The sequence below is a fragment of the Boleophthalmus pectinirostris genome, unplaced genomic scaffold, assembly GCF_026225935.1.
Source record: "Boleophthalmus pectinirostris isolate CB_2022bp ecotype Guang Dong unplaced genomic scaffold, ASM2622593v1 HiC_scaffold_6, whole genome shotgun sequence".
Taxonomy (NCBI): Eukaryota; Metazoa; Chordata; class Actinopteri; order Gobiiformes; family Gobiidae; genus Boleophthalmus; species Boleophthalmus pectinirostris.
The window spans coordinates 30,932,979-31,077,157 of NW_026571447.1; the positions used below are offsets into that span (position 1 = coordinate 30,932,979).

At 38.4% G+C, this 144,179-nt stretch overlaps 5 protein-coding genes across 14 annotated transcripts; 1 reads left to right on the forward strand and 4 right to left on the reverse strand.

Annotated features, from left to right (window-relative positions):
* Positions 1–1,914: 1,914 nt before the first annotated feature.
* On the reverse strand, positions 1,915–29,821 carry LOC110163037 (uncharacterized). Its single transcript, XM_020927953.2, has 22 exons — positions 29,687–29,821; positions 28,002–28,200; positions 25,984–26,164; positions 24,029–24,151; positions 22,832–23,025; positions 21,101–21,251; positions 20,495–20,610; positions 19,761–19,854; positions 19,069–19,203; positions 18,921–18,995; positions 17,633–18,430; positions 14,335–14,466; positions 14,067–14,246; positions 12,868–13,062; positions 12,588–12,788; positions 11,468–11,644; positions 7,686–7,862; positions 5,919–6,053; positions 3,412–3,486; positions 2,955–3,163; positions 2,398–2,606; positions 1,915–2,305 (listed from the first exon to the last, which is right to left on the reverse strand). The coding sequence occupies exons 1-22, from the start codon at positions 29,698–29,700 to the stop codon at positions 1,930–1,932; spliced, it is 4,146 nt and encodes a 1,381-aa protein (XP_020783612.2). The 5' UTR covers positions 29,701–29,821; the 3' UTR covers positions 1,915–1,929.
* Positions 29,822–31,573: 1,752 nt separating this feature from the next.
* LOC110163026 (tumor necrosis factor receptor superfamily member 5) lies at positions 31,574–46,561 on the forward strand. The gene is made up of 8 exons (XM_020927940.2): positions 31,574–31,950; positions 33,676–33,801; positions 35,225–35,371; positions 37,899–37,992; positions 38,062–38,135; positions 38,222–38,335; positions 42,751–42,903; positions 44,282–46,561. The coding sequence occupies exons 1-8, from the start codon at positions 31,881–31,883 to the stop codon at positions 44,461–44,463; spliced, it is 960 nt and encodes a 319-aa protein (XP_020783599.2). The 5' UTR covers positions 31,574–31,880; the 3' UTR covers positions 44,464–46,561.
* A 1-nt stretch (position 46,562) lies between these two features.
* On the reverse strand, positions 46,563–57,795 carry rbp5 (retinol binding protein 1a, cellular). The gene is made up of 4 exons (XM_020927976.2): positions 57,298–57,795; positions 53,009–53,193; positions 50,774–50,875; positions 46,563–47,174 (listed from the first exon to the last, which is right to left on the reverse strand). The coding sequence occupies exons 1-4, from the start codon at positions 57,371–57,373 to the stop codon at positions 47,121–47,123; spliced, it is 417 nt and encodes a 138-aa protein (XP_020783635.1). The 5' UTR covers positions 57,374–57,795; the 3' UTR covers positions 46,563–47,120.
* Positions 57,796–58,739: 944 nt separating this feature from the next.
* ptpn6 (protein tyrosine phosphatase non-receptor type 6) lies at positions 58,740–90,425 on the reverse strand. Of its 3 annotated transcripts, none has more exons than XM_055164199.1 (16): positions 89,846–90,425; positions 87,493–87,515; positions 85,017–85,139; positions 83,178–83,372; positions 74,957–75,140; positions 69,413–69,529; positions 68,421–68,546; positions 66,987–67,083; positions 66,817–66,896; positions 65,368–65,514; positions 64,973–65,104; positions 63,624–63,778; positions 62,255–62,322; positions 61,701–61,852; positions 60,400–60,464; positions 58,740–58,953 (listed from the first exon to the last, which is right to left on the reverse strand). In XM_055164199.1, exons 2-16 carry the CDS (start codon positions 87,498–87,500, stop codon positions 58,860–58,862), a joined length of 1,743 nt encoding a protein of 580 aa, XP_055020174.1. In that variant the 5' UTR covers positions 87,501–87,515; positions 89,846–90,425; the 3' UTR covers positions 58,740–58,859. The 3 variants fall into 3 exon arrangements, with proteins under 3 accessions (XP_055020174.1, XP_020783640.1, XP_020783642.1); XM_020927981.2 differs by having other exon boundaries at positions 89,945–90,424; XM_020927983.2 differs by having other exon boundaries at positions 87,493–87,518; positions 89,945–90,424.
* A 9,205-nt stretch (positions 90,426–99,630) lies between these two features.
* chd4b (chromodomain helicase DNA binding protein 4b) lies at positions 99,631–141,533 on the reverse strand. Of its 8 annotated transcripts, none has more exons than XM_055163688.1 (40): positions 141,307–141,532; positions 140,835–141,032; positions 140,249–140,373; positions 138,239–138,484; positions 137,027–137,142; positions 136,289–136,388; positions 132,546–132,720; positions 132,086–132,195; positions 131,879–132,002; positions 131,387–131,556; positions 129,631–129,876; positions 129,060–129,263; positions 128,776–128,987; positions 128,329–128,460; positions 128,162–128,261; positions 127,640–127,831; positions 126,004–126,204; positions 125,494–125,631; positions 125,023–125,144; positions 124,494–124,667; positions 123,839–123,980; positions 122,922–123,171; positions 122,268–122,392; positions 120,846–120,938; positions 120,467–120,608; positions 119,090–119,260; positions 118,726–118,902; positions 116,664–116,750; positions 111,451–111,542; positions 111,239–111,372; positions 109,804–109,948; positions 109,359–109,515; positions 108,399–108,484; positions 108,115–108,322; positions 107,674–107,730; positions 107,403–107,579; positions 106,350–106,458; positions 105,391–105,523; positions 104,761–104,956; positions 99,631–102,725 (listed from the first exon to the last, which is right to left on the reverse strand). In XM_055163688.1, the coding sequence occupies exons 2-40, from the start codon at positions 140,896–140,898 to the stop codon at positions 102,535–102,537; spliced, it is 5,823 nt and encodes a 1,940-aa protein (XP_055019663.1). In that variant the 5' UTR covers positions 140,899–141,032; positions 141,307–141,532; the 3' UTR covers positions 99,631–102,534. The 8 variants fall into 8 exon arrangements, with proteins under 8 accessions (XP_055019663.1, XP_055019659.1, XP_055019662.1 ...); XM_055163684.1 differs by having other exon boundaries at positions 118,714–118,902; XM_055163687.1 differs by having other exon boundaries at positions 131,387–131,559.
* Between the last annotated feature and the right edge of the window lie 2,646 nt (positions 141,534–144,179).

Genomic DNA, 144,179 nt, shown 5'->3' on the forward strand with positions numbered 1-144,179 from the left:
TAGTTTTGATGATGAGGAGGTTGGTTTTCTGCAGTGCTTAGCATAGCAGCATCTCCAGCGCCTCTGTACGTGGCCCCTCCCTCCAGAGCAGCACAAATGAAGACTTGTCTCTTTCCAAGCGCTCTTAAAGGACGATCGTTTTGACTGTTGACCGTGACACCCACATCAGAAAAATGTCCAACATAAGAAAAGTGGAGCCGAGTGCAGGATTTTCCAAGAAAAATTGACTTATTCCTGTTTGCATACAAGTTCATGTTAAAACATTGTGTTGAAATAGAATTTTTCTTAAAGTTTCAGGTTGTTCATAATATTATAATATTATAATAAGAAAGAGTTCATCAATTAAAAAATATTTCTGTAATAGATTTGCATTTCTCTGCACAAATATTTGAACTTATTGTTATTTTTGGGGTTTATATGACATGAGTTTTCTGATCCGGCCCCTTTGGGATCAAAGTAGGTTGGATACGGCCCCCGGACCAAAATGAGTTTGACACCCCTGGTTTACAGGGATTGGTCAGAGCCCGCTGGTACAGAGAACAACTCAACCCACCTCCACCCAACGCTTCACCTCCTCCTCTGTGAGCAGCACCATCCTGCACCAAGAAAAAAAAACACATCTGCCACACCTGGAACCCTGTCCATGGCCATGTCTCATTTCTCTTTCCTCGCTTCCTTCTCCTTGATTCCTTTCTTCAATCCTCAACTTCTCAGGTGTCCATCAAAGGTGTCATATTAAGTGATGTCCCAAAGAAACCCACTGAATGAAGAAGTGAACATGAGGCTTCAAGAGGCAGACATCGGATAAAATAATCAAACTTTAATGGTCTCAGTGAGCAGTTTATATCCTCTCTCTTCGCTGCGTCTCCTCTGTGGGCGGGACTTCCTCAAACATTTCCTGCGGAATCGAGGAGAGGAATCAAGGAGAAGGAAGCGAGGAAAGAGAAATGAGACGCGGCCCACATCTCACCATAATAACCTGTAGGTTTACCCGGAATTTATACCAGGAGCTTCAGCGATACGTAACGTAGGCACCGCTGCATACGTGCGTAATTTTAAAAGGATCAATTTGCTCCTGCGACACCAGCCTATGTATATTCTCACGTTTAAACATCAAACTCTTTCATATTTCTTACGTAATATTCGTTGTTGGTTGGATGAAATACGTTTTAAATCACAATACAGAAGGTGACAGTAAGAGAGACGATGTTTTGCAGCGATAACAAGGCGTATCTGCAGTGTTCGCATTTATTAAGCTTCTTACCTTTTAACTCGTTGTCTGCACCACGCGCTTTTTCCTTCATAACTTGTTCTTGTAAAGTTGCTGTCTAACGTGGTGTTTTATGCTCCACGGCTATAAACTTTCCGTAGTTCATCATGAGTCATTCCTTGAGCTCCTGGATGCGACGCACGATGTTTACGCGTCTGTAGTGGTTATTTTGAAAGGACGTCCTAAGTTTACTTTGACACCACGTACTTATTTCCTGTCTCTTGTGTCTTTCCTCTGCTAAAAAGGAGCGCTTCACTGAAAAATTACTTTGGTGTAAATTGGGCGTAATAAGGGAACAACAGCGATGCAACACTGCACGTTTTTGTAGCTGCGAATAAACTAATCCATTAATAGACTAAAACCTGCACTTTTGATTTTAAAAGTGGGCGGGCATGTATTTAGTGACTGTAATTAGACTTTTCGATTCATAAAATTGACAATACCCTACGATGTGGATCATAATTGTAAGCAAAACTGCAAATCCCGTAATTAATCTCATTTATTGGCGAACAGACAAATTTTACGTGGCTGTCTGCGATGTTGGCGGAGTGAGTGAATCTGTGCTTATTGTGTCCAATTTCTTTCCAAGCTGCATTAAAGGTAAGACAAAACATACAAACAAAAATAGCTTATTTAACTTTTATATAGGTAATGACAACTCAGTTCTCATTCATAGTTTTGTGGATCCAGTCCACATAGTTTTGAACTCGGGTATAGAACCCATAAGTGCCTTCCTCTGCACAGGCAATGCCCCAGCTGATGATCCCTGCCACCCAGTAGTGGTCCGTCCTCCAGAGGGCAAAGGGTCCGCCGCCGTCCCCATGACACGAGTCTTTTGCTCCGTCTGAGAATCCTGCGCAGAACATGTTGCAAGATTCTTCTGGCATTGGTTGTCCTGGGTGTTTTCTTTTGTACTTCTCCAGCGATTCGGTGCATTTCCGTGGATTCACCACTGGGAGGCGCACATATGTGAGGTTTTTTGTTAGAAAATAACCTTTCTCCTCCGTCCTTGTGAGGCCAAATCCTGACACCACTCTAAAGAGAGACTGTGTTTTTATAAACTGCATCCACATAAGTTTATATCAGTGTTAGAAAATCTGTAAAATAAATACAAGTTAAAGACTTACCCAACATCACCATCCCTAAAGCTGTGTACCTCAGAGGGCAGACAAATTGGCATCACATACTGATTAAATGTGATGGGTTCTGGGAGTTTTATCAGGGCAATGTCATTGTCAAAGTGCAACTGGTCGTAGTTATTGTATCCAGGATGTAAATGAAGAGAAGCAGCGATTGCGTTCGGAACGCGTTGCACAGTATTTGATCCCCAAAAGATCTACAATGTAAAAATACAAGTCAAGTTAATAATACACACAACATCTAATCCTTGTATATGGTCAAATCATTTAGATTTATTAGATTTGTTTATCTTTATTGGACCTGGATTGAATAATGTTGTTCCATTACATAAATACATTAATGGGCAATGGGGCACTTTAAACTTTAAACAACAAAACAAACATGGTGGGGGTTGGGGAAGCGTTCACAACCATAAAAGGCTCTAAATTAACATATTATATGTGCACCCCCAAAGCTCCAACCAAAAATGTCTGGCACCATCCCTGGTTGCACAGCAAGATTAATTGTTCATCATACACACGTTCACTGCTTTTTATAGTGTTACCTTTACAGTGTTGTTTGCTATGGGACATTTTTTTGGACAGAGGAAGTGAGCTGTTGTCAGGACCCACTGGTCGGAGATCAGCATGCCCCCTCCAGATCTACTCTCAGATGAGGTCAGTCGGACCTGCCACGGGATACTGCCGTGTGGAGCTTCATCTCCTGCAATGATCCTCTGGAAGTCTTGGAAACGCACTTGGGGCTTTCCACAGACTGAAGACACAAACACGGGTAAGAAAATGACCTCAGAGTAGGCCTCCATGTCAAGATACAACAAATGAAATGCAGTATTGATATATTGGACAATATTTGTGGTGATATCAGTAACACAGTTAATTCACAGATAATATACAGCATATTTCTTTTCTTGTAATATGGGCAGTGCATTAACATATATTATGAAATAAATAATATGGGAATGGATCATGCCATCCTACAGTACTTGAAAAGAGGAGTTGTACCTGGTATGCAAATCGGTTTCAGTTCAGAGTCGTCAATGGCTCTCCATTTTTGGTCTGCTTCACAACTGAAGTTTACTGAGGGAATAAATATAATTTAAAAATACACTGCAGACAGTCAAATCATAATTTACGAGAAATGTTTGCTTCCACGGCCCATTTGTCCCACAATCAAACGTTTGCGTTTTGCACCTAACCCTAAGAGTATCTCAATGTTATACAGTTTTTAAAACTACTCAGCTTCCAAATTTAATATTATTCTGAATAATTTGCATAGACAAAACAAATAAGGATGTAATTATAAAAAATTAAAATGGATTTGTAAAATTAAACACAATATGAAACCACTACCATTTGTAGCATGTCTCTCTCAAATGTGGAAGAAATTTCTTCTCAAATATCCTTGTATCATTCAGAACTAAACATGTACAAATAAATAATAAGACTGGATTGGAGAACTAAATATATCCTTTATTTTACCTCAGATTTACCTTGCTTATCACTTCCGCCAAAATCTGCACTTTCGCTTAGTTTGCTTATTTTTATGTTGTTTTTTTCTTACTCGTTGATCTGCCTGTCATTCAGATTCTTCAGAATTCATTGAGACAAGATACGGCTCCAGACTACATCTTTGAAAGAACAGGAAAAGCATGTGGTCTTGGCTGGCCATTCAACACAAACCATATCTCATATTTTGACACATGACCTAAGAAGCACACTGGAAAAACTAGCAGTGGGAACATACACTACCAGTCTAAAGTTTGGACACTTTTTCATTTAATTTCATCATTTACATTGTAGATTCTCACTGAAAGCATCACTATGAATGACACATATTGAATATGATAAACAAAAGTAACCTCAAAATAACTCAAAACATTTTGATTATAGATATATATTTTTTATTGCCACCCTTTCCTTTGCACACTAGTTTATACTCTTGGCATGCCCTGACTCTGACGAGGCACATATGAAGTGAAAACCATTTCAGGGGACTTCATAAAGAAGGCAAAGAGTTTGCAGAACTGTTGACAAAGCAAAGGGTGGATTCTTTGAAGAATTTTGATGATAAATATATTTTATATATTTCTGAGTTATTTAACTTTTTCTTTGATACACATTTCCATATATTTTGCTTCTTATATGTGATCTTTTCCATATGAATATAAAATGTAGAAAGTAGTAAACATGTAGTGTAGTGTTACAGTTTAAAAAAAAAATAGTTTTATCACAATTTTTGAAACTTGGTTTAGTTTGATAATGTGATACAAATGTGTCTGAACAGGGCCACAGGTGGTCAAGTCATTTGGAGCTCATCAGCTCACACAGTTGTCAGGCTTTTTCTCAGAGCACTTGACACAGCTCTAATTCAGAAACACACATGATCTTTGAATTTAACTTGTTTTTCCATACTAAAGGGCTTCTCACGTGGTAAAGGACTTTGTTACTTTCAATATAGAAATTAAAACATGAGAGCAAAAAAGCACATTTGTGTGCACCTAAAATCTAACACCAAAGGATTTCACAAATGTGTCAAACAGGGAGAAGGGCCTCAGCTGAGAGCACGGACTGTATGAATATACAGTTGAGCCTACATACACATAAACACACTGTGAGATGTGTAGATTTTCAAGAACACGTTACATATCACAGTACAAAAGTAGTGTTGATGTATTTGCTATTCCAACATCTTCAAATTTTCTTCCTCATAAATATTTTTGATCAAATACTGATAAAATTTGTGATTGGTAATATGTACATTTATATTTTAAATAATACAATACAGATAAAAATCAGAGCTTTTCCAGTCCAAATTTAATCTGTGTACAGTATGAACCCGTGTGGCAAATTGCACTAAACCACTGATTCTCTGTGGTCTCTTAGAAAAGGACTAAGGCTTCTGAGCTCAGTGCCATGGCTCCACACACTCACACAGCGCACAGGGCACCAAGTGTTTGTCCCTGAAATCTCTCTCTCTCTTCCCCCCTTACTTTCTCTCTCCCTCTATCTCTTTCTCTCTCTCTCTCGGTGTTCAGACCTCCGTGCATGCCAGCAGATTTTCACTTTCAAATTCTTATTTAAAGTTCTTTGATTGAGTAAATTTTATTGTGCAATTATTTGTCCTTATGTACATTATTAACCAAAGAAATTTGTGCATTATTTCTTACAAGGGTATCTACTTGTTCTGTGTTTACAATGTTCAGTTCAGTATTCAGACTGCAGTCATTGCACAAATCTTTGTTTATAATAATGGTGGTGCTATTTATTTATTCATCTGTTAAGTAATTTATGATTTTAACTTTCATGTTTGGGTATTTGTTTTGGAAATAAGCAAATCGCATTGACAAATTCTGAATCATTGAATCACCACAAAGCATTTGTGCTTTGGGCACCCAAATGACCAATGGCCCTGTCTGAGCTGCACTGTTAAATAAATGAAATAACACATAAATAAACACAGGATAAGAGAAAAGTTATGTTAAATAAGTATATTATTTGTTACAACTCACCATTCACAGCTCCTCTCAGAGAATAATACGGCTCATTACAGTGATACTGAATAATAGAGCCGTATTCATTCCGTTCACCAGAGACAAAAGACACACCTCCGTTTAACAGGGGCTCGGGCTCTCCACAATCAATAACTGTAGTTCAACAAAAGAAATTAAATTTGAAATGGAGTTGGCAATATGGCAAAACAAATAAAACAACATCATTTTCTAAATGTACAGGTGTTATCACAGGTTAGTGTTATCACAATACTGATTGATTTAGATAAGGGATAGATTTGATACTGAATACAGATTCCAATACCAGGCTGATTAAAAAAAAAAAAACTTTCTTCAGACAATAGCTGCATCTGGCTACCAAATTTGGTTTGGCTATGCCAAAGTTGTGTAAGGACGTCCCATTGGTAAGGCCAAATTTTTGGCTTGTCTCCATGGCAACACAATGTAAATGGAGTGTGGGCATCAGTGAGTTTTTTAATTGAGGGTCCCAAATTTTGTATGTTGACGACAAATAAAATGTTATTGTTCCAAACAAATTGTCCAGGGGGCACTATTGCCTCCATTTTTGTGTTTTCTTGCATCAGCCTGTTCAGAGTCGGGGCGTACACCCACGATTCAAGTTTGAGTGAAATCAAAGTTTGGGTGATTTGTCGATTTTACATTAGAATAACATGGAGAGTTTATATCATCGCTATGGCAACACTGTAACAATAGCACATAGATGTCATTGACTTTTTGGATCAGGATGCCAAACCTGAATTTTTGCTTTTCTGAAAAATCTCAATTATTTTCTCCCATTTTAAATTTGCACTTTTTTATGCCCAATTATGCAACACACATTTTACCGAATTTTTCGGCACTTTTGAATTTTGGACAAAATTTGGTGAGTTTTTGATTATGTTTAGTCACATTAGAGCTGAAAGAGCAGAAGAATAAAAATAATGATAATATTTTTAGCAAAAATAATATATCAGTTAACATGGGAACAGCATATTATATGTTTTTTAAAAGCTCTCGACTTGAGATTGAGAGCTTCGCCCATTCACTCATCATTGCAAAAGGAATAGGTCCTATGCCCTGTAGAAGTTTGGGTCTAAAAAAATAAAAAAAAATTTTAGCAAAAAGAATATATGCGTTAACATGGGAACAGAAACCATTTTTGAAAGCTCTCAACCTGGGTTGATCAAATGATGGTTGAGGGTCACGTCGGGGGTCACCCACTGACCTCCCATTGACTTCCATTCACTTTAGCAGTTATACTGTAAATATGGCCTAGACCTTGGGGTTACTGTGATACTACTGTTCATGCAGGGGGTGACCAAGAGGATGAAGTTGCTTAACATCCTCTTGCCCGTGCGCTCATCATTGCTCATGCACTCATCATTACATAAGCAATAGGCCCTGCGCTTGTCGGGGCTCGGGCCTAAAAACAGATTTGCCACTTACTAGCCTTATCTCCAGTTACTTCATATTTTAGGCTTGTTCATAGCAGCAGAAGCTAATTTGTTACCATTATATGGCTAGGCAATATGGAAAGGAATTAATAATTTTCACTCAAGATTTTAGGTTAAATTTTATTTTTGTCTCATTAAATCGTAATAATAAAATGTGTTTAAATATTCAGTTCCAGAGCGTAAATCATCACTGTTACTTTTTTTTTTTTTTTTTTTTAAAACCCAAGTGGCTGACAATAAGAGACAGTTGGAAAAAGATCACAGCCCTTATAAATGACAGTGCTGATGTTGAGTGTGAATATGTGTGTCTTACTGAGACATTTAATATCCCCGGTCCAAACTCCATTGAGGCAGGTTTTGTGGGGCCCTCCTTCCATTATGTACTTGTCTTGACATTGGTATTCAACCTGTGAATTATGACTAAATGTTCCACCAGAGGCCAAGAAGTCTCCATTATCCAAAGATGGTGGAGGTCCACAACTCTGAGGATCTGAAAGAGAAACAAATGTCATTGGTCTTGTCCAGAACGCTGCAGCTCGTCTATGGACAAAAACTTGAGATGAGCCACATCATCCCTGTGCTGTGTAACCTGCACTGGCTCTTCATACGAGGTGCAATTCTAAATGTTATACTGATTGTGTTTAAATGTCTGCACACTTTATTTGAGGGAGTTATTGCAGCCCTATACCCCACCCAGAGGTCAGCTGACCTCTGCTGCTGACCAGTTCCTGACATTTTGCACACTTGCTTCAAACTTGGCAGATGATTAAAAACTACTGCTTTCTCTACTGCTTGCTTTTATATTTAAATAGTCAAACTCTGTCAAAGAAGCCACCCTTTGCTTTGTTAAATAACATTATATAGTGTAATATAGTATATAATAGTATTTATTTAACTTTTTTCTTTACTGGCGGAGCCCTCTGTCAGAGGGACTTTCAACTCGCACCTCCGGGAGGACTTCTCCCGGATTCCGGGGGAGGCCGGAGATATGGAGTCCGAGTGGGCTTCATTTTTGGCCTCTATTGTCGATGCAGCTGCTCGGAGCTGTGGGCGTAAGGTCTGTGGTGCCTGTCGCGGCGGCAATCCCCGAACCCGGTGGTGGACACCGGAAGTAAGGGATGCTGTCAAGCTGAAGAAGGAGTCCTATCGGGCCTTGCTGGCTCTGGGGACTCCTGAGGCAGCTGACGGGTACCGGCGGGCCAAGCGTGCTGCAGCCCGTGCGGTTGCGGAGGTAAAAACTCAGAGTTGGGAGGAGTTCGGGGAGGCCATGGAGGAGGACTATCGGACGGCCTCGAAGAAGTTCTGGCAAACCGTCCGGTGCCTCAGGAGGGGGAAGCAGTTCTTCACCAACAGTGTTTACAGTGCGGGGGGAGAGCTGTTGACCTCAACTAGGGACGTTGTCCGGCGGTGGAAGGAATACTTTGAGGATCTCCTCAATCCCACCGTCACGTCCTCCGAGGAGGAGGCCGAGGCTGGGGACTTGGAGACGGACTCATCACCCTGGCTGAAGTCACTGAGGTGGTTGGAAAGCTCCTTGGTGGCAAGGCTCCGGGGTTGGATGAGATCCGTCCTGAGTACCTTAAGTCTCTGGATGTTGTGGGGCTGTCTTGGCTGACACGCCTCTTCAACATCGCGTGGCGGTCGGGGACAGTACCTCTGGACTGGCAAACCAGGGTGGTGGTCCCTCTGTATAAGAAGGGGGACCGGAGGGTGTGTTCCAACTATAGGGGGATCACACTCCTCAGCCTTCCCGGTAAGGTCTATGCCAGGGTACTGGAGAGGAGAATCCGGCTGATAGTCGAACCTCAGATCCAGGAGGAACAGTGTGGTTTTCGTCCTGGCCGTGGAACACTGGACCAGCTCTACACTCTCCATCGGGTGCTCGAGGGTTCATGGGAGTTTGCCCAACCAGTCCACGTGTGCCTTGTGGATCTGGAGAAGGCATTCGACCGTGTCCCTCGTGCTGTCCTGTGGGGGGTGCTCTGGGAGTATGGGGTCCGGGGCCCTTTGCTAAGGGCTGTTCGGTCTCTGTATGACCGGAGCAGGAGCTGTGTTCGCATTGCCGGTAGTAAGTCAGACCTGTTCCCGGTGCATGTTGGACTCCGCCAGGGCTGCCCTTTGTCACCGGTTCTGTTCATTGTATTTATGGACAGAATTTCTAGGCACAGTCAGGGGCCGGAGGGAGTCCGGTTTGGGGACCACAGGATTTCATCTCTGCTGTTTGCAGACGATGTTGTCCTGTTGGCTTCATCGAACCAGGACCTGCAATGTGCACTGGGGCGGTTTGCAGCCGAGTGTGAAGCGGCTGGGATGAAGATCAGCTCTTCTAAATCGAGGCCATGGTTCTCGACTGGAAAAAGGTGGCTTGCCCTCTCCGGGTGGGTGGAGAGTCCCTGCCTCAAGTGGAGGAGTTCAAGTATCTCGGGGTCTTGTTCACGAGTGAGGGAAGGACGGAACGTGAGATTGACAGGCGGATCGGTGCAGCTTCGGCAGTGATGCGGTCGCTGTATCGGACCGTTGTGGTGAAGCGGGAGCTGAGCCGAAAGGCGAAGCTCTCGATTTACCGGTCAGTCTTCGTTCCTACTCTCACCTATGGTCATGAGCTCTGGGTAGTGACCGAAAGGACGAGATCGCGGATACAAGCGCTCGAAATGAGTTTCCTCCGCAGGGTGGCTGGGCGCTCCCTTAGAGATAGGGTGAGGAGCTCAGTCACACGGGAGGAGCTCGGAGTAGAGCCGCTGCTCCTCCACGTCGAGAGGAGCCAGCTGAGGTGGCTCGGGCATCTGTCCCAGATGCCTCCCGGGCGCCTCCCTCGGGAGGTGTTCCGGGCATGTCCCACCGGGAGGAGGCCTCGGGGAAGACCCAGGACACGCTGGAGGGACTATGTCTCTCGGCTGGCCTGGGAACGTCTCGGGATTCCCCCGGAGGAGCTGGAGGACGTGTCTGGGGTGAGGGAAGTCTGGGAGTCCCTGCTTAGGCTGCTGCCCCCGCGACCCGGCCCCGGATAAGCGGACGAAAATGGATGGATGGATGGATGGATTAACCCTAACCCTACTCAATAATGCCATACATGAAAATAGTCTATTTGCTCTTTGAATATCACAGGTATTTCCAATGTGACCCTTTATTGAAATGACTTGTTTTGATTGGATACAGAAAACCAGCCTGTTCTTGGCAAGTTACACAAAGTGTCCCCATTATTTGGAAACTGGCTTAGGCCTTGCTGCCAAGTCTACCCATTCAACTTGTTACAGAAGCTTTTAAAGTAAGTAGGTTATAAAAAGATTCATTATTAATTAATCACCTACAACCATAAATTAATGAATAATAATAATAAGAAGAAGAATTGTAAAAATAGTAGATAGAAATGTACAGATAAAAATGACCTATATACAAGAGGTCATAAGGAAAACAGTGAAGATGAAATAATGATTGACAGGACATAGGGTTGTCTGTTACATAAGGGTTGTTGTACAGTTGTAGGGAGTATTAACTGTCCCTCTATAGTCTATAGTCTAGTTTGATTACATGCAGAGCTACGGGGCAATGAAACTTTTTATTTTGACCACAAATAAATGTTGATTAAATAAGATTGTTTTTATGTTCTGGAATTTGTTTGCAAAGAAAATAAAACTGGTGTCCCCCACATATTAAGTAAACATGTTCAAATAAGGTTTTACTTATGCTCAGTGGTGGAAAGATTACTGCAAACATGTAATAAAAGTAGTTACATGGCTGTACATGTACCCAATTACAAGTACAAGTGTTGCTTCCAAAAGTGAAACATGAAAAATACGACTCAGATATTTACCTTTGCATGATTTACTCTGGTCTCTGAACGTTGTGAAAAACCCAAACTCAGTGCAGATAATAATTTGAATTAGAATAACCTTTTAAAATGAACTTTTTCACATTTGTAAGACAGTAAAAATCTGGTATAGGGCCATTAACTTAAATTGATATGTTATGTTTACTTGTAAAAATGAGTAATGGTTTTATACATATTTTCATACATAATGTATTCTCTGTAAATGTGATAGTGATGAATCATAAAAATGTGTGTGTAAATATAACATTTAAAGTAGTCCACCATACCTTTACAAAGAGGATGTGGCTGCCAGCCTTGTCTGGTGCACCTGGCTCTGTTGTCCCTGGCCACAGCCTCAAAATCTTGATGACACTCATACTGTAATGTTTCATCAATGTCAGCTGAGCCTTCTCTAGGCTGATCCCACCGGGTGACAAGTGGATCCTCTTTGAAACATTTGACCTCTGAAGTTTACACAAGGACAACACAATGACATTAAAGATTGTCAAAGATTAACATTGATACTTTGCAGCTGATGCCATCAACATTCACTGGGGTGTGAAGAAAACTAGAGGCACTGCTCTGTCTGAAGTTCTGTTACTTAAATTAGACTTTAATCTGAGCTTTGTTTTAACACAATCTCACCAGAAAGAACTGACTGAGTTGGAACTACATACGGGGATCTGATTTGTGCTGTTAAACAAGACACTCTTGAATAACAAGGTCCAGCATTAACCAACAGTTGTTCAGTTAGTCGCTCTCACCTTTTTGTTTAAAGGGCCCATATTACGCTCTTTTCTGATCTATAATGTTGTTTCCCCATCAAAAACATACCCGGAGTTGTGTTTTGTTTCATTCACACATGTTTAACACACAAACCCTGCATATTTACACAGAGTTCTTCGGTCAGATGGAAAACATTCTGTTCCACCTTGTGATGTCATGTGGTGATACAGAACATGCTCCAGAGTGTTTTTAAACTCCAGACACTTTCACTAGAATCATTTGGATGATCTCAGTCATTTTTTACTGAACTAAAGGTAAGAGGAAGCTGTTCACATGAAAACTATCTCTACATGACATCACAAGGTGGAACAGAGCATTTTGAGCTTTGGAGATGTAGACAGACTGATAATGCAGAGTTACTGAAACACGTGTGAATGAAACAAAACACAACACCAGATAAGTTTTTGATGACTAACATGGCTTAACGCTCACAAGAGTAAACTTTGTGTAACCTTTGTTACCAAGTATTTTTCAGACAATGTAAAAATGTATGCATTATGTCACCATGGTAACTGCTAAACATTCCACTACAGACATGCATGCAGTACCCCCAGCGTGATGTCACTGCAAAGTATCAATTTCTTAATACATTGCTGTGTGTGCAGTGTGTGTTGTTCATACGTTGGCACACAGGGGTAAAGTCCCAGCTGCCTCTGCGTCCTGTGCTTTCACAAAAGAGTTGAGCTGTCTGAAGCTCGGTGCTCTTCACCCACAGATTTTCTCCACACGTGACATTCACACTTTCTCCAGAAGTGAAAATGATCTTGTCCCGAGGATAATAAGTAGTGCCCGATGGTGGGTCTCTGACTGTACATGTTACAGCTACAAGAAATCAGAAGTATGTTACTTGTACTGGTATTTGTTCATGTACATAGGGCTTCATCAATAAGGTCTGACTTACGAATGCACTTGATGTCACCTGTCCATTGTCCATTGGTGCAGGTTTTAAACAATCCTCCACTCATAGTGTGGTGATCCTCACATCTGTATCTGATTCTGGCACCATTTCCATAGATTAAAATTGTATCCTCCAGCAAATGTCCGTTTGTGAGCGGTGGAGGGGGAGTGCAGCCCCGAAGCACCTGAAAAGAGTCGTCTGTGACGAGAACAACAGATCAGGCCTGTGCTGTAAAACTTTAAAGGTTTAAAGGTCCTATATTATACAAAATTGACTCTTGTGAGCTTCAAGTCATGTTAGAATGTTGTTACCTCCTTCAAAACATACACATTCACACATGTTGGAGTAACCCTTTATTATTAGTCTGTCTACATCTCCAAAGCTCAAATACTGTTCCACCTTGTGATGTCATGAAGTGGTAGTTTTCAAGTTAAAAGCTGCCCTTTACTTTTTGTTTAGAAATGGTCAATTCCAAGTCTGAAATTATCCAAATGATTCAAGGTGTACAGCACTTGCTGTGTTACCACATGGCATCACAAAGTGGAACAGAGTGTTGCAAAGTGTGTGTGTTAAACCTGTGTGAATGAAGCAAATCACAACTCCAGGTTTGTTTCTGATGAGTTAACAACATTTTAACATGGCTTAAAGCTCACAAGAGGAATATACTGGGCCTTTAAGCTTTAAAAATTTATATTGAAATACTATTCCATTTCACCTTCTTTTATAATCTGACTTTATAGATTTCCCTGTGCTCTTGGTAAGTGTTTGTGTACTCCTGTTTGAGAAACACTGTTGTACCATATAGAGATCGACCTCCATGGGTTTTTCATGGCCGATGCCAATACTGATTATTTAGAATTCAGACAATCCGATGTCCGATAAGCTCCACCGATATTTTTGGGTCAATATGTAGAGCAGACTTTGATTATTATCCCCAAATTATGTAATTTAAATTCAGTACAAACTCACTCACAGCCTTTTTTTGATTTTTACCAAACTTTCAAGCGAGCAGTGTAGCCATGTTTTCAGCAGTTACCTCTTCATATTTAAGTGTTAAAATTAAGCTTTGTGTGTATTTTTTAGACACCTTATCGACCTAAGTATCGGCATGTGCTGGAGAGTTAAGACCAAGAGATGATGTGCTAAAAAGTCCAAATATCGGCCCGATATATATCAGTCAGTCTTTAACTATGACATCTCACCAACACACTGGCCGATGGCGGCAGCTGTCCAGCCGTCCTCAGTGCAGATGTAGGTCGTGTTCAGACCAGTCGTAAACCCAGGATCACAGCAGAAGTAAATCACATCTCCTATTTGGTACTCTGTCTTTTTGTATTCGTCCAGTACAAATGCATGTTGAACTGAAGGCAGCTTTGAACACTCTAAGAGACAATACCAGCCACAGTGAGGGTGAGTAACATTAAAAAAAACATCTGATTTTAAAAGTAGATAGATTAAAATGCTGCGTACTTTCTAATGTTAACGTAAACTCCACAAATCTACATAGAAATAGCATAAAAATCACTGTTGGCTTCATTGCTGCTTTGGACTGAAAACTTTGGAACTTTGGTTTACTGATCCTGTTCAGTGTTTGTTTAAAACCTGCCCACTCAATACGAGGAAAAGGTAATTGCACCCTAATTCTGACCCTAATGGCTTTTCCATCTTGTTTTTTGTTACTTGTACACAAGTTTTCAATACTTTACAAACATGTGAATCTCTCTGTTTTCAGATGGATGTGATTGACAGGTGGATTAGCCAATCAGGGACACACATGGTCCAGAAAATATGAATGAAAAAAATATCACAGGGGGCTGGTATATGGAGGACCAGACTGATATCGATCTGTATAAAAGAAAGACATGCCAAAATATGCAGGGTTTGTGTGTTAAAACATATGTGAATAAAACAAAACACAACTCCAGGTCTGCTTATGATGAGGAAACCACATTATTACAGATCACAAAATCGCATAATATTGACCCTTTAAACTTTGATTCCCCATGTTTATTCCTGACTCTGAGGACCTCAGGGACTGGCCTCATGCCTGTGCCCAGAGTGCAAGATGGTTCATATGACACATGTCGGAGATGCACTTTGGTGCAAGGCCGTGGAGAGACTTATATACAAGCAGATCTGCTTTAAAGTCTATTCTCTGAGAAAAAGGGGCAGCGCAGAGACATGACACCATGATAGTGGCTGCTTTGAAGCAAGATGGGACAAAGGCTTGCCCCAAAGAGTTGTTGAAGATGTCTGTAAAGACAAAATCCTTCAACATACGACCTGGAATGTTGTCTGGACCTGCTGCTTGATGGGTTGATGGTGGTGAATGTCCTCTTCACGCTTAAAACAGACAGGCACAGAGTTTAGTCGTGGAGAGGGGGTGTAGTTTTCTTTGGGTGGCTGTTGTTTTGTGCTTCAAATTGTGCAAACAAGCTGTTCAGGTCATTAGAGGTGTTACTCTTTCAGCTCTGTGGTGTGGGCTTATAGTTCATAATGGTCTGGATGCCACAGGCTCTTTGCATCTCTGCTGTCTTTGAAGTTATCTTGTTTGTGTACTCCTTTTTTTCTTTCCTCATACCCGGGACACATTGGCTCTAGGTGCTCTCAAGCCAGCTTCATCCCTAGCTCTGGAGTTTGAGTGATTCTCTGCATTTTCTTGGATTAACCACTGGGAGGCGCACATGAATAAGGTTATTGGTGTATGACTTACTATTATTGGTGTATTATTATCCATACTAATTATTTTTTTTAAACCACTAAAAAAATCTTTTTTGATCAATGCAGTGTCACAATAAATTTAGGGGTAACACATATTTAATCAAAGTTAACTACTTTTAGAGAATCTTAATATGGACATGTTTCCATCTCATTGGAATGGTGATTCAGGTGACTTTAGATCTGTGTTTTTAAGCCAAGACACTTCCTGTACACAGATAAGGAGGTCCTTGGACTATTAGACACTTAGGGGGTACTAAGAGGTTTCATTTGCATACTTCTGTAAACCTGAGGCCACCACTTTTACCTAACCGTACTTATCCTCCCCTGTTTTGTGTTTACTGAGTGACCTTTGCACTCTCTGACCAATATCCCCGCACAGTTGAATATACTGTCCTGTGAAATGCAGCAATGTAAATACTCTGAGCCCATGATACACCTGACGTAAGCATGGTCTGACATGGACTTTTCCAGCTGATATGATGTCCGATATTTGTCTTGCTGTTGTTATCAAGTGATATTTGCAAATATTTTTCTTGTAGTAAAGTTCTCAAAGAAGGCTAAATATAGGCTATATATGGAGTATAATTTATTTATGGATATGATATAAGACAAACTGTGAATGACACACAGGCACTCGTAGACAAAATGTTAAGTGCTAATTATCTGCTACGTTTTTGGTATTGGACCAAAGCAGATATGTCAAATATTAAAAAATGTGAGGTTAAATATATTTTATTAACCTCTCATGAAAGAAATTCATTCTATCCATTTGACCTTACCTAGCCAAACAGAAACACATGCTCTGACAAAACTTTATAAGGACGAGCATCAAAAACAAACATGGCTGTAACGCATAAAAAAGGAGAAAAAAAACAACAACATACAGATTGAGAAACACCATGGATTTTCTCTGAATTAACAATCAAAGCACCAAGCTACTATTTATCTCAGGTAAAAGCAGTTATATAGTTTGTTCTGAATTTTTGAGATGATTTTTGCTTTTAAGAGACACATGCTTCAAATCAGCAGCTGTGGTTGGACCATCTCAAGTTTGGACTCTTGCTTTATGATCCCTATGAATGAATGTTGGCTGGTCAGGCAACATTTGACCCATCCTTCATCCAGAGTTGTTGGGGCGACTTATCTGGAGCAGTGAGTTACAGCCATACAGTGATCAGGGACATCACAACAGTAGGAAATATTATCATGTGCACATATGAAATTGAGAGAAAAACTGTCCAGAAAATATGGTTTATTTCAAAGCATGCACACAAATCAGCCTATTGTGTCACTAAAATATGCTGAACCATTAAAATGTAGACCCAATGGTGAATAAGTAAATTATAATTTTAGTGATATTAAATGTTATGATTTGCTTAGTAAAAGAAAATGTCATGTAAATTAAAGGGACAGATAGGACCTCATTTCCTAGTGAGCCAGAGTGTTGGAGACATGTGGAGACACTTTTTAAAATATTCCATCCAGTCCTTGTATTTGCAGAGGTCGCTGGTGCTAGACTAGTGCATGTCAATGGCCATAATTATCCTGCCACTAAAAACAGTCTTACCCACTCCACAAAACACCCGAAGCAAATCTGTTATTACACCAAACTGTTGATGTAAATGTCTGTGTTTGAAATAAAACTAACCTTGCATCACATGAATCGTCGCAAGTTGAGGGACTATTTTCTCATATATCAGTCCACCACTGCCAAACTTTCTATCAGAAAGTACAACTCGCTGCTGCTGCTCAGGCATAAATCCTTCAAATGCAAGGTTGGTTTTACTTCTGAAATTATTCTGTCAACACAGACATTTACATCGACAGTCTGGTGTAATAATAGATTTGCTTTGGGTGTTTTGTGGAGTGGCTAAGAATGTTTTTAGTGGCAGGATAACTATGGCCATTGACATGCACTAGCCTAGCACCAGCGACTTCTGCAAATACAAGTACTGGATGGAATATTTTAAAAAGTGTCTCCAACACTCTGGCTCACTATGAAATGAGGCCCTATGTCCAAAATTCCGAATAGTCCCTTTAATGCTTTATTCTTCTTCTGGCTCTTCCAGACTCTTCTCAGTTGCCTCTATAGTTTCTCGAATCCATGACACATAGTTCTTCACTTTGGTGTAGTAACCCTTGTATTCTGTTTTAGAACAAACTGGGCCCCAAGACACAATCCCCATGAGTCGATACGGCCTCTCCCTCGCCCCTAACATTGGAGTGAAAAATGGACCACCGCTATCTTTTTCACAACTATCTCTGCCATTTTCCCCAGCACAAAACATGTTACTAGTGTACTGCATTGCACCATTTTTAGGTGTTTTTCGACATTCAGCTTCTGAAATCACTGGAATTGGTGCATATTGCAATATCTGAGCAACGCGTGCTCTAGTAGTATCATCTTTCACACCAAATCCTGCAATTGTCCCTAGATCATTTGTACTAAGTCGTGTGTTGTGTTCTGGCAAACAAATTGGACTTATGTGAGGGCCAAGTTCAACCCTGGAAGTGAATCGGATCAGCGCTATATCATTGTCGAAGCTGGTACGAGAGCCAGATAACCCCTTGATGTAACGAGGATGAATTATGATTTTCTCACTTTGCAGTTCCACAAAATTTGGACTTTTGCCATCCACAATGCCACCTAACCAGCGCAGGTTAGCTTCTTCAAACCCCTCCACTACATGTGCAGCGGTCACAGCCCAGCGGTCGCTAATCAGAGACGCTCCTCCTCTCCTGGGCCTCTTGATCAGCAAGTACCAGGGCATGTATCCAAGACTTGCCGGCTCACCTCCAAGAATCCTGCCTGTGCTAAGAGGGGCAGTTTGGGGCATACCGCACACTGAAACACAAACAAAAAAGGATTAGGACTGCATAACTTCAGAAACAACTACAAAATATCTTACTGCAAATATTCCGACATATAACTGTCTTGTGCTAAATTTAAAAATAAGATTCGGTTCACACAGCAAATGAACAAGTCCAGCAGTGTTAGCATTTGGGAAAACGTATAATTATGCAACTGGCAAAACAAAAAAAGGATCACATGCACTTCAGAATATGTTTGTAGAGTCTGTAGCACAGGAACTCCACAGGGCTGTGTACTCTCCCTTCTGCTTTTCTCCCTGTACATCAGCTGTTGCACCTTCAGTCGCGACTCTGTTCTAAAAACTGATCAAGTTTGTGGTTGAGGCTCATTTCAGATGGTGATGACCCTTCTCACCCTGTTCAGACTATTTGAGACACTCCCCTCAGACTCATTTATACTTATAACATCTGTTACTTTAAACAACTCAACAATAATAAATCTACTGCACTCATAATTTTAATACCTTCAATGCATTTTGGCAGTTGTGGGTTGTTATCTGGTGAGATCCATTCACCATTGGGACCACAGGTGTAAGTATCTAGAAAAACACATGGAGGGCAATCAGAGCGGAGAAGTTAGTCATTTAGTTGGCCATCTTGTGTTAGTCTTACCATCCCCTTGGAGCCTGTAGTACGATGAACTGCAGTTAAACCTGACTTGACTTTGGTACAGAGTCTGGAGCTTGTCTGGACCCACCACAACAAGGATGTCATCTCTGGGAATTTTAGGCCGGCCACAGTTCAAAGCTACAAAAGGAAACTGATATTAAACACTTAAAGTTCCTATATTATGCTATTTTCTTATCTCTTTCATAATGTTTCCTCATCAAAAACATACCTTTGGGGATGTAGACAGACTAATAATAAAGGATTTCTCAAACTTGTGTGAATTAAATAAAGCACAATTCCAAGTATGTTTTTGACAAGGTCAAAACTAAAGGTGCACTTTGTAACTTTTCTGGCAGAAGCTTAACCACTTGCTTGTTTCCATGGAGAAGTTCTTGGTTTTCCTGGAAACACTGTATTAAACATATATCTCTTCTAGCATTTATTACAGCTGCTTTTCTTGCTCAAAATAACATGGAAATTGTGCTTTTTACTGTAAGAGTGCTCACCTCTCCACAGATCTGACCAGTAACTTGCCTGGTCATGTCACCTGCTTGTCTCCTTGGAGATAAATAAGTTTAGAGGTAAAATAAGGACATCTCCACAAAGTCAAACAGGTCCACCAGAAAAGTTACACAGTGCAACTTTAAAACAAAAAGCTGGCTGAGGTTGCGCTTGAGTGTAAATCTCAAACTCACGTTGGCAGGTGTAGTGAGGACTCCAGTCTCCTGTTGTCTGACACGTTGTTACATATTCTTGTGCTCTTCTTTTGCTTTTGCCGTCACTCTGAACCTGAAGAAGACATTTCCATTGTTTGACTTTACATATTCTGTACATTTTACATACAAATTTGTATTTTCTATTTGCTACTGATAACAACAATAATGTAATAAATGTAGGTTAATGTAAGCATAATGTGTAGTGTGAGCAAAAAACTAAAAAACTCTGATTGAAGAGGCACTCTGTAACTTCCAGTGTTGGGCCTGCCTTTTGCTCATCTCCAAGGACATGTTGCTTAGCCTGGAATGTTCCACATTATGGTATTAAATTTGTATTTTTGTAGCTTATATTATATGAAATTGTGTTTTTATTGCTCAAAAATACTTCAGATTTATTGGGAGTAGGATTCCCTCTCGATTTGGACTGTATTCTGACATGACTGCATCACCTGCTTGTCTCTATGGGGATGGATAATGACACACTGTGGAACATTTCACTCATATTTTAGGTAAAATTGACTCGTTTATCCATGTTATGATGTTGTTACCTCATCAAAATCACCCAGGACTATCTTTCATTTCATTCAGACATGTTTGATTAATCCTTTATTATTAGTTTTTGTACTGAACTGTTGTAGTTATAGTCACATAAATTAATCATAACAAATAATTCACAGATAAAATGTTATATATTTTGGCCACACATGACTTACCACATTAACATAGTGTCCTACGTCACACGTCACAGTCACCTTCTGGCCCGGGCTGTACTCCACTGAGTACGGCACCACGGTGGAGTATGGACTTATGGTAGGAAGACACACCTTGTCTGTAAAAGTTTCATTTGGATGAAAAAGTATTTTGGGAAACTATTACTCAAGAGTAAATTTAAGAGGAGCAGTGAGGATGTAACGATCTGATTTACAATTTGAAGTTGCGATAATTGGAAGGGGGGAAAAAGCCATAATACACAAAATTGAGAAAAACTGAATTGTATCTGAAGGAGCAGTGCAAGAAACACACATGTTCAGATCATTTAATATTAATATGTGAAGCTTTGTTACTTATGGACTTAAAGCGGGAAGAGTAACCAAAGCTTTCAATCAAGTAAAGAGTTCTGTTACTTCAGACAAAATATTATACAAGTAGGAATAAAATTGTGTAGTCCAAAAACTTCTCTGAGAAGTACAATTTCTAAAAAAAAAAAAAAAAAAGTAAACAAGAAAAATGTGAAAGGGCACTACCATCCCATCCTCTGCTTTACATTTTATAAGTGTGAAATAATTCATGAGCATCTTTTAAATGTGAACTTTGGGCACCTGCGGTTGTGAAGATGAGAGAGAAGCCGCGGTTGGTCCCGTAGCCGTCGGTCTCAAAGTGGATTTTGATCTGGTGTGAGTGGGTGAGGAGGGGGGAGGACGGGGAGTTACTCCCACAGAAGGGCCCTAAGGTGCCAGAGTGAGTCTCGATCTGAAAAACAAAATATTAAATTAAGTTTAAAGGTCCTATCTTAAACAAAATTGATTCTTGTGATCTTTAAGCCATGTTATTATGTTGCTGTTACCTTATCAAAAATATACCCAGAGTTCTGTTTAGTATTATTCATAGATACATGTTTGAGTAATCTTTTTTTGTATTATTAGTCTGGCTACATCTCCAAAGCTCAAAATGCTCTGTTTCAGCTTGTGATGTCATGAAGTGGTAATTTTCAAACTCCTTTTTATCTTTTGTTTAGTAGAATTGGTCATTTCCAGGGCTGAAATCATCCAAATGATTCTAGTGAAGGTGCATGGAGTTTAAAAACACAGTGGAGCATTTGAGAGAAGAACTCAGCCTAAATGTGTTTTTGATGAGGAAACAACATTATAACACAAAACAGAAAATAGTGTAATACATGTATATATTATTCCAAAAATTCTTTATGTACTGTCAAAGTTAACCTGCAGAGAGATGATCACAGTAGTATTTTTGTGTTTTAAAACCACTATAACTTTTGTACAGTTTGTGATGGACAGAACTAGTGCCCAATTATTCATAACAAAACTAAGTTAACAGTTCTTGTTAAAAAAAACCACCCAAAAAAAAATGGGTAAATCAGGAGCCACATGGGGGCGCCAGTTGCAAAAACTGCCTGTGTCCTTAGGCAAGACACTTCACCTACATTGCTAAGTATGAAAGTGGTGTGTACGTGAGTGGTGGTGGTTGGAGGGTGCAGATTGGAACTCTTGCTTCCGTCAGTCTGTCCCAGAGCAGCTGTGGTTACAATAGAGAAACTGAAGAAAAAAATACTGGAGAAAAAATAGTATCTTACCATCGCCGGGTGTGGAGTGAATGAATAATGATCTGTAATGCATCTTTGTGACATATGACCTGTGAAAAGTCTATATAAATAAAACCTTTATTAAATATTTACTTACTTAAAAGGAGAATTTGTGTAGTTCATTGGAGCTACAACTGCAGTAACATTCATCATCATTTTTGTTTGGCTTTCATGACCTATTTTGGGTTGTCATGGTGATTCATATTTGTTTAGTTGCACTGCTTTATAATAAAATGTAGGTTTTCCAGCCTTCTAGCTTTACTCTACAGGCACAGTATCGTCTTAGATGTTATGTCTATTGTGTCTAAGTTTTTAAATGGTCATCTATCTTTTCTAATGGTTACTATTCTCCTGCTGTTGTTGAACTTTGCTAGCCTGATTCATCATCCCGTTTCACTTTGTGGAAACTGATATATTAACCTTTTCCCAAATCCCGTAGGAAGAAGGGCAATACTGTCTATCTCCTTGATAAAATTCACCAAATATTCTCTTTGTTCCGGCTTTAAAGGCTTGATCTTGGGAATCGTTGCCAACACAGAATGTATGACTCCTAGTGTTTTCCGATTCCTGTCCTAGTCGCTGGAGAGAAATGAAACTGAGAGGAGGCACTAGGTGGCACCAGCCTGGCTAGAACTTTGCTACTCTAATTTCCCCACTGTGAGACAAATACATTTTTATATAAAGGTGTAACTTCTCCTTATGCATGTTGTGCTTTGGTTGCAGTGCTCACTCGCAGACTGTCCAGGCAGCCTCCCTCTGGGTCCTGCTCCAGGTCGAAGGGCTGGAGGAAGGTGAGCTGCAGCTGGAGGTGCGGATCCACAGACAGAGTGGACACACAGTGGCTGTTCTCCGGGTACAGACCGGGCCACGACGGGCTGGAGACTCGTCCCTCATTCTGACCAGACAGGTCCTCACTGCAGCTCACTGTGAGAGGGGAAAAGCACTTAATATCACCTCATCACTGCTAAAGATGGTCCAGATTACATTAGTTTATCAGTTATTGGTATGTTATTGAAGTGTTCCACAGTTATTTTTATTGCTCAAAAAAATTCTTGCCTCTGCAAAAAGAGTTTAATAAAAAAGAAAAAAACCTCACAGGATGCTTCTTGCTTTGTCTTTTAAAGTTCCACACACAAAGTTCAAAGTTAGTGAACTAGAACCGTGGCTCTATAATAAGACCATAACTGGAATGCACATATTTCCACATCACTTCGTCTTATAAATTACAGTGTATTTGGTCTAGTGGCGTCACCTGCGTTTCCTTGTAGACAAATGGCGTCAACGTTCTCCACCCACTCCTCTCATGGGTTTCAGAATGAACAAAATTAGGCCAGCTGCCATAGCAATGAACAACATCACGAAAAATATAGTTATAAATGAAAATGACATAGAAATTGTGGTATCTAAAACATCAAACATAACAAAAAGCTGAAACTCATGAATTTGTCCTGCTCAGTCATGTTGTGAGTGAGTGACAGGCAGATCAACCAATCACAGTGAAGTGTGGACACTCAAAGGAAGGAGATAGTTTTCGTGCTAGTATAAAATTTAGTGACACGCACTCACAGCGTTGACAACTTCTCCAATTTGATCCACGTGATTGCTTCTGTTTTTTGTTTCAATTCCTGTTTATTGCATTTAGACATTTAGTTCACGAGTTCACTTTTACAATATGTCCACTGTTTTTGCGATCCAGTCCAGGAGTTTTAATATTTGAGAGAAGAATTAATCAGCAAATCACTTCGTTTTTAGAATATGAAACTGCATAAAGAGTGTGGTTTAGAGAGGCTATTTAATAAGATCAAGTTTGTTTTCTGCAGAAGAAATGACATTACTTTAATCATTTACCGTAATTCTTTGCAACTTGTTAATTATGCGCATTGAAATTGTGTTTTTGGTTCACTCTGCGGTTCGTCTCGGTCCTTACCTGAGCATGTGTGGTTGTCTGTGTCTAAGTGGAACCCGTGGTGACAGGAGCAGTAGTATCCTCCAATGAGGTTGTGGCAAAACTGAGTGCATCTGTTATCAGGGTCGTTGCACTCATCATAATCTGCAAAAGTCAAAACAATGTTCTTATTTTATCAAATCAAGATTTTTTAACATTATTCAATTCAAGTTTATTTATATAGCACATTTAAAAACTACTTCAGCTGACCAAAGTGCTTCACATAAAAGTCAACAAAAACAGACCTGGTTTAGTCCTGGTTCAGTCCTGGTTCAGTTCTGGTTTAGACCTGCTGTAGGCCTCATTTAATCTTGGTTTAGACCAGATGAAGTCCTGGTTCAATCCTGCTTCAGTTGTGGTTTAGTCCTATTTTAGTCCTGGTTTAGTCCTGGTTTAGTCCTGGTTTAGACCTGGTTTAGACCTGGTTTAGACCGGGTGTAGTCCTGGTGTAGTCCTCGTTTAATCTTGGTTTAGACCTGCTGTAGTCCTGGTTTAGTCCTGGTTCTGTCCTGGTTCAGTTGTGGTTCAGTTGTGGTTCAGTCCTGGTTTATTCCTGGTTCAGTCCTGGTTTAGTCCTAGTTTAGTCCTGGTTTAGCCCTGGTTTAGTCCTGGTTCAGTTGTGGTTCAGTCGTGGTTCAGTCGTGGTTCAGTCCTGGTTCAGTCCGTGGTGTGTGCGGCGAAAAATCTGGCATCTCGATCAATATCTTCTGCTCAGTAAATAACGCCTGTGAAGTGATGAGGGATTTTTGACAGTAGTAGTCGTAGTCATAGTAGTAGTAGTAGTGGTGGTAGTCACGCTGGGCACCCACAGTCCCCGACTAGGTGCAGGACTCTGGTATGATGTAAGTTTCTGTGATGTTTGCAAATGTTCATGTGCACTGAAACTTGATTTGAAAAAAAAAAAAAAAAAAAAAAAGCCAGAAAAATTGCAGTAAATTTTTTTTATAAAATTGTTCAGCCCTAGTCTTAAACTGCATTACAGACTGAAAGGATCTCACAAAACAACTAACCAGAGCTGGTCAGCTGATATTATACTGACTATTTAGGAATAACTTTCACATATGAATATCTTTATTTACATTTTGTTAATTGTAAAACACTTGACTTCATGTTCAGAGCTGCACAACAGATTCTCTCCTGCTGGCCCTCCTCATTGTGAGAGAAATGGCTTCTTTACATTCTTCGTTCTTTTTGTTTATGACCCCAAGTCTGAAATTTAAAACTAAAGAGTACAGAGCTGTAGGTGGGGATTGGGGGTAGGTGAAAACTGATATTTCCTGAGCACTCAGGTCCCAAATGCAGGATAATGTAAGATTATTAAAACATGGCCATACACCAAGTCCATTCAAAATAAAACTGTGTAGGGTAATGATAAGTAAATAACCATTACGACATGATCAAAAGCTCTAAAAAGTGGATTTTACACAGGAGTGTAGTGGGCGTGGGACGCGTGGGTACATCGTCCACCCACTTCTCCCAAAAAAAAAAAAACACAAAAAAAACAAATAGAAAATAGCTACAACTTAAATGTCAAACTGGAGCTACTGGCAGTGGTGAAAACAAACTGCATAAGCTCATGATATCTGCAGTACTGTCCTACAGTGACCTGAGACATGAGGGACCAGGACTGAACCAGGGGTAAAACAGGACCAAACCAGGACTAAACCAAGACTAAACCAGGACTAAACCAGAACTGAGTGTCGGGAACGGCCCGGAGGTGTGCCCATGTAGACCGTCGGGTGACCACAGGAGAAAAGGCCGGCGCAGAGCTTCTGCCGATCGAGCTTTGTCCAAGATTAGTCCTGGTTCAGTCCTGGTTTAGTCCTGGTTTAGTCCTGGTTTAGTCCTCCTGGTTCAGTCACGAATCGTGTACCCCCACTTAAAAAATCCCCACTACACCACTGATTTTACATCATATTTCTCCTTCAGTTTCAGACCTTTTATGGTGTAGAAGCCTCTGAAGCCGGAGTGTCGGTGGCGGTTGGAGAAGTCTGAGTGGAAGGTCAGGTTGAGACATCCTCCGGGAGCAGACCAGAGCTGTGGGTTCACTGACCTCTGCAGCTCCTCATAGCTCAGAGTCCCACACAGGACTGAGATCAGGTTTTCATCTGAATACACCTAAGGAAACAGGTACACAGGCTTTTAATAGTACTGTACACTGCAGAAATATACAATTATATCTAGCCTGGGTTAAAGATGTACTGTGTAACATATTTTCTGCCACTTTCTTGTCTCCATAAAGATGTTATTTCTTTGCCTGGAATGTTCAGCAGTCGCATTGCATTTAAATATGGCTGTATGGCTGACTTTTGTTCAGTCATATGCTTAAATTGAATTGAAAATGCAAGACAGATTAGTTTAAAGTCATACTGTGGAACATTACAAGACAGCCAATTACATGCATGGAGAAAAACAGGCCCTCCCACCAGAAAAGTTATCTTTAAAAAGACTTAAATTCATAATACTATATCTTGTTGAATCTAGTTACTGATGTGAAACTTTTTGATTGAAGTTGAAGTAAATAAGTGGACTGTAAAATGAACCACAAACAGTCGGGAATATGAACATAAAACTCTTCTGCCACATGCTCGTCTCTATGTCATTGTATTACCTAGAATATTTGGCAGTATGACATTTAGCTTCCATTTACAACAGTTTTATTTCTGAAAAATACCTTGGAAAACATGTATTCTAAGTGTGATCAGAGGTGCCTCTCCACAGATCTGACTGGTAACAAACTTAGGGCATGTGATGGAGATTTATATTGTGGAAAGATTTCTCTCAATCTGTCTTTGTGTAAATTTGGTTTGGTAGTTAAAGACAGTGTTAGAAAGACCCTTCAGTGTAAACATTTCTTTTCCCTTTTGCTTGGTAATCTTGTCAGGAAGTGACAAATGCGTGAATGTCAATGTAAATCAGATCAAGCAATTCTGACCACACCTCAGTAGGAGTCGTCACCTTCTCAGTTTGAAATGTAAGTATTTTATTTATATAGCACTTTTCACAGACATTTGTCACAAAGACACTTTACAGAGCATTATTCACTCATTCCATACCCAGGAGTGGCAAGATACTATTGTAGCATCAGCTGCCCTGGGGCAGACTGACTGAAGCGCAGCTGCCAATCTGCGCCACTGACCCCTTCGACCACCACCATCACTCACACACACACCACTTTCATACTAGACAATGTGGGTGAAGTGCCTTGCATAAGGACATGACAGTTTTTTGTGACTGGCCCCACTGTGGCACCTGGAATTCCCAGTGATCTCCCATCCAAGTACTAACCAGGCCCAGCCCTGCTGAGCCTCTGAGATCTGATGGGATCAGGCTTTGACAAGCTGGTACGGCCAAATGTATCTCCTCAAGTCATCTCAGGCTATAGAAACTTCGTGCTTTGTAACATTCGAGGGGAAAATGTGGTAGGGACATACTGATGAAGGGGGTGAGGCTGATGGTCTTTGTCCATATCTGCAGTAACAAGAATAAACCTTTGTCTGTATTCCAAAAACTCACCTGGATTAATTATGTTTTTCTTCAAGATCTATATAATTTTTTTCCACAACAGGCTTCAGTTGCTTGTCTCTATGAAGCTGTAAGCTCAAAATGCTCTGTTTCACCTCATGATGTCATTAAATTTTCAGGTTACCGTTTACCTTTAATTCAGTAGAGATTGTCAATTCCAAGGCTGAAATGATCCAAATGATTTTAGTGAAGGTGTATGGAGTTTAAAAACACAGTGGAGCATATCCTATATTACCACATGACATCACAAGGTGGAACAGAGTGTTTTCTGTTTGAGAGGAGAAGCCTAAACATCTAGGATTTGTGTGTTAAACATGTGTGAATGAAACAAAACCCAACTTCGGGTCTGTTTGTGATGAGGAAACAACATTAGAACATAGACTGGAGTAATATGGGCCCTGTAGGTGATATTGTACAGAAATAATTGTACCTTCACTGCGTCATTCTCACAGTCGGCGCTGTCCTCTAGGTCCAGGTGGGTGAGTTGGATAGAGAGGGCGTGTCCTTCGGGTGCACACCTGCGCCAGTTCAGAGTCGTGTGCGGGGGGTAACCTCGGGGGTATCCAGGAGACTCCACCCACCCCAGCAGGGAGAAGGACGTCTGAGGGCACAGCGCCACCACCAGGAGACTGAAAAGTACATGAAGACATTTGAGAGAACAATACAAAGTAAATGTCAACAAAGACGATCTAGCAGGACTTAAATTCAGACTATCATGGCTGTAGTTTAAGTCTAACTTGTTTCTAGCTCTCACAAGTCTTTCGGATCTTTGTGACTAAAGCTGAGCGATTTGGGAAAAACATCTGATTGTGATTTTTCTGAGAAGCACTGCTGTGATGATTAGATACGTGATAATAACAGGATGTCATTCAAAGTTCACAATTTATACACTTCCAGGAGAATTAACAAAAAGACTGAAACATGAACTGACAAACTAATCACATTTCAGAATATGTCAGAAGAAGAAAAATAGGTAGAGCGCTTCACTGGGTCATAAAAGTGTTAAAAATAGGAGTATGAGGGTTAAAACAGTAGTCTTTACTGGAAAATGTAAAAGTGGGCAAGGTACAAACCCGAGGCACTCCCACTGAATATATTAAAAGTCCTTTATTGCATGAAGGGACGCACATGCAATAAAGGACTTTTAATATATTTAATATATTCAGTGGGAGTGCCTCAGTTTTGTACCTTGTCTACTTCTACATTTTCCAGTAAGGTTAACTTTCTGTTTAAAATCATTTCAGAATCTGTTTGCACTCATCTAAGCTACGGGGTCAGCAGTTTCTATGCAGATGGAGACAAGACAGGTTGTGCTGATTTGTGGTTAGATTTACTAATTGTGATTTCAATTCTGTTCCGATCAATCTTGCGGCACAGTTTTATAGAGATGAACCAATTTGATACTGTTACTGCCTAGACTGAAACTGTTGCTGTATCAGATATCGGCTTCCAAATATCGGTTCAGTCGGTGATCTGGTTTGACATTTAAATAAGACAATTTAATGGTCATAACAAGCCCAAAAAGTCTCATAATGTTTAAAGTTTAGTTAGTTTAACAATCTCCATGGATGCAAGAAAACAGCTCCACCATACCATGTATCTTTGAAAATAAAACTTAAACTTAAAAACCCTGGAAATGAACAAATGACAGAAGTTAAAGTGACAAAAGTGACAAAAGTGAGAGGCCCTGCAATAGAAAACTTATATAGGTGCATTTAATGAAGTTTTTGAGATCTTTCACAGTCATTTTTACTCCCTAGATCAGGGGTCTTTAACCTTTCTCCTCGGGTGAGCTACGTGTACAAAATGAAAATTCCCAAGAGCTACTAATTTTCAGTTTTCTCAAGAAATAAAGTACACATAAGCGCCACTGCAAGACTTAGATCAGGTGCAATTAATAAACATGAAACACAAACCTTTTTTTCTATTTATGAGAGCACAAAGTCAGGCACCATAATGACAGATTTACAGTAATAATAGGCATTTAATTAATCCAGTTTGAGTTATTCAGGACAATACATGTAATTCAGAAAGGGGAAGGGGGTGGAGAGCTAGACCCCTGACTTAGACTTTATTTTTGCTGTTCATATAGTAAATATAAAAGTATTCACGCACCTTAATCTCCACATTGCGCTCACGTTCAAATGTCTTCGCAAATCATTGACCAAAATCTCCTCTTCTCCTTTTTATTTAATTTCGATTTCACACTCACCCTGCTCCCCCCGTGTTTGTTACACAATTTGCAGACGTAGACATTTTAAACTCTATTTGTGGCGCATTTTGCATCTTTGCCGAAATGTGCCAATCTCTGAAACCAAAAACGGGATCTACAATATGTTTAATCAAATGTCTCGAATTCATATTTCTTTACTTTTGCGTTAATTTGACTCCCTAGTGTAGTCGAAGATTAAATGAACACTGTGCAATTTTACTTCTCGTCTCCATGGAGATCTTATTGCTTTGCCTGGAATGTTCTTGGCAGGAAATCTCATCAGACAAAGTTACTAGTAAGATCTGTGCGGAGGCGACCCTGCTCAGTTAAGAATGCAATAAAAACACCAGTAAATGAATAAATTATAAAAGAAATCAGTGATTTCCTGTCAATGCAATTACATCACCATGGAAACTGAGTGACTTTTCTATTAAAATGTGTTAAAACCACTCAAAACAAGAAAAAATTATGCGTTAAAGTTAGATGCTAATTTTCTATCGCTTTTTTTTTTTTTTTTTTTGAGTGTAGTTTCACCTCAGTGGGACCGAAAACAATGGGGTCAAGAGTGTTTAAGGGAAGTGAACACCGGAAGTGCCACTGTGAGCTTTATGTTTGATACAGTTTTCAGAACAAAAAAACAAACAAAAACGAGACACTCTGCTTAAAGTAGCCTGACCAAAAATTGACTTTAATTCAGATTTGATCAGCTGGTGTGGTTTTAAACGCTTATCATCTGCATCAACTGGATTATTTAACATGTCTCATTCTGACTAGTTTCAAAGTATGAGTAAGAGGTGCACTCCAAAATGTTGTATGTATGTTCTTAAAATTAAGTGCAAAGTGTTTTTGTGTGTTTTTATTTGAGTAATCTTCGACTGGATAAGGAAAAAGTACGCTTTTAACTTGAAATGAATGAAAAAAACTAGCAGCATTTAGAATTTAGTGGACAAAGTGAGTCTTCAGAATATTCTCAAATCAAATCAAAATGTACACAAATCCAGATAATATTGTTGAACGTTTTGCAGTGTATCCTCCTGAGACCGGGGCCATTCATTTGTGTCCTTAATGTGGACACTGAGTTAACTAGTCGATCATTTAAGAGTTTTGAGACTAAATTCCTCTGCCTAAATAAAGCTGGGGGATTATAGAGTACTATCATGTCCAGGATAAAAAATAAACTCAATTGGAGTTAGTTTGTGGCTGCACTATGATTAAAAAAATTAAATTAAAATTAAAATGGAGTCTAAAAACTGACTGTAGAAGCTTGTCAGAGATGTTGGTCAAAAAAGTTGTTTTTGTTAGGTTGTTAACATGTCCCCGGTGTCTATTACAGATAAAACACATAAAAATAAAATTAACAAAAGGCGTTCATTTACCTCCAAATAGAAAATCACAAAAAATATATATTGCAACATACTTTTTTCTTCAGGTCCCAAGAGGATATAGAGTGATTTTTAGTGTTTAGTTTTGAAACTTTTCATTTTAATTTGAGTTTAATTGAGTCAAACTGTTCAAGTTTATCATGTGTAATATATAAACTAGGAGAGACTACACAAATTATGATTTTTATTGTGCATAGGGCTGCAATAAAGTTTTATTTTACTAATGGATTAACTATAAAAAAAAAATTTCAATTTTTTGATTAGTTGTTTGAATTTATTACACTTGCAATAATCAATTTTGCTTTACTTGTTGCAGCTTAGTGACTCGTTTTGCTTCTTTTTTTTTTTTTTTTTTTTTTTTTTTTTTTGCAGTGAAGTTACCAGAACTAAGTCAGGGGTCTGTAACGAGGAAACAGACGACCCGAACAGGAAGCCTTCAAAAGAGGGAAAAACAGCACAGCATTTGGCCAATGGGGGTTTTCCACTGTGTAGGATTCAACAAGTGATGAAGTTTACAGATGAAGGAGGAGACGTGAGCAGTTCAAGGGGCAGATAAGAAGTATCGGAGGAAACTAAAATTCAAAGTCGAGTTTCAGAGTAATCTTGATTATAGTTTGAGAGGTGAACTCCGGTGTCGGGCAAAAGCGAACACAGACTTTGAAGAATAAGCGATTTTTTTATTTTTTAAGAATCAGCTTCTACTGAATGGGAATCAATGTCTCAGAAATGCTCGGACGACTGGTATTTCAGCAAGGATGGACGCTGCTGTAATCGCTGTAACGCAGGTGGGTCATTGTCTGGTGTGCATTGTTCTTGTTTTTTGGATGTTATGATTTAGAAATGGAGGGCAGGGGTCTGTGTGTGGATGATTCGCTGTTTTTGAAAGAAATTATCAAAGAGAAAACCCACAAATGTTGAACCTCATACTGTAATTGTAGGTTAGAGACTTGGTTTACAAATTTGTTATATTAAACCTAGAGTCTTTTTATTCTGAGGTGGTTCAGTGGATTTGAACTTTCTCTGGTAAATTAAGGCTAATTTGTCCATAGATTTCATGTAAGTTGTCAAAATTCAGCAAATCAGGTTTGACTAAAAAGAACTCTGACTTTTGTACATTGCTTCTCATGTCAAGTTAATGGCATATAATGCAAATTTGACTTTTCTGAGCTTTAAGCCATGCTAAAATGTTGTTACTAAGGGTGAAACGATATCCAAGTCTCACAATACGATATGGTCACGGTATGAACCTCACGGTACGATATTTATTGCGATATCGTAGGAAAGCTCACGGTATGGTGGGGAGATTAGAGATGTAACAATATCCAAATCTCTCTGTACGATATTTTTTGTGGAGGGTAACAAAATTGAATATCCTGCTTTTTCCTCTTAAAATGCCTTGACAAGATTTAATCCAAAGAACTAAGACTTAAAAGTGCTTAAAACTGTTATTTCTTCTTGTAGTCTGCACTGAAATGGAGCAAAGGATCATGGTCTATGTAGTTCTCTGTCTTTTTTAGCTATTGCTGCATCATAACTCTTAATTTAAGTAAGGAGACTTGTAATTTGATATATTGTGATGGTCCACGATATTATTGTGAGAACTTTGACGATACGATATCACGATATTTTGGTTATTGTTACATCCCTAGTTGTTACCTCATCAAAAAAAAAAAACATACCTGGAGTTATGTTTTATGTTTGAGTAACACTTTAATATTCATCTGTCTACATCTCCAAAGCTCCACCTTGTGATTTCATGCAGTGGTAGTTAGGTTAACAGCTCCTTTTTACATTTTGTTCAGTAGAGATTAGCAATTCCTGCAAAGATATTATCCAAATTAATCTAGTGAAGGTGTACAGAGTTTAAAAACACAGTGGAGCACTTCCTGTATTACCACGTGATGTTAAAATGTGGATCAGTGTTTTTAGTTTGATGAGAACTCAGCATAAATACGCAGGATTTGTGAGTTAAACTTGTGTGAATGAAACAAAACACAACTTCAGATGTGTTTTTGATGAAGAAACATTATAATATGGATCAGAAAATAGTGTAATATTTTCACAAGATTGGTGTTTATATAATCCTTCTGAGTGTTATTTTATTTTAGAGGGACTTCATCTGTTGTAATTCCATCTACATCTGTTCTTTTTGGTCAGATTGTGTTAAAATAAAGCACAGATTTAAGTCTTGCAAAGTGTCAGACAGAGCAATGCCTACAGTTAGCATCACACCCACAGACAATGACATCAGCTTCAAAGTATCAATATAAATCCATTGCTTTATTATTATTATTGCTTCTTTTTTTTAGTCTCTGTGATATACCAATTTTCATCCACCAAACAGACATCAACACAACAAAACAAAAAAATAACAAGCAAAGAATAAGCCATACTGACCAAAAAGGAGACAAAATATAACAATAATTTAAAAAAAAGTTATATATGGTTTAAGTTCACATCAGTTTATGGCGTAATGACTTTGAATGACCTACTTTTTGGTTTTATTTCAGGCATGTATAAGGAGAAGGACTGTGATGGGAAGACACCCACAAAATGTGCAGACTGTAAAAAGGGGCACTTTATGGCCACCAGAAATCACATGGACCAGTGTCGTAGCTGTAAAACGTGCAACTCCCGTAAGTCCCAGAGACACAGAACACCCAGCAGTGTCACGATACTAACATTTTAACTCAGTTTCAGTACTAAGAGATTGGCTTGATACTCGATACTGATTCTGATACCACAATGATGATTAAAAACACTATTTAGAAAGTAGAATGTCATTTTCAGCATGAAATCATAGTACTTTCTTTTATTTTACCATGTGGCCTTCTGTGTAATCCCCTCAGTCATCCAGGTATAGATTTCGTTGTGATTCAGGGGGTCTAGTCTATGTGGTCTTATACTTGACAGGAAATCTAGTCTAGCCAGGAAATGTTAATTTTAGTTTTGATTTCTGCTCCAATGAGTTTAGTTTCAAACCCTAATATCTATGCACCTGAGTATCTGGACTCCCATTACCTGGTTAGACAATACAAAACATTTTAAACAGACATTGTGTAACTTTTCTGGTGGTGGTTTTGCCACCTGCTTGTCTCCGTGAAGACGTTACTGATTTGCCTGTTCCATAGTTATTGTTTTGTTTGTTTGTTTTTACTTAATTAATATGGACACAGTAATTACACTGGATTAGACCAGATGCCCTGGCCTGACTTCAGCCACATTTTCTGAATCCTGTTGAACATGTTTCTGTAGACAGGCCAGGATCTCCTGTCCAAATGAAGTCTGAACTTTGGAACAGCCCGGCCCCTGCACTGACAGAGGCTCTGGTGTTATGTCTCCTGACAGTCAGACCAGAGGACACAACAATATTTAGACATGTAAAAACTCTTTCAGAATACTAAAATGTACAAAGTTTGTAAAAGTGAAAAGAGTTTCTTGATAATTTCACAATTATGTCATCTCAACAATTTCTTGTTTAGGTGTTAATAGTTCATTTTTACAGAGAAATGATGATTCTGTCCTGCAAATGAGAGATGTGAGAAAATTGTTGCATGCATGTAGAAAGCAGCCGCAGCCTGATGTGGTAAATCTCTCTCCAAATAAAACGGAAACAGTTCAAGTTCAATTTGATTCGAAGACGCTATGATATCACAAAACCATTGAGTCAGAGCCGAACAAGATCTCTAGAGTTTCACAAATATTGTGAGAATTTTGCTGACAATGATCATATTTACTGTCATACTGTGGAACTTTCCAGACAAAGCAATGACAAACAGCTGACAAACCTTTAATCTTCTGAATTTGTTCAGTTTAAAATCTAATCTGCTTTCTTAGTCATGTACTTAGTTGTGCTTAAAGATGCACTGGTATAAATTATCAATATGTATTTTCCTCCACCCACTTCCTAGTGATGGACAGGTGCTCTAGTTGTCTCTTAAAGGCAGTGATTAAATCAAAACGGTGACCACTACTTTATGAACTGCTTATTATTTCACCCCTCAGTGTTTCTCTAATATTTTGATAAATGCAGTGCTAAATCCTGGTATTTGCTTTTAGAAAAGAAGCTGAAAACTCTGCGAGAGTGTACGGCCTGGGCGGACACAGTCTGTGAGTGTGTGTCGGGGTTTTACTGCAGCGACTCCGGCTGTGGACACTGTCTCCAGGTGACGCAGTGTCTGGAGGGACATGGGGTCAAAGTTCAAGGTAAGAACCTCAATGAAATGACAATTCAGAAGACTCTTTCACTGAAAACACTCTGTTCTACCTTGTCATGTCATGTGGTAATACAGGAAGTGCTCCACTGTGTTTTCAAACTCCATACATCTTCACTAGAATCATTTGGATAATTTCAGCTCTGGAATTGGAAATCTTTACTGAACAAAAGGTAAAAGGAGCTGTGCACTTGAAAACTATCGCTTCATGACATCACAAGGTGGAACAGAGTATTTGGAGGATTACTCAAAATGTATGAATGAAACAAAACACAGCTCTTTTTTTTTTTTTTGTAACAACACTTTAACGTGGCTTAAAGCTTAAAGAGTCAATTTAGCGTAATTTAGGACTTTTAAATCCAAACACAAAACCAAGACCTTCTAAGTAACTAGCTAGACAATTTGCAAAACAAAACAATATAAGTATTCTAAATTTCTCACTGGCTTCAATATTTATTTATAGGGTCAGTCCATCTCAGTTCACCCAGTGAGTTAAACCCTATTTTATCAAATTTTGATGAAACTTGGTATAGGTAAATCATAACCACAAAAGCCAAAATTTCACATTTTAGTTTGATTGGACCAACAGTTTCCGAGATATCCATTAAAATTTCATTTACTCAGCAACTACTGGTCCGATATCAAAAACCAAGGTATTTCTGGAAAGGGGAAATCAAAGGGAATCCAAATCTGGCATGTCTTAAGATGGGGGTAAGTCAGCTTTTAGGCAATTTTTTTCTATTGGTGTCATTGAGGTCGGGCGTGTCCCTTATTGTCAATTTCAAGGTCAAATATAGGTCAAAAGGTAATTCATCTCAAAAGTATTCAAATGCAAAAATAAATGCCGAATTCCTTATGATTTCCCCTTTCCAGAAATATCTTGGTTTTTGATATCGGAGCAGTAGTTGCTGAGTAAATGCAATTTGAAATTAGGTGAGCACACAAAAAAGTGAAAAAATGAAATTGAGATATCTCAGCAACCGTTAAAATTTGAGATTTTGGCTTTCTTGGCTATGACTTACTCATACACCAATTTTCTTTGCAACTGGACAATGTGAGGGTTTAAATTGTAATATTTTTGGGGTGACCTAAGGTGGAATGACCCTATAGCAAAATAATCTGCAGTGAAGAAAAAATGTAAAGATGCATTATGTGACTTCTGGGGACTAGTACCTGCTTGTCTCCATGAAAATGTTAGGTCTTTTTACACAAAGCAGGGTCACTTCTCTACAGATTTGACCTGTAATGAGTCAGATACTTGTCTCCGTCAAGATAAATATGTTTAAAGACATCAAGCGGAAGATTAAGCAAAAAAAAAAAGCACTTTGTGGACCCTGCTTCTGAAAAGTTACTTAGGGCACCTTACAAATACATTTAAGTCGAAACATAAACTGTAAAAGTAAGATAAGGAATGATTAAAACCCATCAGAAATATTTTGAATCACATAGTCTATTGTAGATCTTAATAAATCTACAGTAGTCAATACATTTTCTGACTTAAAGCTGTTGTATTATAACTCATATACATATTTCTTACAGACATGTAGACCATTGTTTGGCTATTTCCATTTCACTTGCACTGAACCGGAACAGATACATTTCACACTGCACGAAACTGATAAGGGGTAGGAAGTGGTACAGTAAGTCAAACAGAGATAAAAATGGCCAAAAATGAGAACGAATCAAAACAAACGAATCCGTGAAGGTCGCACAAAGAATAACCATGACTCAGCTTCCTATAACACTCAACAAATACTGGAGGAAATCTATTTTTCAACACACCGTGAAAAAGAAATATCCTGAATGAGGTAAAGGGACAGTGGAACAGCTTGTCTCCATGGAGATGCTTTGGCTTTGCCTGGAATGTTCCACTGTACAGCTTTTAAACATTGTATTTTGCAAAGAGCCGGCCCGTATTTGTTCGATTACATGTGTTTTTATTGCTCAGAAATACAGTGAAAAACATGCATTCGTAGTGAGGTCGTCTCTTCTAACTTCTCCACAGAGATAGATAACTACTTTAATGCCATACTGTGGAACATTCCTAATCCTAGAGAAGCCATAACAACTCTGGAATATAACCACAGCAAATATGTTTTCAAGTTTTCTCCTTAAAAAGGTTGTGATCCGATTCTACAGTTTTATAATATTTTAATTTCAGAAAGAGAAAAGAGGCCTATATAACGTTTTGGTTTTGCTTTTTTTTTGTTTTGTCTCAATAAATGTGCTTGGTTTAAAGTCATTTCAACAATCACATATTTATTTAGAGTTCAGTAATTTCTCTAATTTCTGAAGCGCTATGAAAAAGCAGATTCACTGACAGAGAAGACTTTGAACTTTTGCTAGTTTCGGTTGCGGATAGGCCAAGTATTAACTAAAAACTGGGTCAACAAATCTGTCATCTGAGAGTTAAACAGCAAAATCTGACACAGAATTCAGGCCTGTCTTTCCTCTCAGTATATTTAGGGATTCTTGATTTTGATGTCATATGAACTCATCCTATTGTCTTTTTTTTGCAGCGTCTCGGACAAATGACACAATCTGTGCCCCGTGTGAGAGTGGCTTCTTCAGTAACGTGTCAGACCACATCTCTCCGTGTAAACCCCACACCAAGTCAGGCTTCCTTTCTTAGTTTCCTTCTGAATTTGGGTACATTTTTTAATCTGGTTTTGGGTTTTCTAGATGTGAAGACATTGGGAAAGAGCTCCAAACTCCAGGGACTTTGACAACAGATGCGGTCTGCAGAAATTTGACACGTTAGTCCTTATTCTTTACCCGTATCTCCTTCAGTGCAGTTTGTTTTGGACGTGTCTGGACTTTGGCTTGTCTGTTGTGTGTGCAGCCTGCTCCTGGTGGCTGCCCGCGGGTCTGTGGATCGGGCTGGTCGTGACATCTGCTCTGCTCATTGCTGTGGCTCTGTTTCTTAGGTGGAGAAAACGTCAGAGACGGCACAAAGGTGAGTCACACACACAACAGGGCAGGTGTTCACTGATCTGAAGCTTAGCGGTCGGAATAGGTGAGTGGTTCCTTATAGACGGGTAACTTTAATGGCATTCTGAGGAGACAAGCAGGTGAAGTGTCCTCCATCTGACCAAGCTACAAGTCAGGCCTGTGAAGGGGCAAACACACATCTCTGAAAGGCTGCAAAGGTTTTTTTAGTGCTATAAAAATCTATAAATAAATACATGGCTTTATTTCAGTGGTGAGGCTTTAAATGCAGAATGTTTATTAGTTTTTGTTTCTTCTGTTTGTTTCCTCTTGTAAAGCGTCTTTGGGTATCTTGAAAGTCGCCATACAAGTTATACAATAGTTATGTATTATTATTATTATTGTTTACATGTCACAGAGCGTGTAGCCATCTCAGATTCTGACTTGAAATCCTTGCTCAGTCTATTTTTTCCGCCACCGAGGTCCAAGTTGTGCCGTCCCAGGATAAGGGGTGTGTTCTTCGGAAAAACGATTTGGAAGGATAATCGAATGCAGGGGTAGTTTCTCAAAGTCGTACTAAAACATTTTGACAGATTTTTGATCGCCATGTACCACATAAAATCGGTTCGAGGTCAGTAAGCACAATCACAGTTAATACATAAGGTATTATAAGGAGTACTGTTGATTTTTGAGAAAATTAAAGGACTTATAGTCTGAAAAATACGGTAGTCAAACAGTGTTCCCTGCTGTATACAGCCAGACAAAGGCTGATGTACTATAGAGCCTTAAGCAGTCAGAGAGCATCTCACTTACCACTGATGGGTGGACTTCAAGAGCGACCCAGAGTTTTATTACAACTGTTTAGTTGTTACTTGAAATGTCACTGATATTGACATTTCAAGTCACTGACTGATGTTGTACCAAATGACTGGTCAAAGCATTTTATAATTCCAGTCTTGTTATTATGTATAATATCGTAATATTGTGAGCGTCCCCACCATATCGTGAGCTTTCCCACGATATCACAATAAAAATTGTATTGTGAGCTTCATACCGTGAAGATATCGTATTGTTAGACTTGGGTATCGTTACACCCCTATTACTTTCATTTAAGGAACCCACTACTGTGTATGCTTTTCATTACCTTTAATCTTAGGGTGTGTTCACTTTAGTTGCTTTAGTTTGGTTCTGCGCTGATGCCCTTTCATTCCTGATGTAGACACATTTTAGTCCTATTTATATCCAGCCTCAGTTCTGGGTTCAGTCATGGTTTAGTCCCAACTTTGATGTGGTGTTGTGTCTTTGTGAGTGTGAACACATCCTTTGCCATCATTAACATTTTCTGTGCCACATACTTGTCTCCATGAAGATGTCTCTGCTCTGCTTTGAATGTTCCACAACCTGCACTCAAACGTATCCCTCTCTCTATTACGCTATTTTCTGATCTGTGTTATAACGTTTCCTCATCAAAAACATAGCTGGATTTGCGTTTTGTTTCATTCACATGTATTTAACTCAGAAATCCTGCATGTTTAGGCTGTGTTCTTCTTGTGATGCCATGTACAGGAAGTGCTCCATTGTGTTTTTTAAACTCTGTACACCTTCACCTGAATCATTTGGATGATTTCACCCCTGAAATTACCAATCTCTACTGAACTAAAGGTAAAAGGCAGGTGTTTACCTTTGACTTTAAGACATTAAGAGGAGGAACAGAGCATTTGAAGCTTTGACGTAGACAGACTAATAATAAAAAAGGGTTAGTGAAACATGTATGAACTTTATAACATGGCTTAAAATAAAGACAAGGGTAAATTCTGTATAATATAGAACATTTAGCTGATTGATTTCTGCCGTGTGAAGTCCCAGCTAAAATGCCACCGCATATCTCGCTCATTCCACATTACCATACACCTTTTTTCCTCTAATTACCTCCGGTTTGATGTTGACACCGGTGGCATTTCTAATCTGCCGCTGCAGTTTGAATATTCAGTGCTGAGAATGTGGTGCTGTGATGCAACTTAAACTTGCAGAGCACATCATGTTTTAAACTACAGAAAACCCACTTCCTCTGACACGGTTCTTCACAGTTTGACGCATGTTCATGGTTGATATCAAACATGCCAGCTCATTCTGAGAAAAGCTCCTACGCTGTGGCCTCGTGTCTGTACACTTGTCATGCATTTACATTTACTGTACTTTGTATAAATTACACATCACTCGTGGAAATTACAGTGTGAGAAAAATACAAGCAAATACAGACACTAACAGGGCTGAACAAGTTGTGGAAAATATTTGAGTCTAATTTCTAATCCAAAAAGGGTTAAATATGAACTGAATTAATACAAGAATCACATTTCAGAAAACAGTTTTTGTGCAGACCAGATTCACTCAGAAAGATTTGTGTGGTCTGGTAGTCAACCCACTTTGCCACCTCAACCAGGTCACTGTTTTATTAGGTTCACTGTTTCGTGCAGGGTCAAGGTTACAACACAATGCATTCACCTCAGTGTTGTTAATTTCACAAGAATTCACAATAAACTGTTTATAATGGAATACAATGAAGCTGTAGATTGTAAAACAGACTGATGCTGTGGTGTAAATTTTAGTACTGGGTGTTGTTCTTTCTGTTGCTCAAGTAAGAAGTGTTAAAAGCCGCACTAGTCCTGTCTCTCACCGCATGGCTATAGGTGCCTTTGGGTTTCCATTTACAGGTCTGCTGGTTATTTCACATGTTCAGTGTTTGATCATGTTCACTTGCACTCAGATGCTGATGTAAAGGCGTTACATTTCAGAGCTAAGAAAGCCAAAAAAGCAGACTAACCTAAATGCAAACTGTTCTTGGGGAAGGGCTTGGACTTCAGAAATAGGGCTGGGTATCATTAAGAAGCTGCCGATACGATACATACCTCGATACATAAGCCACGATGATACAATACTAACCCTAACCCGTGGCTGTGATACTAAAAGTCTTTGTTAAACCACTTCTTGTGCAAAGTTCATATGAAACACAAACATTTTACTCATCAACACAGTGAAAATGTGAAATGTGTTATATAAATGAGTTTCCTACTCAGTAGCACTGTAACAAAATAATTTAGTTAAATACACCAAAAAAATACTCTTGGCGATATATCGATACAGCAGTCCCCAATATCGATACTGAATCATCACATTAAACGATACGATATATCGATAGTTCAATATTTTTGCAACTATTCCTACTCAGAAAGTATTTAAGTGTTGCAGCAGAACCTGTCCGTCAGTAATGGGACCTTTTGTACAAACGTAATAAACCAACCTAAATACGTGTATCATTTGTTCATTAGTTTTTCAAAATAAAACCAAAAATATGAAAACAAAATAACAACTATTTTCTTCATTATTTGTCTCCAAAACCAAAATGAAAAAACGGATAACGATTTGTTTTTTCAGTTTTCGATTCAACTGCCGTTTCCCGTTTCCGTGACTTAAACTGCGATGCTGAACCAGGACTAAACCAGGTGTAAACCAGAACTGAACCAGGACTAAACCAGATATACCAGGACTAAACCAGTACTAAACCGGTCTCAGTCTTGGTCTCAGTCCTGGTCTCAGTCCTGATCACCTGACAGTCTACGTGGGCGCACCTCCGGGCCTGTGGACTGAGACTAGGACTGAGACCGGGACCAGACCAGGACTGAGACCGTTTTAGTCCTGGTTTAGTCCTGGTTTAGTCCTGCTGTAGTCGTGGTGTAGACCTGGTTTAGTCCTGGTTCAGTCCGGCATCACAGTTTAAGTCACAGCCGTTATCCGTTATTTCCATTCCATTATTCATTTAAACACAAAATCAAAAACTCAAAAAACGAATTGTTATGTTTTTTTTTTTTTTCATTTTGGTTTGGAGACAAATAATGACATGTGTATTTTTTTTTTCATTTTCTTATTTTTTCGGTTTTATTTTGAAAAATGAATGAACGAATGATACACGGATTCAACGTAGACAGATGTAGTAGATGTAGTATGTTTTGTTGTTATTTTACAGATAATTTCAATGTTCATTAGACATATATTTGGTTTGTCCACTCTAGACCTCCCCTAGACCTTCTCTAACGTAAAGGTTTTGACTCAAAAATAAGTTAGGGCAAAAATTACTCAATGTTTGTCTGCTGGCCCACAGGTTGGCAGTGCTATTCCAGCTCCCACAGATGATGTCGCTGTGTCCTTGGGCAAGACATTTAACCCATCTTGCCCCTGATATCTGTGTGCACTGGTGTATGAATGTGTGTGCGTGAATGTGTAAGAGTTTTTTTTATGTAAAGCGCTTTGAGTGTTTTGAAGGTAGAAAAACCCTAGATAAAAATGTGGCCTTGTGAGTTTGCATATTCTTTCTGTGCTCCTCTGGGGACTCTAGTTTCTCTTCCTAGAAATCATTTTATTTATACTTTTATTGACTTTTGTTTTCAGTGAGCGGAAGTCTTACTGAGGTCCCTGTGGGTGTGATCCCAGCAGAAGAGGTCCAGCTGAAGCTCCCTCTGCCCTCAAAGGAGCTGAGCGGACTCTACCAAGAAGAGACCTACACCCCGTCTTACACCTGTGACCTGCCGGCTTACGAATCAGGTCAGTAACCCTGTTGAAGATGATGTTAGGATGAAAGGAAGTAACACAAAAACCCAGATGGTAAAGGGTAATTTTGCATTTAAATAAAGTGTGACTAAAGCTGGGACCAGTGGTGTACTGGGGATTTTTTAAGTGGGGATATGGGATTCGTGACGTCATCGATGTTATTAACGCTGACGTCATTCATAATCATCTTCAGATAAATAAATCATAGACTACAACACATGTGCCCAAGACTGAACCAGGAATGAACCAGCACTAAACCAGGACTAAACCAGGACTAAACCAGGTCTAAACCAGGTCTAAACGAGGACTTGGACTTGAGAGAGACCATGGAGCATGGTGTCCACAAAGCGCGATTGGGTGACGGCTGCGCTCAGCCCTGATGGTCTATCCGGGCTCACCTCCAGGCCTGTCCCAACCCTCAGTGCTGGTTCAGTTCTGGCTTAGTCCTGGTTTAGACCTGGTTTAGTCCTGTTTTAGTCCCGTTTTAGTCCAGGTTTAGTCCTCATTTAGACCAAGACCACAGGGTCCCAAGATCAGGAGAAAACCAAAACCTCTGAGGGTTGAGACCGAGACAAGACCAAGACTTTTAAAGGTTAAGACTAAGACAAGACCAAGACCACGGAGACCAAATCAAGACCATCTTTGTCACTTCCTACATTTATTTGTATTTTAGTTATTTTGGCACATACATACTCTATTTCAGTGTTTTTATAAATCTATCTCCATTTAGTCTGGTTAATGTTCAGTTAGGTGTAAAATAAGCCAAGCAAACTGTACTGTACTTAAACACGCTGGACCTCGTTTTTGGACCCTCACCCACAGTTTGAGAACCCCTTCTTTAATCCTGCTTCCACCAACACTTTATACAAAACAGCTTCAAAGTTAATCCAGTGGGTTTTTTCAAGTTCATAACATTTACAGTTCGGCCGTAATGAAATATGATCGCCCTCGTCGAGTGTCAGATCTCGAGTCCGAAATAAGACCAACACCAAGTGGTATCAAGACCAAATACGCTCGAGTCCAAGACCGGTCTTGAGTACCATGACACTACATTTGACTATTCATTTGTACAAAGTTGCAGGTCTGTAAGATCTGTGAAAAGACCCTGCTGTTCTCAGAAAAAATATATGTTTTTGTCCCATAATTACAGCTATAATTTAATAAATAAAAGATAAATTTAATGCCATACTATGGAACATTTCACTCAAAGCAATAACATCCCCATGGAGAGCATCATAGTGCACCTTAAAGACCGGTAAAGCACATTATGAATCTAAACCATTATTATTCATTTACTGCAGTTTGTAACACTGTAAGTATGCTTTGCTTTAGATTTTGTCATTAATTGTGCACATTTTTTACATATTCACAGATGAAATGGAGCTCAGCTGTGACGGTCTGGACCATGAGGACATCAGCGTTCCCATCACTCCACTCAAAGCCTCAGTCTCTTTTATGGATTCAACTCATTTAGACGAGAGCTCCAGATACTGCATCAACAACTACCACAGAACCATCTCAGAACCCCAGGAGGACGAGTGGAGCGAGACATGACAAATCTAAGAAGAAAAAACAACCTTCGCCATTTTTAAAAAAGTTTTCTGGAACTATGGGAAGGTCGGGTGAGATGATTCCCACTGGACCTACGCAAGATTGGATCCGTGAGAATGAGCCAGGATGAGATTTTTACATCATTTTTACAAGACTATTCTTACAATTTAAGTCTCACAAATTTTTATTTCTGTTTTGTTGTCATGGTTGCACTTCTTTTTGAAAACACAACTTATCAAGAGGTCTAACTCACAAGCGTTTAGTTCTGTGTAAATTAATGTGGGAATCTCACAAGATAGTTCCCACATGTGTGCACGATCTCGTAGCAATTTCATCTCACCTTGTTCATCTTGTTTCAACTCTAGAAAATATACGTTTCATGCAGGACATAGTCAAAAGCAGGGTATTGTAACTACGCTGCCCCCTGGAGGACATAAGGAAGAGGTTCATCTGTATATAATACTATGTACTGTACCTATGCAAAACCTTGACACGTTTCATTAGTTTATTTATTTATTTTTATGCTATTACTATTACTTTCACTTGTGTATACTTCTTGAACTCTAAACTGGTAAAAAGGGACAAAAATAATTCCGTTGTTATTTAAGAACTATAAAAATAGCAGCTGACAAGATTGGAGTTTTGAACAGTACCAGTCTGCTGCACTATTAAAATGTGAAAAACTAAAATATTATCTATACTAGTTTTGCAATAATGGCTGCGAGTTGTTTGGTAAGTCTAGAATGACATTTTTAGGTGTTATTTATATTTTTATACAAAGAGAAATCAGTCTGGTCACCACTTCTTCCATCATGTCTCGAGCCAGAACCAAACATGACTGCATTTCCTTCCTACGTCTTTTTATTTATCTTTTTTCCTCGTAATTGTATTGATACAGACCGGACGATGCATTTCCCTGATTGGCTGATCCACCTGTCAATCACGGTCGTCTGAAAACACGGAGATTAACCAGTGACCAGACTCACATCATCGTGAAGTTTTGAAGAAGTGTGTTTTCTGTGACAGATCGCTGCAAAAGCTGATGTCTTATAGGAGGATTTGAAATGACTTGAATTCAGAAAGTGTTCTCCCTCTCTCTCTAACCCATTATCACCTTTCTCCCTCACTCCCCCTCTCTCAATCATAACCTCTCTTCCTCTCTCTCACACCATCCATAGCTTTTCTCTCAGCTCTCTACCTCTCCCCAAACTCTCTCTCTACTCTTCTGTTCGCCAACCTCTCCACGCAATTCCTCCCTGTTTCTCTCTCTTTCTCTGTCTCTCTTTGCCTCCCTCTTTGTCTCTCTCTCTCTCCATCTTTCTGTCTCTCTCTTTGTCTCTCTCAGTCTTACTCTTTCTGTTTCTCTCCCTCTCGCTGTCTCTCTGTCTCTTTCTCCCTCTCTTTCTCAGTCTGTCTCTCTCCGTCTCTCTGTCTTTCATCCTCTTTGTCTCTATCTCTCTTTGTCTCTCTTTGTGTCTCTCTCTCTCTCTTCCTCTCTCTTTCACCCTCTCTGTGTCTTTCTCTTTGTCTCTCTCTCCCTCTCTCTTTCTCAGTCTCTTTCTTAGCCTCTTTCTCAGTCTCTCTTTGTGTCTCTCTCTCCCTTTCTTTCTCAGTCTCTCTGTCTCTCTCTCTCTTTGTGTCTGTCTCTTTCTCAGTCTCTCTCTCTCTGCCCATCACCCCCTCTCTCTCTCCCATTTGAAATGACTTGAATTCAGTGTAAAAGTGCAACTTGTTTCGCGAAGATCTACTTTATTTGATTTCTTTTCGTGTATTTTACTTTTTCGTGCAACTTTTCGTACCACCACCTGTTTGTGTGGACGTGTTATTGATTTGCAGTGTCAAGTTTAATTCTACACTATGAACATTTTATGCAAACCAATAACATCCCTTTGGAGACGTACAGGTGTGGTGCTCTTCAATAGAAAAGTTTCACCATAAATCTTGAAAAATACTGGTTCTCTGTTTAGATATTTAACATTGTGTAGATGATGTAGCCAAACTGTGATTTCCAGTGGACAATTTGCCACATAGTCCACGCCTTTTCTTTCATATAGTGTATTTTTATAATCTCATGATAATAAAAAATAAGCAGTAAAGCAGAGTAGATGTTGTATTTGTTTATAACGTGTTTGTCGTTAGTGCAAAGTGGATGACGCTCCATCTCTCGCTCAGTACTTCATTCTTATATTAGTAGCACACACAGACAGTTATTATCATGTACATTATTATACACAATATACACAACATTTATGATTAGAATAAAACTAAAATCTTTGTACCACAAAACTGCTTTTCTACTGACAACACCGGTAACGTTACAGTAAAAGAAACAAATCCAGTGGTTCTCAAACTTAGTCCTTGCTTAGTCCTTAGTGTTAAAAACTGTTACTTTTGGTTTAGACTTTAGACTACGCCTCCTTACAGGCTTAAAGGTTCACTACGTAACTTTTCTGGTGGAGGTTTGTCTACATGAAGATGGAGACAAGCAGGTTTCATCATTTTTTCATCATGTTTTTGTTATGCAATTGTTTCTGTAATCGGATAAATGCAAGATACACACACATACAGAAAAGCTGTAGTTAAAACAGTATGAACGTAGAGAAGAACGCCCCCTGGAGGTACTTGGTGTGAGAAGCTGGAGAACCACAGGTCCAGTTGCTTCAGGCGGCTTTCTGGAAGACTTGCTTAGCCACGACACCTTCCGCTCTCATTTCCTGCAAAAACAAGGACAATAAAATGTTAAATATAAATATATGAATTCAAAAAGCTAAAATTTCCCCAAAAATACGGAACTCAAAAGACAACATAACTTTTGAAAAACTTCTGTATCCAAACTTTCAGAGTTTCTAAAGCAATGATATGCACACACTTAGAGCCTTTTCAAAAACACATTGAAAAGATAAAAATATTGTAAATTAGAGCAGGGAGTAGACCTCATTTCAAGCTTTCATTTATAATATTTAACTCAATTTTCCTCATTTGTATTTCATCTTTTCGATAATCAAATAAGAGTTGAATAAATGGTGTCATATGTACGTAGATCCAAATCACAAATTCACCAGTTCGTATCTTTCTATCAGAGGACTCGAATCAGACTTGAGTCACTATTTTTAAGGCTTGAGGTGTGACTTGGTAAAATGGACTAAGATTTGGGACTTGACTTGGACTTGAGCCCTGTGACTTGAGATGACCTGATGCTTCTCCTAAAAAAAGACATGCTTTTAGAAAACTTTACTTTTCTCTTCACAGTTGATAAATGCGGTGTTTAATTTTACAGGAACAAATTGGAACATGTCCCTCCCACTTCTGTTTGGTATTTGGATGTAATTGAAGTACTGTGATGTGGTATCCTCAAATGTACTACAGTAATATACAGTACAATACAGTAAAACAGAGGAAACTACAAAGAACATGACCCTTCCATTTCACTGCAGACTTCATGACAAAATAACTTATTAAGCACTTTTCAATCTTATTTTTTTTCTATTCTGACCGTAATGATTCACACAAAGATCTTATCAGTACATTTAAAAAGGAAAAAAAATAATTTCTACAACACCTATATAAATATACCATGACTTTTAAGTTAAATTTAGCTTAAAATGCATGTAAATTGCGAAAATCTAAGCTATATTTAGTATTTTGGTTTAAAGACTTGAAATGATTGAAGGTCAAAACAAATGGCTTGGACTTGACTTGGACTTGTGGGTCAGTGACTCGAGACTCGACTTGGACTTGCCTGTATTTGACTTGGGACTCGACTCGGACTTGAGGTTCAAAGACTTGAGGCTTACCTGAGACTTGCAAAACAATGACTTGGTCCCATCTCTGCTTTACATATGCCAGTACGTGATAAATAAAGCATTTTTTTGTTTTGTTGTTTCATAGTGAAGAGTATGTACTTCACTATGATTGGTTAATTCCACCTGTCACTCACTCAGAGTATAATGCAGGTTGACCAATAGGAGGAGAGAAAGGGAAAAGTGTTCGAGCATAGAGGCTGAATCATGATAAGACGATTTGGCCGAGTCCCGAACTATCTGGGCCTGGGTCCAAAAGACTCCCCAAAGTCTGTTGTTGATATGCCCTGTGACTCCATAATCCACCTCCCTCCTCTTCTCTTTCACTCTCTTCTTTCCACTCATTCACTAGCTCTCTTTCTCACTCTCTCTCTCTGTCTCTCTCTTACTATTTCTGTCTTACCATCTCTCTCTTGCTCCCCCCTTCTAACTATCCCCTTTTTCTCAATAAGTCTGTTCCCTCTCCTTCTGCCCCTCCCTCTAACTCATTACCCCTCCTCTCTCCCTTGCTCCCCCTCTCTCATTCACAACCTCTCTTCCTCTCTCACCCCCGCCCCCATAGCTTTTCTCTCAACTCAGTACCTCTCCTCAAATTCTCTCTCTATTCTTCTGTTCGTCAACCTGTCCACGCAATTCCTCCTTCTTTCTCATTTCTCTGTCTCTCTCTTTCTCTCCCAGTCTATCTCTTTCTCAGTCCCTCTCTCTCTCAGTCTCTTTCTCAGTCTCTTTCTCTCTCAGTCTCTCTCTTTGTCTCTCTCTTTCTCAGTCTTTCTCTCTCAGTCTCTTTCTCTCACTGTCTCTTTCTCTCACTGTCTCTTTCTCTCTCAGTCTCTTTCTCTCTCTCAGTCTCTTTCTCTCTCAGTCTCTTTCAGTCTCTCAGTCTCTCTCTCTCTCTCTCTCTCTCAGTCTCTTTCTCTCTCAGTCTCTTTCTCTCTCAGTCTCTTCTCTCTCTCTCTCAGTCTCTCTCTCTCTCTCAGTCTCTTTCTCAGTCTCTTTTCTCAGTCTCTTTCTCAGTCTCTTTCTTTTTCAGTCTCTCTCAGTCTCTTTCTCTCTCAGTCTCTTTCTCTCTCAGTCTCTTTCTCTCTCAGTCTCTTTCTCACTCAGTCTCTTCTCACTCAGTCTCTTTCTCACTCAGTCTCTTTCTCAGTCTCTCTCTTTCTCAGTCTCTCTCTCAGTCTCTTTCAGTCTCTTCTCTCTCTCTCTTCTCAGTCTCTCTTCTCTCTCTCAGTCTCTCTCTCTCAGTCTTTCTCTCAGTCTCTTTCTGTCTCAGTCTCTTTCTCACTCTCTCTCTCTTCTCTCTCAGTCTCTCTCTCTCAGTCTCTTTTTCAGTCTCTTTTCTCAGTCTCTCTCTCAGTCTCTTTCTCAGTCTCTCTCTCAGTCTCTTTCTCAGTCTCTCTCTCTCTCTCTCGTCTCTTTGTCTCTCTCTCTCTCTCTCTCTCTCTCCTCCCTCTCCCTCTTTCTGTCTGCCCATCCCTGTCTTCCCCTCTCTCCCTCCCTTTCTTTCCATCCCTCCTCCTGTGAAACCTCGAAACCCGCTGTGTCTGATCCTTATTGGCATTTCTTCATCAGCGCTCCTGCATTAGACACACTGTTGACAAAGGTTTGCTTTGTGCTCAGCTCGCAGCAGCAGAGGTTCTGGTAATCCAGTGTGAGAGGTTTAAAAAGACTCAGGTCTTAATCAGAAGAAGAGGCTTATTTACTCACAACACCACCAAGAGAAAGTTACCAAAGGATTAAAGTCTAAATACAACATAGTAACATGTGGAATGTGAAGGCCTATTTCCAAGTTGCTTTTAGTACAGACAGAGCTGAACGCTCAAATTAAAATTACAGTTTTAAAGGTTGAAATGAGCAAAATCACAAAGGATGAAACAATGTCATGCTCAATAAACTAAATATAACTTTGTAGGTCTTAAAACCTTCTAATTCTTTGGTCAAAATCTCTACAAACATGTTAAGAAATGGTGCGTCTAGTAATGGTTTTGCAGTTAATACATATTTCTGTGATTTCTCACTCAAGCTCTTCGACTTATATTTAAAACATATTACAAATATAATGTAATTGCACAATTTGTCAAGCATTGCCAGATCTTGAACAATACCTGGTTGTGAAAGTATCTGGTACTTTTCTGTTTTCTGTCATTCATTTGTGGTCTCACTGCCAAGTAACTTTCTTCAGTGCTCTTCCTGGTCGGCTGTGCACAGCAGATCAAACTCTCTCTGCTTGAAACTAGGTCAGTATTTTAATTTGAACTCATGTAGATATTCATGTTTTACAGTGTGTCTCCTCCTGTCACCCCACAGAAACCCACTGTCCCACTTGTTCTCACCAAATGTACTTTGTCTTATGTATATTTGTGTTTTACAGTGTTTCCTCCTCTTACCACATACAAACCCAGTGTTCACCTTGTTCTTACCAAATGTACTTTATCTTATGTATATTTATATTTGCAGTGTGTCTCCTCCTGTCACCCCACAGAAACCCACTGTCCCACTGTCCCACTTGTTCTTACCAAATGTAGTTTGTCTCCCTCGAGCCAGTGTGTCCAGCCCCGGCCCTGCTTCTCTCCTCTCTGCACACACACCAGTTTGTCCCCCTCCCAGCTCACTGTGGTCTGCAACACAAACACACACAAACACACAAATGTGGACTTTATTGACATGTAAAGCAGTCTGCCATTTGTAAAGAAAATTCTCAAGTGTTTTCGGGGTCAAATTAGGGCCATAGACGTTAGGGAGACTATCAGGGTTTTCAGTAGAACAATAGGCCCTCTTGGTTTTCTACACACATACGTTTGGTTTACATTTGTTCCAAAACTCATGTAAATTACAAATGCACTGTGTAGCTTTTCTAGTGGGTGGTCCATCAGCTGCTTGTCTCCATGGGGAATAGGAATGTTCCGCAGTGTAGAACTATCTATGTTGTATTTTTAAAAAGACTTTATTGGTTTCATTGTTCAAAAATACCTTGAAAACCACGTATTCTTCAGCCATCTCTCCATAGATCTAACCTGGTTACGTCACGTGCTTGTCTCAAAGTATATAGATAAGTTTAATGCCATACTGTGGAACTTTCCAGAGAAGGCAATAGCATCTCCCTCAAGCAGATGTCGAATCTCCACCAGAGAAATTACATATTTAATGAAACCTTTTGCAAACAATATGTTGTTTGAAGCCAGGTACGAATTTTTGAGATTAACAATAGTCATTTTGTAGTTAGTTGATTTATAGTTGATGAATAGATGATTTTGATCTAAGGTATCTAACTTTTATACAAATAATTCACTAGTTTTGCTTTGCCTATCGATAGTTAATGTTTTCATTGGTGGAAAAGGTTTCTTAGTCATCGGTACAATGTTTTCAAAATTGAGACTTTAAAATTGCCTTTTTTGTGTATATGAGATTTTAGTGCCAAGTGCAGGTACATTTGCAAATCTCTGGTCAAAGCTGTATAAAAATGTGATTGCAAACGTGAAGGCGGCTAAAGGAGGGGAAAGTAGCTGAAGTCAGCAGCAGACGTTCTATTAGACGTTCTGAGATGTATTCAGTGATATGACGACAGGGTTACACCCGCCGCTATTCCATTGGCTGCAACAGAGTGATGTCATTAGTGGAGCCAGGAGCCTAAACTGGGGAAGCGGCAGGACAGGGCCGCACCTGAAGATGGCGGCTTGAGCAGGCGTGAGTGAAAACGCTGCACCAAACTTTAAAAAAAACTTCATCTTCAGCTTCCTCTTCAGTTAAACTTGCATTATAATATGTCGCCGTGGAAAAAGAGCAACTATCACCACAAGTGCTCCTCCCAAACAGAGCCGTACTCGTGCAACTGTGAGCAGCCGGACTCTACTGACAATATTCCATGGAAAAATGTATGGACATGACCTGACAAATATCTCATCACCAACAAGCAAAGGGAATCATTTTAGAAGGGCAATGGACACAAACTGTACATTTTGCAAACTGAAAAATGAAACCACCTCTCACTTATTTTGGACCTGCCCAGACTCTGTGTGTTTTTGGAAAGTGGAAAGAATTCATAAAACATATGGAGGGAAGGGATTAGCTGATAATGTCCCCACCAAATCTGAGACCAAACCTACGCCCTTAAGCAGGCGAACCTCCTAAGACACCGCTACACAGGCCTCGGTAATATCGTGAGATCAAGACAGCTGCAGGCATCTTGCAAGGCGGGTGAAGGTGAAAAAAGGCAACGCCAGCTGCCTTCACTCACCTTCATGGACTACAAAGCCCCAAGGCATGATGGGAACTGCAGTGATTTCAAACACGTGCACTCACGACTGACTGACAGCTGATTGGACCCGATTTGTTTAGATAAAACGTGATGCCCTGCTGCCTATGAGCGTCCCTCCCTCCCTCATCTTTCTTCGTCTCGCACGTGTCTATTTTTATATCTTCGCAGATGCTTCAAATGAGACAGAAAAGGACAACGCAGACACATGATTGATACACGATGAACTTTAAGTCATTTTCACCACAGATCAAGCCTAAACGTGTAAACCGCTCCCCTCCTTTCACTCCTTTCTTTAGTCCCCGGTTTAGCAGCTCTATTTGAAATGTGGTTTTGGGCGGAGTTTAGATATTTAGTCCCACTTTAAAAAGCAAATAATACATTACCGCTCCACTGCTTCCCATCATTAATCCCCACAAAACTCAAACAAAAGATCCGCTCGGTTGGCTTGTCTAGACTGGCCATTGTGATACAAAAATAATATGATACTTTGACATACCTGGCAGGTGCGCCCGTCCACCGGTCCCAGGTCCTCGGTGAACTCCTGCCCGATCACAAAATCCATGAAGAAGTTCTTAAAGGTGGTGATGGTTTTGATCTTCATGGCTCCTGTGGCCGGGTCGTGGGTGATGTCTTTGGTCGGTTTCAGCAAACAAACGATTTTCCTCAAAGCGAAATTTATATCTGCAAGAAAGATAATATGATGTAAGATAAAACAGATGAGATAATCTAGATTTTCTCGCAGTAAGGGAGAATGGAGCCGATGGGAGAGAGTATCACTTTCAGACAGTCTTTTTGAGTGAATCTACAACTACAGGCAAAGTTAACGGAGTCATATCTTTTGCTTTTAAAGATGAGGCTTCAGTAGACTTGGCACGATAACACATTTTGAAGCAAGAGATGTACTGCAATACATGATAATACTGAAACTACTTTATTCCAGTGGTACAATAAAGCAAGGTCATCTCAGCTAATCTTTTTTAAATAGATGGTATAATTAAAAAGGCAAGAGCTGCATCATATAATGTACTATTATTGGTCAATAGTGAGCCATAAAAATCCTCATACTTACAAAAAAAGTAGACACAATAAATCCTGAACCCCAAAATATATTGTTCCAGCTATCATATATTGAACGAAAAGTCGATATAGTATTTATCGTGGCATCAGTTTTTGTTTTTATTACAAAAACTGCATTGATACACGCAAACGCTTTGTAGAAACTAAATGAAAAGTTATGTCAGATTCAGTGCAGATTTATTAGAGTGGGTGACATAAACACATCAACAAAAATGAATAGTCCAGTATTGTTTATATCTGCAAGAAATGTATTATAATGTAAGATAAGATAGATGAGAAAACCTTTGTTTGTTGCCACTTTCATTGTGATATTTCATTCCACTCTTCTGTGTTCTGTACTGTGTGTTAAAAGCTCCGATAAGCTGATGTGCCAGTGTTTTTGTATCCGTCCCTACTCAATTAAATAAATAAATAAAATACACAAAACCAGCTCCTATAGAAGTGTATGACATTAACAAAAATGAATAATCCAATATTGTTTATATCTGAAGGTAATGTGTTATAATGTAAGATAAAATAACCTTCGTTTGTCACGCAATAAGGCTTTATGTGAACCAGGCTGGTGCCACCTAGTGCCTCCGTTCAATTCATTTCTCTCCAGCGACTAGGTCAGGAATCGGAATGTACTAGACAGTTTGCAAGAATCCTGGAAGTTGTAGATGGCACACGGGGCAATTAGTGAAGAGCTGTGAAGCCATGACTGGGTCCCTTTTGTGGTACAGCACAAAAGTAAACAAAGCAGACGAGATGGATGTAGACGAAGCCAGACATTCTGTGTTGGCAAAGATTCCCGAGATCAAGGATTTAAAGTCAGAACAAAGAGAATCTTTGGTGAATTATATCAGGGGGAAAGACGTTATTGCCCTTCTTCCTATGGGATTTGGGAAAGCCACCCAACCAGTTACCAGTTAGTCCCATTAGCGGCACATTACATATGTCACGACCAAATTGCAGCGATAGATTTAATTTAAAAAAGTACCTGCCTACAGTTGAGTGAACGAATCCTAATGCTGTGAGGTCAGACGGTTTCCACGAAGTGAAACCGGCTCATGAATGAGGCTAGATTTATGTAGAGATGGAAGAGAATAGAACTTTCAAAAAGATCTTTTTTTTGACAGAAATGAGTAATCCAATATTTTTCTTAGATTAACCTGACTGGATAATATTCAATCAGTCTTAAACGTGCATGTAATTATATTTATAGTTTTCTTCAAGTTGTGGTGAGTTCTTCTATACATGGGTTTGAAACTGTGAAAAAAAGGACCAGTATATCCTATAATTTGAATGAAGTCCTCAAAATGTTGCCCATGACAGGAAGATGAAACTCGGGAACCGTGAGTATGTGAGGCTGCATTCCTCCACCCCGGCCCAGCTGTGGGTTAGAGTAACACAATGCAAGAGTCTGTACTTTTGATAACCCCAATCTGAGAATACTTTTACAACTGATCAGAAATATGCATGTAGATTAAATAGTGTTAGACTTTTAGACTGGCTAAGTTTATGTAGCGCGTTGTAGTTTTTTTTCTAGTTTTCTTAAGTGTTTGCAGGTAATATTAAGGGAGAAGGAAGGTTTTCAGTTTTGTCAGATAAGACAAATGTGCATTCCACCTGCATAGCTGTGGAGTTTAGACAGTTAAAACTAATCCCTAATGTGCAGAAATGTCCTACTTCTTAAATCCCTGAAGACCCTGCACCTTTTGGGATGGGTTAAAATCAACATTTTCACACTGCAAAAAAATTGTATGATATATATTTACTTATGGACATAGAGAACAACGACTTGCTTCAGTGCATTACTTCTTATTTCAAGCCAAATAGGGTAAGAAACCTGTACTTACCTCATTGGCAAAGTTTATTTACTCACAACCAGTCAGACAAACCAGAGAAATAGTCAACTTAAATATAACATAAATGCAAACAAACCATCAGGCCAAGTACACGTCAGCTCTGTGGAGGAGTGACCCGCTCACAGTATAATAAATAGGAATATATGTCTTTCTAGGTCTAGGCCTTTTTAGCGATAAAAAAACAAAACCTGTACTTGGTGTAAGTGGGATAAAAAATAATGCTGTGTTTTGTTTTTTTGTTTTAGTTTGTTTTAGTAAACAAAAGGCTCCTACAGCTCCGCTCAAACAGTGAGAGATACAGGACGGCATTCGTACTATAATACTCCCTACAACTGCACAACAACTCACCTTTATGCAACAGATAATACTCCATACAACTGTACAACAACTCACTCACTATGTAACAGATAATACTCCCTACAATTGTACCACTCACTCTCATGTAATAGATAATACTCCCTACAACAATAACTCACCTTTATTTAACAGATAATCCTATGTCATGTCATTTTATCAGTTACACTTTGAGATTTTATATTTTATTACTTCTTTTTCTATTTTATTTTGACTTGTACATTTACATTTATATAATTATGTCTTATTTGACACCTCTCTTGTACGGATGTAACAATAACCGAAATATCGTGATATCGTATCATCAAAAGTCTCACAATAATATCGCGGGCTTTCACAATATATCGAATCACAAGTTCCTTTGCTTAAATGCATGGTTTTATTGTCACAACAGCTTATTAACGTAGAGAACTACATATCCCATGATTCATTTCAGTGCAGACAACATGAAGAAATATGTTTTTCACTAGAATTTTTGGGATTATGATGGAAATAATTCACACCAAAATTTTGTCAAGGTAATTTAAAAGTAAAAATATCACAATAAATATCGTACTGTGAGATGCATAACATGATAATATCGTACCGAGAGATTTGGATATCATTATTTATCAAGTCTCACAATACAATATCGTCACAGTACGATATTTATTCCGATATCGTGGGAAAGCTCACGATATGGTGGGGAGGCTCACGATTAGAGACGTAACGATATCCAAATCTCTCGGTGCGATATTTTCACGATATGCATCTCACAGTATTTATACATCTACGATATTTTTTGCGATATTTTGTGGAGGGGAACAAAACTGTTAATATGCTGCTTTTTCCTCTTGACAAGACTTAATCCAAAGAACTACGACTTAAAAATGCTTAGAACTGTTTTTTCTTCTTCTACACTGAAATGGAGCAAAGGATCATGGTCTATGTAGTTCCCTCTATCATTTTTTTTTTTTAGCTATTGTTGCACCATAACTATTCATTTACGGAAAGAGATTTGTAATTCGATATATTGTGATGGTCCAAGATTTTATTGTTACATCCCTAGTTATTACCATTTATATCTTTTCTCTTTGTTATTATATTTTATTGTGATGTGTGAGCTTCTGTGTCCACATAATTTCCATTTTGGATCAGTAAAGTTTAATCTGAAGTAACAGTGTGCACCTTTAAAGACTAGATATTATCAGTGTGACATTACAGTTTTGCATAACCATTCTTCAGCCAGAATATCAATTTTCTTTGGCTATTATCTCACAGTCTCTCCTCTCCTCTCTTTCTCTTTTCAGTCTGTACCCCGTTGTGCGAGTGTGGGGTCACGGAGAGGACAAGGCGGCGACTACATCAAACTAAGTGTCCTGCTGTGAATGAGGATGGCCTATTAGCAGACATCAATAAAGTCGCCAGAGCTCACGGAAATCTGCAGCTGAGAACGCGCGCTTTCATTTCACTAAAAGGCAAAAGGAAAAAAAAAAAAAGTGGCAACCATTAAAATTAATAGTCTTACCTAAAGCAGCAAGGTACTCATCCATGTTTTCCTGCTCCACCATGTGAAAAACCCCGGTGTAATTGGGTTTGGACATATTTCCTTCCTTTCTTCTTGTTCTCTTTCAGATTTTTTGGCAGTCGATGGTTTGATATCAGCTTTTTTTTGTTGGTCAAAGAGCGCAGAGTGTTGTGAAACAGCTGTCGTTTTCGTAGTTGCACGTTTTGTCTGCGCGTTTTCTCCGCGTAAAAGTATCAGATTCGCGTTGATTCTCGTGGTATTTCTTGGGGGAGATGCCAATATCTTCCTCGGACTGGCCTCGTCGATGGATAAAGTTTTGTGGTGTGCGCGTTGCATACGAAGAGGATACCCATTCATCTGCTCCATAGACTGGGCGGTGCGTAAAGGCGTTTGGGGGCGTGGAGGGAGGAGAGAGAGCAGTGAAATCGGAGGCTGAATTACCTCACACATCACAGAGTTGGATTAAAACCTTATGTTACAAAAAAGTGAATGACGAAAAACTGAAATATGTGAAGGGCTTAAAGGCGTAGTGGTGTCGTTTGCAACAGTTGGATAGAGATTTTTTAGTTACAATTTCATCCTTGGACTTAAGACTTTCATTGATCCACAAGGGAAATCTTTTGGACACAGTAATTTCCCTTGTGGATCAATACATTTTGTCTAAGTTTAATTCCTTAACCATGCACTTTATACCAGGGCTGTCAAACTCAAACTCACAGAGGCCACAATTTGAAACTGGGGCTAAGTCGTGGGCCAAACTAAGTATTTATTGAAAAATGTACATGTTTTCTCTTCTCTCGAGATGTAATGTAATGTAATGTTAAACCTTTTCTTATTAAAATAAATGTTTAAAAATAGTTTTGCTTAAACATTGAACCCGCCAAGAGTATTTTTTGGTATATTTTACTGAATTATTTTGTTACAGCGCTACAGTTTTGTTGCTTGTTTAGAGGAAGAAAACTTGTTAATGCGACACATTTGACATTTTCACTGTTTTGATGATTCAAATTTCATATTAACTTTGCACAAGAAGTGGTTTAACAAAAAATGTTTAGTCTCACAGCCATTGTTTAGCCATTATTTTTACTGAACCGTATTGAAATGATTTGAAATATATATCGTATTGAATCGAAAGTGCACTGTATCGATGTATGTATGTATCGTATCGTGGCCAATGTATCGAGGTATGTATCGTATCGGCAACTTCTTAATGATATCCAGCCCTCGTGTGCATGTACAGTAAGAGTTGGGGGTTCATGTCAAGTTATTGCTAGATTTTGGGAGTCTGTGCGTTCTCAAAGCTTTTATAGTTCATCATTTGTTGCTTTTAATTTACCTGATTAACGCGCCTAAAATCATGAGTCAAAATTCTTCAGCATTAGGGCTATTTTCTGCATTCATTTCAACCAGTAATTTTGTCAAGCATTCACTAACACATTCACTTATTTTTGTATTAATTTATCAGCAAGAATAAAACAATTTGATATAACAAATTATTTTGGTCACTTTTTAACATTATAAGATAAAACTATATCGACATAAATATGTATATGAAAAATAAACTATTTTTTCTTCACAGAGCCGGTCTTCTTGTCCTTTGACTTCTTGGCGTCTTTCTTTCCTTTGGACAGATTTTGGTAAAGGTCTTCCTTATTTCTGTGAAAACAAACAGAAGGACAAATCGACTGGTCACATGAGAGGGCATTAGTGATAAAGAGTTGAACTATTGAGAATGGTCAACCACTGCTAGTACAGGGCAAAGTGCACAAACTGTTCAGAGTTATATGGTGTTTCTACCAAATGGAGCCACTAGATAAATCACAATAGACTTGAAATTACAATCTGAATAGCTGCAATTAGTCAATCTAATTTGTCATATATTCTCTGCAAAACAACCAAATATCCTTTGGTCTTTTAATGTACCAAATCTAACCCTGAAGTTTAGATCTCTACAAAGATGTTCTGAAATGCCTGTGATTCTTGTATCAGTAATAAAAATAATAATGCACTGGATTTATACAGCACTTTTTTGGACATTCACTCACTCAGCTTTATTATTATTCATTCATGGTGGTGGAAAGCTACTATTGTAAGGACTGCTGTCCCTGGGCAGATTGACGGATGCGAGGCTGCCAATCTGTGCCATTGGCCCCTCCGACCACACGCACACACACTTTCATACTAGGCAATGTGGGTGAAGTGCCTTGGTTAAGGACACAACAGTTTTTTGCCTCTGGTGCCCCACTGTGACACCTGATATTTGCACCAGTCTCCCATTGGTTCTACAAGTCCTAACCAGGCCCTGTCCTGGTTAGCTTCTTTGACAAGCCATTATTAATTTAGCAGTTCATATTTCAGTCTTCTCTCAAATGTTTATGCTCCTGAGGGATTTTAAAATGTGCAATTTGAACATAATCTTCAGCTATATATAATCTTCATACTCAACTAAACCCGTGAACATAACAATAATGAAAATTTGGATCCTAGTTGTCCAATTAGGCTGAGAGAATTGGTGCAGGTTGGTGTGTCATTTGTTTCCTTAATTTATGTGAAGTCTTGTAAAATCCAGCTGTACCCAGCCCCCGCCCATCTCCCCAAACGCCTCCAGCTTCCTCCACAAGCTGCTGACTGTCCATGATGCTCTAGTGCAGCCATAACTAAACCACCGTGACGTCAGCTGGCCGATAAAGCAACTAGTACAATGTTTTGGGAACTTTGGTCAACCATTCACAAAAAGCCCATGCAAAAAACAGAACTCATATTAAGTCATTTATTAAAAAATATATTTCTGAATTTCTATTGGCAACTTTCCTGGCACTGTCCCTTTACATTCAATAACTTATATATTTAACTGTTTGATATTTCTTTGTCTCTTCCTTTTTTGGTTGCATAAATGTGCCTCTATATTTTGTGTATGTATATTATATTACTTAGTACAACCCACAAGCAGGTGGGAGACAAGATTAAATAAAACACATCAAAATGATGGATTGCAGTGTGTTATATATTCACTGTACGGCCCAGTCTGAACATTATGCAGTATTATGACAGTGCGAGCTTTAGCGCAGGTGTGTGAGCGGCTCTCTCCTGGTGTAGACTCACTTGGAGACCTTCTTGGAGGCCGGTTGGTGCTTCAGCTGCAGATTACCGTACTCTGTCTCAGTTTCCTGTGAAAAAAAATGAGAAAGGTGAGGGTTAAATATGACTCACGCAGCTTTATCCAAACACTGATAAGACCAGGAAGCCTCCACGTCCAGATTCTGTTGTAGTGAACCTTTAACTCAAACCTGTTCACTTCCAAATCCTTTTTTCTTTGTCTAATTTTCTTAAGAGCCTTTTGAGGAATCTGACACAATACTCACATTTTAACTCAATTTTGATACACAGGAACTTGCATCAACACTTGTTCTGCTGAGTATATAGTTTCCATATTTAGAATCTTTGTTTTTTTATCACTCAACTGTGACTCTAGGTTAATGTTCATTTATAACAAGACTCTATAAAAAGATAATGTTTTTTTGTTGATAAGTAGGTCGTCTGGGTCGGTCTGGGTGAATGTGCAGAACAATAGGATGCTTTCTTATTCAGAAGTGTCAAAAGATCAGATGTAGGGCAGAGGCTGATATTACTATATGGGTGATTAACACTTGTGTTACTGTGCCTCAGGGCAGCTGTGGCTACAGAAATAGCATAACACCACACAGTGAGACTCAGGAGGGAATAATGCAAGAGCTGTTTCCTTCTTAAAATATCTAAAAGCAGTATCATATATTATGTTTCTATAAATCCACGAAATGTTGAACTTCGCTGTAAGTGTTTCAGGTCTATGTCCAGAATTTATCTTGTGCTTTAAGCATCAAGAAGCTACAATAAATCCCTTTTGAACATATTTTCCACTATGTAACTTCGCTGGTGGGGGTCAGCACCTGCCTGTCTCCAAGAAGACCTTATTTCTTTGTCTGGAATGTTCCATAGTATGGCTTTAAGCTTGTATATCTCCATGAAGACAAGCAGTGAAAACATATTTTTTTTGTTTAGTTTTAGTCACAATAAATCAAGATTCTTAATGTGAGCAGACTCGCCTCTCCACAGACTTGACGAGTAAACTGGCCCGGTGGCGTTACCTGCTTATCTACGAGAAGACTGATATACTGCATAACGTGGAACATTTCAGGCAATGCAGAACCATCTCCACAGTGACATACCCTTCACCAGAAAAGTTACATAGAGATCTACTGAGTTCATTTGTGCTAATCAGAGATATATTATACTCCAAAAACCTCTGTATCTTTATTGAATCTTTAGCAGCATCTGCTGCACTCCACCTCTGTGTTAAACTATTGCCCCTGTGTAGAATGACATAACATGAAGCTGAGCCCTGAGGATGAGCTGTGTGGACTCACCATGGAGGCGATGTCCTTGACCTTTGTGGTCTGGATGTACTCGGACACTGCCAGGTAAATGAACTTATACTGAGCTTCAGTCTGGACCATACCAGACCTCTGCTCTCTCACCATCTGAATGATTTTAGAAATGTCAAGGTCACAGTCCAGACCTGAAGGAGAAGACAGGAAATATAATGTTTTAATATCATGAGGAAGAAAGTCACTTGTTACATGTGCATGTCAGAGGAAAGAGGAGACTGTATACAAGTAAGAATTTAAACTTAGTCAAATAGGCAAAATGTAATCTGCTAGTAAATTTGCTGCAGTTAAAGCCAAAACATGTTCATATCCAAGCAAATTTTGAAGTAAGGATGTTCAGTATGTCAAGAGTTATTTTGAGTCAAGATCTGAATTTAAATTTGATCACAATTCACATATGGGCTACTTTAACCATATGAACCATATGAATGTCTTAACTAAAGCTGTGTGCTTCTTCTGAGAGTTCTACTCACTCAGTGCATAAGAGAAGTGGTTGCGTGCGACTGTGTTGAAGCATAGATCATAATTTTTACCTATTGTAGTGATGGTATCGATGATCATGTCGATCACCACAATGGTCCCTGTTCGGCCGATTCCAGCACTGCAGCAGACGACACAAATCAGAGCATTATACCACAAGCATAACACATTTTTAAATTAAATCTGCCTTGCAGTTCTGAAGTTTTGAATAGCTTTAAAATAGCTGTTTACAGAAAACTAAATTATAATTTAAGCATCTTACAGTTTGATAGTAAATACCTGACAAAAAGCACTTCTTAAAGAGAGTACTATTTTTTGTGTTGAAAATGATATTGTATTATTATTTTTTTTTAAAGTGTTTTTCTTATAATTGTGGAATCAGAATCAATACCGATCATCAAGCCTCTTCCATAGTATTGAAATAGACAATAGAAATTTCAGTTTCTTGAATTGGTTTGTAATTTTAATACCTCAAATTAAAAGGGTGAATACATTTATAAATTTAATATTAATGCTTATGTCAAAATAAGATTAATAATTTATATAATGTGTTTGTATTAGCAGTACAAAGGCTTTACATAGGAGGACGTAATCATACTCATACATACTTTACTGTTGCGCAGTATCACATGAGGAACATTCCACATGGATAAACTAAACTTGACTCAAACCTTTGTTCATATTCTAATCCTACTCCTGGAAAACTGGATTACTTAATGAGTTTTAAGGTTTAGTTACCTCACACTACAGATTATAAAATCTTAAAGCACAAATACAAGTACAAATGCTAAAAATATCTGTCTGAAATGTTCACTGTAGGTATTTATTGGTACTTGTGGATACCACTGGTCATTACATGATACAATGGGTCATTATTATTTGGTAACACTTTGTAATAACTACACCTAATCAGCCTGAAAGTATGAAAGACTTAACTCATACTGAACTAATCGTTTATTAAGAAAGATACAGGTTTAGTAACTACTTCATTCATACTCAAAGCCTTTCAGTATGTATTTACTAAACCTGAATCAATCCTATTAAATTATTTGTTGCTTTATTGCTGCTCAATACATTTTAACCAACAATCTTTTTCTTGAAGATCCTTTATTACGCAAAACTTACTTTAAACCATGTTACATAACTTGTCTTACTTGACACCAGTCTCTTGCTATTTTTTTAATGCTACTTATTTAGAAGTTTATTACCATTTATATGTATATTTTTACTTTACTGTGTTATTCTATTATAATGTGATGTGTGAGCTATCGTGTCCAAGTAATTTCCATTGTGGCTTAATTAAGTTCAAGTTACCCCATCAAAAACATTCCTGGAGTTGTGGTTTTTTTTTCATTCACGCAATTATCTGGAATATAAAATCTCCAAAATAAAACCAGTACTCTGACACAGACTCAGATGTACCTGCAGTGGATGATCATGGGCCCGGCGGTGGGGTCCTCATATTGTTTAGCGTTCACTTGCTCCAAAAAGCTGAGTACACCTCCAGGCTCCTGTGGGACTCCGTGGTCGGGCCAGCTCATGTACTGGAAGTGCCAGATCTTTCTCGTCTTTTTGGGCTGAGAATAAATATATATGAAACATTTTAAAACATAGGATTTCAACAGATCCATGAATTGTGTCCAGTGGTTGTACGGTGAACCCTTAAAGAAAGTTACATAAATCGGTGTAACATTAAATTTTTCTATATAAAATCAAAAATAAGAACATTAAAAAACAATTATTTTCTTCATTATTTGTCTCCAAAACCAAAATGAAAAAACGGATAACGATTTGATTTAAAAAAAAAATTATATTTGAAAAAAAACAGATAATGTCCGTTTCCCGTTTCTGTGACTTAAACTGAGATGCTGGACTTTTGTGCAGCGAATGGACTGAACCAGGACTGAACCAGGTCCAGGAGCAGACCAGAACCAGACTGGGACCAGGACCAGTATTGAGACCGGGACCAGACCAGGACTGAGTCTGGGACCAGGACCAGTATTGAGACTGGGACTGAGACCAGGACTGAGACCAGGACTGAGACCGGGACCAGACTGGGACTGAGACCAGGACTGAGGCTAGGACCAGACCGGGACCAGACCAGGACCAGACCGGGACCAGACCAGGACCAGACCGGGACTGAGACTGGGACTAGACCGGGACTAAGATCGGGACCAGACTGGGACCAGGCCAGGACTGAAAATGGTTTAGTCCTGGTCCGTATGTGACGCAAAAGTTCGGCATTGCAGTTTAAGTCACGGAAACAGGAAACGGCCGTTATCCCATTTTTTCCATTATTAATTTAAACACAAAATCAAAAACTGAACAATCGTTATCCATTTTTTCATTTTGGTTTTGGAGACAAATAATTAAGAAAACAGTTGTTTTTTTGTTTTCTTATTTTTGGTTTTATTTTGAAAAACAAATGAACGAATGACACACAGATTTACATCGTGCACCTTTAAATATTTCTATTCACTTGGTTTACATTCTTTCACTTATTTACATTATAGGGAGTTGCGTTTTGTTTCATTCACACGTTTGAGTTTATTAGTCTGTCTGCATCTACAAAGCTCAAAGTGCTCTGTTCCACCTTGTGGTGTCATGAAGTGGTAGTTTTCAAGTTAACAGCTCCTTTTGAATTTAGTTCAGTAGAGATTGGCAATTCCCATTATAACATAGATCAGAAAAAAGCATAATACAGACCCTTTAACTAAACTCACAATAAGTTAAATTGACTTCAAGTGGTGTAGATGTGTTTTTGTTTTTACCCTTTCTGCTTCTGCGATCTCCAACACTCTCTCTTTGTAGTCTGTGGCTTCTCTTTCGGACACGTTGGTGACGATGTACGGGCCCACCTCCTTCGTGGCGTCGAACTCCGGCCAGTATGGAACACATTTATTCTGAAGTGAAATAAAGTGTTTTTATTTTTATCTGGCAGACACTCTCTAGTCACATAATAGAGGAATGGTGATCTACATAGAGAGATCTCGCAATAATTGCAAATACTAAAATGTTTTAACAGGAGAAAATACGTGTACACAAAAAACAAAACAAAAAGTATTTCAAAACTCTGCTGTTTACTAAACTTGGAAAATGAATACATTTTGAGCCTGTGGTGGAGCATAGACAAAATATATTTACAGTAAACATTTTTCATACTGACCCGACCCTTCTCGACCTCTCTGGTTGTCATGACGATGACCCTTGAGTTTTCCTGCCAAACCATCTGCCAAAAGTCATTCACGGTCGTGGCGAGGCAGCCCTGTGTGGCGATGTAGACTTTCTGCTCCCCGGGTTCTCTCATGGTGTTCTGCAGGAAATAATGTAACGTATGAAATTAAATACTTAAATGCTAGGTAAATGTATTTTATTTTATTTATTTAAGAAAAGGGGGAAAAGAGTAAATAAATGAACTTTTAGATAAATTGTAGCATAATTACCTAGGTCATTTTTTTGTCCAAATTGTGATGCCTAACTTTATAATGCCAAAAAATTTGTTTTTTCTAATTTTCCGAAAACGTTCAAATATGATTTAGGCAACTATGCTATTAGGCTATCGAAATGTAAATATGACAGATTATAACCTTGGGATAATTTACGTCTGCACACACTCTGGCAGGTTGGTGTTACAACAAAACATAAACAATATTAACTATTACTAAGATTGTAAGACTATTAACAGAGACTATGTACAGTCAGACAGGACAGGTGAATAAAGGCAAAAAGAGTGATTACAGCCTCGTGTTTGCGCAGACATTTATCAGTAACAAGTTAAACAAACTGTAGAATGACAGACATTGAGAAATCCTATTGCACTGCATTGAGTTCTTGTGCACATGCCCTTATACTGCACAGACTCATACTACACCAAGTTGTATTACACATAACCCTTTCAACCACAAATAACTAACAAACTAACTATTCCAGTTATCAAACCACAATATATATATATATATATATATTCACTGTAGTAACTCTAAATGCCCCACATTAAATCAGTGCTTGTATATGTCCTTTAAACGCAGCCATAAATAACCAACTACCAACTAACTTCTGTTGTTCACTGACTTAAATAAAGATAGATAAATAGACAGATAGAGAGACAGATAGATAAAAAGACAGATAGACAGATGATAGATATGAATGTCTTAAAGCTTGACACCCTTGAAACGTAATGGTCTGTGTAGATTCTGTGTTGATTATTTTCATATATTTGTTCTTTGTTATTATAATTTATTGTGATGAGTGAGCTCCTTTATCCAAACACTTTCCCTTGTGGATCAATAAAGTTTGTCTAAGTCTAAGTCTAAGTCTAAGTCTAGAGATTCGTACTTTTTGGCCTACCATGTTCATTTATCTAAGCCTATGTCCTGAAAATAAAATAAAATATTAGATCAAATTGTTTATCATTTTGTGGGCTGCCTTTGGGGGAATACTGTTATTATAGCTGTTATTATGGGAGTTACAGCTGAAAAATTGTTAGTTTGTTTTAAGACTAATAGATACGGATTATCTATTTATCTAGTTAGTTAGAGAGATAAATAAAAAGACAAGCAGATACTAGAGGAAGATGGAGAGTGTGTGTACTACTGAAAGTATTTTGAGGACATACTTTGACGTAGTTAGCGTTGATGTAGTCTGAGCCGACCACATTGGGATCGCCGTTCTGCAGGATGACCCTTGTGTCGTTGACTGGAGATAGAAAACATAAAGTAAACATTTACAAATACACAGGCGTCCTTTTATAAACTGTAAAGGGTGGAGGGAGGGCATCTGACTCACAGGGGAGGATGTTTTTGTATCTGTTTTTGCTCTTGTTTTCAGGCCGCTGTCCCTCCTCTCGGCTCTTCTTCACCTTTGCCTCCAACTTTTGCAACGTCTGCCAAAAATAAAAGAAAAAACAAACATAATAGTTAGTGGTTAGTAGGTACACTGCCCTCTTGTGGGGAAATTTCATCAACAATATTATTACCAAGTTATTACCAAATAAAGCATAATAAGGACCCCTGTTAGTGTAATTAAATGTGGTATAAAATATTCATAGAGTAGCTTATAATAGCATATATTCATTACTTAATTATGGTCTCATTTTATGCTGAACTGTAATTTGTTCATCGCAGAAAATTAATGACTTAGTTAAAGATACACTATGTAACTTTTCTGGTGGTTGTTTGTCCCTTGCTTGTCTCCCTGGAGATGTTATTGCTTTGTCTGGATTGTTCCACTATATGACAATAAAGTTATTCAGCTTGAATGTAATAATAGTTTTTTATAGCCAAGACATCTATCTAAATCATGAATTCTTACAGAATGTGGGATCGCCTCTCCACAGATCTGACCTGTAACGTGGCATTCATTGTTAATGCCAATACTATAGACCACTTCAGGTAAAGCAGTAACATCTCCATAGAGGAAAGCAGGTGGCATACACGTCACACAGAAAGTTACAGAGTGCACTAACAAAGAATATATAATTAAAAATCAGATAAGCATAAAATGGGACCACAGTTAAGTTAAGATAATATGCCATTATTTACTTGAACTCCTCCACTCCTCTTGATTTACTGCTCAGTCTATGTTCCTACCCTCACCTATGGTCATGAGCTTTGGGTAATGACCGAAAGGACAAGATCACGGATACAAGTGGTCAAAAAAAGGTGACTGGGCGCTCCTTTAGAGATGGGTTGAGGAGCTCGGTCACATGAGAGGAGCTTGGAGTAGAGCCGCTGCTCCTCCACGTCGAGAGGAGCAGCTGAGGTGACTCGAGCATCTGTTCCAAATGCCTCTTGGGCGCCTCCCTCAGCAGGTGTTCCGGGCATGTCCCACCAGAAGGAGGCCCTGGGGACACGCTGGAGGGACTAAGTCTCTCAGCTGGCCTGGGAGTGCCTTGGGATCCCCCAGAGGAGCTGAAGGAAATGTCTGGGGTGAAGAAAGTCTGGGAGTCGCTGCTTAGATTGCTCTCCCTGTGACCCAGCCCCAAATAAGCGGAAGAAAATGGATGGATAATATGCTGTTATAAGCTAAATGTATGTTACTATTAAGGCTTAATATTTTGATAATACTGTTGTTGATGCAATTTCCCCACAAGAGGGCAGTATAATGCCTTATAAACATACACAAGAGGAAGCGACACTAGGCTGTTGTAACAGTCTATTTAAAACCCAGTGATCCGGGAACAGAGTCTGATGTAGCGGTAAAGTGATGAAAGAGTCTCACATCAAACTCCTCCCAGAAGCCGGCTTTAGTCTTCTCCCCCTCATCCTGCTGGGACTGAGCCGTCTCATCCAACTGTTTCACACGACTGTCAATGTTTGCGGCGTTCACACGGGTCGAGTAGTAAGGCTGAAACGACAAAAATACAGAAATGTAGTTTATTTATATACACTTAGGACGGCCACAGCAAATAGTAGAAAACAGGGACATGTTGCTGAATGCGGTGGGACATTTAAGGAAACTGAGGGTGTGTTCACGTTTGTTCTGGTTTGATTTTGGTTTGAAAGTTTGAATCCCTATGTAGGTCAGATTCTGATTTAGTCCTAGTATAGATTTGGTTTAGTGTTGGTTTAGTTTCAGGTTTATTCTTAGTTTAGTCCCAGTTTTGATGTGGCTTGAATGCACCGTGAATCTCACATACATTTTTTTTTTTTTTTGTTTCCGTTTCTATCAATAGTAACGCAGAGAAAGAACGAATTAAAACAGGCACCAACATAACTCAAAAAGTCTTGATTGAAAAAAAATCTGTGAGAGCTAGACTTGTGGCTACATGCACCCAGATGAGTTAGAGAATTACAGAATAGTCCTACACTGAAAATAACGGAAAAAGAAAAAAAAAATTGACATCATAGACAGATAGAAGAGGGTAAAATGTAAAGAATGTATGTATACAGTGTTTAAAAGTACAAATTTGTTCAGTTTTTTGAGTGTATGCCTCACTATTTTACATGTTATGCTTTTGTTTATTGTGAAATAAAAAGTATACATACAAATAAAGCCGATTTTAAAGAATTATTTTTGGTATTTTGTTCTATACTAAAACATTGGTACATTTTGTTCGCAGCTTAATAATGGAAATGGGCCCTGGGACTTCCTGTTCAAAATCTGAATTAAATTTACATTACACTTTTGAACCCTGCATGTATGACGCAAGAAATAAAAGAAGAAATTGTACAGAGAAGTGGGCAGACACATTTTCAGAGGGAGTTTCTCACCTGTTTGAGGTAGACCCAGGTGCCGGAGACCTCCTCGATGCCTTTGCGCTTGTAGAACTCCACCAGGTCAGTGAGTGTGTCAAACATCTCCGATCCTCCCACTGTGTACCTGTCATTCTGAAAAACAACACATCAGTGGAAATAAACAAAGTGCTAAATCAGGCTTCACTGTGGAAAATGACCTGAACTGCTGAACTCGAAGCTGTTAATTCTCACAGCGAATGTGTAACAAGCATGAAAAGTGTGTGCATTTTAATTGTGCTGGGTTTAAAATGGCACGACTTTCAAGAGAAAAATAATAATCTAGAAATGCTCTTGTCAAAAAGAGAGCACTTCTGGATTCACCAACTTAAGACTCTGAATGTAGAGTTTGATCTAAGATGTTTTTTGTGATATGGTTAAACTATTTCTGTATTTAATAGAATGTTTTAGAGTGGCTGGGTGACCTCACTTTTTGGGACCTCGTGGAGGGGATATGAGCACCTGGGCTGGCAACCATTTTGTGTTGCTGTGGTCCAAAGCAAGAAAAATGATCTGACGAAGGCTTTTTTTTTGCCGAAATGTTATTGAGTGTGCCATGCATTTTTTCACTTTTGTTGTCAATAAATTTAACACAGATGCGAGGCAGAGTTGAAAATACAGATTTGTTTTTTTGAGTACTTGGGTCTAATCAGTCACAGAAATGATCTTGTTCAACATTTGTGCATTTACCTTTTGGATATTTCAAGGCAAAGTACAACGTCATTTATCAATACTAATGAAGCTAACTGGAAGCACTGCTCTGTCTGAAGCTCTGTTACTCAAATTAGACTTAATCTGAGTTTTGTTTTAACACAATCTGACCCTGAACACTTCACTCCTGAAAAAGCGCTGTTCAAATCAATTATATGTTTCTCACATGATTGTAAAACGTATTTGTTTGTGTTGGTTAAAGCGTGTGTTGTGTCGCCATGGTAACACCTGATCATTCCGCCGACAGAGCTGCATGTAGAACGCCCCCAGAGTCACGTCAATAGGAAAATCTCTTGTCTCTTGCCCCCATCTGGGAGTATGACATTATTACATTTTAGAATCTGAAACCGCGAATATCTGAATAGTAGTTTTGACTTTTTCCGCGTATTTAGTAATTGTGCCTAGAATAGAAACTAGAGCTGAATGATTTAGAAAAATATCTTGCGATTCATGTTTTAATAAAAGAATCCTGTTCAAAGTTCACATTTTAAACTTATACAGAAGAACATAATACAAGAGTTACATTTCAAAGCATTTTTGTACAGATCTAAACTATGGATTAGTTAAGTTTTTCTAGTTTTTATGCAAAATAAGAAAGGAGATTTTTGTTTTTTATGGAGGAAATGATGGTACTTCAAAATTGCAGAATTTGTTATTTGCTAATTAAACACATTTCAGTTTAGTAATTATCCAATAGAACTTTATGAAAATACTGAGAGTTGTAACCAATTTTAATTTAATTATAGTGTAATTACCATGAACAAAGGCTGAAACAGAACTAAACCAGGATTTACTTGGGACCTGGACTGAATTCTGATAAGACCAGGACTAAGAGCAGTGATGGTAAGAATACTTTTAAAATAAAAAATATAGTTGCAGAATACTGAATAACACAATTAAAATGTATTTTGTAATGTATTTTAACACATGGTCCAATCAAAGTACTGAGGTCTGAACACTTGGGATACTTTTAACAACTTTATTTTTGTTATTATGCATTCATTTATGTCTAAACAGAGACAAAATATCACATATGCACTTTTTTTCCCCTCACTAATACTGTGCAGTTCAGAGCTAAAATTGCATGATGAAGTGTCACCATGTATTCTTTTTAATTTAGGAAAGTAATTACATTCTGAATCCCACTAAATGAACCAGAATACAGTTACTTTTTAACACTGACTATGGGTTAATATTTTTCTACACTGAGCTAATTTTAGTCCTGATGTGGTCTTAGTTTGGTCCTGTTTTAGTCCTTATTTAGGCCAAGTCTAGTCCAGGTTTAGTCTTGACTTAAGACACAATTTTGATGTGTGAATGTGAAAGTGTGAACGCCCAAACCAGAACGACAAAAAGTGAACAGACCATCAAATGAACATTAAGCACTCCCTGTTTCTGTCTTTTTTTTTAGCAGCTCTTTTTTTTCAGTCTTTTATTTATTTATTTATTTATAAACTCACCTCAAACCAAAATCAAACCATGTCATGTGACCATTAGTGAAAAGCTTTTTAACATTTCCTGGTATTGTACTTTCCTTATTGTTGCCTGCCTGCCTTGGTTGCTCTAATTCTTCATGCTTTCTTTAGTACAGATGTTATGTTAATGTACATTATCCCTATCAATTAAATAAATAGATAAATACAAAATAGGTTTTATTTAACAAAGGAAGTTGTAACCATGATCGTTTGTATTTTATGCAATAACAGCAAAACATTGTTTCCGATCATTCAGTTGAGAAACTAATTTCGTCTTTACTGTGAGGTACACCACAGTACAAAAAAACAAAAAAAGTGAGTGCATCTTGTGGTAGACGTTGACCATTCATGGAGGGGTTTTAGAACTTGAGATGACGCAGGTTAGAGACGAGGTTAAACCACATACACAAGGAGACATACAGGGCAGAGGGCAGTTACTCAATACTAAATGAGTACTGACGTGTAGAACACTTGAGCAAACTGGCAGCAGCACAAAGCGTTTTATACGACAGAAATGAAGTGAAATGAAAGTTTGAATTGACTGATGGTGCTTTTAACCTTCTCTGTTTTATTAAAATGTTGCAATGAGATGCAAAACTCATGCTATGATATTCATTATCATACTGGTTTTTTTATTACAATATGGTGGAGATGCAGAGAAAACTGAATAAATACTATACTTTTATCTTTTAAATAGCCCTGACCATATTTTGCGGCTGTCACGATAACAATAGAGCTTTTCTAGATGCTCAAAGCCACAGCTGCCCTGGGACAGACTAATGGAAGCAAGGCTACGCATCACTTTCACACTAGCCAGTGTGTGGGAGAAGTGTCTTGCCTAAAGGCACTGGCGCTATTGTCCAGGCTCACCCTTCATCAGCTTCACACATCTGCCGAGATCAAGCTTTGACTTGAGGTTTGGCCACAATAACGAGTTGTGTGTGAAGTGCAATATATTGCTGAAATAAATATAGATAATAAAAGATAATACTCTGACTAACTTACACCACTGACACAAGAACTCAAAATCAGATTTAAATGTTATTATTGGTAATTCTGTTCAGCTCAGCTCTTATCATACTGCAGAAGAAATAACCAAAAATCTCCCACTAGTGGAAAAAAGATACACGATAAATACTGACCTAAAAAAATATTGTTCTGTGCGTCATACATTAGGTGATAAGTGGATATAGTAATCGACAGGTGTATCTTTGGGGCTGTATTTCAGATTCCAAAGAATGTATTCTTAAATTAAAGATGGTGTGCCTAAACTATTCACAGGTAGATATGTGTGTCATATATCTGCAGATAAAAATCTTCATTTTGTAAACATTGGATTATTGGATCATTTATCTTTATTTCTTTTTTTGTTTCTTCAAATGCAAACATTGAATTTGAAAAAAAGACATTAATTTTTGTCAGTCTTAACCTTATGATGAAAAGCGTCCCGTGTATCTGAGCAGCTGACAGTGTTCAGTTTCTGTGTTGACGTTTCCGAAGAACAAAACCATTTGACATGAACAGATTTAAAATCAGGAGTCGTGTTAAGAGGAAATAAGAACTCAGAACTGACTGTTACATAAGTTTAGAAAAACCCTGAGAGAACTGAACAGCGTTTTATAAGCGAAGGGTGTGACTAAATATCCATATTTAACTCTGAACATTTGAATTGTGTTTACAGTATATATTTATACAATAAATCATTTTATAATAATGTCACATGTTGCCTTTACTTATCCAGTACTTATCCAAAGACTGTTTTAAGATTAAATTAAGCTACTTTTGTATCTTTATAATAATACAACAAGCAAAAACTGTCTGTTTTTAATACCAATTTATTGCTCAGGTTATTTTTTATTATAGGGACAAAGATTAGACTAGTGGGCCACTGTAGTCCCCTGTATTAATGAGAAACACACTGCATCAGCTACACATACAGTATATTAAAGTACAGTACTGTTAATATTATATTACTACTGTTATTATGTGTAGTCCTTAGTAGGGGTGGGCGATATCTCGATATTTTTAATATATCGAGATTTTTTAAAAACTCGATATGAATTCTGACATATCGTATATATTGATATAATGCTTATATTCAATTTTGATTTCGTCGCTTTGCTTGTTTGTCTTCTCTGTCGCCGCCCGCGCGCCCTCGCCTCCCTGATTTTGTTCGCTCGTGTCTCATTCACTCCTCACTATCGCCGTGAACGCCGAAAGTTGCTGCCAGTGAAAAGCTTCTAGCGCCACGAAACCTTTCCACCATTTACAGACAAGAACATCAGCAGCACGTCCTCATATTCCACCGAGTCGTGTCCTTTAGTCCAAAAGAAGTTGAACCGCAAGAGCAGCACGTGGAGTGCACTGTTTATGCAAATTAGCCCTGCGCTTTTTAAGTTTCATTTCTGTAAAACATGAACAAGTCTGCGCAAAGCTGCAGAAAAAAACAAAAAAACCATAAAATAAAATAATTAACACTATAATCTCAAACGAGGTGATGTGGCTCTTGAGTCGTTATGCTGTATATTTTGTAAAGTTTAGTAATGTAAATTCTATTTATGCAGAAGATTTTAATTAATAATCTGTTGCAGTGTCACTTGTACAAAAGTGTTTGGAAACGTTGGGTTTGATCTGCAGTGGATTGTGGGAAACCTCAGAGCTCCTTACTGCTGGACAAGAACATGGATCTGTTAAAATAAGGAACATCCTGAGCTTCTTCTGCTGAAGGAGCTCACGGTTATGATTATGGTCTGGATAACAGAGTTAATGCAAAGATGAGCTTGAGTTGAGTTGTTTTATTTATGAATGAAACAAAGGAAATATGTTTTATTTCTTTTATTTGACAGTTAAATTATTATTTATGTAATTAGGGGTTTTTGTAATCTTAAATGTTCCTATATGAACTGCCGACCTTTTACACTTTAATTTTTAAAAAAAGGACCTTGTGGAATTTGGCATATTTGTTTTTGCAGTTTTCTGTTTTAGGGGGTTATTTTTTCCTGTACAGATATCGAGATATATATTGTATATCGAGATATATTTTTTGATCCATATCGCCCAGCCCTAGTCCTTAGTAAATCACTGTTCTATCACAGTGGGGCTCCTCTAACGAAGTCCTGTTCTGTTACTGTTCAATAAAATCTTTATAAACCACAAAACTACTTTATTTTTTGTTGATTCGACAGCAAAAGTGGTGCCGTTATTCAACTCCAAAGACGTGATGAATCTACCACAGATTTACAGAGGCCCCTCCCTGCCCTCCATCTGAAATCATGACATCCTCAAATCTCCTATATATTTTTCCTGACGCTAGTGGTTATTGTTTTTTGTGTTGTACCTGGCACATGATCTTGATGTGGGACACTCTCTTGGCTCCGTTCTTGCCGATCTCGTCCGTGAGCACAGACAGGACAAAGTCTCCAGGTTTGGACAGAGACTCTCTCACCAGGAATGTGCCCGGCTCGTCCCGTGAGCTCAGCAGCTTCTCCGCGTTCGGACCCGACAGGTGCCCGTGGTACCACCTGCAGAGACACACAGGATCAGACAGGACCTGGACTAAAGTCTCTGTAGCCTCCACAGGGAAAGTCCACTCATGTCTCTATTACTGTAAAAACGGTATTAATAGTTTAGTTTAGTTTACCCACATTTTAGTGTTGTTGCACTGACTTCCAGTTAATTTTAGAGTTGATTTTAAGATTTTATTTGTTTTTAAAGCTTTGAATGGACTGGCCCCACAGTACGTCTTGAACCTCCTCCAAATTTACACCCCCGGGCGCGCTCTGTAGTCCGAGGGTCAGCTCCAGCTCGTGGTGCCTAAAACGAAACTTAAAACCAGGGCAGACAGGGCTTTCTCTGTGGCTGACCCCAAACTCTGGAAAAGTCTGCCCTCCCCCGTGCCAACAGCCCCCACAGTGAAGTGTTTTAAGTCTCGTCTTAAAACCCACTTTTATTTTCTGTCTTTTAACACCGCGTGAGTTGTGTGGTCCTCTGTGTCTTTTATTTATTTTACTTATTTATTGCTATTTTATGATTTTTGCTTTTATTAAAATTTTACTGATTGTATTGTTTTAGGACTGGTACAGAGGCGGCGCTATCATTAGGTAAAAGTAGGCGGCTGCTTAGGGTCCCCAAACCTGGAGAGGCCCCCAAACAACTGCCCTCAGTGCCACTAATGACCGAGGCCTCAGAACAATAAGATTCTCTCTCAATATGACATTTAATGAAAGTATTTTACTTTTAAACAATGATCATTACGAAAATAATCATAACCATATGTGATGCATGTAAACAAAAATTGAATTGTCCTAGCCAAAAAAAAAAAACTACTTTCAGCTCTGGTTATCTAGTAGGCCACCAAACTAATAAGACAAGTTTCCAATCCACCATAATTCAAATAAATAGAAATGTGCATGTCTAAAGAAGAATGAGGAAAAATAGACAATAAAAATATTTTAAAAAGTGCATTACAGTGAGGGCCCCAAACTCAAGTTCAACTAGGGCCCCCAAATTTCTAACTCAAAATTTTACCAAATTTTAGCAATTTACCTTTTTGTTGTCTTAATTTTCTGATCTCTGTGCAGCACTGTGGGAACTGCTTTATTTGTAAAATGTGCTACAGAAATAAAGTAGATTTCGAACTGGATTTAGTTTAGAGTTTAATTTCATGAGTCAGAGACAGTGCAGAATAAACATTAACTCTAACAGGACAGAGGCATGTACCAGGTTACAGAACTAGTGCTAATGTTGGGCAGGCTTGTTAGAGTTTATCAGCTTAAGTCTAAGATAAACTGAGATCATCCACAAACTCTGCACTGCGTAAAATGAGTGTGAATGACACTGTGTACATTTACATGGCCAGTATGATTCAGACGACTGGAATAATCAGAAAACCTGGTAATTACATTCAGGTGTTTGGTAAAATATCTCTGTAAATATTGTTTATTATTATATTATTTTTGTGTTTTATTATATAATTTTTGTGCCACTAGTTTGACATTTTTTGCATAATAGTCAATCAAACTAAAGCAAACACTAGAGATGTAACAATATCAGAATCCCTCGATACGATATTTTCACGATATGTATCTCACTGTTTGATATTTATTGCGATAATTTAACAAGTCTAGTCAAACTAAACTGTGAATATGCTACTTTTCCTTCTTAAAAGTCTCGGAAAAGCCTTGAAAATCCTTTGGTGCTGTTATAATATGAAGAATTATTAGTTTTAAAGTGCTTAGTAAGTTTTTTCTTCATGTAGTCTGCATTGACAACACCAAAGGATCATGGTCTATGTAGTTCTCTGTGTTTTTTTAGCTGTTGCTGCTTCATAACAAGGCAAGGCAAGTTTATTCATTCGTCACATTAAAATCACAAAGAAAGACATTAAAATCACCATAACTCTTAATTTAAGCAAAGAGACTTGTAATTCGATATGATCCACAGTATTGTTGAGACTTTTGATGACACGATACCATGATATTTTGGTTATTGTTACATCCCTAACAAACACTGCAGTTATTTAGTATAATATAACGTCAAAATGGCCTCTATAAATGTGTAAATGCATGAAATACAGTTGATTCTTGTTTAACTTTTGCAGGACATTCATTGTTCTGTAAAATGTTAAATCTCATGGATCTGAATTTCAATTAAAAAAAATAAAAAATCCCAATATTAAATGCATATTCAACATATAATTAGTTGTTTATGGCACAAACCATTCTACACTGGAGCACTGTAACACTTTATTTTGTAATTGTGTTGTTTTTATACGTGTTTATTGTACATAACAGATGAGTCAGATTTGAGTCACTATTTTTAGTACTTGAGACTTGACTTCATAAAACTGACTAAGACTTGGGACTTGGCTTGAAGGTCAGTGACTTGGGAAGAACTTTTAAATCTGAATTCTTTCTGTTCTGGCTGTAATGTTTCACACTAAGATCAAGACATTCAAAAAGGAAAAATTTACTAAATTCAATTCTACAACTCTTATATAGTCTATAAATACTCCTATATAAATATACCAAGACTTTTCATGTGCAATTTAGTTTAAAATTCATATAAATTACAAAAATCTAAGATGCTTTGGTTTAAAGACTTGAAATAACTTGAAGCTCAAAGCATTTGACTTGGACTTGAATTGAACTTATGGGTCAGTGACGCAAGACTTGGACTTGGACTTGCCTGCATTTGACTTGGGACTTGACTCGGACTCGAGGTCAAAGACTCGAGACTGACTTGAGACTTGCAAAACAACGACTTGGTCCCACCTCTGGTACATAATGAGGATGAATGAAATGTGAAATGTGGGTCCTGCCTCTCAAACCCTCAAAACACATTTACCTACAAATACGAATAAAGCAACCGCACCTAAACTAAACTAAACCAGGTATAAAGCAGGCCTAAAATGGGTCTAAAAAGAGTCTAAACCAGGTATAAAGCAGGCCTAAAATGGGTCTAAAAAGAGTCTAAACCAGGTCTAAAACAGATCTAAACTACCAAGTCTGAACTAAAGTAGGTCTAAACCAGGTCTAACCAGGTCTGAGCAACCCAAAAAACTGTAGAGGTGCCCTAAAAGGTTCTCACAAGTCACCAATGGCACCTGTAACACAATTTAGACTATACTTTTTTTTAACAGTCTACTAGATAAATATGCTATAAATATATCATTACAGTTACGGTGTAAGTTTCTGTCCAGCCAAAATAAATGAGTGAATGAATGCACAGTGGCTTGAGCTGTGGATCCAATTTCGGTTCAGTTCTCAATTTCGACTTCTAAACTTCCTGCTCTGCGGTTGGAAAATTTCTGAAGACTGATTTCGTGGCTGAAAGAGCAGAGTTTATTTATAGCTCGGACACCATCACTTCAAAACATCCACAAAAAGATCAACCGATAATTTTTAATGCTTACGGTGCTGTTATTTTTACAATTATCGATGTTACTCGCATAGATACAGGATTAAAATGCAAAAGGAACGCTGCACGATTAATGCACGTTGAGAAACAGATGCAAAGTCACTCAGTTTAAGAACCTATAGACAAAGGAGAAGTCAACTTTTAAAACTGTGGCTGCAGCTGAACTTGCCCAAGAGCGTTTACATTTGACAGAAGACTAAAATATGAACTGCTAATATTCATTTATTTATTGCTCATGCTCTTATTTTGTTGTCATCAGTTTAACGAGAACAACAACAAAAACTAAAACAAGAATCACGTGCATTCAGAACATGTTTGTGGAGGTCAAAAAATACAGGTTTGGCTGGTTTTGCATGAGAAATTAATGTTTTTTTTAATGTTGCTGTGCATTTTCACACACACAGACACAAGTTCAGGTTTTGTGATTTGATATTTGAGGCACTTCAGATTGTTTTGAATTGTGCAGACTTGTTTAATATGTCATTAGATAGTTAAAAAATATAGTTATGGGCCAGTTTAACAGATAAAATCCAACCATTACCCACCTAAACTTAATTATTCTTATCTTCTTTCTTCCTTTTTTTGACTAGAGGTTTGTTATTACACATGGGACTGCAACATTAATCGAATCTAAATAATAATTTCAGTATAAACAGCAAATCACAAAGGCTGCAATTTTTGAAGTACCATAATTTCCTCCACAAACCACAAAATAATCTGTCTTATTCTGTAGAAAAACTGCTAACCCTGCAGTTTAGACGTGTACAAACGTGTTCTGAAATGTGGTTCTATGCGGTATTAGTTTGTCAGTTCATCTCAGTGGTTTTGTCAATTCGTCTGGACGCGTTTACGACGAGAACTTTGAACCTATTATTAAACATAAATCGCAAATCTCACGGCAATGCTTGTCAAAAAAATTACAAGTAGATGTTTTTTTCCCAAATCATTCATCCAAAGTGTAATAAATAAAATGATTAATAACTGTGAATGTTACTTTAAAGATTATGCAACATTTTAATATCGATCTACTGTAGAAACCGAAGAAAACTTATCAAATCCTGCAAAACTGCGCTCTCACGACTACATCTGCGCAGAAGTCCATGCAAAAATAAAAAAAATTTGCAGAAACAATTACTAGGAAACGATGTATTTATATAAAGAGAAATTAAACTTGTGAATCATGAGCTTAATTTGCCTTTTTACGTATAAATACTCAAACATCCAGAATATTCAGCTAATTGACCTTTCTGCTGTTCTCCCATATACAAACACTTATAATCTAAATAAAATTATCTGATCGACTTAAACTAATTTTGCTCCACTACGACGCCGAGAGAATAATCGACTAAAAGGACTAGAGCCGCAAAAAAAGATAACTCAAGCATGAAAACAAACAGCAACACAACATATGCAAAACAGAAATAAACTAATTTTGAAGTACGATATATATAGATTCTAAAAATATCACGAAATATCACGAAAATATCACAACGAATATCACAAAGAATTCATCGCACTTCTACAAAAACCTTACCATATTACGAGATTTTCGGGACTATGTTATAATGTTCTTTCCTCATCAAAAACAGTTCATTCACACACAAATCTTGGCTGTGTTCTTCTCTCAAACATTCCAGCTTATAATGTGGTAATTCAGGAAGCGCTCCACTGCGTTTTTAAACTCCAAACACCTTCACTAGAATCATTTGGATTTAGATTCAGCTGTGGAATTGCCAAAATCTCTTGAACTAAAGGTAAAACGAGAGCTGTTACTTTGAAAACTACCGCTTCATGAGAGCATTTTGAGCTTTGGAGATGTAGACAGACTAAAAGTTTACTCAAAACATGTGTGAATGAAACAAAAAACACACCTCCAGATCTATTTTTGATGAGGAGACAACGTTCTATCATGGCTTGAAGCTCACAAGTGTCAATTTGCATAATATAGCACACACATTTTAAAGCAAGATAACCACAGTAAACACTTTTCTAAATGAGTCAACACATTTTCGCAGCAAAACATAAATAGTACAATGAAATATGAAAGTAGTAGTAGTATCTAGAATGGTGTTTATAATTATCTACAACTCAAATCATCGCGTAAACCTGCCAGAAAATAGACAAAGTTAAGAAATATTTCCCCACTATTGCGAAGAAAAGGGTATACACGAAAAACATTATCCATCTGCCACATATTGAGAGAAGCTGAAATGGTAATTATTGTCACAGGTCTAAAGAAAGACGGTTTAAAAGTATGTGGCACACTGAAAGGAACTCTCAGATAAAATCTCAAAGTTACAGACTCGCTTCATGGGGACTGTGCAATAGAGGAAGAGCAGCAGGCTTTGGCCAGTGCTTTCAGAAGTGTCAAAACTTAAGTTTCCAACCGCAGCAACAAAAGGGAAGTTCAACAACTGACAGAGAAGGACAGGAGAGGAGGGGCTGCTCTGTACGCCCACACCCTAATAAGAACTAATAAGACCACTCTGTGCTACTGGACAGTGGACTATTACGGGAAAATAGCTCATTTTTGTGTCATTTCTGTTCACTAGTTTGCATACGTTTGTAGTTTTTTTAGTAGTTTACATAATTTAATTCATTAATTTACATATTATTTTAAGCAGTTTGTGGTTCTTTGTCCGTCTGTGGTCAGTGGTACAGTGAATTGTCTCTGTTAAAAACTTATTTTAACAGAGGAAAAACAAACAAACAAAAAAAACAATATTTGAGCAAAAACTTAAAAACTTGTGCATTTCAAAGCGTTGTTCTGAAAATTAAATTAAATCTAATCTAATCTAAGCATGTTTAGGGCTCTAGACGACAATTTTGACTGGTTTTATGCAGAATATGACTGCATGTGAACATTCAACTGTGATTTTATTGTGGCATCTTCAAAAAAAAAAAGTGATTGTATTTCTGTTAGAGGGATTAGTATACGGGACAATCTGAGTGATGATTTTGCAGAAGCCTTTAAAAAATAGTATAAAGTGTTATGTTTAGAAAGAAATAGAGCTCTGGAATGAATGAATTATACATTAAATTTTGTTTGTTTTAATTTATATTTTGTCTCTTATATATACAATAAGTCGTAAGTGAAATGGTAAATGCAAACTTGCTGTTCATACGATGCTTTTCTTTCTTTATTTCTTGGAATTCTGTCATTGTTTCACTAGGTTTGGCTTATAAATACGTTTTACTTCAGCCTAAACCCTTTTGGTCATGATCTATGTTTTGTTTTGGTTTATAGTGCTGCAAAATGACCAAATAAAAAAGTACTACTACTGCCGTAAATTCCGCAGCCTATTGAACTCCTATCACCTGACAAAACCACTTCTTCATATTATATTTAAAGAAGACTTACTGTACACTTACACTTTTGCCAGCTGTGTCTTTAAGCTCTGACACCTGCGGATCATTTTTTATATTCTGGACATTTCAAATCTCAGTATTGATCTAAGTTTGAACGCTGCAGATCTGATTGTGTTTGCATCTTTGCTGCGTAATTGCAAATGTCATCACGGTCATCATTTCTGTCATTTCTGTTCACTAGTTTGCGTAAGTTTTTAGATTAGTTCACAGATTTTTATTTAATCAGTTTCAATATTATTTCACGCAGTTTGTGGTCAGTGGCACAGTGAACTTGTCTCTGTTAAAAGCTTATTTTAGCAGAGAAAAACAAAAATCTACCATTTGAGAGAAAACTGATACAAGAACCTCTGTTTTTATACAAAAGCCTTGAAAATTAAGATGAATCTAATGTAATTTAAGCTTCTTATATTTACAGTAAGTCATAAGTGAAATTGTAAATGCAAACTTGCTGTCTATACACTGTGTTTCTTTCTTGGAGTTCTGTCATTGCTTAAAAGGGTGAGGCGTTAGAAGTACTTTTTAGTTCAGCCTAAATCCTTTCAGTCATGATTAAGGTTTGTTTAAATCTCGGTATTCATCTAAATTTGAAAGCTGCAGGTCTGATTCTGTTTGTTTCTTTGGTGTGTAATTGTAAATGTCATCACAACAACGACGGCGGCCCCGCCTTTGGATTTCTCATTTTTGCCAAAAAGCTACGCAACGCTGCCAAATCCTGCAATATCAGTAAAGAAAGAGAACACAGATTGGGCTGAACCATTAGGGAATCAGGTTTTTTCTTCAAACTTTGAGAACTTTCACAGAATTGACAAAAAGATACAAATATGAGCTGTCAACTAATAGAAGAATCAAATTTTAGAACATGTTTGTACAGATCTAAACTACAGGGTTACCAGTTTTTCTGCAGAATAAAGCAAGATATTTTGCTCTTTGTGATTGTTTGCGATTTCCTAATTACGCCTATTTCAATTTTTTCCTATTTTCTTTCCTTTTTTTTACATTTTGATTGCGGTTTTGGTTCCATTACGATTAATCTTGCAGCGGTAATCGGAGAACGAAGCAGGGCAGTGGGCGGACGTGGTGGGCAGGAAACCATGGTGCTGGTGAAGGTGAGCAATGGTGTCTCGAACGCATGAATCACAAAAATGCACCTTTGAGTGGGTAAAGGAGCTCTTAAAAGTCAACTTTGCGGAATATGTCTCCTCTAAATCGAGAACAACACACGTAGCTATGTACAAAATAAAAAAATCGTGAGTAAAATCTCGTTTCCTGACCTCTCGGTGGTGGGGTCGGAGCAGTTCAGGGGGTACTTGAGTTCGATGATGGTCCCGTCCTTGTCCTGCAGGATCCCATTATCGGCTGTGTAATACTCCACCAGCTCGGACAGAGTGGCGAACTTCTCCCCGCCGTACAGGTCGTAGAAATCCCCCGTGTTCTGGATCCGAATGTGTGTCACAACCTCGCCCACCCTGTCAACGCAACAACAAAATCACCATTAATGAAGAGAATAATTAGACTGGATTTTTGGACAGTTTCTCTTTCATTTATGACCTTGCCTTTTGCATAATTTCTTCATCAAAACCAGCAAAAGTGTGAACAGAGAGGACACCAGATTACTCATACCACATTAAACAGTTTACCTGACATATATACATACTTATACACTATCGGTCAAAGGTTTTAGAGCACCACACTTTTTCCAGTTTTTATTGTTTACTGTTTACGTATTCTAAAATATTTGATTCATGAAAGTGTCCACCTTTGGCAGATTTAACAGCTGAACACACTCGTGGCTCGTTCTTTTTACAATAGAAATCAAATATTCTTCAGAAAGTTCTTCCCAAGTCTGTTGCAGAAGTTCCTATAAATCTGTGGCACTTGTAGGTTTCTTGGTTTTCACTCTTCTGTCCAGTTCATCCTAAACCAGCTCGATGGGGTTTAAGTCTGGACACTGTGCTGGACACTCCATGTTTTCAAGCTTCATCATCTTGTTCTTTTTTCCTGAGGTAGTTTTGGCAGAGCTTGGACTTGTGTTTTGTTATCTTTTATCTATTTTTTAGCCTTAGTACTTACATTTGTACCATTTCAAGCTCTTCACTGAACTTACACAACTTGAATTGCAATAAATAACTGGAAAAATGAGGGTGTTCTAAAACTTTTGATCGGTAGTGTCCATATATACATACATACATACAATTATGATTTGATCATTCTTGAAATCAGATCAAGTTTTGAGGATTTTTGGTGTGCATACGAACACAGTCAACGGTGTTTTCCCATAATCTGACATTACTGTATCATTAGATCGGCAAAGAAGATGTCTACTCATTTAACCAAAGCTACAGTCATGCCGCTTCCAAATAGAGAGACAAAATTAATCGAAAACACTAAATGAACTTCATGAATCATAAAGGGCTGGATGATATGTACAAAAATGTATCTTTTTTTCCCCATAGTGATGAATAACTAATAATAATTTTATTTTGTCTTATTAAAACATCTTTAAATATACATTTCTAGTACAAAAAACAGTCATACTTCTTCCAAAGTCAGAAATCTGCTTCATAAGTATCACAAACTCGGACAGAAATTAGTTGTAAATACTGAATTAATCCCTTAAAAATACATTTCTCTAACACCCTTTTATGTTTAGTACTTAAGATAATCTTGACTAAAGACACTATCTTTGTAATATAATCAGCATGAATACACATTTTAATAACATAATTGCCTTTTGTGGGCCTATAGTATCTTTTTTAAATTTATAGATATTATACCAGTGTTCAATGAGGACAAGCAGCTGCATGTGTGACCACAAAAGTATAATGCTGTTTTCTATTTTAATCTATTGTAGTTCTTTTTTTTTTAAATCTATTGTAGGATTGTGTTCCTCTAATAGATCGGTTGTGCTCTGTTTATTTTCTCTTTGATAAAAACAAAGACAGATCAGACCACAAACAGGTCTGAGCTGATCATTGACGTGCAAATGACTGAATCTTGATTAAAATTCAACCAATGGCACAGCGCTGCTATCTTCTCTCACACCAGCCCTAACAACACTAATGTCTAATCTAATCTCTTACACTGAAAAGACAGCGCTTCTGTGACTGTACCTGACGGAGAGGGAGAAGTCTCCAGTCACCTTCTTACTGGGTCGGGCCAAAAAACTTCCATGGATGCCTTTGTTTTTGAGCAGCTCCTCTGCTTCTAAACCACTGATGTCTCTGTGGAACCACCTGCACAAACCCACAACAAACAAGAACAGTTATGCAAAATTATTATTATTGTTTATTTTATTTATGGTCAAAAGTTAAAGGTGCACTATGGAGATGTTACTGCATTGCCTGGAATGTTCTGTAGTATGGCATTAAATATATAAATAAAGATAATATACAGAGAGATGTAAAGATAATCAGGTAATGTCACGAAGCCGGTTTACAGGTCAAATCTCCATTCACAGTAAGAATCTATATTTTTCATGTTATTTTTGAGCAATAAAAACATGTAATTGAAGAATGCATGGTAGATAAGTCTAATGTCGTACTGTGGAACATTCCAGGCAATGCAAAATCGTGTCCATAAAGACGTGTGATTGGATAGCCCACCAGAAAAGTTACATAGTGCACCTTTAATCTATAATGATGATTTATTTGCAAAGGTTATTGCAAAGGCGTTTGTTATTTGCATTTCAGAAGCCATTGTAGATTAGACAAGCGGGTCAGAAAGCATGCACATATATTAGAAAATAATTTAATTACGTTTTTTGTTTAGTTTTTTTCCATTACACCATGTTTAATTAGAGCAATAGAAATGTGATTATTAATTACAAAGTCCTAAATATAAAGTTACTTGATGCAGATGCAAGCAATCCTGCAACCTCATTACACAGGGTTTTCTAGTGCAAAAAGCTAAAATAAAGACTAACTAAATAAAAAAAAACACTTTGAATTAGGGATGTAACAATATCCAAGTCTCATGACATAATATCATCACGGTATGAACCTCACAGTACGATATTTATTGCGATATCGTGGGAAAGCTCATGCTTCAAGTTTCTCAATACGATATTTTCACGATATACATCTCACAGTATGACATTTATTGTGATATTTTGTGGAGGCTAAGATACTACTTTTTCCTCTTAACCCTCTCTAGGCAGGCGTTGCAGATTTGCAACAGCTAAATGCCAATTACCTACTTACTCCAAATCCATATTTTATGAGCTTTTTTTACTCAGGAGCCTTTTTTCCCATCCATGCTGATAAACGTGGACGATGCAGACTGTGCAAGAATGGCTACACACAAACGGCCTGCCAGAAGTGTAAAGTACTTTTGTTGTAGGATAAAAAATTTTTCTTGGAGCACCACACGAAAAAGTGATGTTGTTCTGTCACTGTAAAGCACTGATACACTCTGCTTTATGTTTTCATTGTTAGGAAAAGTGGTATACAAATAAAGATAGCGTTCATATCATTTTCAGTCTTCAGTGTTAATTTACCACACCGGGTAAATGTTGAAATCTAAAACATCCCACAATGCATTGGATGTGAAGGTCTCTCAAAAAAAAAGTCAGGATTGTATATTACTACTCCATATGATCATTTTCCCTAAATATCAGATTTTTTCCTGTTACTAAAATTTTATTTGAGCCTGAGAGGGTTAAAATGCCTTGACAAGACTTAATCCAAAGAACTAAGACTTAAAAGTGCTTAGAACTGTTATTTCTTCTTGTTGTCTACACTGAAATGGAGCAAAGGATCATGGTCTATGTAGTTCCCTCTGTTTTTTGTTTTTTTTTAGCTGTTGCTGTACCATAATTCTTAATTTAATCAAACGAACTTGTACTTTGATATATTATGATGTTCCACGATATTATTGTGAGAATTTTGACGATATATCACGATATTTCAGTTATTGTTACATCCCTACTTTGAATGAAAACCACCGTTACAGCTCTACTACTGCGGGTAAACTCTGAATTACTCATCAACTGATACAGCGTCTCAAATAACTTCTATTAAAAATGTATCCGCCACATAAATTAAGCAGTATACAATAATGCCAATGCAACATACACTAGTAGTTATATTGTAGTAATCTGAATGATAAATGCCATAATAGCCGTCTAAGTATTATTGTAACATAATTATAATTTATCAGTAAAGGTTTTTAAATCACTTATTATTAGATTATTAATTGTAAATCCTTAACCTAACGCAGAAGAGTGTCCTGCAGCCTCTTCAAATAGAGATAACCTTCTAAAAAAAACACATTTCTGCTACATTTTCAACTGGGTTAATTACAATAAGCCCCATTACAAGTCTGTGGTTAATTCTGAATTAACCATCAACTGAATCAATGTCTTAAAAAACTTCTAATGTTTAATTTATAATAAAAATTGAGTATAGTACAGTACAGACACAAGAGGAAAGAGAAAGAGGAATCAGCACAAAGCGGCGGTTTTAGCTCCACAAACATAAATAAACAAAAGAAAAAAAAAAAAACAGCATTAAACAAAGACAAATACATGCAAATACAGTGAGTAATTATATAACGTAATCGGTCTGAAGCACAGGGGACTTGACTCACCGAACCATGGCGTCGCGTCACTTCTGCTGGTGTCAAAGAGAAGGAGAGTGGTGGTGAGAAATGTGCACGATTTAGTCCGGTTTTAGTCCTCGTCTGAACCTGGTTTAGTCCTATTTTAATCCTGGTTTAGTCTAATTTCAACCTGGTTCTAATAGTTCTGTTATAGACCTGGGTAAGTCCAAATTTAGGCCTGGTTTAGCCCTAGTTTAGACCTGCTTTAGTCCTACTTTAGACCTGGATTAGTCCTAGTTTATCCTCATAAATAGACCTGGTTTAGTCCTGGTTAGATTAAAGGTCTGATATTAAAAATTTTTGCTTTAGACCTAATTTGGCCCTAGTTTGGACCTGGTATTAATAGACCTGTTACAGACCTGGTTTAGTCCTGGTTAAGTACTAGTTTATGTCTGCCATTAATAGTCTTAATTTAGACCAACTTTAGCCCTAGTTTAGACCTGTTTCAGTCTGAGTTTAGACCTGTTTTAGTCCTGGTTTAGACCTAGATTAACTCTAGTTTTAATCCTGGTATGAACAGACCTGTTATAGACCTGGTTTAGTCATAGTTTAGACCTGGTTTAGTCCCGGTTACATACTAGTTTAGGTCTGCCATTAAGAGTCTTAATTTAGACCAACTTTAGCCCTAGTTTAGACCTGTTTTAGTTTTAGTTTAGACCTGTTTTAGTTCTGGTTTAGACCTAGATTAACTCTAGTTTTAATCCTGGTATGAACAGACCTGTTACAGACCTGGTTTAGCCCTGGTTAAGTACTAGTTTAGCTCTGACATTAATAGTCTTGATTTAGACCAACTTTAGCCCCAGTTTAGACCTGCTTTAATCCTGTTATAGCCCTGGTTTAGTTCTGGCTCAGTCCTAGTTTAGACCTGGTATTAATAGTCTTTCTTTAGACCAAGTTTATCCCTAGTGTAGACCTGCTTTAGTCTTAGTTTAGACCTGTTTTAGCCCTGGTTTAGACCTGGATTAACCCTAGTTTAATCCTGGTATGAATAGACCAGATTATAGTCCTGGTTTGGTCGTAGTTTAGACCTGTTTTAGTCCTGGTTTAGACCTGGATTAACTCTAGTATTAATCCTGGTATGAATACACCTGTTACAGACCTGGTTTAGTCCTGGTTAAGTACTAGTTTAGACCTGGTATTAATAGTCTTGCTTTAGACCTAGTTTAGCCCCGTTTTAGTTTTAGACCTGTTTTAGTCCTAGTGTAGACCTGCTATAGACCTGGTTTGGTCATAATTTAGACATGGTTTAGTCCTGGTTATGTTCTAGTTTAGACCCAGTATTACTAGTCTTTCTTTAGGCCTAGTTTAGCCCTAGTTTAGACCTACTTCAGTCTGAGTTTAGACCTGTTTTAGTCCTGGTTTAGATCGGGATTTACTCTAGTTTAAATCCTGGTATGAACAGACCTGTTATAGATCTGGTTTGGTCGTAGTTTAGACCTGATTTAATCCTGGTCATGTCCTAGTTTAGACCTGGTATTAATAGTTTTCTTTAGACCCAGTTTGGCCCTAGTTTAGACCTGGTTTACTCCAGTTATAGACCTGGTGCTGCCCCTAAATCCGCTGTTAGGTAACACTTGATGTGAGACGTTTCAGAAGCACTGTAATACACTCTTCCACTGCAGTTTACTTTTGTCTTTTATAAAGTTAAATCTACTTCACTTGAATAACTTTTAAAGAGCTTAGCACATCAAACTTGTGACACAAACGCTCACTTGACTTGAAATTGTTAAACGCAAAAAGTTAACATACGCCTTAAATGTCATTTGTAACAACTCTAAAACACTTCCCAGTTTGCACTTCATTGCACTTCACTTCACTCCGCTCTTGTTTCGTGCAGAATTTTGGTCACATTTTACAGTTTTAATTTCAATTTCACTCAGATGTCCAGACCTAAAGCCTCTATAAGTACTACATTAAAGACACACTATGGAACTTTACAGGTGGAGAGTCGCTTTGCTGTTGCCAGTTTGTCTCCATGGAGATGTAACAGTTTTGCCTGAAATGCTCCACAGTCTATCTTGCATGTATTCAGTTTTTATTGCCAGATAAACATGCATTCTGGAGATACTGTAAGTGGGGTCTCGTTTCTCCACAGATCTGACCTGGAACTTGGATTAGCAGGAGATAGATCAGTTTCAAGCCATATGGTGGAACTTTTCAAGCAAAACAATAAGACTCCCGACTAGAAAAGTGCATAGTGGTTGTATATTTGTGCCAATAAGTAACCTATTTGAACAATAAAGTATAAGCTTATCCAATTTGAGCTCCGTGGCTGCAACTAGCGGCACAAAGATTAGACTACAGACTCAATTTTACCTCATCAATGCATAAAAACACAAACCTAGCCTCCCTCTCTCCCATCACTCCTCCTCTTTCTCCAATCTCCGTCCTATTTCTCCCCGGTTTCCGACCTAAACAGGCGGGTGAGGTCCACACTTACTTGTCTTTACTCGTGCGTCTTCTCAGTCAGAACAAGTGCAGCAGCTGACCACGATGCGAGGCTCGATGAGGAGTTGACGTTTCACCCTCCTCTTTCTGTCTCTCGCTATGTCTCTCCTCTTCCTTCCTTTTTTCGTCTGCTTTCACAAACCGGTAACAACAAGACAGGAACAAAAATAGCTGACACACATCCCATTAAAATCGTTCTAAAAATGCTAAAAGGGAGAAGATGTTTGATTGGTAGCTCGGCGCGTAATGACGATTATTTAGTCTTCGCGGAGGGTTTGGATGAGCCGCTTTTACGCGCAAGTCTCTCGCGGTGGATCATGGTTGGAAGTCGTAACGCGTAGTCTAACTAAGCAAATGCAAATGCAAACTTGTAAAAAGCGTAGTGAAAAGGATCTTTTCCTGTTTCATCGGGCACCTGTTGCAGCGCGTGCGGGAGATTTGGTTGAGGTGTATAGCACAATAACAAAGGTCGCGCATTCACTTCCTTATTTGACTGACCTTCCCCTCACTCTGTCTCTCACTACATGACAGCTGCACTCAGGAAACATCGACAAATCATAACTGCATACTAGTAAATATAATAAAACTCCAGATTCAACGATTCAATGATTTTATATTAGCCAGTCCAGGAGTTCATAAACAACCGTTTTAAATGCATCGTTATTTATGTGGCACTAGCGCTAAATCATGTCTAAATATAAACAAAACCAGGATTAAACCAAAACTAAATTAAAAGCAAACCACAATTGAAACTAAAACTAAACCAGGACTAAACTAAAGTAAACCAGGATTAAACTAAAACTAAACAAACATTAAACCAGGACTAAACACAAACTAAACCACAATTAAAACGAAAATTAAAACTAAACCAGGATTAAACTAAAACTAAACCAGGATTAAACAATAACTAAACCGGGATTAAACAAAACTAAACCAGGATTAAAACGAAAACTAAACCAGGATTAAAACTAAAACTAAACCAGGATTAAATCAGGACTAAACTAAAACCAAGCCACAATTAAAACTAAAACTAAACCATGACTAAACTAAAACTAAACAAAGATTAAACCAGGACTAAACTAAAACTAAACCACGATTAAAACTAAAACTAAACCAACACTAAACTAAAAGTAAACCAGGACTAAACTAAATCTAAACAAGGATTAAACGAGGACTAAACTAAAACTAAACCAAGACTAAAAGTAAACCAGGACTAAACTAAATCTAAACAAGGATTAAACGAGGACTAAACTAAAACTAAACTATGGCTAAACCAGGACTAAAGCAGCAGTAAATCAAGTCTAAGAATAGACTAAACCAGGACTCATCTAACATTAACCATTTGGTCTAATAATACAAGATAATTATGAAGATTATTTCCGTATAGGGCTGTGCAGTTAATGAATAATATAAATACACAGACATAATTGAGATCAAGGTTCAGTCATTGGCTGTGGTTACGAGCACATCAAAATCTTAAATGTTTTATCTGATTTCTGGACCTTCAAGTTGACTTAATGACATGCAGACAGAAAAACCTGATGTTAGTGCCCAGAGGGACCAGGGTCTGTGCTGTGTAGCTGTAATCTTATAATGATCTTTAATCTACCTTTATCTATCTTTAATCTTTCACCAGAAATCTGATAGTCATCTTTGCGTGTGCATGTAACCACAGCCACAGTTTGAGTCTTTTTAAAGAGTTTAGATCTTAGATAGAAGTGTAACAATATCTAAGTCTCATGATACAATAATGTCACGGTACAATATTTATTGCGATATCTTGGGAAAGCTCACGATATGGTGTGGAGGCTCACGATTAGGGATGTAACAATATCCAAATCTACGACATTTTCACTATATACATCTCACCGTACAATATTTATTGAGATATTTTGTGGAGACTAAACAGCTAAAACTGTTACTTTTTCCTCTTAAAAAGCCTTGACAAGACTGAATCCAAAGAACTAAGACTTAAAACTGCTTAGAACTGTTATTTCTTCATGTAGTCTGCACTGAAATGGAGTAAAGGATCATGGTCTATGTAGTTCCCTCTGTCTTTTGCCACTATTGCCAGTGTTGGGGAGTAACAGATTACACCAGTGTTACGTAAGTGTACAAATTATGAGTAATTGTGTTTGGTTACAGTCACTGTTTCCATGAGTGGTAATTGGATTACGGTTACTTTGTTGAAATAAATGGATTACATGGCGGTATGTTCCTGTTTTCACATTTTGGGCTAAACCAGGACTAAAACCAGGACTAAACCAGGACTAAAACCAGGTCTAAACCAGGACTAAAACCAGGTCTAAACCAGGAGTAAACCAGGTCTAAACCAGGACTAAAACCAGGTCTAAAACCAGGACTAAACCAGGTCTAAACAATCTGACACCAAACAGTAGGTGGACATAATTTAAGGAAGCAGTGATCTCATATAGAAACCATTTCTCTATCAATATTTTAATATGGTTAAGTAAAGACTGGACTTTTTATTGTCTTTTAGCAGATAAAACAAAACATCTTATGTTAAGATCGTCATCTTTGCTTCTCTATAGTAAACAATGACCTGTTCATGGAGACTTGGGCTCAACAGACAATTTGAAGAGAACAAACAAAGAATTTTCAGGATGTGGTTGCTGCATTCATGTAGTTTTAAAAAGTATGACATTATCAAGTAATCCAAAGTATTCAGATTATGTTACTCCCCTTAAATAATTTAATGGATTACGTTACAAACTACATTGTGTACATTATGTAATCTGTAATCTGTAGGGGAATACATTTTAAAAGTAACCTTCCCAACACTGTCTATTTCTGCATCATAACTCTTAATTTAAGCAACGAGACTTGAAATTCAATATATTGTGATGGTCCATGATATTATTGTGAGAACTCTGACGATACGATATCACGATATTTCGGTTATTGTTACATCCTTAGCAAATAATCAGGTGCAGCCGCTATTTTCAGTGTTGCGATTAAAGAAATTCTGACACTGGTTATGACCAAAACTGTTGCTTGGTAAATCCAAACTGAAGTCATAATAAGATTTGCAGCTTTAGAGATTTGTTTTCTGTAAATAAAACTTCTCTTGCATTGTTCCTTTTTCACACAATGTCTGCCTCATTTGCTTAGATGAATATTTTGTGTTAAATGAAAGTGCAGTTATTAAAAGTCTGTAGTTTATTGCTTGTATGTTCAGAAAATTATAGATGAAAATAGAAAATAAAAAACAAAAAAAACGTGATCAGTGGCTTGCAACTCATAAAACATTTGGGGCTTGCAAAAAATTAATTTCACCATTGACCTTAACTCAGGTATAAACATTTGCATTCTGACAGTAGGAACCAAATCATTGTAATGTCACATGAACTTAACCTATTCAAAAACTCCTACACAAATGAGAAGGTCACGAGCGCATATCACTGGCCCACGGGTGAAATTACTCCATACATGTCCATAAAACGGGCGAGCTGCACATACATTTAACTTGCAAACCAGTGAGGCTGCAGAACAAGTCTGATAAGGAACAGGTCTGAAAGCAACGCTGCACAATGAATGTATCTGAAAAACAAAGTGGCGGTTGTGCTTCCCACTGCGGCTTCATGTTGACAAAATAAAATGATTTAAATAGTTGTGTTTCGCTCCTTTGTGTTATAATGCTGTTATTCTTCGCTATGATTCTCTCAAAAATACACTTGGAGTTGAGTTTTGTTTTTGTTTTTTATTCACACATGCTTGAGAAATCCTGGTTTATCAGTGTCTACATCTCGAAAGGTCAAAATGTTCTGTTCCACCCTGTGATGTCACAAAGCTGTAGTTTCCAGGTTAACATTTACCTTTTAGACTTAAACTTTAGACTTTATTGATCCACAAGGGAAATTATTTGGACACAGGAGCTCAAACATCACAATAAAATATAATAACAAAGAGTAAAAAATATAATTTGTAATAATAAATTCTAAAAAAAAAAGAGCAAAAGACAAGTGTAAATAAGGCATAATTATGTAAATGTAAATATAAAAGTCAAAATAAAAGGGTGAGTTCTTGTACAGTTGTAGGGAGTATTATCTGTTACATAAAGGTGAGTTGTTGGACAGTTGTAGGGAGTATTATCTGTTACATAAAGGTGAGTTGTTGGACAGTTGTAGGGAGTATTATCTGTTACATAAAGGTGAGTTGTTGTACAGTTGTAGGGAGTATTATCTGTTACATAAAGGTGAGTTGTTGTACAGTTGTAGGGAGTATTATCCATTACATAAAGGTGAGTTGTTGTACAGTTGTAGGGAGTATTATCTGTTACATAAGAGTTAGTTGTTGTGCAGTTGTGGGAGTATTATCCGTTACATAAAGGTGAGTTGTTATACAGTTGTAGGGAGTATTATTGGTTACATAAAGGTGAGTTGTTGTGCAGTTGTAGGGAGCATTATCTGTTACATAAATGTGAGTTGTTGTGCAGTTGTGGGAGTATTATCTGTTACATAAAGTTAGTTGTTGTGCAGTTGTGGGGAGTATTATCCGTTACATAAAGTGTGAGTTGTTATACAGTTGTAGGGAGTATTATCTGTTACATAAAGGTGAGTTGTTGTGCAGTTGTAGGGAGTATTATCTGTTACATAAAGGTGAGTTGTTGTGCAGTTGTAGGGAGTATTATCTGTTACATAAGGGTGAGTTGTTGTACAGTTGTAGGGAGTATTATCTGTTACATAAAGTTAGTTGTTTGTACAGTTGTAGGGAGTATTATCTGTTACATAAGGGTGAGTTGTTGTACAGTTGTAGGGAGTATTATCTGTTACATAAAGGTGAGTTGTTGTGCATTTGTAGGGAGTATTATCTGTTACATAAAGGTGAGTTGTTGTACAGTTGTAGGGAGTATTATCTGTTACATAAAGGTGAGTTGTTGTGCATTTGTAGGGAGTATTATCTGGTTACATAAGGGTGAGTTGTTGTATAGTTGTAGGGAGTATTATCGGTTACATAAAGGTGAGTTGGGAGTGTATTCTGTATTCATGGACGAGCCTTCAGATATATTTTTCCCTAATTATTATAATCGTTTGAAAATACCATATTTTGAGCGTTCTTTAATGTTTTGTCCTTTCAGTTTCATCAACTTCAAATTATAAATCAGTCCAGACAGTTACGCTTATGTGAGTAGTCATTTCCTCATGTGTTTTTTTTTATTTGAGTCATTTCTTCTTTGTATGTCTATAATAATTTGAATAATAATTTCAGTAATATTTTGAAGCAATCCTTTTGAAGTGATTTTACTGGGGCTGGGTATCATTAAGAAGTTGCGGATACGATACATACTTCGATACACAGGCCATGATACGATAAATATCTTGATACGGTGCACTTTTAGTTCGATACGATATATATTTCAAATCAATTCGATACGGTTCAATTAAAAATAATGGCTTGGCTGTATACACGAGAATGCTTGCGGATAAAAACAACTAAATATTTTATCTGAAGTGCCTTTTGTTTAGACAGTGACAGTGTTTTGGAGCTTAAAAATGCAAAAATCTAAAACCACCCTCCAGAGTTGAAAAGCTGAACACGCTCCACTGTAGCGTTTTTGTCTACACTGCCCAAGATGCAAAACTCTGGTCAGATCTGCTCACGTTGTGTACGAGTTTATGTCACATACATCACCACCGAGCTGCCTGGCATGCATATCCAATCGAATTCCACATACTTTTGCGCAACCGTATTCACGCAGATTTCCTCCCGAAAACGCTTGTCTAACACGGAATAAAAAGTGAAGACGCGACGCCACTTTTGCGTCTTCTGTTCAGACCGTCATCATATAAACGTAACCTAAAAGTCTTTGTTAAACCACTTCTTGTGCAAAGTTCATATGAAACACAAACATTTTAATCATCAAAACAGTGAAAATATCAACGAGTTTCCTTCTTCTGAACGAGCAACAAAACTGTATCACTGTAACAAAACAATTTAGTAAAATATACCAAAAAACACTCTTGGTGATATATCGATACAGCAGGCCCCGATATCGATACTGTATCATCACATTAAACAATAAGATATACTGATATTTTGATATTTTTGCACACCCCTACTGCCAACCATAAAGAGGGATCGAATAGGGCCCGGGATAGATCGCTAGATTGCTCAAACATGCATGGACGGCATCTAAAAACTCTTATATAACATGCTAGAATCCTCAAAACAGTCTATACTCTCTTTAAAATCACCTTGTAAAATTAGCCTTTTCTCACTCACAACAGTTTTCATTTTAATTTAGTTTAATGCCATATTGCGGAACAGCTCATTGAAACCTTTTCTACATAAACTGAACTATGAATGAGAGATTACATAGGCTTGTTTAGACTCCTTTGCAGTTCTGTAGTATTCTGCATCTTCAGAATTCACACATCTCAGGGCAGCAGCCGCGTAATGGAAATGTCACAGTTTTACAGACAACACCAGAACTGCTGCAGGTGTCGTGGTTAACACATGCTGCACATGCTCAAACCAGCGCCTATATTCAGGACAAACGGGCCAATTCTGCTCATGTTTAGGTTAAGTTACAAAATAAGACGTTGATTATAACTCATTATGGTAAACCAAAAAGTCTAAAGACCGAAAGTGGGTGAGAGGGAGAGTGCAAGTCAGCTTTTTATAAGCATCGATCAAAGCAATTTTAATCAATGACTGTAAGAAGGAACTATTTTTTTATTTTGTTATTTTGAAGACTTAGAACTACTACTGTTAGATTACGGTAATAACACATTAAGTGGTAAGTGTTAGTGTTGATTAGCGTTTTTATTTAAGCATTAAGATCAGCTCTAGAGGATGAAAATTGTTCAAAAATATGTACTTTAAATGCAAGAATTGTGTTAACTGGACAAACATTGTACAGTAAACACGTTCATCATTGTAGCTTCTTCAGTTCGGACTCTGCTCTGGTAAGCAACTGGCTTATAGGTGCATTATGTAGCTTTTCTGGCCACCTGCTTGTCTCCACGGAGATGTTAGAGATGCAAGTAACAAAGGAGGTAATGATATCCAACTTTCTCAGTACGATTTTATCACGATATGCATCTCACGGGACGATATTTCTTACGATATTTTGGAGAGGACACTTTTTTGCTTTTAAAATACCTTAACAAGATTTGGGTGTGAATTTTTTCCATCATAATCCCAAGAATTCAAGTAAAAAACATATTTCGTCATGCTGTTTGAGCTGAAATGAATCATGGGATATGTAGTTCCCGATGTTCATAAGCTGTTGCTACTGTAAAACCATGCATTTAAGCAAAAGAACTTGTGATTTGATATATTGTGACAGCCCACGATTTTATTGTGAGACTTTTAATGAAACGATATCACAATATTTCGGTTATTGTTACGTCCCTACAAGTGACAGATCTGTGGAGAGGCGACCCAGCTCATAGTAAACATGTGTGTGAGCATTAAAACAGCTGGAACTGATAACATGCACAATAGATAATTTTAAAGGGACAGGAATTTTGGACATAGGACCTCATTTCCTAGTGAGCCAGAGTGTTGGAGACGTGTGGAGACACTTTTTTAAATATTCCATCCAGTCCTTGTATTTGCAGAGGTCGCTGGTGCTAGGCTAGTGCATGTCAATGGCCATAGTTATCCTGCCACTAAAAACAGTCTTACCCACTCCACAAAACACCCGAAACAAATCTATTATTACGCCAGACTGTCGATGTAAATGTCTGTGTCTATAGAATAATGTTTGAAATAAATCTAACCTTGCATCGCATGAATAGTTGCATGTTGAGGGACTATTTTCTCATATATCAGTCCGCCGCTACCAAACTTTCTATCAGAAAGCACAACTCACTGCTGCTGCTAAGACATAAATCCTTCAAATACAAGGTTAGTTTTGCTTCTAAAATTATTCTATCGACACAGACATTTACATCAACAGTCTGGCGTTATAATAAATTTGCTTCGGGTGTTTTGTGGAGTGGATAATACTGTTTTTAGTGGCAGGATAACTATGGCCATTGACATGCACTAGCCTAGCACCAGTGACCTCTGCAAATACAAGGACTGGATGGAATATTTTAAAAAGTGTCTCCACACGTCTCCAACACTCTGGCTCACTAGAAAATGAGGCCCTACGTCCAAAAGTCCGGACTGTCCCTTTAATGCCATGGTGTGGAACATTCCAGGCAAAGCAATAACATCACCATGGAGACAAGTGAGGCCTTTATAGAACACATTTAATTATCAGAAAAAGTCAGAATCAGCTTCTTTTTTTTTGCTGTGAACCCAACTGGGCCACTGAAAGGTTACACAGACAACTGCACAATAAGCATGGTCAACTCTTTTTAACTTAATAAATGAAAAAAACAGTTAATAGTTTATAGTTAAATAGAAAACAAAGACACAAAACCACATTGAAAAAAATAATGTAAGCTCATTAATGACTTACCGACAAGACATATTTCACTGGAATCCCACAGAACTGAGGAAGGAAGTCTGTAGAAGGATGTCTGCTACTATTTCTTGATGCCAGAGATGATATTTTAACTTTCTACCTTTAAATAAACAATAAAACCTGTCATTCCACTGTCCACATTTCTATTTATCCTCAGAAAAGACACATTTTTACAACTACTACACTGGTTTATGATAAGAACCCACTCCTCCCACCCGGTAATTTTCTACAATTTAGTTAATTGCCCGACTATCTGCGAGAGAAAATCAGCCTGTTCCTGTTTTTCTCCCTTTAGACTGGTCTAAGTTTAGCTATATCTATGCAAATATTGGTTTATTTACAGTCTTTACAGATGCAAAGTATAAAGGATGCTCTATGCTTTTCTCAGTTTCAGTGTTTGTCTCCATGGAGATGTTATTGCTTTGAATGAAATGTTCCCAAATATGGCACGTCAAACATACAGTATCTTGCATTTATTCAATTGCACGTGTTTTATTGTGTAATAAAGGGTATTTATTTACTTCCATGAGATGTTAATTGATAAGTCATAACATATTTAGAGCCCCATGTTACTTTTATTGTAGGCAGGTTGGACAGAATTGGACTAGATTTCTCAAACACGCATAGATGACGATCTAAGAAGCTCTTCGGGCATGTTTTTAATGAGGGAACAACGTTATAACATGGTAGAAAACTCTATAAAAAAGTCAATACTCACTCTTTAAAATGCGTTCTTACTGCGAGCGGGTTTGCCTGTTGGTGTCATCTTATCTCTCTCACGACAGATAAGTTTACTGCCATACTGTGGAACAGTCCATGCAAAGTGATGACATTTCCTAAGTTACATAGAAGACGTTTATTGCATTTGAATACCGTACTGTAAAATTTGAATATCATTTACAACCCTAATTATAAACACAGGGTTCCCACTCTTTTTCACTAACGAAATTATTCAAAACTTTTCCATGACTTTTTCATTACCCAAAGTGAATTTTCCACGACGTTACAGCACCCTACATGTGTAGAATTGATCAGACTTTTAGGGCTAAATCTGAAATGTTTACCCTTTACACTCAACTTTTGGTTTGGTTTTTTAACATTCAAAATACTGTCAGTGCATTTATTGTCGTCTCTTTTAAACAAAAGGCGCATATGTTCAGAAATAATCATAATAGCCTAATGAGAACTTAACAGAACAATGTAGTTGCATGAAAGAGATACTAAAATTCCATGACTTTTCCAAAACTTTCATTGAATTTATAAAATTCCATGGCCTGAAAAATGACATTTTCAATTTCCACCGTGGGAACCCTGTTAAACATTAGCTCTATCGATACTTTGCAGTGACATCAGACTGGAGGTGTTCTACATCTATGGCATAATGTTGGCAGAATGTTCATGAGTTATTAATAAGTTTTAAGATAGTCTGAAAACTCAAGAAAAAAATACAAAATTGATTAAAACACATTTAAGGAGATTGTGATCAGTACAAGGGTTTATGGACCTGTTTAGGTGAGTGACTAACTGAAAAACTGTTGGAAAATGCTAAATGGTCACATTTTTATACTGCGCTTTTCCACCTTCAAGTCACTCAAAAGTGCTTTACAATAAAGAACCACTCACACATTCACGCTCACCAAAGGATGTAGGGGGACCACAGTGTTCAGCGCCGCACAAATGAGGCTCACGATGTTCATGGTTACAGGAGCGAATCTGGAACCAGGCTCTATGTTATGAATAGGTATTTTTTGACGGATAAAACAGCGAAAAAGAAAAAAAAATCAGGATCATGTAGAGCGGGTTAATACAAACATTTTAAGAACAAAATGACGAGGCTTACTGCAGCATTTACAAAGAGAGAGGCGACAAAATCCTAATGTAAGTGAATTGGAGTCAGGGTCAGAAGGAGCCGGAAGAGCCTCCTGGTGAACTTTTTATTAGGGACGTGGCAACTAGAGCGTTAGATATGTTCATTTATAAATACGTTCTATGGGACAAACGCTCTACTAAATGAGCTACTGTTGCCCTAGGTAGTTGTGTTGCTGGTATTTTATTTGAGAGACTCGTTTAACAACACAAATCAGCTCTCCTGTTGTTATTCAGTTCTTTCTGTTCAAACTGTGTTAAAACAAAGCTCACATTTACGTCTAAAAACCCTCAGACAGAGTAGAGCCTTTAGTTATTTTAGTTATCACACCCCCAGGGAATATCGAACATCTGCTGCAAAGTATCATATCATCAACATATACTGGCAAGGTTGAAAAGACATGTACAATTGCTGACCATTTATTGAGGTCCATAAAACAAACATCAATGATAAAATCAACAATAATTACAATGCAAAATATATAACAGACATTAACAAATTAAATAAAACAAGATTGCCGATATTTATTCTAATTTTGAAGTACTTAACAGCTCCAAAGCAAACGTTCGTATTGCGAGAAAAGGTTTCGGGGGGTGAAGCTACAATGTTTTAGGAATGTTGAGGAGCTTGCTGGGGTCTGACTCCCACCTTGTAAAACACAGGTGATGGAGTGAACTAGGGCTGCGAAATGTGTTGAGAAGAGGTACCAGCAAACAAAATGTGTACGAACTTAAGGCTACCTCCCGTACGTTTATTGTTTTTATCACCAGTGGATGGCAAAAAAAAACGTGAAACCTGTTTCCCGTACCCTCATCAAAACAAATGGTAGCTTTCACACATATTGCAAAAGTGCTATTATTTTACAGATATTTGTTGTTCTTAATAATTCCTGGTTAAAATCTTAAATATTATCAGAATAGATAATTAATTAGCTTTCCTTCGTTCTCAGGTTTGACTCTATTATTTTTTTTTTTTTTGACCAACTTTGACAAGCCAAGCGTTTATACTTTCTTTAATTGAACTCAACTACAAAAACGTATTAAAATATTGAAATTGCGTTATTGTCATTTTAAACTTCACATTTATTTCTCAACGTGAGCAGCCCTAGTGCGGACAACAATGACGTGACAACTATGGGACAAAGAGACATTAAAACCCTCGTGTTTTCGTGGTGGTTGACGTACAATAATATGTTTTGAATCAGAAAAACTATCACGCGTCCTCTCCACCCACATCTACACATGAAAAACATGTAAGGACCAAAAATGAAACAGAAAATAACTTGTTCCACGTCAAATTCGGTAAACTTCAAACATGCTGCGCGTTTGACTTGCGTTTAGACTCGTCGTAGTTACACAATTTGACCCTGGTTTGTGAAGGTTGCCATGGCGTCCAAGCTCAGTTCCAGTGAGAAATATCGGACAGTTTTTGTGGCTCAACAACAGGCTCATCGTCAGTTCGGTTTTAGTCCTGATCCAGTCCTGGTTTAGTCTTGATCAAGTCCTGCTTTTGTACAAGGTTTTGACCTATTTATATCCTTGATTTGTAGTTTACACCTGGTTTAGTCCAAACCCAATCCTGGTTTAGTTCTGATAAAGACCTGGTTAAGGTTTAGGTGAGTCTGAATTTGGACCTTGTTTAGTTCCAGTTTGCTCCTGGTTTAGTCCTGATACAGTCACAGTCCTTGTTTAGTCTTAGTATAGTTCTGTTATAGACCTGGCTTAATCGTAGTCCAGTCCTGGTTTAGACCTGGTTTAGTTCCAGTTTAAACTAAAGTCCTAGTATCGATTCCTGGCGCTGAAATTATTAAGGTCATGGTTTAGTCCTGATTTAGTTTAGGTTTAGTCCAGTTTAGACCAGATTTAGTCATGGTTTAGTCCTTGTTTGGTACTATAAATTAATTCTGGTTTAGTTCTAGTTCTGGTCCTTGTTTAGACCTTGTTAAATCCTGGTTTAGTTCTTGTCTGACACTGGTTTATTTCTACTTTAAGTTTAGTCCTAAAGTCAGTAGTTTTGGTTTAGTTCTAGTTCTCGTCCTGGCTTAGTCCCATTACACTGACAGTAAACATGACAAAAAACAGTGAGGTCCGTGGTTCTTAGACCTTTTTGGTGCCTTAGTCCGGCCTTAGTCCTGTGTCTGAATCCGGCTCCTTCTCCGCGGGGGTCAGAGGTCAAAGGTTGTGGCTCTGTCTGGACTGACCTGGATTTTCAGAATAAAACATTGTACAAATAGTTCATTTTTTGGGGTTTTTTTTATGGTCGATCCAGGAGTTCAGCGAGACACCTGCACCTGCCCCTGACCTTGGCTCGTCACGTCGGGGCCGCGGCTCGCTAACCGGCTAAGGATGTTGCGTTCGGACATCTGCAGGCGCACGGCAACCGGGGGTATCCTAGCGATGGTTGCCGGGAGACGGGTCACATCTGCCTTCATGTCGCTCAGCAGCTCCTCAAGTTGTTTGAGAACTAAGAGAAAACAGAGAGACACATTTATTATTACCGTTATTTTGTTTATTTATATTTTAGCAAATTTAAGCTTGGTTTGAAGTCAGGCTGTGCAGTTCATATTTTTAAATAAATAATAAATAAATAAATAATCATGATTAGGGCTGGGTATCATTCAGAAGTTGCCGATACGATACATATCTCAATACAGTGAGCTTTCAATTCGATACAGTTCAATATTTCAATATATTTCAAATTGATTCGACATGGTTCAATAAAAAATAAAGGTTTAATCGTGGCTGTGAAATTAAAAGTCTTTGTTAAACCACTTCTAGTGCGAAGTTAATATGAATTTTAATCATCAAAACTGTGAAAATGTCAAATATGCCGCATAAACAAGTTTCCTTCTTCTAAACAAGCAACAAAACTGTAGCTTTGTAGCAAAATATTTTAGTAAAATATACCAAAAAATACTCTTGGCGATATATCGATACAGCAGCCCATGATATCGATACTGTATCATCACATTAAAGGACACAATACATCGATATTTGAATATTTTTGCACAGCCCTAATCATAATCAATCCTCGTTTTACTTTTGTATTAATTGGGGAGGCAGTGGCTCAGTGGACAAAGTTGGTGGATCAATCCCGGCTGTAACAAGTGCATGCAACACTGTGTTCTTGGGCAAGACACTTCAGATGCCTTGCCCAAGTATGAATGTGGTGTGCAAGTGAGCGGTTTTGGTTGAAGAGGTGGAGGGCACAAATTGTCAATCTTGCTTTTATCAGTCTACCCCAACCACAGCTGCTACCCCCCGAGCAGCTGTGGTTTGTGAAGTAAAAATAAAAGGATTGAATAAATAATCGCTGAAATTGTAAAAAGTGATTCTGAGTGTCTGTTTAAGTGCTCTGTTGGGCTGATGAATTATTGGTATTATAAAATAACTTTATTATGGCGCGACACAAACCTCTGCACTGTTGAGCTAATTATTTGCTAAAAGTAACAAGCGCATTTCTTAGTGTTGAAGCCTGGGAGAAGTGGTCCACACCTGCCCCCTGCTGGTCTATTTAGAGAAGACATGAAATAATAAAACTAGAGGAACTTCTGTTTTAGTAATAATTAAAGGTTTAAGTAAAACAGAATGGAACACCACAGCTAGTGTAAAGATTTTCTATTTTTCTATTTTTATATTTTCTGCGTTCTGTTTACAAAAAACACATACAGGTTTCCCAGTCTTATTCACTGACAAAATTTTAAAACTTTTTCATGGCTTTTTCATGACTTTAAGTGAATTTTCCATGACTTTACAGCACCTACATGTGCCGAATTCATCAGACTTTTAGGGCTAAATATGAAATCTTAACCCTTTCCATTCACCTTGTGCTGTGGTATTATAGTTTTTTTTAAACATTTAAAATACTGTCAGTGCATTTATTGGCGTCTTTTTTAAGCAAAAGACGCATACGTTCGGCGATAATCATAATAGCCTAATGATAACTCAACAGAACGGTGTAGTTGCATGAAAGAGATTAAAATTCCATGACTTTTCTAGGCCTGTAAAATTACATTTTCATTTTCCATGACTTTTACAGAATTTCCATGAACCAGGAACCCTGCACATAATACGTCTTATAAGTGGACTTCAGCTCTAACGCATTAAAATAAGAACTACATGCTGCATATACTGATATATTCTGTCCAATAGACTAGAAGTCAAGGGGCATTACTGGTGCAGAGGTCCCCACTGATCCAGGGCCCAACCTAGGGCAGCTGACCATCAAAAATGATTGGGAACTGTTGTGCATATGGTTAAGATCAAACCTCATAGACCTGTCTAACTGTATTTAATGCTATAATGTGATAGTGATGCTTTACGCCCGTGTGGTACTTCGTTTAGGACTGTTTTAGACCTGGTTTATTTCCAGTTTAGATCTGGGTTAGTTAAAGTTTAGATCTGAGTTAGTTCAAGATGAGACCTGGGTTAGTTCCAGTTTAGACCTGGTTTAGTGATAGTATAATACGTGAGAGTCCTGCATTACCCCCGCGTGGTACCTTTGTGTAGGACTGCGTTGGCTGGTTTGTTCCCGGACATTGACTCTTTGCTCAGATGCTGATGACTTTCGGCCAAACACTCGACTTCACTGAAGCGCGTGTTCAGGGCCATGGAGGGGTGGGCGGGGTCTTCTGTCATGTTCAGGTACGCTGCTCTACGAAGCTGCTCCTCGATCACCAACGCCTGCTCCAACAACTAAAGGAGGAGACAAAAAGACTTTAAAGCACAGGATTTAACATCTTTGTAAAATTATTTTTGCCCCATAGAGCATTTCAGAACTAGGGCTCAGGAGTATTGATATAAATTATGTCTTATTTTTTATAATCTTAATAACAGATGATAATCAGAAGGTTGAGGTTCAGATGTTGGCTAAAAGTAAAAAGACTGAATTTGAATGAAAATAGAGACATGTGACTTTATAGATTACAGATTACAAGCCAAGTTCTTTATATTTTTACTCAATATTGTAATTTTAAATATCTTCAAAATAGAGAAACAGACAACAGACAAAGGTAAATAATCAATAGGTGTGTAAGTGTTCGCTAAACACTAAAAGCACATTGGTTGAGGAGAGACTTCTATAAACCTAAATGCACTGAAATAGCTCAAAGTTCTGAAATGATACTCACCTTAAATCGCCGAGCCAGAAACTTGTTCTTGATCTCGAGAAAGTTCCCTCTGCTCATCTCTCCTTTAAAGGGCTCGTTGAGGATGGCGTACCTCACGTCGTTCTGGACATCCTGCCACCGAGCGTAACCGTGTCTGAGGCGCTGGGGTCAAGGGTTTAAACAAGAGGGACTCCGCTGGGTCTATGTTTTAAGTTTTAATTATATGTTCAGGGCTCCTACTCAGCAGGACGTGTGCTTTCAGGCTGTGGCTCCCAAATTATGGAATGCCCTGCCCCTAGCCCCACGTGAGGCAGACTCTATAGACTCTTTTAAAAAGCAGCTCAAGACAATGCTCTTTAGACAGGCTTTTAGTTGACTGTGTCTGTAATTCCTCTGTTCTTGTTTATTGGTCTGTAAAGCACGTTGTGATTTTTTTTTATCTATAAAAGGTGCTATATAAAGACTTACTTACTTACTTTTTCAATGCCAAAATTTTTTCCATGACTTTATGGCACCCTACATGTGTATAATTGATCAGACTTTCAGGGCTAAATATGAAATGTTAACCCTTTCCACTCATCTTATGGTTTGGTATTATAGTTTTTTTAACATTCAAAATACTGTCAGTGCATTTATTGTCATCTCTTTTAAACAAAAGGTGCATAAGTTTGGAAATAATCATTATACCCTAATGATAACTTAACAGAACTCTGTAGTTGCGTGAGAGATACTAAAATTCCATGACTTTTCCAAAACTTTCATTGAATTTACAAAATTCCATGATTTGATTTTCAATTTCCATGACTTTCCAGGATTTGACCAGGAGAACCCTGTATTTTTCATAATTTAAGTAGGTTATGGATTATGTTTTTTATTTGACTATTATCTGGGACAAAGGATCAGAGCCATTAGATGTGTTTAAGTATGCCCTTTAAATTCAACTAAATAAATGAACAAAAAATGAAGCCATATAAGGATACTGTATGATGCCAGCCAAGAGCCAGTAGTCATGGCGACGGTGCCAAATCTCAAATGTCTTTTTGGTGACAGTTGCTGCTCGCTCTTCGTTCTGCCACAGAGAATGGAGCTCTGGAAAAGAAAGCATTAAAACGATAAGAACATGCAAAAGGAATATACTGAACAACACATGGTTTAAGAGTCAAGCTCAAAGACTTTTTACAATTGAAAACATGCGAAAACATTTACCGTATTTTTCGGACTATAAGGCACACTTAAAATCCTTTAATTTTCTCAAAAATCAACAGTGCTCCTTATAATCCGGTGCATCTTATGTATTAATTCTGGTTGTGCTTACTGACCTCGAACTGATTTTATGTTGTACACGGCGCTCAAAAATCTGTCAAAATGTTTTAGTACGACTTTGGTCAACCACAAAGCTTTTTTTTTCAATTAGTCATGTGGTTTTAAGTTTCATTTCGGTAAAACGTAACCAAATGTGCGCAAAGCTGCATTAAACACATTATTACTCATTGTACATTTGAGTCGTCCTCGTAGGAAATAAAAATCCAAACTTAAATTATCCACCCACATTCACATTCATAATACATTCATAATACACATTACACCACGATCTGCCAATGGATCGTGGATGCCTGGGTTAAGGATCAGTCTCAAGTGTCGTCCATTTGTTTCCCTTAACATGCCTTATAATCTGGTGCGCCTTATGTATGAAAATAGAGGAGAAAATTCGACATTATTGATATTGCGCTTTATAATCCGGAGCACCTTATAGTCCGAAAAATATGGTATTTGTTTCGAAATGAGTAAAGAGCTCTGTGTTTCCATAGTGCAAAGGTGTATATCCATTTCTTTTGCAAAAATCGTTCAGTTGGTGGTACAAGCGTGACCTTTGATATATAATTAACTACAAGAGATTAACTATGAATTATTTCTAAATATTAAGTTTAACCTTTGTAATTGCCATTTCGATCCATTTTGTACGCCTCCCTTCTGGTAATTACTCTGTTATTATAGTGTTATTAATGTGTAATTTATGCATAGTCATTGTGTACCTGTGAAGCCTCCGTCTGCGATGTTGAACATAAACCGCTGCTTTGTGGCCTTCTTCTTCTCCTCGCTGATGTTGACCAGAGCAGACGCGGCCGACGTCACTCCGTCTTTGGTGTTTTCTCCATTCTGAAGTTTGTCTGAATCCTCATTTTTCAAGACATCTTTTTCATCCTTTTGCTCTGTAAGAAAAAAATAAATAAATGTCAGTGATCTAAAGCTATAACTCTAAATAACTTATGATATTGGATTTTATGTGAATCAAATGAGCTGAACCTTTTTTGTCGTCTGCAGATGAACTTGTATCCATCTTTTCTTCTTTTCCATCTTCAGCTGAAAGATGAAACATAAGATAAATATATATACAGCACTGACATAGATACACTAAATAACATTATTCCATTGAAGGGCGATCAGTTGCTTGTCTCCATGGGGATTTTTTTTTGCTTTGCCTCAAATGTTAAACAGTATGGCAATGCATCTATCAGCCTGCATATAGTTAAGCAGGAGAGCTGAATAAAGAGTTAAAATATATGTTTTAAAGCAATTTTTCAGCAATAAAAAGTTTACTGCCATACTGCGGAAGGTTCCAGGCAAAACAATATATTTCCATGTTGATTGCAATTACATTTTATTTATTATTTACTTCGTGTAAGGGAAGTTTCTGAAAAACCCACATAAACAAAAAATACACATCTGAAATATAATTGCTCTTACTTTTGCCTCCGTCTGAATCGGCTCTGGACTCCTCCGTCTTCACTTCTGCCTCTTTCTCCTGCGGCTTCTGTTCTTTCTCTCTCTCCTCCTCTCTGTCCTTCGTGTCGCTCCCTCTCTCGTCCTTTTCTTTCTCGTCCTTCGTCTCCTCTTCGCTCTCTTTTCTGCCGCTTGTGGAGGATTTGTCTGACTCATCCGGGATTTCAATAATCTGTGAGAAAACAATGAGGTTATGGTACTTGTTTCCATGGTAATTAAGTATTTATAGACTTAAAACATTTACTTACATCTGTATCATCAGACTTTTTGCCCACTTTTCCGTCCTCTACCTCCTTCTTAATATCGTCTTTGTCATCTGCTTTAGACAAATCCTCTGTAAAAAAGGAAGAAATAATTTTATCTGTTACTTTACTGTGTGAGTGTTTAAGATGTAATCTAAAGGTGTTGGTCAACGAGACAAAATACTCTAGAACAATAAAACCTTGAAGCTACCACCTGTAATTAAACTAACCGATCCGCTCCTGTTGTATTCTCACGCTTCACCACTAGATGCTACCTACATTACTGCTGTCTGATAGTGTGCCAGCTTCAGTCTGACAGAAGAAGACCAGAGAGCACAGGTGAGTCTGAACAAAGGCCAAAGGTTTCATCTACCATCTACTGTCAAAGCAAATAAACGCATGGATGATAGCTTTTAAATACTAGAAAATAACAAGTGGATTAACAAAAATGTGTATAAACCAAACTAAATTGGTACAAGATATGGCCTATACATTTACAAAACAATATGAGCCCTCTCCATGGCCGAGCACCAAAGTACATCTCTGACATGTTAGTGTCATATGAACCATCTCGCACTCTGAGGAGCTCAGGGACCGGCCTCCTGCTGGTGCCCAGAGTCAGGACTAAACAAGGGGAGTCATTGTTTCAGGTTCACGCAGCTAAAACCTAGAACAGTCTTCCTGAACATGTGAGACAGGCCTCTACTTTGACGCTGTTTAAATCCAGGCTCAAAACAGTTCTGTTTCACTGTGCATATGACTGAAAGGTTTTCATTCCGCACTCTTCTCCCTAATTTATGTAATTTTAATTGTGATTTTAATGTATTTCTTATTCTGTAAAGCACTTTGAATTACTTTGTGTACGAATTGTGCTATACAAATAAACTTGCCTTGCCTTGCCTGAGCAAATATGCAATGTAATATTCAGTACAATATGAAAAAGGTGGAATAATATGAATCCGTTACCTGGGATGGGTGTGTTGGGCTGAGTGTCTGCGGGGGTCCCAGAGGACGGGGTCTTGGGGTCTTCTCCGGACGCTAAAGCTGCAGCTCGTTTGTTCTCCTCCAGCTCCGCCATCCACGGCATTGACCACTGTCCGTTCACGTGCTCAAACTCCTGCACCTGAGAATTCACCATGAACACACCATCACTGGTCAAGTCATTTTTATATAACGCCACACTTAAGCAGGACATACATTTATATATATATACATTTTGGTAGAACTTAGTAATAGTCTATAACCATAACATTTACTTAAAACAGCTTAGTAACAGAAACAGGTCCACTGACTTCCTGAATCAATCGATCAAAACTAAAGAGCTCATGATGGAGGAACAGTTTAAAAATGTGCCTCAAAGCTCAAAAAAGTCAATGTTATAATACAATATGTCTCCTTTAAAAAGACCAACCTTCTTCCTGATCAGTGACATGACGCCGATGCGGGTGAGCACGTGCTGCCTGGACAGACCCTCACGAGGAACTCCATCTGCGAAAGTCTCCGCTCCATCAGCCCCCGGCTCACACAAGTGACGCATGAACAGAGACACATAGGCCCTGAAACGAGAGAGGAACACAGGTTTAAATGAAAGTTACAAATGTAATTACTGTGTATTTGTAAGGGTTTTGTACTTGTTTATTGTTGTACGGCCACCTTGACTGTCAAAGGCACCTTATAAATAAAATCTATTACTAGGGGTTAGGGCAGGGGTGAGCAATTATTTTTTTGGGGGCCACATGAGAAACAGAAAATATTGTAAAGGGCTGGGCCAAAATGCTTAACTCAGTTCTGCAGAATATGAATTGTATTTCTTTATAATAAGCAGTAAGTATCATTGTTTTGACAAGCTGACAAGACTGATAAGAGTTTATATTATGACTAAGCGATGAAAAAGTGAGGTTGCCTTACAAAAATGTAATTAAAAACATCTCTAAAATAAAAGCAGTGCAGCTTTAGTCCACAGTCCAGGTAAAATTAGTCCATAGTCCAAGTGAAATTATAAAATATGTTTATTTTGTAATTCCAAATGAGCTTAAACGGGCCAGTCAGAGTCAACCAAAGGACTGTATGTGGACCAGGAGCTGTACAATGTCCGGGTTTAGTTAGGGGATTTGGGGTTAGAGAAGGGGTGGGCAAACCACAGCTCAGGGACCATATTTTACCACCCTTAAATCTTTTTAATCTGGCCCTCCGAACTTGAATAATAGTAATAATAATTTTCAGTGTCAAAAGTTATTTCTATAAATAGTAAATACTGTGGGACTTGAAAGACAGATATTTTGTTCTAATGCTTTGTAGTGACTTTCAATTGTGGGATATTTCAGTTTCAGATATTTCAGGATATGTAGAAAACATGTTATTATTTTCTCTTATGAGGTGGATTACCAAAAACTCCATCCATCTGCTCCTGGTCCGGCCCTTCTGTCAAATTTTACAACCCTTTGTGGCCCACGAGTCAAAAAGTTTTCCCACCCCTCGGTTAGGGTCAGGGTCACGGTTAGGAGTTAAGGTAGAGTTTTTGCTAGAGTTAGGGTTAGTGTAGGGTTATTATTTGGAAGTTCAGGGTTTGGGGTTAGAAGGTTTGGTTCAGAGTTAGGGTCAGGGTCATGGTTGGCGGGTTAGGATTTGGTTAGACTAGGTTTAGGTTCTCTGATTCTGTTTAACCACCATCAGCTTTACACACAGTTCTCCAAATCAATCAGTACTTAAAAGCACCGCCCTCTGGTCAGTCCCAAGGGATGAAATCGACGCACAGGTTTCATACATTTCATAGGCTGTTCATACATAAATAACCAATGAAATACGATCCACAACACACAGTCGATTGACATTTGAAGCAGACTCACTTAAACTCTTTCTCAGATTTCCCGCGGAGGTCCCGGACGAGCCACTGGTTTGTGAAGGCGTCCTGAGGGGGCATCCCGTACCTCATCACCGCGTTCAGGAAGGCCTTACGCTGACGAGCATTGAAGCCCAACACCTGATAAAGAATTATGTTTAAAAAAAAGGTAGAAAACTGTATTCAGATTGCTTTATTATTCTTAATGTTCACACTAACCTCAATATTTCCTCCCACTCGGGCCAGAAGCGGAGGCAGAGGTTTGTCCCTGTCGTTTCTCAGCCCTTTGCGGCTCGGTCTCCGTGCGTTAGCTGAGATACAGAAGGAAAGAAAAGACAGACAGATGTTCAAGTGTTTTATCAAAATCAAAAACACAACCATCAAACTCAAAACCGCACATGCATAACTGTGTTGCCTTAATGTGTCTGGGATGGTTATGGACTTACCGCTGTAGCTTCTTCTCAAATTTGCAGTGCGTCAAATTAAACATATGGTTCTTTCTAAAGCAATGAGCGTTCACAGTCACAATGGAAAACCAATAACGGATTCATAATTTAATGTGCAGTAAAAACAATTAGAACAGCACTTACAGCAAATTACCCAAAGAAAACACAAGTTGGGATTTTGGGCGTGTTGGAAATGTGAAATAGGTTCAGGGCCTTTAAAACTGTATTTTTCAAGAGAATATCAAAACATAAAATCCACAAATTTTGAACTTGGAAGTCAATAGATCCAATATGCTCCAAATTCTCCTTTTAATGCTTATCAAATTCTCCTTTTAATTGCTTATACTAAATGTACTTTTATAATAAAAGTGTTTTATTTAATAATTTCACAGTGAATATCTTTTATGTACAGAAATTTTGTTTTATATGGATAGGTCAAATAATTATAGATATTACTAGGGGTATAACAATAACCAAAATATTGTTATATCGTATCATCAAAAGTTTCTCAATAATATCGTGGGCCAACACTATATATCGAATCACAAGCCTCTTTACTTAAATTAATTGTTATGGTGCAGTAATAACAAAAAAACAGAGGGAACTACATGGACCATGAGCCTTTGCTCTGTTTTGGTGCAAACTACATGAAGAAATAACAGTTCTAAGCACTTTTAATTCTTAGTTCTTTGGATTAAGTCTTGTCAGGGCCTTTCAAAAGGAAAAAGTAGCATAAAATATCGCAATAAGAGATATATCGTGAAAATACCGCAACGTGAGATTTGGATATCATTACATCCCTAGATATTACCCATAAACCAGGTTAATAAAACTTCTATCTGCCTTCCACTTTTATATTAAACTTTAAGCTGAACACAACTTATTACACAATAACTCAAATAAAATAGTAAAAAATACAGATCTGAGATTTGATTGAACAAAATTGATTACAAACCAAAAATAAAGCACAACCAAAAAATAAAGTGCATACAAGGTGCTTAACAGTGAGATATAATTTATTCATGCTTCCTGCTTTTCACTCTTCACCTCATTTTACATTTCTCTACCAGTCTTTGCATCCTTCTCTCCTCTTTACGCTTCTTTCTCTCCTTTCGTCTCTTTTTCTTCTCCTCCATTCTCCTCCTTCTCTCCTCTTTTTTCTTTTTTCTTTCCTGTTTGTGAGCATAACAAATGATGCACCCACAGCTGCGCTTCCCTAAGTTTACATCTGCGAAGGGTTAAAGTGTGTTAGTATAGATCGGGGATGCAACAACACCAGATATTATATTGAACTGTTTGATACTGGTGTCACGATTCAATACAAGTGTTCGATTGATACCACGAGTCCATCAATGCTTTGTTTTCGTGTTGGTTTAGAAAGAAGGTTAAAGTGTAACTAAAGACTATGGTAATTTCCGGACTATAAGCCGCTGCTTTTTTCTCACACTTTGAACCCTGCGGATAATAAAACAATGCGACTAATAAATGAACAGATTATTTGTTTGGCACATTGTTCATTCATATTGTATATACGGTCTGTGGTTTGGCAACACAGCGGATACGCGTAGCCTGAGTGCAGAAAACGCCACTGTCTGTGTGATTAACATATGGATCTAGGGTTCACATGAAGTTGCAACACTAGCTCACGATATTGTCAGCACTAAAACAGTTTATCTCCATGTGATCAAATAAGTTATGATGCTAAATGAACATTAGTGAGGGGGATACGTCTTACCCATATACGTAAATGACGAAAAGAAACGTCTCAAACTTCAGTAGCCGGACATCCACTCATACCTGATTGATACAACTAACCCAGTCCCCGAGAGAACCTGAAATCTGCTGAAATCCTACAAGACACTGACATGATACAGACAGGACAGAGGCTCTTTCTGCAGGAGACATGCGCAGTAGAGAGACGGTGAAGATGCGCCGTGGAAGGTGCTCGTTTGATCGTGTTTTGAACAGTTATTTTGTGCTTCATATGCACACTCTCCTCATGGAAAACGTACAAAGAAATTCAGATGATGCAGCTTTTAAGTTAAAGGTCATTGATGTGGCTGTCGAAGAAGGAAAAAGAGCTGCTGCACGTTAGCTCGGCATCAGTGAGTCGATGGTGAGACGTTGGCCTCGGCAGCGTGACAAACTGACTCAATGCAAAAAGACCACCAAAACTTTCAGAGGCGATAAAAGCAGACGGCCCGAACTTGAAAACGTTCTTAAAGATGTGAATACCTGCAGCTCATATTCAGGTGTGGACTATATATGTATAAGTTTAAAATCTAGTTAAAATTTTGCTGATGCGGCTTATATTGAGGTGCGCTCAATAGTCCGGAAATTACGGTAAGTTTTTCATATTTGCCAAAACAAATCACATGGGAAACAGACATTTTGACTTTCTGGACACATATATCAAAACTGAATTGGTATCAGGACCCATCGATATCAAATCTCGACAAATTATTGCATTATTGTATCGTTGCATCCCTGCGTACAGTAAGGGGAAGAAATAATATTTAGAGTATATTTAATATTGTGACATTAATTAGGGAAACACTGACACAGTTCAGGTTCAATTAAGTTAAATTATTTAAATTTTATGTAAAAACAGTTATATCAGATGTGAGTAAGCGGATTTCTTTCTGGTTGTTCAGACCTGTGCACGTTTGATAAACAAAATTATGCAAAAAAGAACAAGGACAAAAACGAAAGAGAAAATGCAGGATGTCTTTTTTAAAGGTCACTGTACTATGTCTTCCAAACACTCAAAAAACCCATTGATTAGCTGACACACCTCCAAGTGTTTGATTTCTCTTGCTGATTTCTCTTATGCATGTAAACACAGCAAAAATCAGAGCTAAGTATTAGCTTATCTGATTTTCAATGACTATGTAAAAAAAAACTATCGAAATATTTAAAAGCGTACAATCACATTCTGAATAGTAAAAAAACAGCAGTCTAGTATCAAATCAGAGGCCTGCACTGGGTACGGGCAAATAGTTGCTGAAACTAGCGGGTTTTAACATTCTGAAATTTTATAGGCAGGTATGCGGGTGGGTCAGGACTAAATCAGAACTAAACCAGGACTAATCTTAGACCTAAGAGAGAGAGAGAACCCCGAGCCCGTGGAGTAGGGCTCTGAACTGGTCCTTTGGCCTGCAGTCACCCGAAGGTCTACGCAGATGCACCTATGAGCCCGTCCCGACAATGAGTCCTGGTTTAGTCCTGTTTTAGGCCTAGCTTAGTGCTGGAATTAGTTCTGGAATCAGTCCTAGTTTAGTCCTGGTTCAGTCCGTGGTGTGTATGGTGCAAAAGTCCGACATCTCGATCAATGTTTCTTCTGCTCAATAAATAATCCCTATGAAGTGGTGACGTTGAGTTGCGTCTGTGAATTCGTATTCGTACTGAAGGAAGCGTAACCGTTTCATTTAATTTCTTGACTGTAATTCTTAAAGTTGTAACTTTTCAATTCGTATTCTGATGGCTGCTTCAGTTAGAATGCTTTTAATTTGTATGTGATTTACAGTGTTGGGGAGTAACAGATTACATGTACCGGAGTTATGTAATCAGAGTACAAATTATGAGTAACTGTATTCAGTTACAGTTACTGTTTCAGTGAGTGGTAATTGGATTACAGTTACTTTGTTGAAATAAATGGATTACACGGCGGTATTTTCCTGTTTTCTCATTTCACTCATTGCCGGACACTAAACCAGGTCTAAACCAGGTCTAAAACAGGACTAAACTAGGACTAAAGCAGGATTAATCCAGGTCTAAACCAGGTCTAAAGCAGGACTAAAGCAGGACTAAAACCAGGGCTAAAACGGGACTAAACTAGGACTAAACCAGGACTAAAACCACGTCTAAAACCACATCTAAAACCATGTCTAAAACCAGGTCTAAACTAGGACTAAACTAGGACTAAAGCAGGACTAAAACCATGTCTAAAACCACGTCTAAACCAGGTCTAAACTAGGACTAATCTAGGACTAAACCAGGACTAAAACCACGTCTAAACCAGGTCTAAACTAGGACTAAACTAGGACTAAAGCAGGACTAAAACCAGGTCTAAACCAGGACTAAAGCAGGACTAAAACCAGGGCTAAAACAGGACTAAAGTAGGACTAAACCAGGACTAAAACCACGTCTAAAACCAGGTCTAAACAGGACTAATCTAGGACTAAACCAGGACTAAAACCACGTCTAAAACCACGTCTAAACCAGGTCTAAACTAGGACTAAACTAGGACTAAAGCAGGACTAAAACAGGACTAAAACAAGGTCTAAACCAGGACTAAAACCACGTCTAAATCTAGGTCTAAACCAGGTCTAAACTAGGATTAAACTAGGACTAAAGCAGGACTAAAACCAGGGCAAAAACAGGTCTAAACCAGGATTTAACAGGACTAAATCATGCTGCGTGGACGTGTCTCCTCGTCTTCTATCAATAAAATTTTAAATTTGTTTAAGTAAAGTCTGGGCTTTTCATTTTCTTTTAACAGATAAAACTTATGTTATGATATCGTCGTCTTTGCTTCTCTACAGAAAATCAAGTAATCCAAAGTATTCTGATTACGTTACTCACCTAAAGTAATTTAATGGATTATGTTACAAACTACATTTTGGTGTATGTAATCTGTAATCTGTAGGGGAATACATTTTAAAAGTAACCTTCCCAACACTGGTAATTTATCACGGGCAAGGGCGGGTAACAAGTGAAATGTCAACGGGTCTGGGCGTGTGCGGGTTTAACTTTGATAAAATCACGGGTTAACGGGCAGGTGTGGTGCTGTTCTGTGCAGGTGTGGGAGGGAGCAGGTCTCCAAAAATGGACCTGTGCAGGACTCTGTATCAGATACCAGTACTTGTATCAGTGTAGCGAGGTTATCTGATTTTCACAGACTGTATAAATATACCTTGTGCCTCTCACACATACACACACCCACACACACACAGAGGATGAGGAGGAGGGCAGAGTGGAGTTTACCTTCAGTGCGTTCATCGAAGTCCTCGTCTCCCTCCTCTGATGCCACAGAGTAATCAGACTGATTGTCAGACTGATCCTCTTGCCAGTCTAAACAGGGCAAAAGCAAAAGGTGTGAGAAAATATAATAGAAAATACACATACAAAACTAAACTGAGCACAAACAAAACTACATTTCTATGGCATGCACACACAAAATTATTAAAAGTGAACTAATATCGAATACAAAATTAAAGTTAAAATCTGTAAAATCAGTCCTTTTATTAGATACTTGATATCTGTAAACACCAAGGATCTATTCTTAATCACAGTGACCCAATCAAGTGCCCAAATTAAATGAAAATAAATAATAATAAAACATAATCTTATCATTTAGCAAACAAAAATAACATGCTATTTAATGTAAAACACCAAAATTACAACATTAAAACCAACATGCATCATATTAAAAAGTAGAAATGGTTTACCTGCAATAACTAGCACGGTTGCATGGAAACAAAACTGCGTTAATAACATTTCGAACATTCATAATTTCATCACAAAATATTAGAGATGCACCCATACAGTTTTTCAGCCCTGGTATCAATACTTAGACCAACCAATAGAGCAAAGAGATTTCTAAAAACAAATTAAAATGGCTTTAAGTCATAATTTGGGGCTTAGGTTGGCAGTGTGATTTCAGCTCCTACGAATGAATGCTCTCGTTGTGTCCTTGGGCAAGACACTTAACCCACCTCACTCTAATGTCAGCGTATATTTGTGTATGAATGTTTGTGGATGGGTGAGTGATTCCTTGTTGTAAAGTGCTTTGAGTGTCTTGAAGGTGGTAAAGCGCTATATAAAAATGTGACCATTTACCATTTAATTCCAAAAGCAAAAACAAAACAAGACAAATTAAGATTAAACAGTGCCAACACAAAATGTATCATATTTTACAGACTATAAATCGCACTTTTTTCATGGTTTGGATGGTCCTGCCACTTATACTTCAGTGCGACTTATATATTAAAATTTTCACACTGACAGTGGCTCTAGGCTCTAGGACGATGAAAGAAAGTTTGGAGTGAGCGAGGAACTTGTGAGGGACTGACGGAAAGTGGGGCTGAAGAACACAGCTTCACGAAAACCAGGAGCGTGTGCCATGAAACTTTCTTGGAAGTCACTGGATGGATCAACAAAGCCTCGACTTCAATGACAACTGAAACCATCCTGTCGGGATTTTAGAAAGGCCAGAATAATTCTAATTGGAATTGACCTCCGGAGGTCACGGAGTTGCTCAGAAGTGACACCAAGGATGAAGAATTCAGTGGATTTAGTGATTTGGAGTGAGATCATGAGTTTGGTAAACCTGTTCTGTTGTTTATGCTCTTGTTATCTGAAGAACTGTTCAATCATATGTGAAGTTAACAGCCTGCTGTTCTCTATTCTATTGTTATTACTATATCTTGACTTTCAAGATGAAATGTCAGTTCCTGGTCTCTGATTTTATCAATTAAATTTCCCCAAAAAAGTGCGACTTATAGTCCGGTGTGACTTATTGTCCGAAAAATACGGCAGTCAATTTTTTCCAAACCAGACACTTTTACTGACAGAGGATTGACTGTAGACCTCTCAATTAAAAAAGACCCAAGGCAAATATTATGAGACATACACTGCCAAGAGCGGCCTGTAAATACTCTTCTTTAATATTAAATAATTGGCCTTAGGGCTTCACATTAAATCTAGCCAACTTGTCTTTCTGTTTATAGCATGATTATTTTGTAGAGAGATTCATGATTTGTGATCAGATGGGTAACTTTACTCAAATATAAGAAATATTAAAACCATTTATATTTGTTATTTGTTATTTTATTGTATTGTGGGAGCTCTTGTGTCCAAGTGATTTCCCTTGTGGATCAATAAAATGTGTCTCATCAAAACTGCATAATATAAAATTATATTCTAGCTAGTAAAAAGCAACAGTCTAGTATCTGATCCCAGCGTTTGTATGGGTGCATCTCCAGTTCACAGCACAGCACACACAGAAAATAGTAGTGTTGATGTTGTTCTGTACCCTGTCGTATACCTCGGTCCTCCTGCGAGCCGTCGTTGTAGTTGACAGGTTTGCGTGTTCGTTTGCCTTTGCCCAGGTTTCGGGCCAGATCCTCCTGCTGCTGCTCGTAGTGGTGACGCAAAAGTTTCTCCCAATAGTCTGGGTCCACGCTCTCCTCCTGCTTGATCACCTCACGCTCCACCTCCTCCTGAAGAGAAAACACGGACATATTCATCAATAAGGTTGGAAATGCTACATACCATACCTTAATTTTTTTGCCATATTGCCCAACCCTATAGTAATGGTACAACTTAAGCTTGTTGGGACACTTTAAAAGTCCGTCTACAATCTGTGGCTGATGTAAAAGTGCAGCATTAGCATTTTCCTGTGTCTCTCACCTCGTCGTCCTCGTCTTTGACCACGTACTGAGCGACCTTGAAGGAGCTGAGGTACTCGTTCATGCTGGCCAGCTCCGTGTCATCGGTGGCGTCCTGGTTTCTGTCCAACAGACGGTCGATGGCCTGGTCGTCATAGTGGATCACACTGCTGTCGTCCTCTTTGTTGTCTCCTGCAACAAAGAGACGTTTATAATGACATTGGGTTTATACATTTAAATAAATAAGCAAAAAATATACAACAAATACAACATTAAGAGAAAGCGTTAAAGTGATCCACACATTCAATCAAGAGAAAAAGGTTGATGGAATCATGTGAAAGATATCGAAAGATGTGCTTTACTTACACAGAAAAGAGAAAACTGACTTGAATTTTTAGGAATTAAAATTGTGTTAGCTATAAGAGAGTAGGTTTCGTCTCAGCTTTGGTGGATATATTATCAGCGCACGAGTAGGGCTCCGTTTGGGAGGTGCACTTGTGGTGATAGTCGATCTTTTTCCACCGCGACTCATTATAAGACAAGTTTAATTGAAGATGAAGCCAAATAAGTTTCCTTTTGAAAAGTTTTTCAAAGTTTGGTGCACAGCGTCTTCACTCACGCCTGCTCAAGCCGACATCTTCAGGTGCGGCCCTGTCCTGCTGCTTCCCCAGTTTAGGCTCCTGGCTCCACTAATGATATCACTCTGTTACAGCCAATGAAATAGTGGCAGGAGAAACCCTGTAGTCATATCGCTGAATACATCTCAGAAAGTCTAATAAACAAAATGTGAACTAAAACGTGTTAAATTAATACTACTGAGTTTGGAAAAATATTGGAATAAATTCATATTTTTGTTTATTAAAATAAAAAGACAAATATTGGTAGGGACTATTTTGTCTTCCACAAATATTGGTTGTGACATGTCCCCTCCATCCCTATGCAAACCTCCGCCCTTGATTAGCTAAGATTTTTTACTCAAATAGATAGGCAAGTTATAGTGTGTTTCATAGATGTATATAGATTGTAATAAATATAAAATGTCTGTGTAATCCCTCAGTTGTCTAAGTAGGTGCCATCACAAAATAAATTCTGCAAACTGGACAAATGTTTTTAAGATCTGAAAACGTATCATTACTCATCCAAGTGGCCTCTTCAGTTATGAGTGATTTCTGTTAGGTCACTGCCTTAAATATCTGCCGAAAGGAAGGAGGTAACTACAATGAAACCAACACACCCTACTGTAAAAAAATAGGTGTTAGTTTCAGTGTAGGCAGCTCAACTTGAGTAAGCGCCAAAGCATTTATATTCACTCTTTGAACTGTAAACTGTTGTCCAGTTGACAGAACAAAATTTTCTTTTGCGAAATATAAAATGTACCCTCTTTTACAGTGAACTCACCCTCGGGAGCATCATCTTTGAACAGCTCTTCTGTTCCAAACTTGAGGATGTCGTCCAGTTCCTGTTTGGACATGGAGCCCGTCTTTGTGCCAATGCCGGGTCTGACCACGAGATGAGTCAGCATCATCTTCTTTTTGGCCACCTAATGATTGGAAACACATTGAATATGCAAATGGAAAATAATAATGAGATGACAATGAGTAGTTTCTTGAGGAGTAGACCAGTCTTCTTACTGTTGGTGTGAATGTTTAATAGAACATGTTAGTACAATAATTCAAATGTTTCCTCGATGTTTGTGCTGTGTTTCATGTGCTCTGTTGTTTTTGGTTGTAAATACATTTGAAAAATAAAATAAAATTCAAATAAAAACATGACAAACCTGTGTGATCCTCTCCTCAACAGATGCTTTGGTGACAAAACGATAAATCATGACCTTCCTGTTCTGACCGATACGATGAGCTCTGCTGAACGCCTACGTGAGAAAATAAAATATTAATATCAACAATCATCAGGGCTGGATCAAATGTCAAATCACAAAGTCTAGACAATGTCCTACTAAGAACAAAGTACCCAGTCATGTTAAATGGTCGATAAAAACTTAAAGGTCTACACGAACTCATTTGTCCCCTCTGCGATTGCACTTGGCTTTAGACTAGGGCTGTGCTGAAAATCGAAAGATGGTTCAGTCACGATCTCTACTTTGGTAGATCTCGATGATAAGGCATGCGCATCTTAATCGACAGGTCTGCAGCCAATCGCGTCGCTGTAAGAGAGAGTGGTGCTGAGGAGGATTAACGATGTCTGAAAAAGCAGCCTGAGCCACAGCGCGTCTCCTCAGGTCTCCTCACGTGATCACAAGTTTTAACTTAAATCTGCACAATTTGACTAAAACGCCAATGTCTCTCTCCCTCGGCCTCTGTGTGCGACTGTGTGTGTGTGTCTGTGTCTGTTTGTCTGTGTGTATGTGCATCTGTGTGTGTGCGTCTGTGTGAGTGTGTATGTTTCTGTGTGTGTGCGTCTGTGTGTGCGTCTTGTGTGTGTGCGTCTGTGTTTGTGCTTCTGTCTGTGTGCGTTTCTTGTGTGTGTGAATCTGTGTGTGTGCTTCTGTCTGTGTCTGTGTGCGTTTCTTGTGTGCATCGATGTGTGTGGCTATGTGTGGGTGCATCTCTGTGTGTCCGTCTGTGTGCGTGCATTTGTGTGTGTGTGTGTGTGTGTGTGTGCGTCTGTGGGCATGCGTCTATGTGTGCGTCTATGTGTGTTCGTCTGTGTGTCCATATGTGTGTGTCTGTTTTTGCATGTCTGTGTGTATGTGCATCTGTGAGTGTGTGAGTGTGTGTGTCTGTGTGTGCATCTGTGTTTGCACGTCTGTGTGTGTCTGTGTAAGTGTGTCCGTCTCTGTGTGTATGCATCTGTGTGTGTGCGTCTGTGTCTGTGTGTGCGGTACCGTCCAACCACTCCCTGCTCTCCCTCCCGTGCAGCCGCAGCTCCTCATCTTTTCTCCTCTTTTTTTCCCTCTGGTGTTTCTCATCGTTATAATCCAAGTTACGGAAAATAATCGACTATTTTCTCACCGTTAATGAGTGAAAATTAAGACCTCATTTAACGCACTTTCCTAACACGCTAGGAACATGATGTAGTTAGAACGTAAACATCTAAAATACACAAAAAATCTTCTTCAAAATTGAATTGTGAACTGACTCTCACAATATCCATTAGAATAATTCAAATATACTCTAGATATTTTCCCCATATCTTCCAGCCTTTATACGAATACAATCTTAACAAAAGTAGAATGACGCACCTGTATGTCGTTGTGAGGGTTCCAGTCGGAGTCGTAGATGATGACCGTGTCGGCAGAGGCCAAGTTGATCCCCAAACCTCCGGCTCGAGTGGAGAGGAGGAACGCAAACTGAAGAGCCCCTGGAGCTGAGGGACAAATATCACAATTAAACAGGCATTTTATTTACTATTTACAAGTGACTATTATGGATTTTTTGTTTTAGTTTTTGTTAAATCAAAAACGTAACTGTCTGATTGTGGCACGTCATCTGTATGATTCCATGAAAATAAAAAGTTAAAACTGTACTTCCCAACATTGTTCATGGAGATAGATGAGCTTCAAGCCATATTGTGGAATATTATAGCCAAAGGAATAAAAAAACAGGTGGAGGACCTTCTCAAAACCAAATAAGAGTCAGGTTTGTGGAGATACAATCCTGCTCAGAATAAAGAATCATGTTTTTCTAAGATGGTTAAAAAGTTACATGGCGAGGTTTTAAAAAATATAGCTTTTATGTTTAAAATGTAAACGGTACAATGATTTTAGGTCAGTGATCAAGTGTTTATCAATAATAATTTAATAAAGAAACAAATTAATTATTTATAAAAATGTAAGATGCATTCCAAGTTGAAAGTTCCTATAAATAAACAGGATAACACCGTGTGCACGTCTCACCATTGAAGCGGTCGATAGCTTCTTGTCTCATGTTTCCGTTGACTCCTCCATCAATACGCTCATATTTATAGCCCTCGTTTTCTAGAAAGTCCTCGAGCAGATCCAACATTTTGGTCATCTGGGAGAAGACTAGAACCCTGTGACCGCCCTCTTTTAATTTCCTCATCATTTTCTGAAGGAGCAGCAGTTTTCCCGACGCCTTGGTGAGGGCATTCCCTTCATACATGCCGTTCGGGAGTTTTGGTGCCTCCTGCAAAGAGTTTTAATTAATCAATAGCTTGAAGAAAATACAGGACTGAAAATGCACGAGTTAAGAGTGGCCCATAATAATAAGGATAATTTGCAAATCAGAAAGGTGTTAAATATAACTAATGTCTTGGTTGAGGTTCAAATATTAAGCAAAAAAGTAAACAGACTGCAGGTTTAGCCCGGAAAGTGCAGAAATATGAACTTACAACTTTGTTAATACACTGCTGGAATACACTGCAAGTTTCTGTTCTTTTTATTTTTAATAAAGGTTTCAGCTAACAATTATTTTTGTCATCAACTAGTGAGCAGTGATCTTTCAACTTTCTATTTTGCCCAGAAACTGAGTCTTTTTAAGAGAAAGGTCAGCAACAATGTGTTTTAATAGTCTGATTTTGATTTAATACCTGTTTTACTAGCAAAAGCTTTGTGCTATAGTGTGTTTATGATCAGGATACAACTTATTTAAATAGTCAACAATTATTTCTGTTGTCTATTCGTCATGATTATTCAGATTAATCAATGTGGCCCTATTTTTATTTAGCCATTATACAGCTTTACATAGACATATTCAATATTCCACATTTGTATGCCTCCAAACAACAACAAACAGATCTTTATATATTTGATCTACTGCACTTCTCTGAGCAGAAAATGAGGGCAGTACTCACAGTGGCAGCGGCGGGGAAGAGGTAGGGATGGTTGCAGCATTTCTTGAGGTCCATCACCACATTGAGGAGAGACACTTGGTTTCCTCCGCCGCGAGTGTTCAGGGCCTCAAAGTTACGAGTGAGAATGAACTTGTAGTATTTTCTAAACAGGATGAGAAAACAGCGACATATTAGAGGTGTGGTAAGAAATCTCAGAATATACTGATGTTTTATTTGGCAATACATATTTAATTCTATTTATTTGAGACATACATATTTACTTAAAAATTCACAAATATCTAAAACAATATTGTGCTCCAAGTGCTTCTACAATTTTACTTGTTTTTTTTTTTTTTTTTAAATAGTGACCACTGATCCCAGTATCATCATAATATGAGTAGACCCCCTTTTACACCGCAACACTAAGATTGTTTTTGTATTTTAGTTGTTTAATGAGTTTGAGGCGAAGAAACATCCAATTTAATACATTTGAATAGTCCGTGTTATTCTCTGTCTGTCTAACCTGTGTTTATCTAGGTAAAATGTTTTAGAACAATTCTCATTTGCAAACATGACCTGGTTATGATCATTTACAGATTTTGACACTGCACTGTCACATTCTCTTTATTATTGTCACACCATTTTCCCGTAACAGTGGCTAATTTTCTGTTCTTACTTCTGCATGGGACTGAGCTCGACTCGGACAATGAGCTCGGTTTTTGAAGGCATGTGTTTGAAGACGTCGGCCTTCAGTCTCCGGAGCATGTGAGGACCCAACATGTCGTGGAGCTTCTTTATCTGGTCCTCCTTTGCAATGTCCGCAAACTCCTCGAGGAAACCCTCCAAGTTACTGTAGTGAGATAAAAAATAGGGATGGTTATCGACTAATTTCCCATATCTGTCTGATTTTGGAAATTTAGCCGTCATTTGGCACCAGTTTTTGTTGTTGTTTTGAACATGCTGTATACTTATACAATCACACACAAAAAATATTTAATACATATTGCTATTATTTTAATGAAAGCAAGTAATTAGTAAACTTTAGTACAACTTAACATCAATTTGTGGTTCTTGCTATGGATTTTAAAAGCTTAATAACAGCATCAACCACAAAAGGAATCATTGATAAAATAATAATTACAATTTCATTAATGTGTGCATGCAAATGTGTATGAAAGATAGTTAAAAAAGGGGAAAGTACTGACTTAAATCTCTCTGGAGTTAAAAAGTTTAAGAGGTGGAAAAGCTCCTCTAGATTGTTCTGCAGAGGCGTTCCTGTCAGCAGCAGCTTGTGTTGTAGAGGGTAGTTGTTCAACACTCGGAAAAACTGTGGGACAAACAGAAAAATAAATTATTATGTGTTATTTATACTGCAAAAAGGAATATCTAGAGTTCAGACCTAGTTTATTTTACACATTTCAATACATCGCTTCTTAAACACAAGCTTGATCATTTCATGGAAAATTAACTTGAAAAAAATGAGGGACGCACCGATACAATAGTAGTATCGGATATGGGCACCGATATTTACATTTATCGTGGATTGGATATCGGTTCCAAGATATCGGTTTGGTCAATATGCTATTTTGGTCTATAACGACACTATTTACTGACCAATGCTGGCCCAAAAAACGTCCTGTAATATTAAACATTTGCACAAAAGTTGCTGTTCGTACCTTGGACTGGTTGTTTTTCAGTCTGTGTGCCTCATCCACAACTAAACAGGCCCATTCAATAGAGCCCAGAACAGCCTGGTCAATGGTGATCAGCTCATACGAAGTCAGGAGGACGTGGAACTTAACCTGGGAGTCTTTCTGTTAGGGCACAAGAAATTATAGAAGTACAGTTTAAAAAAAGTGTACGTAAGATTTGTTATTTATATTCAACATATGAGGTTAAGATGTTCAAATCAAATATCTCATTTACTGATAAATAAATGTAATGCTGATTTATCCATGAGTTCAAAAACCTTAGCAAAAGCAGCCAATCATTAATCAGATTTCTGGAGGTTCTGAGCTTCACCTGAGGCCTGTCAATAAACTGAGAACCAGAAAAACTTTCTCTACCATGGTAAACCCAGGTTCAGTTGTGATTGTAGTAGTACGTTTTACAAAACTGTAACACTACAAGCTACATACTTTTACTTTAAACTCTTAGCAACACAAGATAATAATTCTGTTCTTTACCTTCATTTTGGATGCTTTCTTGCCTCCTCTGATGGCGTTGCCTTCGAAGGAGAACTCGTTTTCTCGGATGACCGCTCTGCTGTCTTTGTCTCCCACATAAGTCACCACGTACATGTCCGGAGCCCACATCTCAAACTCTCTCTCCCAGTTTATGATGGTGGAGAGAGGAGCACTCACCAGGAACGGACCTTTGGAGTGACCCTGAACGATATAAAAATATGTCAACATTATGTGTACGTTTAGTTGAATAATGAGTTGAACTGATGCCTTCTCAGTAGGGATGGGAATTCAGTGAAATATTCTTAATCGATCGTCGGGAGAATTAACTATCGATTTGCGATTAATCATTAACCTTTTTATATTAAAAGTATCATCTTTATTACTATTACTAATCTGCATAAGTAAACTCAACTTTACAAAATATAAAGCATAACCACTATAGAGCCACATCAACCTGTTTGAGATTATAATGTGTTTAATGCAGCTTTGCACAAGTTTCATTTCTTGCGTAAGTCAAGAAATGAAACTTAAAACCGCACGGCTAATTTGTATAAACTAAGCAAGGGCTCTTATGCGCTGATGCGGTTCAGCTTCTGTCGGACTAAAGGAAACAACTCAGTGGCATATAGGTGTTTTTTCTGTGACAGAGGGATGTTGATGTTGATGGTTTTGATGGTGAGTCTGTTCTGTGTGTGTGTGTGTGTGTGTGTCACATTGGAGATGGTTCATGTTTTCAGAGATCATACGTGTGCAGGTTTAGCGCAACTCTTATGTTGTAGTAACCAGGAAACTGCGTAAACATGCAACATGACAAAACCGAGACACTGATGTGCATGTAAACGCACTCATTGATCTCCAAGGAGGTGCCAAAGCCGAAACGTTGGACTGTGAGGCCGAAACTTCAGTGTTTGCTCTGTCAGATACAGCTTCGTCTCTACGTGCAGCAACCTACATTCAGTTTGCTGATTAAAAATTAACATAATCAAAGAAATTCTTAATGAACAATTATCGATTAGTTGACTAATCATGCCCATCCCTACTTCTCAGCCTAATGCGTAATGTCACTGTACTCATTCTATCATCAATGTAAAGAACAATTTATGTGATACAGAAATAATGATTTTCTTTCTGTCTGACTCAAGTTCTAATGAAGGGAATCTCAGTAGGGCCCAAAGAGTGAGGACAAGCAGAACAGAGATGTAACAACTATGAAATCATATTTTACACACACAATAAAACTAAAATAAAAATGTGCAATTTAGACTCAGACTGGAATTGGATTTGGGTTCTTGTATTTTGAGTTTTATAATATTCAGAATCAGCTGAATTCTGTGGCTACGTGTCCTCATCTCTAACCCAAAAATATGAAAAAATAAGCTTTTTATTTAATGACTGACAGATGCATTGACCAATCAGAGGCTGTTTGTGTTTTGTGCACTGCAGTGTAAACCAACCAGGCTTTTACTGCGAGCTATCAGCAGTTTGTGAAATGACAATAGCAAAAAAAAACAACAGAAGTATAGGGTACATTAGATTTTCTCAATAAAAGTACTTAGATAAAAAGTTTGTACATTTAACAAATCTTGTGTGTTTAAGAAACATTCATAAATAAGGCCAATCATGTCTAAAATCTCACCTCTTTGTACAGTGAATACAGAAACACGGCGGTCTGGACAGTTTTTCCGAGTCCCATCTCATCGGCGAGGATTGTGTCCGTGGCTTGAGCCCAGGAAAACCGGAGCCAGTTCAGACCCTCCAGCTGGTACGGGTGCAGCGTCCCCCCAGTGCTGTCCAGATACTCCGGCTGACGATCAAACTTTATAGTGGGCTAGGAAAAATATTAGAAAAGAAAATATTTAAATTGATTTCTGGTTTTATTGCATTATTGTGGTTCATTATTTGGTAAGCTTTGGCTGTTTTAAAATGTGCTTTGGAAATAATTTGATTGAAACTTGAAATTGCAATAACATGAACAATGTGTAATATGTAACAAATTAAATAAAATTGTATGTCTTCTGATCTAAATGTAAGGTTTTTAATATTTTAATCCTGTTTAGTTTTGATCTTGATTTAGTTTTTCAGTCACGTCAGACCAATCTGCCCAAACCAAACCTAAAACTAAAACTAAAAGTTAAAAAAGACAAAATGAAAAACTTACATCTACGACTGGATTTGCTGGAGGTCTCTCTGCTTTTTTAATTTTGACTTGCTTTTTGAATTTTTTGCCTGGTCGGCCCTCCTCACCCATCATCAGCTCCCTGGAGAAGAAAGAGTTAATAACATTTAAAGAATATAAGATAATAATAAGAATAAACTATTTTATACCTGTGGTTCCAGTATGTTTGTTTGTAAGAGTCATAATCTGGGATGTCCATGTCTTCACTCTCCCAGGTCGACTGGTCACAGGGCAAGTCTCTCCATTTGATCAGGTAGTGAACGTTGTTTTTCTTATCAACACTAAAAAACAAATTAAGAAAAGAACCATTATTATTATTATGGTAACAATTTCCAAAACGACTGACAGACATATACCTTGGATAATACGGCTGAGTAAAACTTCAGTGTTAACAACCCCACACATTCAAACACAAGTGTACCAGACACTGGAGTGTTAAGTGTCTTGCCCAAGGACACAACTGAAAAACTAATAGATTGGATCTGAGATCTTCCCACTAACCTTTGGGTTAGTGTGCCCTGCACACACCTATTGAGCGCCTGCTGCTGTGAGCATGAGACAGTCCTCTTTCTTACACATAGGAGTAATATCTGTACCTGTGATTGAGGATGCGGTGAATCATCAGCCACTCGAGCTTCACACCGAAGCGATAGAAGTCCTCCTCCATGCGCGTGTACAGGGGGTCTTTGTTCTTTCGCTTCGTGCTCTTGTCGTCGTCTCCATCTCCTCCAAAGTCCACAGGAGGGGGCTCGTCCATGTCTGTCTTTCTCTGGTAGTTTCGAAACATCACCTGACAGTTCAGCTCCAGCTGAGGAGAAAACCACAACATCACTGTCTGTGTCCAACAGGTGAAAATTAACTATGACCTCTGACCCCTCACCTGCAGCTCCTGCACCCAGGCGCAGTGCCAGTACGACAGGTTGCACCATTTGACAAAGAACTCCCTCTCACGGCGGCCGACCAAAGGAGGGGGGTCTGGGGCGTCTGCAGGCAGGTCTGCGGGGCGTGGGACAGGGGTGGGGGGAGGAGGGTCGCCCCAGCGCCATGTCAGGACCTTCTGCACTTTGCCTTTAAGGGGTGGACACTGTAAAAGTAATGGTACATTTATTATTAGCAGGCCTGTCACAATAACCAACTTTGAAGTGCGTCACATTGATGAAGAAAATACAAAGATAAACAACAAAAACAGAACCTGACACAACATGAGCTGCAAAAAATAAATTTGCTAAATTAAACACCTTTAACTTTTGTATCTAAAATAAGCCATACAAAATGATTTACTGAACCCTCTACAGCTCAATATTTATTGTAGTACAGAAAAACACAAAAAGTTGTTAGAGTCATTATTATTAGGGATTGTCCAAAACGCAACAGAACTAATAAATTTCCCATTCTTGGCCAAAATATGAACCCGTGTATTTTCAGACTGATGAGCTCTGTTGGGCTCTGACCTTGCAGCGGGGGCAGATCCACTCTCCGTTGGGGATCTCGGGCAGAGGGGGGTTGAGGCAGTGGATGTGGTAGGAGGAGGGGCAGGTGTCACAGCACAGCAGCTCTCCTCCATCTTTACACATGCGACAATACTCGATGTGGTGGTCGTCTTCCTCCTCTGCTCCATCCTCCTGACGATCATCGTCATCCTCACCCTCCGCCTCCGACAGGTCGTCCCGCGCCTCCCACTGGATTCCCTCCTTCTCCTGGATCACGTACGCAGAGTTGGGGAGGGGGAGGGGCGGAGAGCAGCAGAGGTGCACGAGACACAAGGGGGAAAGAAAAGGAGACAGAGTATGTGTGTGTGAGGAGGACGAGGTGAGAGACCAGGAGAGGAAGGGTGGGGTGGATGGATACAACATGAAAAATATGGAAACACTGAATAAATTGAAAGTTGAAAAGGCACGCAGATTTTAGGAATGCAACAAAACTATATATAATATCAAATGGTTCGATAAGATACAATACGATTTACAGATATATGTGGCATTTAATTGATTCAGTTTCCTGTGATACGCAACATTTTGAGAACTTTTTTCACATTGAATTAAAGACTGAAGATTGAATTGTTAATTGCTAGGGTAACAGTCCTAATTTCGTGTGTTTATTGAGTCCCATTTTTAGATATATGGAAGAAAACAGCTACAATAAGGCCTAACTCTGCTATATTTGAACAGATAATACAAAGTTTATTGATAATTACTCTAAAAATAATAAGAGGAAAGATTTGTTATATCAAAATTGTACTGATATCGTGACCCATGTATAAAGATATGATTGTTGCATCCCTAAAACATTTGTAAATGCAGGTTACATGATATATCCAAATGTTACAGGTTAATTAAGGCAAAAAAATCCATAATTTCTGCTAAATTAATTTACTGACATGCAGCTTTTTAAATAATCGGTGCATGAAATCCTGCCACACTGATCTTTAATCCATGTATCATTCGTTTTTCAAAATAAAACCAAAAATAAGAAAACAAAAAAAAACTATGAAAGAAACAGATAACAATTTGTTTTTTTTCAGTTTTCGATTTTGTGTTTAAATGAATAATGGAAAAAAAAGATAACGGTCGTTTCCCATTTCCGACAGTCCTGGTTCAGTCCTGGTTTAGTCCAGATTTAGGACTGAGACTGGGACTGAGACCGGGGCCAGACCAGGACCAGACCAGAACTGAGACCGAGACCAGGATCAGGACCAGGATTAGGACTGAGACCGGGACCAGAGCAGGACTGAGACCAGGATTGCGACCGGTTTAGACCTGGTTTAGTCCTATTTTAGTCCTGGATTACTCCGTGTGCGGTGCAAAAGTCCGGCATCACAGTTTAAGAGTGAAACAGGAAATGATTTGGTTTTGGAGACAAATAATGAAGAAAATAGCTGTTTTTTTTTTTTTTCATTTTCTTATTTTTAGTTTTATTTTGAAAAACTAATGAACGAATGATACACGAATTATCTTTGGTATAGTCGACCACTTCGTTGGTTTTCAGATTTCGGGGGGAGCTAAAATTAACATTGTTGTGTCTGTGTTGTAATACAGGTCTAGGGTGTAGTCATTAATTAAAGGGATCAAGTTCAACATTTGTGAATTCACCTTTTGGATATTTCATGACAAAGTACAATGTGGGAAAAACTTGAGAGCCTTGAAAGTACGGTATCATCACGTTCTCTGAAAACCGCCTCTTCTGACTCCTGGACAGAGTGGTACTCACGCAGTGCGGGCAGCTCCACTTGCCCTCTGGGGCCTTCTCCATGTCTGGGTCGAGGCAGACCATGTGATAGGCTCTGGGGCAGGTGTCACACAGGATGATCTCCCCTCCCTGCTGACACACCTCACAGTAGTCCTGGTGATCCGTCTCATATCCATCACCGTCTTCTGTTTCTACTGGGGGACATACCACAAAGAAAACTAAAAACACCTACATATATTTACAAACTCCTGAAATGTGCAGATTTTAATGGTTTTAAAAGTTGTCTAGACATAGGCATTTGCTAGTTTAGGACTCTTTGAACTTTTTTATTATAAAATAGTTCACGTTCTCTTCACACTCCAGATAAAGCTTTCTGATTCTTAAACTATGCAATTTGTCAGTAGCTGTCTGTAACAAACTGCTATATCTATCCTTTTCAATTCCGTTAATCATCAGTTTGTCAAGATTGATTAGAAAAGTGGTTTGTCGTTCTGGTGAAATGAATCTACTGACCTTTCTTCTTTTTCTTTGCATTCTTGGACTTCTTCTTGGGTCGGCTGCTGCGACTGGAGCCATCGGACACAGAGAACGAGCCGTTGTCAAAATCACTGTCTGCGTCTGGCTCATCTTCATCACTCTGAGGAAATAAAACAAGACAAAGAAATTAAACGACGTTACATAAATTAAAAAAGTATTACAATAACATAAAGTATTTCTTACAGATGAGCGTTTCCTCTTGATACCATCCAGTTTGATTTTAAGTGGTGCCACCTTTTTGGGTTTGGGTTTCAGTGGAGCCTTAGACTTGGACTTTTTTCTTGCATTTGGACCTGAAATATTTAAAAATTAATTAGCGAAGACTGATATTTTAGAAGATAATGTGAGAATATGAGTAATATGCAAGTTAAACATGTTCAAATTAGTACATTATGCATTAGGCTTTTTGAACTACAAGTAAAAAGTATAATTCCAGACATGTTTTTGATGAGGAAACAATATAAAATGTTAAATTATGCACAATATATTTGACCTTTAAGATGACTGTACAAAGATAAGCGGAGGTCAGCAGAGGTAGAAGTACAAAGTAGTGGCCCAAAAAATTACTAAAGTTGAGAGTAAAAATGTAACTGGAGCAACTTATACTGAAGTAAGAGTATTTGTAAGAGTAACAGCCCAGTACCTTTTCCCTCTTTGGTCTTGGCCTTTCGCAGAGGAGGGGGAACAGGGGGAGGTGCTGGGGCGGAGGCAGGAGACGAGGCTGATCCGTTCTCTGGTCCCACGTCTGAAGCCACCATGTTCTCCACGGCTGCAGCCACGTTAGCGGTGGCCAAGGCGGCGTTAGCTGTGGCACAACCCTAAAAGAAACAATATAATATTACAATACATTATAATTACATCACATACTTGTATTTCTCAAGCTATGGTACATTAAGGCCCTGTCACACCTTGACTATTTCCCCAAAACGTTGCCATAAGCTGAACCATCGATGTTTTTTTTTTTCAATTTTGAGCGTAAACACAGTGTATTTATAACGATTTGGGCGTAAACATAACGTATTAGTAACTTATATAGAACGTTTTGATAACTTATAGATAACTTATACCAACTAATGCTTAGCGTGTTGCCAGCGTCCACAACTTATGCCACAACAGTCTAACCTCTGCACAGCGCACGGCAGCGTATCGTCGTCTCGTTTCCAATTAAAAGGCAGCCGATCGACAATTTAAATCATATATCAATCATATCAATCTCTGTCTGTATATGGTGCTCAATGCAACAGATCGATTGATAGTAGGGTGACCAAACGTCCGTTTTTCCCCGGACATGTCTGTATTTTGGGTCCTGTCCGGGGCGTCCCCGTAACCCGCGATAGGTGAAATCCGCGAAGTATCAACTTTATATTTTACAATTATTCTATCTGTTTTAAGTCTGTAAAACCCCTCAGCACAAACTTTATGCACTTTTCTCAGATAGGACAGGTGCAACCCTTTTTACTTCCTTCTTAAAACTTGTTGCTGCTGTCGTCCTTTTGTTATTTTCCTCCTTCTTTATGTAACGAACTGAAGATTAATTTATTCCGTAATGGAGCCGACAGCGCAGAGTCCCGCACGGGTCCAGTTTTTGGAGACCCCCAGTACAAACACCGCACCCCCGCAGGACAGGACCGCACCTGCCCGTTAACAGGAGATTATATCAAACTATTGCGCTGCCTACGCCACGGACTGAACCAAGACTAAACCAGGACTAACCCAGGACTGATTCCAGGACTGAAGAGGAGGACTAATCCACGACTGACCCCCCAAGGTGTCCGGGTTTTTACAAACGGAAATATGGTCACCCTAATTGACAGGTCAGAGCAGCGGGATCTGTCTGCGGACCACAGGCTGTAAAGTTGTGAGCGCGATCCCGTCCGCTGTTTCCTGTCTACAGTAAAACCACTCGCCACTGCACTTCAAGTCAAAACTGAGTGATTATTATTTGTGAACCGTGGTGCAATACTTCAGATGCATGATTTTTAAAGCATAAAAGATTGGAGATAAAGTCCACAGGAAGTAGAGTCACTATCGCTAAACTGCAGCTTCACACGCGCGCGCTGGACGTAAACAAACACACGTGCGACTCTCGCTTTTTTACTTTCAAAAAACGACTCAAATGGATTAATAGCGCGGTGTTGTCGACTGGATGTCATTATTTGCAGAGGACAAATTCTATGGATAATACAGGGTGAGTAATAAAGTCTTCTTATTGAGCTGGCGCAGTGCATTGATCGGTTAGGCTGTGTGCTGTTCTCCGCAGATCGCCAACGTGACGCTCTTTCCTACGGCTCTCAGTGAGGACATTTTCCCACTGTCTGATATCCTCTGTGGCCGAAGTATTCTCTGATCAAGTGTTTTGCATCGGCTCTTATGATATATGGGAGCACAAAGTCTGACTGTTTCCTCCTCATTTTTATACCGATTCTCCTAAACGCTGCCAATACACCATTATACGGTAGTTGGGTCCGGTCAAGCGGTAACGGAGAGAAAAAGGGGCAGATTTTTTACATTCAAATAGCTCTTATTCAGAAAGAAAGGTCATGGTAACGGAGGGAAAAGTAACGGAGGAAAATTGTGCAAGCAAGTAGAAGGTGCATGATTGTGGATAATTTGTCAGCTTTTTTCTTCCGAAAATTTTAATATTACTTCAAAATGAAAGGAAACTATTTCTATAAAATATGTCAGTCCTTCCAAGCAAATTTTTTATTATTTAAATTTTAATTTTTTTTTTTGAAAAATCATGTTCCTTCATCAACAGTTCAAAGATCGAATAACACAAGATATTATGAAATACATCCATTTATTTACATGATTTTCAGGTCTTTGAAATTTGGGAAATAATTTTTGTTCCATGTTTCATACATGGTCTGTTTAAAACGTATGTAACTTTAGAACCAAAAATGGTACAGAAAAAAGGTAAACAGTTTCATAAACTAGAGTACATATGCTATCTGTTGAATACATTTTTATATCAGATGCATTAACTTGAATTTTTGGCCTTGCTGTTTACTTCTGCTTGACCGGGCCCAGCTACAAGTTAGAAACACGTTCAGTAACTTCTGTGGTCGTCTGGAACATGTCAAATACGTCTGCATACGTCAATATGTGTTGGAGATAAGTTCTATATAAGTTACACATAGGTTCAAAGCACGTTACTCATAAGTTATGTGAACGCTAGACATTTTCTCAACGTATTTGGCGTTATGAGAAACTTACAATTAACGTGTGTCAACAATCGTATAATTTACCTACAACTTATGGTCTGCGTGTGCAGGACATACGCTGACATACTTCGAGAAATTTTCAGCATGCTCAAAATTTTTCGACGAGCTTGCCGTATGTCGCCGTATGCCAGCGTGCTTCAGCGTGTTCATAACTTATACAAGACTTACCTAGAATTTATCCGACGTACGACACTGTATTTGCCCAATTTTTCATACATCGGCATACGTTTTCTAAATCGTCAAGGTGTGACGGCGGTTCTACCAGTGTTTAAATCTAGTGATACTGTTTTGGAGGAAATGGTAAAAAATGTATAATTTTACTGACTGCTGCACTGTACTTACTTAGTTACTTCATTACTATTAAATGGTTGAGCCGTGATCTGCGCCACTTTTTACATTTGGATTGAAAAGGTGAGAGAGATTTGTTACATGGAGCAAATCACTTATTCTTTGAGACTTCACAGAGAGCACTTCATTACAAAATGGTGTCCCATGTTTCCTCTATTATTCCAGCAAGCTTAGTATTTTTTTTAATTATTATGTTTAATTATGATTATTATTTATTTTATGTTATTATTTATTTATTTATTTGTTATTTATTTATTTATGTCATTTTATAAATATATATTATTATAATTGTATATGCATATTTGTTTCTGTTATTAATATTGTTTTTATCTATACTGTTTGGTCTCTAAATGTACTTATGTCGATTCAGACCTAAATGTGTAATCAGCTTTATAATTGACTATGATGTACAAGCTGGGATATCTTAAACTTTAATCTTAATAAAAATAAAGTTAAAAAAATAAATAAATAAATCTGGTGTTCCTCAGAGAGCCAAATATTTACTTATGTGGGATTTGATTTGATGCATTTATAAAGATGTTGCTATAAAATGAGTTACATTAATAAGGATTAAAGGAAATCATGAATCACAAAAAGACTGGTCTTCTCAGTCAAAAAATGAACAAAACTTAAAGTATTTTTTCACTACAGCGTCAAAACTTGGAAGTAATATTGATTAACATAATGCACAATTTAGTAAGAAATTGTTACTGATTTGAATATTGCTTTCTAAAATAATGCATTAACCAGATATTAACTATATATTTACTATTATTTTACTACTTCTTTGTTGACTTGTAACAAACATAAATACCTTCAGTGGGTTGTTAGTGCTGAACTCTCTCCATTTGGCCATCATCAAAGTCATCATCTTTGACACGGCGATTTTAGGGTTTTTAGCTGCGATCAAGGGCCTGAACAACAAAACAGACAGAACAATAATGCAGTTTACAGTAAAAACTTGCAGGCAATTCATACAAATTTAATCATTATAAGAATTCTTGTTCAAATCAGTTACAAAATGTCTCTTCAGATTCTGTTGTGAATAATATGAGCACTTGTATTTCCTTTCAAGTGTGCTTCCTTTTCCAGTGGCAATTAGAACAATTGGTCCTTGTCTGAGCTCAGTTTAGGCCAGAAACAGACCTGGTTTGGTCCTGATCTAGTGTTGGTTTAATCCCTGGCTTAGTCCCGGTTGTGTTGGTGTGTGGGGGAGTGTGTGTGTGTGTGTGTGTGTGTGTGTGTGTACATAAGAGTGAGCACAGCCTTAGTCAAATACTCACTTCTTCTTCTAGAGGTTAGCTTTGGTCAGTACATAAATAACTTTTTCAATAATTACAACTTAAAATATGTTCCAAAAGAAAACACTGACACTAAAATACAGACTTTTAATTATTGCCATTTATCACAAATAATAGTCAAAGTCTGAACTAAAAAGACCCAAACTGATCACTGACATAAAAAAAAAAAACTGAATCTGGATCTCAGATCTTGATTATTTCTTTTACGATTTAAAAAATTGTTAAAATTTAAAAAGTGTAAGATGACAAACCTGACAAACTGGCTGAAGACTTTGTAGTTGGTGATGGAGTTGTAGTCGTCCTCGGTGAAGACGTGGTCGATGTCTTTCATGCCCCAGGCCTCCAGGAGCTGTGTGGAGCTTTTAGGCTGTTGGTTGAATTGGTTTTAGATTAATTTGTTGTTTTAGTGCAATTAAAAATGAAATACTGTGGAGGTTGTGTTCATATCATGTCAGAATATTGTAACAAGATGATAGTTTAACTTTGAGATGGAAGGCAGGTCAGAAAACAACAGAAGAATTTGCCTTTTAAATGTCAAAATGCAGATGTTTTGACCAGGTTTATGGTTAATATGTTTGTAATTACTGAACCTGGATCAACAAAAAACAGGAACTCACAGACTTTTGCTATAAGATTTTTGTGGGGTGATTATTCAAACCATTTGTTTCAGTGTGTTGCTGCCTCATTCCAAAATAAAACTATCTGTAGATCTGTACCAGGATGGGTGTGTAACTTTTCTAAACATGTGGCTATTAGAAGAGTCTACAGTAGGGGTGTAACGATATCCAAGTCTCACGATACGATATCGTCACGATATACATCTCACAGTATGATATTTATTGCAATATTTTGTGGAGGCTTACAAACAAAACTGTTAATATACTACTTTTTCCTCTTAAAATGCCTTGACAAGCCTTAATCCAAAAAACTAAGACTTAAAAGTGATTAGAACTGTTATTTCTTCATGTAGTCTGCACTGAATAGGAGCAAAGGATCATGGTCTATGTAGTTCCCTCTGTCTTTTTTTAGCTATTGCTGCGCCATAACTCCTAATGTAAACAAAGAGACTTATAATTCGATATATGATGATGATCCACGATATTATTGTGAGAACTTTGACGATACAATATCATGATATTTCGGTTATTGTTACATCCTTAGTCTACAGGCACCATAGTTAGTTTTTAGTTGAAAGCCTGAACCTTAAATCCCAACAAAAAATATAAGTTTCAGTGTATTTCCTTCAAAAATGTGCACTGTGTAGTATTCATGGGTTTCAGTTTTTTGTTATTATGCAACATTTTGAGGACTTTTTTCAAGGCTAAGACAAAGTTTTTGAATTTTCTACCATTCTGAAACCCATGGATATTCCCTCGCCCTCCATTTGAAAGTATAACATATTATTATTATTCACTTTTAATGCCTTATGAGCACTGCCTCTAATTAATAAACACACTCCGTACCTGACAGTCATCATCGTCGTCATCGTCCTCTTCGGGCTCAGGCTCTTTGCGTTTGCTTTTTGAGGACCCTCCTTTCTCTGCAGCCGAGCTCTTCTTCTTCTCTTTCGCGTTGCTTGATCGCTTCTTCTTCTTTCTTCCCGGAGCGTAATCACTGCCTTCACTTTCTGACCGCACGATGCTTTCGTCGGCTTCTCTCCCTATCGTCTCCACCTCCATCAGCGGCTCCGGAGAGCTGACGGGCAACTCCTGCTGGGAACGTAAAGAAAATCATTAAGACAAATGGTTTATCTATTCTATACTGGAATATCACCAAACCATATCATTAAAGGAGCTGCATCCAATTTTCTCATGTAATAAAGTTGAATTTGTTTTGCCCCAGTACAGTTGTATAGTTTTGATTTTATTGTGAAGCGCTTAAATCACCTTGAGTGTTGTAAAGGGCTCTATAAATAAAGGCATTAGGAAAGTGAGGAAAGTTTGGACCACTATAAAAAATATATAGTTACAGGACTTAATTCACTGCGTTATCTCTTCAAGCAACTGCGTCATTATGTTAGAGTACTCAGCATTCACTAATCACATCAGGTAATTGTCCTTTGTACAAATTTGTACAAATAGATATATTATACAAGTTAAATTTTACTATTTTTAGACCATCCAAATTCAAAGGGCTAAAACCAAGCTTAGAATGAATGTAGTAAAGCTTTGGAATTGACATGGTTAATAATTAAACTGATATTAAATGTTTTAAAGATGTTTCTTTGGATATTAATGTATTACAAGATGCTAGAAGTACAATTTGCAAAGTATCATGCTGGGGTCTGTACAGTATTGCGTTAGATTTAAGTCTAGTTTTAATACTTATTTATCTCGATTTTTCTTTGCATATTTCTATTCTCTTGATTAGGGGTGTGCAAAAATATCTAAATCTCATTATATTGAATTGTTTAATGTACAGTATCGATATCGTGGGCTGCTATATCAATATATCGCTAAGAGTATTTTGGTATATTTTGCTAAATTATTTTGTTAAAGTGCTACAGTTTTGTTGCTTGTTCAGTAGAAGGAAACTCATTTATTCAACACAATTCGCATTTTCACTGTTTTGAGGATTAAAATCTTTGTGTTTCATATTAACTTTGTACAAGAAGTGGTTTAACAAAGACTTTTAGTATCACAGCCATGATTTAGCCAATATTTTTACAGAACCTGTATCAAATCGAGTTGAAATATATCGTACTGAATCGAAAGCTCACTGCATCAAGATCATATCGTGGCCTATGTATCAAGGTATGTATCATGTCGGCAACTTCTTAATGATACCCATTACCCAGCCTGATGTTCTTGAGTTTTATGTTGCTACGCTGGAGTGACCCAATTGTGGGACAAATAAAGGTTGCCTTCTAGGGATGTAACAATATCCAAATCTCTCGGTACGATATTATCACGATATGCATCTCACGGTACGATATTTATTGCGATATTTTGCAGAGGTGAATATAATTGTGGATGTGACACTTTTTTTGCTTTTAAAATACCTTGACAAAATTTTGGTGTGAATTATTTCCGTCGTCGTAATCTCAAGAATTCAAGTTAAAAACATATTTCTTCATGTTGTCTGCACTGAAATTAATCATGGGATATGTAGTTCCTGGTGTTTATCAGCTGTTGCTACTATAAAACCATGCATTTAAGCAAAGAAACTTGTAATTTGATATATTGTGACAGCCCACGATATTATTGTGAGACTTTTAGCAACATGATATCACAATATTTTGGTTATTGTTACATCCTTGTTGTCTTCTTTTAATAAAATTGAAATTATTTGGGACCATTTTAGTGTTTTTTAATAACAGGGACATCACAGTGTAAGTTCACCAGTGTTCAGATGTTCAGGTGAGATGATCCATGTTGACTTCACTTTGTTTTGGTGTCACACTTTAAGTAAATCCTGTGTACCACTGTGCTGTACTGTCTCTGGTACCATGTCGGATGAGGCGCATACTGTACCTCTCTGACGGGCCTTTGTCTCTTGCTGCTCCGGCTCTCTCGGCTGCTCTTCTTGGCTTTCTTCTTCTTTTTGGACTTGGGCGCTTCTTCTGCATCACACACCGCATCCTCCGCCTCGTCCTCGTCTGCCGGTAACACAACATCATCATCATTACAGAGGGAGAGGAGCTGACCGCGCACTGGCACGACTTAACAAACAGCCGTGCGCGCGAGGGGAGTGCACGAGAGGCATGTGCACGCGAGAACAGTGCGCGCCAGCCAGGGACGTGCGCGTGAGGAGCGTGCGTAAACGTACACACTGAACGCCAAAACAATCCCGGGTCAAACTTTGCTGTTGTCTGCCTTTGAAACTTTGACAACTCGCGCCCTCTGTCACGAAAATACACGTGGTCGGTCCGTGCAGAGAATGGGCGTAATAACAGCGGTAAAAACGTGACACAAGTGGCCAAGTTCGGCAACTAAACAATCATGGCGAGTGACGGACACGGTCGAGTACTGGCTAGCTCAAGCTAACGTGATCATTAGCTTTACGCGCAGAGGCAGAGTCGGTCACGGAGCTTCGACGGGGTCAATAAACCGAGCTTACCGTGGAGAAGAGCGTGCTCCTCCGCGGCTCCGTAGTCCTCCCTGTCATCCTCGCTGCCAGACATTTTCCCGGCGCCTGGTTTGACTGCTGCTCGGTGGAAGAGTCCCTCCTAAAGCCTGCTGCTCTCCGCTGAGGGAGGAGGGAAAATGACGTGGGTCGGAGCGGACCTGGGGAGTCCAGCGGGAGGGGGCGACCGCGCTGCAAATACAGAAAGAAAAGGAAAGGTTGTTGTTTTAAAGCACTACATTTGTCTATATTTTACCACGTAGATTACTACAGATAGCAGACTGTCACAACTTATAAGTTCAATGAATTTACGCTCAGGTTTTGTGTTTTTCAGGTGCAGGGGAGGAGGGTTTCCAAAGGACTAAAGAGTGACATGTGAGTGCCACATTCGCAGATCCTGACTCTGAACAGCGCACGAAAGCAAAGTTGGAGCTTTGGACCATAGACTGTATAATATAAACCTTACCTGGATCCAGTGAACTTGTGCTGTGCGCGCGGTCCCAGCTCGAGGAGCTCTTCACTGAAATAATTGCTTCAGCTTTTGCGCGTGTTGACGTTTGTTGACGGTTTGAAGCCGGTTTCATCAATGAAAGGTGAAATCTTCAGAGAGCTGTCAATGACCCAAAACACGCCGCACCGTGCCCACTTTTCTCTGCCCCAGCCTCAGAGCTTAGCTAACATCCTCACACACACAAAGGGGGCAGACATCCCATAATAATCCCCCCTCCCACACTTGCACAGGACTCTGCATAGTTACCTCGCAACGGACAGACCATAATACTCTGCCCCCACCCCCTCCGCACGCACGCGCATGTACACTAACACGTGCGTGCACAGCCGCGCTCGTGCACGGGATCAGTGCATGCACGCGCTACTTTCCTGTCCCAGCCCATAGCAACCATGTTGTCATGGTGACGCCCCCTCCCTCTCGACAGACCATAATATTCCAGCAGCGGCATGCATCCCATAATATGCAACTCCCCAAAAGACAAGAAAGAAAAGCCAGCGGGCACATGGTCTGCACTATCAGGGCTCGTGCCCGCGTGAGGGGCACTGAGGGGGCACAGGGCTCTGAGAGGGGGCACCTGAAACCAGACTCAGGCCACGGTCCAAACTGTGTCCAAACTGAGCCACAGGTGAAGCATTATGGCCACAGGTGAGGCTCTGTGAAGTACCAGTCTGTACCAGTGTGACCTACAGTCCCTGACACGAAACCAACAGGTGTGAGCTCCACGAGCAGGGCCAGGGCCAGGGCCAGGGCCGGTCTGAGGCCCAGGGCAGAGCTGCTCTTAAAAGGCACAGTGACCATAACCTGCAGAAACAGAAGCAGCAGAGAAAGAGCCGTGTGAAAGAGCCACATCACAGAGTCAAGTCTAAAGGCCACAAGTCAAAGAGATGACAACCAGATTCTCTGTGATCTGTGTTTAGTAGAAGCAGACAATGAATTTCAGTTCTCTGACAAATCACATCTGGACCAACAACAATACAACAGGTAAGCTTTCAAACACTCACGCACGCACACACACACACACACACACACACACACACACACACACACACACACACACACACACACAAGCACAGACACAAGCACAGACACAAGCACAGACACAAGCACAGACACAAGTACACACAAGCACACATCCAGATACATACACACACTTCTGTTTAGTTCAGGCCTGGGCCTAAACACACAGTTTATTTGGTTTTGGTGGATGTTTATTTTTCCAGGTCAAAGCAGAAACTTTCATGAATGATAAAAACACTGTTGATCTAAAAAATAAAATAAGAATGATCCATTGATTTATATCGCACCTTTAATACACCAGGTGTGTTTTACAGTGGATTATTCACTCACTCCACACTCTGTAGTGGTCTTTTACTACTGTAGCCACACCTGCCCTGGGGCAGACTGACAGAAACTCCCCAACCATCAACAACACTTTTTTGTTTTTCTTGTTGAGGCCCCTCTTCCTCTCTCTCTGTCTCTCTTTTTTTCTCTCTGTCCCTCCCTCTCTGTCTCTGTGTCTCTCTGTTCGTGTCTCTTTTTCTCTTTTTGTGTGTGTCTCTCTGTCTCTCCCTCTTTCTCTCCATGCCTCTCTTACTCTCTCTCTTCGTTCCTCTGTCTCTCCCTCTCTCTCTGTCTCTGATTGTGAGGTGCTTGCTTCTGTGAGGCCTGTAGTGTCTCCGCTGGGCATGCTGCTGCTGCTGCTGCTGCTGCTGCTCTACTGTACACTTACATGCAGATTGCATAGCAACAAAGCCTATGTCTGTCTCACGTCTGTTACTTTCGCTCGACTGCCCCTTCACTGGTTCACGCGCATCACCTCCTCCTACTCCTCCGACTCCTGCGCCGCCCGCACACACCTCACATACAAACCAATGCGCCATCTTCATTGTTCTATAATATTCATGCATGGTCCGTTCATCCCCCTGCCCCCTCCCCCGTGTGAGACCCCCCTCCTGCCCGCCCCCCCGCTCCCTGCCTGACAACACTGCTGCCATCCCATAATATTCATGAGCACGCGCCGCACACACTCGCGCTCTCACGGCTTCTTCCCTTTGTTGGCACAGATGCAGGGCCGTGCACAGAGCTGAAGATATCGTCTCCAGGTTCAGACAGGTGCCGTCCTCCTCCGAGTCCCCACATGCAGATGCCAGGTGCTGCTGACACACATGCCTCACTATGACCTTGACGCGAATCATGGAGTCACCATTTCAGAAAGAGGCCAGTCATCGGACGTCAGATCAGACAAACCGCTTCTGCAGATCAAATTCCTCAACAAAATACTCATACTCTAGTAAATCACCAACAGGTTGGGTTCACGAGTTCTTAAGAGTTTATAGTTTAAATTTAAGCTGAAGGAGGTCACTTTCTGTGGTTAAATTTGACTTTTTTGACCTTTTTTTTGTAGTTAAAATTCTCAGGCCTATCCACATGAAACAAAAACTGACATAAAGTTCCATGTTGATCCAAATATTTTTACACTTTATTATTGAAAAGTGATTAAATTGTTCCATTGAAAGAACTTCACACGGTTAAAAAGATTTCAAATTAAAAATTGCAGATTTAATCGTCGAACAGAATGTAGATTGGAAGCGATGATGCTCACTGTAAGAATGCCAGCAAGAAAGTTACATAGTGCACCTTTAAATATCAGCTCATTTAAAAGGTCCTGTTGATTCTTGAGAGCTTCAGAATGTTGCTTCCTCCTCCAAAAACAAAAAACATACTTCTAGTTGTTGTGTTTTTGTTTCATTCACACATGTTTGAGTAACGCTTATTATTAGTCTGTCTGCATCTCCAAAGCTCTAAATGCTCTGTTCCACATTGTGATG

Bases quoted from the DNA above. Each gene is read 5' to 3' on its own strand.
- LOC110163037 (XM_020927953.2), bottom strand. The intron at 19,204-19,760 runs GTGAGTTTGAGA...TTCCTTTTGTAG, and splicing joins TCCTCACTACACCTGCCAAC to CTTTGAACTGTGGCCGGCCT. The intron at 2,306-2,397 runs GTAAGTCTTTAA...GTCTCTCTTTAG, and splicing joins TTTAGGGATGGTGATGTTGG to AGTGGTGTCAGGATTTGGCC.
- LOC110163026 (XM_020927940.2), top strand. From the start codon at position 31,881: ATGTCTCAGAAATGCTCGGACGACTGGTATTTCAGCAAGGATGGACGC. The intron at 35,372-37,898 runs GTAAGAACCTCA...TTTTTTTTGCAG, and splicing joins ACATGGGGTCAAAGTTCAAG to CGTCTCGGACAAATGACACA. The intron at 38,336-42,750 runs GTGAGTCACACA...TTTTGTTTTCAG, and splicing joins ACGTCAGAGACGGCACAAAG to TGAGCGGAAGTCTTACTGAG.
- chd4b (XM_055163681.1), bottom strand. From the start codon at position 140,898: ATGTCTGGCAGCGAGGATGACAGGGAGGACTACGGAGCCGCGGAGGAG. The intron at 131,560-131,878 runs GTCAGTAGATTC...TATGTCCCCCAG, and splicing joins TGCAAAGAAAAAGAAGAAAG to TAGAAACAGAAGACGGTGAT. The intron at 102,726-104,760 runs GTACCACGCGGG...GTTTTCTCTTAG, and splicing joins CAACGCAGTCCTACACAAAG to TTCTCAAACAACTTGAGGAG.
- ptpn6 (XM_055164199.1), bottom strand. The intron at 69,530-74,956 runs GTACAACACAAA...GTTGTTTTTCAG, and splicing joins ACATCAAGATCATGTGCCAG to AATGACAGGTACACAGTGGG. The intron at 66,897-66,986 runs GTGAGTCAGATG...TTCTATCTCCAG, and splicing joins ATACAAAAACATCCTCCCCT to TCAACGACACAAGGGTCATC.
- rbp5 (XM_020927976.2), bottom strand. From the start codon at position 57,373: ATGTCCAAACCCAATTACACCGGGGTTTTTCACATGGTGGAGCAGGAA. The intron at 53,194-57,297 runs GTAAGACTATTA...TCTTTCTTGCAG, and splicing joins TGAGTACCTTGCTGCTTTAG to ATATAAATTTCGCTTTGAGG. The intron at 47,175-50,773 runs GTAAGAACAAGT...TTGTTTTTGCAG, and splicing joins AGGGAGACAAACTACATTTG to GAAATGAGAGCGGAAGGTGT.